The sequence below is a fragment of the Ammodytes marinus genome (genome assembly GCF_949987685.1).
Source record: "Ammodytes marinus genome assembly, chromosome: 9".
NCBI lineage: Eukaryota > Metazoa > Chordata > Actinopteri > Uranoscopiformes > Ammodytidae > Ammodytes > Ammodytes marinus.
In genome coordinates, this window is record NC_137213.1 from 25069316 (window position 1) to 25187338 (window position 118023).

At 40.1% G+C, this 118023-nt stretch overlaps 8 protein-coding genes and 4 long non-coding RNA genes across 14 annotated transcripts; 1 reads left to right on the forward strand and 11 right to left on the reverse strand.

Moving 5' to 3' along the window:
* Positions 1-10749: 10749 nt before the first annotated feature.
* fbxo36b (F-box protein 36b) lies at positions 10750-13482 on the reverse strand (the record flags this gene model as incomplete). Its single annotated transcript, XM_080034118.1, has 4 exons — positions 10750-11262; positions 11606-11778; positions 12536-12644; positions 13387-13482. The coding sequence occupies 4 exons, from the start codon at positions 13480-13482 to the stop codon at positions 10750-10752; spliced, it is 891 nt and encodes a 296-aa protein (XP_079890244.1).
* A 436-nt stretch (positions 13483-13918) lies between these two features.
* On the reverse strand, positions 13919-23948 carry agfg1b (ArfGAP with FG repeats 1b). 3 transcript variants are annotated; one of them, XM_080033971.1, is made up of 12 exons: positions 23657-23948; positions 20982-21075; positions 18977-19092; positions 18218-18359; positions 17946-18105; positions 17663-17770; positions 17270-17414; positions 16820-16899; positions 16616-16708; positions 16225-16383; positions 15596-15678; positions 13919-15454 (listed from the first exon to the last, which is right to left on the reverse strand). In XM_080033971.1, exons 1-12 carry the CDS (start codon positions 23821-23823, stop codon positions 15395-15397), a joined length of 1407 nt encoding a protein of 468 aa, XP_079890097.1. In that variant the 5' UTR covers positions 23824-23948; the 3' UTR covers positions 13919-15394. The 3 variants fall into 3 exon arrangements, with proteins under 3 accessions (XP_079890097.1, XP_079890096.1, XP_079890098.1); XM_080033970.1 differs by having other exon boundaries at positions 16814-16899; XM_080033972.1 differs by lacking the exon at positions 17663-17770 and having other exon boundaries at positions 16814-16899.
* A 2452-nt stretch (positions 23949-26400) lies between these two features.
* On the reverse strand, positions 26401-32490 carry LOC307255298 (putative flap endonuclease 1 homolog). The gene is made up of 11 exons (XM_080033977.1): positions 32220-32490; positions 31209-31275; positions 30998-31100; positions 30664-30718; positions 30466-30527; positions 30194-30330; positions 28238-28298; positions 27976-28107; positions 27721-27866; positions 27485-27629; positions 26401-27295 (listed from the first exon to the last, which is right to left on the reverse strand). The coding sequence occupies exons 1-11, from the start codon at positions 32299-32301 to the stop codon at positions 27239-27241; spliced, it is 1047 nt and encodes a 348-aa protein (XP_079890103.1). The 5' UTR covers positions 32302-32490; the 3' UTR covers positions 26401-27238.
* Positions 32491-32697: 207 nt separating this feature from the next.
* On the reverse strand, positions 32698-40004 carry LOC307255299 (mitochondrial fission factor homolog A-like). Its single transcript, XM_080033978.1, has 7 exons — positions 39865-40004; positions 38961-39182; positions 38664-38842; positions 38047-38138; positions 37755-37925; positions 36811-36886; positions 32698-34297 (listed from the first exon to the last, which is right to left on the reverse strand). Exons 2-7 carry the CDS (start codon positions 39175-39177, stop codon positions 34166-34168), a joined length of 867 nt encoding a protein of 288 aa, XP_079890104.1. The 5' UTR covers positions 39178-39182; positions 39865-40004; the 3' UTR covers positions 32698-34165.
* Positions 40005-42900: 2896 nt separating this feature from the next.
* On the forward strand, positions 42901-49515 carry stk25b (serine/threonine kinase 25b). The gene is made up of 11 exons (XM_080033974.1): positions 42901-43293; positions 44742-44972; positions 45394-45450; positions 45611-45719; positions 46605-46762; positions 46948-47133; positions 47404-47549; positions 48043-48148; positions 48228-48299; positions 48954-49090; positions 49208-49515. Exons 1-11 carry the CDS (start codon positions 43264-43266, stop codon positions 49245-49247), a joined length of 1272 nt encoding a protein of 423 aa, XP_079890100.1. The 5' UTR covers positions 42901-43263; the 3' UTR covers positions 49248-49515.
* Positions 49516-50929: 1414 nt separating this feature from the next.
* septin2 (septin 2) lies at positions 50930-60698 on the reverse strand. Its single transcript, XM_080033976.1, has 13 exons — positions 60584-60698; positions 59594-59635; positions 58570-58684; positions 56806-56892; positions 56531-56654; positions 56136-56270; positions 55856-55973; positions 55431-55532; positions 55084-55229; positions 54579-54662; positions 53413-53473; positions 52384-52481; positions 50930-52157 (listed from the first exon to the last, which is right to left on the reverse strand). Exons 2-12 carry the CDS (start codon positions 59615-59617, stop codon positions 52395-52397), a joined length of 1083 nt encoding a protein of 360 aa, XP_079890102.1. The 5' UTR covers positions 59618-59635; positions 60584-60698; the 3' UTR covers positions 50930-52157; positions 52384-52394.
* A 3103-nt stretch (positions 60699-63801) lies between these two features.
* Positions 63802-65485, reverse strand: LOC307255307. Its single transcript, XR_013845023.1, has 2 exons — positions 65130-65485; positions 63802-65031 (listed from the first exon to the last, which is right to left on the reverse strand). It is a non-coding gene; the product is annotated as an uncharacterized lncRNA (long non-coding RNA).
* A 2032-nt stretch (positions 65486-67517) lies between these two features.
* Positions 67518-69203, reverse strand: LOC307255305. Its single transcript, XR_013845021.1, has 2 exons — positions 68848-69203; positions 67518-68749 (listed from the first exon to the last, which is right to left on the reverse strand). It is a non-coding gene; the product is annotated as an uncharacterized lncRNA (long non-coding RNA).
* A 2032-nt stretch (positions 69204-71235) lies between these two features.
* Positions 71236-72921, reverse strand: LOC307255306. Its single transcript, XR_013845022.1, has 2 exons — positions 72566-72921; positions 71236-72467 (listed from the first exon to the last, which is right to left on the reverse strand). It is a non-coding gene; the product is annotated as an uncharacterized lncRNA (long non-coding RNA).
* A 2032-nt stretch (positions 72922-74953) lies between these two features.
* LOC307255309 lies at positions 74954-76637 on the reverse strand. Its single transcript, XR_013845024.1, has 2 exons — positions 76282-76637; positions 74954-76183 (listed from the first exon to the last, which is right to left on the reverse strand). It is a non-coding gene; the product is annotated as an uncharacterized lncRNA (long non-coding RNA).
* Positions 76638-86069: 9432 nt separating this feature from the next.
* LOC307255302 (charged multivesicular body protein 5) lies at positions 86070-90176 on the reverse strand. Its single transcript, XM_080033983.1, has 8 exons — positions 90069-90176; positions 88710-88814; positions 88578-88624; positions 88378-88471; positions 88199-88270; positions 87585-87693; positions 87135-87250; positions 86070-86356 (listed from the first exon to the last, which is right to left on the reverse strand). The coding sequence occupies exons 1-8, from the start codon at positions 90135-90137 to the stop codon at positions 86306-86308; spliced, it is 663 nt and encodes a 220-aa protein (XP_079890109.1). The 5' UTR covers positions 90138-90176; the 3' UTR covers positions 86070-86305.
* An 8619-nt stretch (positions 90177-98795) lies between these two features.
* oprk1 (opioid receptor, kappa 1) lies at positions 98796-101921 on the reverse strand (the record flags this gene model as incomplete). Its single annotated transcript, XM_080033975.1, has 3 exons — positions 98796-99337; positions 100577-100929; positions 101680-101921. 3 exons carry the CDS (start codon positions 101919-101921, stop codon positions 98796-98798), a joined length of 1137 nt encoding a protein of 378 aa, XP_079890101.1.
* Positions 101922-118023: the final 16102 nt, after the last annotated feature.

Consider the following 118023-nt stretch of genomic DNA (forward strand, 5'->3'; position numbering starts at 1 on the left):
ACAAACGGTTGCAAAAAGAAAATGGGCTTGTAATACAATGGTGAAAAGGGAGATATTCTTACGATATTATAGAGAAAACAAGTGTGTCTAGAGTTACATAAATACATACGATAAATGTCCATTACGCTTCTTCTCTACTCTGTTTAAGATGGTTGATCTTTTCTGATTTAGATGTGATATCTTCAAGCAGCCTGCCCCTTTAACCTTTAACATTGGGAGGATTATCCTCCCCTGAGGATGGAGTAAAGGTTAAGAGGAACAGTATTCTCATCCTCCCCCCCCCCCCCCCCCATATGGTCTGAGTTCTATGTAGCTTTTTAAAGTACGTGGTCTGGCTCCATCCGATTATGGCCTCTCTTCCAAGGTTTTAAATCAAGACATGACAGACAAGTTCATGAATAGTCAAAATAACATTTTCATTTAAACAGAAAAATAATACTGACATGGCTGTGTGGTCGTTAATGAATCTGAGATACAGCAGCCATGTAATGAGTCCCTTAGCAAATGAAAAGATCTCCTTGAGGACAATGCATCTCATTAGGTCATTGCTTGCACATGTGACCGTAAGAGCAAGTAGGTCAGGTGCAGATGATGGCTCGAGCTGGTTACCTCACAGTGAAACTAGGAAACTCCCTCATTTACCCTCATTCTGCAAAAGGCTGGAACAGCTACAGGGATGTGATTGAAACGAGTGGCCTGCCTGATCTGGACTTGGACTCTTTCAAGTTCTTAGGATTCATGCTCAAACCTGAATTGTGCAAAGTCTGTGATCAAAATGGGGCTTGTCTGCAACTCAAGAAGTTGCTGAGGAAAGCTGCCCCGATGAATAAGTATGTTGTCCTCATTTCATCTCGTCTGCATCAGAAAAACCACATAACAGGCAGGTATTGGTTGGACAGAAAAGTGATTAGACAGCTCTGGGGCCTCATTTATAAACGTGGCGTACGCCCAGAAGAGGGTGCACGCCAATTTCTACGCAAACATTGGGATTTATAAAAAGCAAACTTGACGGGAAGATGTGCGGTCCTCCACGCAAACTCTGACCCATGCGTACGCACAGAAAATGGAGAAAGGAGAAAAGGCGACTCCGTCGGCACATGTATGAAGTGCGAGAAAGAATGTGTTTGTGTAAAATGAATCCAGATAAAGGCCTATTATAAGCCATGTAGGTCTATCATATAGTGAGATCCTTTGCAAAACGGATGAAGCCATTCTTACAACTAATAAAAAAATGCCTCCACGGATTTTTCCATGGAGTGATACCAACAAAAAACAAAACGAATTAGGATCTTAAATAGCCTACAAACAAAAAAAAAAACGTTTGAATAAGCTCTGCATGTTATTGGATTCATTCTGATAATATTGAGGTGGAATACAACCTATTACTTTTACACTGACGCTGTTCTCGATGCCTCAGTCAGGCAGACAGGAGTGCAGTTTCATACACTAATCATAAGCCTATTATTATTAGTAACCCTCCGCCGCCCGTCACTGCACCGGGATGAATTCTCCGAAGCTGTAGGCCTATCTCATGGGGGGTCTCAGTGTCCCCCGCTCGTGGCACAAACACTGCTGTGTGAGGATATGCACTTTTTTGTGTCCACTTTTATGTCGCATCGCTTCTTTTTATTTCGACCACAGCGTTCACAGAGATCGCCACAGGCTGCACTATGACGCCTTTACCCTCACACTGTGCCACCAAACTAAATTTTCCCTGGTCGCCACTTCTCCAACGGGTACATCGGTGTGACTGCAGTGATCCACACCGTGTGGAGTCTATTTTTCCATTTCCCTTTCAGTCGGCGATTGCCACTACCGCCTTCATGCACTCAGTAAATGATATTAATTCGGGCGTGTCAATGACTATGTATGGTTAAATATGGGCGTTACGTGAAGCCCGCAAAGGCTGCGCCACATTTAGAGTTGATTGTGATTTATAAAGGGAAACAGGCGTAGGACGTGAGTGCGCACTGTTTTATAAATCAGAATATTTTTGTTCGCACGTACATCCTACATTTCTTCCATACGCTAGCTTCCACGTGAATCCCACGCAAATTGCTTTATAAATGAGGCCACAGGTGTTGCAAGAGGCAATGGAATGAGACGTCTTCTGAATAGTCTTCTTTAAATATGCCTTCACATGGCACCCTGCTATTTTCAAAAAGGACGGTGAACTGTTTTGCCTAGCTGGAAATGTTTTTCATAGGTTTTTCAAATAAACACTTTAAGGATCTCGTAAACTTTACAGACACGGCCTCTTGACAAAAGGGAGAGCTGAACAAATGTGCCGAGTACACAGACAACATAATCGCAATTAGTGGTAAGATGTCCCTTTAAAGCTACTACGAGTAAGTCGGCACGTTGGCGACACCTTTGAACAAAAGCGGTAGTATTATTACGACGCCAGCTGTCGTGAAGCTGTTTTGTAGCTCGTGCAGGCGTGCAAGATTCAAATAATCAGGAAGCAATATGGTGCGTGTCCGTGTGTTGAAAGTGTGAGGGCACCGGACTCTTTTCGGCTCCGTGAGTCTATGGGTGACACAGCATCAACTAATGCCAGTAAGTGCTAAACACACCTGATTGCAATGAGTTGATGCATTGTCACCTCTCACGGAGCTGAACGAGTCCGTGTCCTCACACAAAGCGAATGAACGAGAGATGGCAGTTAGTTAGTATGGATCACGATGAGGTAATGTGTTTATGTTGTAAATAATGACTATTTCCGATGAATAATGGTCATCTGATGATGCTGGTGAGGCAAAGTAAACTTTGTTTTAGTAGGCTACCGCTCATTCATTTAGGAGTAAACACTGCAGTCTAGTTTCGCTGCGTGAAATTGTGTACGTTGCTTGGCAACGCCCTCCCGCCCGACTATCACTCTCCCTTTTAGCTTTTCTTCATTGCATTTTCTTTTTTTTTCTTTTATGGTTCAGCCCCGTTATCGGTCATTATGACGACAAACAACTGTCTCAAACAAGGCTCCCGCTCCCCTTCCCTCACCTGGAGGGATAGGCTTCTCAAATCGCGTTCCTGCGCCTCACTGAAATCTGTGACCAATACGGATATGTGACCATAGAGCATGCACGCGTGAACCGAAAATCGGACTGGGTGTACGACCAGATCAAATGCAGTAATAAAAACTATATAAAAACGTCTTTCTTTGCACTGATGGTCTTGTTTGCTGTTAAAGGTAATTTATGATTATGAGAGGAAACATGAGGCTGTTTAAAAGATATTTAAAAGTTACTCGTTGCCGCTTTAAGGCGAGACACTGCAGGTGAATAGGGTAACATTTTGAACTTATAGATGTCACGAATGTTGCCAGTTGATAACTAGATTCAATTGGACACGGCTGGCAAAAACATTTTGAACAACTGGTCAATTCTGGGATTTTTGCCTAATGTGTTGATTTTACTAAACCTTGTCTGTTGGTGTAAGTTAATTTATCCAATACAAGCATCTTTAAGAGCCATTATCTAAAAAAAATATGTTTTGAAATACTCTGAACCAAAAATCTCAAGTAAAGCACTTAAATCAACAAAACTTTCCATGATCATTCTTTTAAAAAATGTTTTTTGGCATTTTCAATGCTTCATTTATATTATTGTAGATTTTATTTAACATGGACATGACAATTTCATTTAAGGAACTAGATGCATTGTTTTAAGTGTATTAGCATAAATGCTAGCTAATATTTCAACACCTGTCCAGTGCGGAGAACCAGAGATGAAATGGGGCATAGAGGGGAATTACATGCAGGGAACGGCCACTGGTCGGGATTTAAACACTGGTCTGCTGCGACAAGGACTGAGCCTCATGGGGGACAGGCTCTTATCGCTACACGCGGCCATCCATGATCATTCTTAGGACTATTCAGATGGTTAAAGATTTGTTCAAACCGTGTTACTTGTCTGATTTACATATCTATTTAAACATTTCTGAATAAATATGTAAATTTGGCAATATCTAACTAATAATGCGTATATTTACAAATAGGAAGGTACAGAGAAGGATGCTGATGATGTCAGTATGAGCTGAGCACAGAGTGGACCATAAACACAAGTGCCTAGTGCCACCTAGAGGACAGTTTTGTTATGTGTGTTAAAAATGAATTCTGCTTGTAAAACAGATAGAAACACCTGAAAGTATTTTTTTTTTCACAATAAAATTTTTGTTCTGTTTTCCACATTGAAGGCACCTCTTTGTACAGGTTAAGAAAAATGTGTTTCTTGACTTTATGTTTTACTAACAGTTGTAATTGTACAGTGTGCTTCTACTAATGAACTGCAGGGTTACACCTTATGTGTATCAAACCAATGCAGATACAAACAAAGCATAGGCCAACAGTATTTTATAAAAATCGATTTTCCGATTAATATCGATTCTCTCTCGAACGATTCTGAATCGATTCAGAAAAGTTGATAATCGTTTTTTTTTTTTTTTTAATCTAATATTTTTTTATTTTTTTTGTAAATACTAATACTTCCTGCGCCATTGCGCATGCACACCACACATGTGCGAGTTGTTTCCAAAGTGGCTTCAAAAGGGCTGAGAGCAGCAAACCCATGACCTGCACCGGCTTTATCTGTTTACGTTTTTGTATGAGAGCTGAATTCCAAGCCATACTTTTTGTACAATGTGTTGAAATGACATAGAAAATAATAGATAATAGAATAGAAATCCTATAGAAGCATGATTTACGAGATTAGAAATAAAATAAAACTGAATCGGTTTAGTTTTTACATACTTCCATATTGTGTTGAAATGCAAGCTGCATTGATTATTGCACTGTTCATAGAAAGTCATATTTGTGACAAGAAAAGCTTTTCTCTTAATACAATATTAGAGAAGGCAATTCATCTGTTGATTGTCTTTAATGATCATCACAAACGTAGGAAGTGATTAGCAAACTCTGAGTAGCAAACTCAGATGTGCATATAAATATATTTTTGAAATTCACACATGGGTATGTACATAAAAAATGTTTTGCATTGAGATGCATTGAAAATATCGTTGACCTCTGAATCGGAATCGAATCGAATCGTGAGGTGCCAAGAGATTCCCACCCCTAATTTTGATACAGCAGATATTTTCTCAGATGTCATATTTTGTGCACAATATACTTGTACATAAAGGGATGGTTCAGTAATTTCGAAGTGGGGTTGTACGGGGTACTTAGATAAAGTTAGTGTGACAATATGGAGATGGCGGTCATTGCAGGCACTTTAAGGAGTTTAGTGGAGAAGTCGCTGTGGCAGAAGTCAGCCTCGTACTGTTGCAGAGGGGGACAGAAAAATAATTTTTTTTCCCCACAAATATAAATGCTTACCTAAAATCTAAATATCTGTTTAATTGTTCAACGGCTTGATTTGCTGCCAGACAGACATTTATTTTTGTTTACTTGTGTCTCTTGAATAATCCGAAGTAGCTCTGAGTCTAGCAGCTGATTAGTGGAGTGATACAAAAAAGAAACAGCTATCTGGCAGGAAACTAAAGCTTTGTGATAAATCTAGGTTTAGCATACAATTAAACAGATATTTGGGTTTTAGGTTAGCATTTACAGTACAGTATATATGTGGAGAAAAACGTTTTTCTTCTGGCCCCCTCTGCAACAGCACAAAGCTGACGTCTCCACCAAACTCCTTATTGTGACTGCATTGATCGCCATCTTCTTAGGGGCACTTTACACGACAACACGAAAAGGTGCAAACGCGGAAATATTCCCGCGGTTGCACTATATCATGTACATGAAAACAGCAAACGCAGGCATGAAACCGCAAGTTTTTGAGATCACCTCCCAGGGAGGATTGTTTGGAAAACACGACGGTTTTGGTTTCTTGTAAACACCGAAACCATTTTCCCTTGTAACGCTAACGTCACGGCTCCACTTCACGTATGCATAGTCTATAACATTTGCTGTCAAAATACCCACACGCGAGTTCTAAAGTTAGAAGACAACATAACATGCACGGTGTCTCCGCGGCACCCTCACTGTGATCAGCGGAGAGTGTCGTGCAGGGCTTAAATAGGCCTATAACACTCGCCAATTTAGTCTATAGTCTATTAGTAAGTTATTGATACCATGAACCCGCCACTTTGTCTGGGGAAAGATTTGTGCTCTGCCGGTTTTTCTAGCAAAATAAATGTGTGTAGCTTCTATATGCCAGGGACACGGCTCTCTCTATATTAAAAAATACCTATCCATAGTTCAGCGCGCAGCGGTTAAGGTACTGTTCAACAAAAGGAGCATTAAGGCTACGGCTTCACAGTAAAAGCATTTCACTGGCTAAACATTAAAGCGGCTATGAGTAACATTTAAATATCTTTTAAACAGCCTCATGTTTCCTCTGATAATCATAAATTACCTTTAACAGCAAACGAGACCATCAGTGCAAAGAAAGACGTTTTTAAATAGTTTTTATTACTGCTTTTGGTCTGGTCGCACACCCAGTCCGATTTTCGGTTCGCTCGTGCAGGCTCTATGGACACATATCCATATTGGTCGCAGATTTCAGTGTGGCGCAGCAACGTGATTTGAGAAGCCTATCTCTCCAGGTGAGGGAAGGGGAGCGGGAGCCTTGTTTGAGACAGTTATTTGTCGTCATAATGACTGATAACGGGGCTGAACCGTCAAAGAAAAAAATGAAAAATTAAGAAAAGCTAAAAGGGAGAGTGATATAGGCTACGGACGGGACGAGGGCGTTGCCAAGCAACGTGTATACAATTTCACGAGAGCGAAACTAGACTGCAGTGTTTACTCCTAAATGAATGAGCGGTTGGTACTAACACAAAGTTTGCTTTGCTTCACCATCATCAGATAACCATTATCTGAAATAGTCATTATTTACATCAACAACACAAACACATTACCTCATCGTGATCCATACTAACTGCCGTCTCTCGTTCATTCGCTTTCTGTGAGGACCTTACTATCTATGGTGAGGACACGTCTTTCAGCTCCGTGAGAGAGAGTAGTTAGGTGACACTGCTGAATCAACTCATTGCAATCAGGTGTGTGTGGCAGTGACTGGCATTAGTTGATGCAGTGTCAAAACCACTCTCACGGAGCCGAAAAGAGTCCTCACACTTTCAACACACGGACATGCACTATATTGCGCCCTTCTCAGTTCACACTCGCGCGCCTGGCACGCGCAAGAAAACAGCTTTGCGACAGCGGGCGTCGTAAAAATACTACCACTTTTGTCCAAAGGGGACGCCAACGTGCCATCTTACTCGTAGTGGCTTTAATAGCATTTCACTGGACAAACGTGAGTTGACTTTTATTTTGAAGTACGCCTAACAGGAAAGTAGCCGCTCACAAAGCCCCTTCACTACCAGCATGTCTTCTGTTTTCACGAGTTCAATGCGGTGAAATAAGCAGTGGCGTTTTCTCCCGGAGGCCAAGGGAAGCCAGGCTTCCCTGTTTTTTAGGCTGTAGTTGTCATCCAATAAAACCATTTTTATTAACAGTTTCGGTAATTCTTTGGTGCTGTGTTGCTGTCATTTCTTCCCCATTTTTCTCCTCTCATTGAGCATTTCACAATGCGCGAAACAGCGCCCCTTTACATTTAGATTCTGAAGACGCTGCGAAACACAATACTGCACACTGTATGTCCGCGAGGAAGCCAGCCCGAGCTGGCATCCCTTGGTGAAAAAAAGAAAGAAGGATTGACCAATCAGGTGAGGCTATTGTCTTGACACTGCCCTCCTGTGATTGGTCAGGAGGGTGTCATGAGGGTGCCAAGGGAAGCCACTCGGCCCTTGGCTTCACACCAATCAAATCAAAGCATCATTATCAACGTCACTGAAATTTAACAACAATAACAATAGCGGGAGATTAGCATGTTTGCATTGTTAACATATTAGCAAGAACAGTTATGGAGGGTGGAGATTTTGAGTATTTTGTAAAAAATTATTTTACCAAACTGCCAATTGAGGATCCATTAAAAATCAAATCTGACGGCAGGCCAATGCGTGTGGAGAGAAAGAAAGAAAAATCGCACTTTCAGGGAGGAGAACTATGTCCGCACCGAGTGGCTAGCTGGTAGCGGCAATCTTCAGCTAATGGCCTTCCTCTACAAATAGTGAGTAAAATACACACCTTCTCCCGGCGCGGGTTAACTGTTCCCTTTACTGTCCGTTTAGCTATATGTTATGTTTTGTGTTATTTTATTGCTAATTGTGCCTTGATTAAGTTGCATTGGTATCCACTGAAGTTGTTCTGGGTTGTCTTAAGTAGTGTTGTATAATGAACATTTGGCCTAGTTCTTAAACGAAAAGGATGTATAGAAAGTATGTGTGTATGTCAAGCACCTAACTGATTGTGTGAGTCGTGTCTCACGTGAACGTGAAACTTAAAATAGCCAATAAAACGTCCCCTAATTATATTGTGAATTAATTTGAATCTGTATTGGGCATTAAGCCGCTAGTTGTGCATTCCGGTCAGGGTGGGGGGTGCATTTATAATACAATGTATAATTTAATAAAACGATTAGGAGGTGTGTGAGTGAGTGAGTGAGTGAGTGAGTGAGAGAGAGAGAGAGAGAGAGAGAGCGAACGAGCGGTGTCGGACAGATTACAGGCGTGTGCAAGTCCTAGTAAAGTGACCAGGCGCTATAATAGCTCTTGTAGTTACATTAAATACAAGCTGCGACGTAGCCTACTCTTTTCTGTCCCCCACCTTCCAATAAACATGTAGATTAAAGGTGTTGTCTCACTTGGCTTCCTCAAAAAAAATCCCCACGCCACACCACTGGAAATAAGACGTCAGAAAGCTTGTCATTTACAATACTTGTAACCCCAAGCTTACACCAACCGCTTTATGAACGTTAGTGGCATTAATTTTAGGTTACAGTAAGGTTTTATGCATCAAATTGTACCGGAAAAGCTATCTACTACTACCTTGTACCGCCAACTGCTGGCCTGGCATGCTTACTACAGCGATTTCGTCCCGTTTCCTCTGAAAACATGTGTACGAGTGAAGATGTCAGATAAATTGTGTCTGAACGGGTTTTTTTTTAAACCAAAAACGGGAAATCTGTCACGTTTTCACTGTGTAAAGTGCCCCTTAAAGATCTCCTATTATACTACTTTTCTGGTCTTAATTTCTTGTTAAAAACTGCTATAGAGCAACCTGACACGAATCACATCACAAAAAACTAGATTTTCGGGACACTCTTCCTCTTACCCTAGCGAGCACAGCAGTCTCTCTCTACACACTGCTTTGAGCTTCTCCGCCCCTCCCCCCCTGCTGCAAACCCCACTCCGTTGTGATTGGTTACCTTCCTTCCAGCAGCGGGAGATTTTCAGGAAGGTGGGGGCATGCAGCCGGAGCTTGCCTGAACAGCATTACCATACATGGAAACATCCGGGTACGTGACGACACGATACCCGGAAATTTGAACAAGTGAATTCTCGACCGGCTGCCCTAGTGTTTAGTGCTCTGCATAGCAACACCAGACGGTCAGCAGGGAATACGTCGAAATGCATGTACGTAATTATTTGATAAGCTAGTATGGTTAAACATGACTATAAATCATTATAACAACGTTTATAGGTCATAAAAGTCAAAAAGTATCATAGGTCCTCTTTAAGGTAACGCACTTACTATGCCTAAGTACCCCATACAACCACACCACTTCAAAATACTGAACTATCCCTTTAACACTAACATTTTACAAATGGATTTGGTTGCGTATGTTAGTCAATCAGCTGTCACGTTACAAAAAGGTTTTCACAAAATGCTCAATGTCTGTCTCATTACTGTGTGTTTCAAAGTGTTACCCCTTCAGATTAATAGCAACAAGGTGAAGGAACTTAGGTACCTGGGAAGGATGAAAAGAGCGTCCCCTTTTGCAGTGTTGTGGGCATTGGCTGATGGTAGAACTGGGCTGGGTCCACGTCTCCTGGCTGGGCAGAAAAGTTGTTGTGGAGCAGCTCCTCCTTGTTAACAATACAACACTGACCTGGTTAACAAACATTAGGATGGAAAGTGTGATTAAAGTGTTAACATATATAGTAAGACACACATATCTGTGACTAGTTGCAAAGGAAGGAGTAAGGAACAAATCAGGTATCAACTGCTTATAATTGAATAGCAACTCTCAATATGGTAAATGTAACAAATGCGGTTAACCCTGCATCACATGCTAAATGGAACAAAAACATGAATAACTTATCATTACTTTCTTATTAGGGTACATACACACTTAGCCAAACAGTTGGTGTAAAGTATCACATTGGTTTTCTACTGTTACTAACCATGTTTGTGTCCCCTCTGGGGAAGTTGAGTTTCTCCCCTTAAATGGCAAGCACTTACTGAGGTTTTATTCAGGATAAGTTCATGAATGACAAGCCACGAATAGCAGAATTTCATATTGTATATTGAATTTGTAATACATCTGCAACTTGCAATATTGTACTTAAGAACTTGTATGTTACAATGGACAATTATTACTCTACAATGTGCTGTTTTATTTTTTTTAAGGTGTTATTAATGTCCACTTACTCAAAATAGTCATGGCACAATGGATATAATAATTAAAATGTCCCAAAATTTCCTCTACAGGATTGACAATTTAACAATTCTATCAAACAAAAACAAAATCATATATTTTACATTTGACAATTAAAATAATTCTTCAGATAATCAATAAACAACTCATTTTACAATGAGAAATGTATAAATGGCATTTCAATATAAGAATCATCCTAAAACACAGGATTTACAAACAAATTTGGACAAAATAATTAAATCAGTGGCTTGTCTGGCTCTACACCGCTGTCTCCTCTTCCATCGCTCTGTGCTTTGCTTTGCACCGGTGTTTCCAACTCATAGTTCTTTATGTCCTCCAACAATTGGCCAGACACAGGCGTGATGGAATCAGATCCAGCTTCTGATTCAGGGTTAGGGTCATGGACAACATCACAACAAAGGCTGGTGTCTAATCCAGCACCGGTATCATTTCCCTGGCTTGGATGGGGTATAATGCCAGGATCAGGTTCCTCCTCAGAGCTGGATGTCTGGTCCGTCACAGAGCCTTCATGAGGAGATTCTTCTGCATTTGTATCTAGGTCAGAGCCCTGTCCTTCCTGTTGCTCCTCAGCCTTCAGCCTCCTGCGGCTGATCAACTTCTGAAGCTGTAGCTTGCTGGTGAAGAAAATGCTGCGCCAGCCCACCTCAAGCGCCAGAGATGCCACTTCAGCCGAAACTGTGTTGCAGCGACGCAATGCCTGCTCCCAAAACTCTTCTGAGCCACAAAGCTGAGGGAAACAAGTAAAAAATGTAAAAGAAATGTTACAAGAATCATAAAAACAGTGTTTTTCCTGGTTCAGGATGGGCTATATACTTAAGGGTGACTACACGGACAGATTTTGGTCACAACACTGTTTTTGGGTCAAAAATACAGGTATGTTCAGCAGTAAAGGCAAGGGTCTTTGTTATCTTATTTGCTGATTTTTGCTGTTCATTTCTGACAATTCAATACAATTTAAAAATAAATATCTATTATGCTTGAGACTCGGATAGCAAGAAATTTTCCAATGTAACGGTGTATCGTATTTCAGGATACAGTTCATTTTTTTTTTGTGTTTTTCTGGAACTCACCTGCCTGAACCTGCTTGATGTTCGTCCAAGCTGACCCACATCCTCTAGTTCTAGATGATTTATTATCCGCAGGAGCAAGGAGTCCGACAGGTGTTCCAGATAATCGTAGTGGCCTTGGCACAAAGCCTTGGTGTAGTGCAAGATTGGATGGCCGAAAATCATACTGACCTCACCTGGGAAGAAGCCCATTATTTCAGCTGACATTCACATTCTAGCACTCTGTTTGTTATTACATACAATAATAACGAGAGAGAGAGAGAGAGAGAGAGAGAGAGAGAGAGAGAGAGAGAGAGAGAGAGAGAGAGGGAGAGAGAGAGAAACACCTAAAGCATTGTAAAATAAGAACATTTTATTTCTGTAAAAGTCTTAGTAAGGACGTGTTAGAAAAAGGCTATATAATTTTCTAAGCTCATCAAAGCCTAGACTTTTTTTAAACCTTGATAAATACTTGACAGTAATTATTTAAAACAATCAATCAATATCCTTTATTTAACCAGATAATAATCTAGTGTATTGAAGCTAAATTGCTAAAGTGCTGCTAAACAGACACAAAGCTATATAACATAACACATAAAAATAAGTCTGCTATTGTCTCATTTCTACTCGAATTACACAGTAAGCCGTGGCAGGGTGACAGTGTGCAGGCATGCATAATAACAGGAGCCTGAAACTGAAGCACCTAAAAGGAACTCATCCATCATTCATTTAATTTTTTGGTCCTCTGCTTTTCCTGCTATGCCATGTCAAAACGTTACATTTGAAAAAGGCCTATTAACCTCTCCAGTCACAAGTAGCATCAAAAACGTTTTATTGCTTCCCCTTACCCTTAACCGAGGTGGCAAATCGGTTTAGAAGTAAACATGCTTTAACAAGATATGTCACGTGTTATGTGTTCAGCTCTAGAAACATTCCTCAAAATGAAGTCCTTACTGTGCAGCATACTGTCATCTAAAAAGTCCTGGTGAGACTCCTTCAGCTCCCCGGGCTTGGAGAACCTGTCTACAGTTCTCAGGGATATCTTCCACCATCTCCATATCACCTGGAAAAGTACCATTCAAATGATCAGTGGAGTGGAGTTAAAGATTTCTCCTTGAATGCAATAATTGTTTTACTTTCTACACTACAGTACAGTTATTTACATAACCACTTGTATGTTTACAATCTAATCCCCCACAGCAAGCTGGTCTGATTCTTAGATAGATAGAGATAGAGAGAGAGAGAGAGAGAGAGAGAGAGAGAGAGAGAGAGAGAGAGAGAGAGAGAGAGACAGAGAGACAGAGAGAGACAGAGAGAGAGAGAGACTGAGAGAGAGAGAGACAGACAGAGACAGAGACAGAGAGAGAGAGAGAGATAGATAGATAGATAGATAGATAGATAGATAGATAGATAGATAGATAGATAGATAGATAGATAGATAGATAGATAGATAGATAGATAGATAGATAGATAGATAGATAGATAGATAGATAGATAGATACTATTGTTCTCGTTTGTTTTGGTTTCGTTTAAGTATAATTGAGATTTATTTAATTGAAATTTGACCATTAACACCTTCGTTTACACGCGCTGACTTTTCACGTATTCTTTGCAGCTGTAGCTGAATATTTTTCTATCGTTAGGGTTTGGTTGTGATAAGTTAGAGAGCTACCGTTAGTTTAAGCAAGTAGTTACCACTAGTAACTTACTAGTGGTAACTAGGCTGCACCCTGTTACTAAAAACCAAACACTTGTCGTTTCTACTCAGATTAAAATCTGTTCTTAACTCAAATATCAATACTTACTTCTGACTTGTTGACAGAAAAGTAATAAAAGTTCTTATTAGGCGGCGGACCTCCTCCGGAGATTTCAAACAACGGGTCGGTCAAAAGGGAAGCCATGTCAACGTTTCTGCGTTACCGTGGTAACGGAACTTCCTTGTTTGGAGATTTGGGGCACGTGAAGAAAGTTAGCATTTAGCTTTTATGTCTACAAATTACAAAAACCCGTAGGTAACACTTTACAATATCTATGTAGTGGGTACTACAATTTTGTGTACCTTATTGTAAAGTGTTACCTGATATTCTATAACAATATAAATACCTATGCATGCGTAGTAAAACACTCGGTTATAGTAATAATTAGTCTACTTTTAGCCTAAAAGTATTGTAATCTAACAGCACTGCAACACATTCGAACTTCAGAAAGGTTATGGCCTAGTAGGCCTTCATCGTTACACACCTGCTGAGTTTACCTAATAAACCCACATATTGAGTGTTTTTATTTAACCTTGTTTTCATACAGATTAAGACCACAACAAAAACAGTAGTTAAAAATCTTTTAATTTATTTATACATATATTTATATATGTACACATTTAATTACCTATTCTTGTAAAGACAATAAACACATCGTCAAATGCATTGTTAGTCATCGGTGGCACAGTTGAAACCCTAGTTCTCCAGAGCCCCAGGCTGACCTAGTAACATAATGAACCCTAAATTGGTCTGTTCCTTACCCCTGCCTTTTAAGCAAACTCAATGGAGATGTTTCTACCAGGATTCTACTCATCCTGCTCTGCACTCCAAAGGCTTTTTAATCAGAAGGCAAAGAGGAAGAATACAGATTTCAAGGGAGTGCGGTGAATACAATATAACTAACATTTCATAAAGTGTTTGTCACATGTTGTAGCCTACTTTTTCTCTTTTTTTGCAGAGGCAGTCTGTTAAAATTGTGTTTTTTGACACGTCACCTGCAACCATGAGAAAAACCACCTCAGTTGTTAAGAAGCAACCCAATCTGGGTCACATCCACAACCTCAAAGCTCTCTTGCGTTTATCCTTTCGTTGTAACCATATTCTTAAAATAAAGTGAATATATAATATTTGCCACTTTGAAATCTTCAACCAACTGGTAAAATGTTATACAGAGTATATTCAACAATTGACCAGTTTTTATAGATTAGGTATAGGACCGAGAAATAGTCATCTTAATGGCTGCACTTCTCTTTGCACAATTTGCGCTCTAGTAAACATGCCTGTCCCTTTACCTGCTGGCCTAATATTGAAGGAGCTGCCCTTAGTTTCAAAGCAAAATCTAGCCCCTAATCTTTTTTGGACAAGTTCACAGATATTGGCAATATTTAAAAGGATTGCTGAAGAGTCAATGATGCTTTGTCACACCCAGCTGTTTGGGTTGTTACTCTTTTTTTAAATAAGTGGATTTGGTTGATTTGGGTTATAGGCAACTTGGATCCGGACAAATGGCACCTTAGTGCTGGTATAATGCACCTTGGTGCCAGTATAGTGCCAGTATAGTAGTAATAATGCTAAAATAACAAAGGATATCCCTTTTGAAAATGACATACCTGCATCATCATGGTTGCTTTAAAACACAGACCATGGAAATCCGTTAATAATCTTAAATATACGCTTACCTACGCAGATAGTTTGTAGTGGGTTCTTTTTCCACAAGGGGACCGTATACTCACCCTTGTTAACTCTGTCCTCGTTATACATAACATATACTTAATTTTGATTACAAATAATGATATGCACAGAGCTTACAGTCATAAACACAAAATAAAAAAGCATATAATGTATTGTCTATAGTCCAAACAGTACAAATTCCCCCCAATAACAGTCCTTTAGTCGTTAATATAGTCCTTTGTACTCCTTCATAGTGTTGTAAACTTTTTTTTATGAAAAAAAACAAGTCTTTTTGAAAAAAAGTACTGCTTCTAATTGCATGATGAACGGGTGTGTAGAATTTGTGCTGCATGCTGCCCTCTGGTGGCGAGGACTCAGAGGTGTGCTACAGGAAAGGGTTGGTCGATGAACCCCCTGAATGGAAAGACGTGGCTGGAGCACCCGCCTGAAATAAGAGAAGGAGTCAGCTACTAAGCAACTAAAATGATCTCTTCCATATCAAATTTTAGAAATACCTTTCCACAATATATTATTGTTTCATTCTTTGACTGCCTTTGTTGTAAAAACCAAAGATATGCATGCTCACCATGAATGGGTTATTGGACATGCCAGGGCCGGCAATGGGCTGCCCAAATGGCGTGTTCTGACCGTAGACTGGGAATGCAGGACCTAAGGGTGATAAAGGGAAGGGTATTTACAACAGGTTGAGTCTGCTCTCCAGCAGTGAAGCAATGTGCAATAATATTTAATTGCAACTTCTCATTTGATTAGACCATAAAGAGCAGGCAATAAAGACTTAAAGATAATGAGTTTTCTTTTACGATAACCTTAATTATGGGAGTTCATTTAAAGAAGGGACTAAGACTATCACGAGGATGAACAATTCAAAAAGGAAGCCAAGCCCCAGAGTGTCAGATTGCATTCAGAGCTGTCAGATTTGTTCATTGTGTTTCTGGTACAGAGCCTTGTAAAAAACAGACAAACTAGAGCTTTTTACACTTAATGCAACCTTTCCATCGCTGTGCAGTAGCTGTCACTGACAAGTCACACTTTTATTTTGCTGCAGCAAGACTTCAATGAAATTTCCAATACAAATGGCCATCAAGTGGATAATATCTAATGCCAAGGAAAATGCTGCATGTGACCTGACTCACTGACAGGTAGTGTACAGGTGGAACAGAGTAGGAGGACAGAGGGGTGTGGGAGGCCACTAACCATTAGACTGAGGCTGGTAGGCCCCAGGTTGACAGTAAGGGATAGGGGTCTGGCCGGGGAATTGCTGCTGGAAGTTTCCGCTGAAACTGGTCGGGAGGCAGTAGGAAGATGCATTCCCAAAGCCGGCTGGCATGCTCATAGAGCCAGTACCAAAGGAGGCTACGATACACACGCAGCATGTGTATACACAAAGGCATACACACACACACACACACACACACACACGACACACACACACACACACACACACACACAGACACACGGAGGAGTCAAATCTAGATACTGGCAAATCACAAAACTACTTGACAATGTAACTGGGTTACATCCGAACACAAATGTCTTGGTAAAAATTGTGTTTAATTTAATATATCAACATTAAATACAAACACACCTGCAGCTGATCCTCTGCCGTTGGTCTGGAAAGGGTTGTTGGCCATCTCCGGGGCAACGACTGCAGCAACGAAGGGATTTGTGGATGGGACAGCTGGATGAGATACAGGAGAATGTTGAAAAATTCAGCTACGTATGAAAATACTTATACCCCACTGAAAATGTATTTTCACTCTGTATGCATCACTATCATCATTACCACCACCTCCAAAGCCAGGCTGCATGCTGGGTAACACAGGTGGATTCTGGGCTGGCGATGAACCAAGTACTGGTCCAAATATGTTTCTGTAAAGACAAACACCTGTTTAAAACATGCAGTACGCATAATTCAACTTTGATTGATCTAGCTAATTCACTTAACACTGTAAACATGTCTTTCACCGTTTGGGTATGAAAGGAGACTTACAGACTTTTGAGTGAATAATGTTGAACTGAATTTCATTTGTCTTCACTCATAGTGTCTTAGTAATATGATCAACCGAACCATTTCAATGGAACTGAGGAACGTTATTCATAATTGATGTAGTATTCATACAATCTTTTTTCAGGCTTTCCAACAGTGCAAAAGAGCCCAGTGTGGGAACTAAACTGTTCTTGTGATTATTTATCAGTAGATTTATTACAATATAAAACTGTGTGTGAGTGTGTGTCTCACCCTTGCACATTGCTGCCTGTGGAGGCAGTCGAGCCGAGCTTGTTGTCCAACTCAGCCAGGGCAGCATAGCGATCCTCTCTGGAGCTCCCAGTCTGGCATGGGGCAGGGACGGCACTAGACACTGATGGGATGGGCACACCTCCTCCTTTGTGCAATTGGTTATAAAAATGTAAAAATATGTTCAAAGCTCAGGTGCTTGGTTTTTACAGTATTAGTTTTAAAACTTTTTTTAAAGGTTAAGTGGTGACCAGACAATGCTCTTAGCCTTAATGGAGCATCGTACAGAAAGGGATTTTGCAGTCAGTGGACACAGTTGGCAAGAAATTAACAAGAAAATGCTGAGGTGAGGGTGAGTGTGTGTGAAAGGGTGGAAGAAAGACAATGGTGGGGTACCTGATGAATAGGACTTTGAGGGGGGTGACGTGCTGAGATGGGATGGAATTTCAGTGTTTCCAAATGCCTCAAAATTGGCAAAGTTGGTGTCTGAATTACCTTGAGGCGCTGCAGCCGTACACAGGGAGAAATGAACACGGAGAATGAATGTGGAAATAAAAACGATGGCGGGGCAATGCATGGGATGATGACAAACCAAAAAGACTACACACTGGTAACATCTGTTATTAATCTGTATTAGTCTGAATAAAATGTTGGAGATGTGAGAGAAACGCCATCTTACCAGACTGGCTTGGAAAATGTGCAAAGTTGGCAAAGTTGGCAGAACTGGAAGTTTGAGTGTGTTGTGGACCAGCAAAGATGTCTCCTCCCAGGTCAGAGAGCAAGTCAAACTTCTTCTCCAGAGCGGCGTTGTGAGCCTGGGAACGAGCAAGCGCCGGAGACTGGGCAGCAGCAGCCGGGAAGGAGAAGAGGGTTAAAAACAGATCCCAATGCACCTCATAGACGGATATCTGATGGGTAAAATGGAGGCTCGTCTGGGAACATTAGTGATACCTGGCGCAGTGGGGTCTTGTTGAGCTGCAGGGTCTTAAGGGGTTGGACTTCTGGGGTACTACCAGTGCTGCTGGCTGAGGAGCCGGCGGACACAGATGCCTGGACACTCCCTACTGCCCTTGCCTGGTCCGGAGGAACATACCTAGGCATTGAGGAAAGAACATCAATGTAGAGACATATTAGAAAACACAAGGTGGAAACAACTTTTATAATCGGATCCCACCTGGGCAATATTTGAATATAAAACAACATATGGGTAAAATATTAATCCGATTGGGATAATGGAAGTGTTTCTATCATATCAAATGGGATCTTCGTTATGTGAAACGTAGACATAGCATTGCCTGGACAATGTAGAGCATGCTATCAAACTAAAAACACTTAGTTAACTGCAACTAAACAAAAAAAAATTGTTGGCAGATGCAGCACTTAATTATCATCAGCACTCTTCTTCTTTGCATAACCGCTTATATTAACAAGCCACATTACTAAATGACCTGCAGAACTTTTGACATTTTCACTATTAAGAATTTACTACCTTTCCCACTACATTATTCAAAACGGCATTTAGCCAAGTGTAAAAAATTGCTTATTTCAACCATTACTTTATGCACTGATACAATAAGTGTATCCTTCCACAGGTTACAGAACTGAATAAAGAAGGGTCATTTATATTGTTTGAATCCCATGTGATATTGCAGAAGGTTTTACTCTCGCCCAAACTTATGAAACAAACAAAAATCAATGCGTTTATTTTACCATCTTTTCTTTTCATATTTTTCCTGAAGGAATTCTTTTACTTTCTGTGGTTCTCGGAAATCTGGAACAACTAATGTCCTGTCGTCATAGAGGCCCAACCAGATGTGTTTACAGACCTACAGGGGGGCAGAGAAATCAGGAGAGTGGGAGTAGGGAGAGGGTTGGGGTGGGGTGGGGGTCGGTGGCAAAGCCCAGAGCGAGGTGAGAGAAAGTAAAAGGAAGGGGGGAGGGGATGACGAGAAACAGGAGGGGGAGAGAAAAAAAAGTAAGGAAAGAGGAATGCCAATAAAAGTTGACGACGCAGGGTTCAGAAAAATGCCAAGATGCCACTTCAGAATCAAAATCAGACAAACATTTTTTCTTTTACATTCATTGCTGACAATGTAACATATATATATGTAAATATATACAGTCATATGAAAAAGTTTGGGAACCCCTCTCAGCCGGCATTATAATTGACACTGCTTTCACAAAAAAGATATAAAAGTGGTATGTCTTTAATTTACCAGGAACAGCTAAGTACTGGGATGTTTTCCAAACAAAGATTTTTTGAAAAGCAGTATTTGGTTGTATGAAATAAAGTAAAATTTGAAAAACTGTCTGTGCAAAAATATGGGTACCCTTGTGGTATTGTTGAAATGTCTGTTTAATGATGAGAAAATGTATTTTAGGTGCCTAAATGCAAGTTCCACTTCTCTTTGACTCTCTGCAGAAGTGAGACAGAATGGGATCATCAAAACAGCTCCCAAAAGATCTGAAAAACAAAGATTGTTCATTGTCATGGTTTAGGGGAAGGCTACAAGAAGCTTTCCCAAAGGTTTCAATTGTCAATTTCGACTGTAGGGAACGTTGTCAGGAAATGGAAGGACACAGGCATAGTGGCAGTTAAACCCAGGCATGGCAGACCAAGAAAAAAACAGGAGCGGCATAGGTGGAGGATTGTGAGAATGGTTGCACACAACCCACAGATCACCTCCAAAGACCTGCAAGAACATCTGGCTGCAGATTGTGTATCTGTACATCATTCAACAATTCAGCGCAATTTGCACCAAAACATCTGCTTTTTATAAAGACCAAATAACTTATTTTTTGTCTCATCAGTCCAAAGCATTTTCTTCCAATATGAATCTGGCTTGTCTAAATGAGCGTTTGCATACTCCATGCAACTGTATCTGTGGCGTGGGCGCAGAAAGGGCTTCCTTCTCATCACCCGGCCATACAGATGTTTTGGTGCAAATTGCACTGAATTGTAGAACCATGTACAGATACACAATCTGCAGCCAGATGTTCTTGCAGGTCTTTGGAGGTGATCTTTGGGTTGTGTGCAACCATTCTCACAATCCGCCGCATATGCTGCTCTTGTACTTTTCTTGGTCTGCTAGACCTGGGTTTAACTGCAACTGTGCCTGTGTCCTTCCATTCCCTGACAACGTTCCTTACAGTAGAAATTGACAATTGAAACCTTTGGGAAAGCTTATTGTAGCCTTCCCCTAAACCATGACAATGAATAATCTTTGTTTTTAAGATCTTTTGGGAGCTGTTTTGATGATCGCATTCTGTCTCACTTCTGCAAAGAGTCAAAGAGAAGTGGAACTTGCATTTAGGCACCTAAAATACCTTGTATCATGATTTAACAGACCTTTATATGAGGTTCAAGGCTTAACAACATAATCCAACCAACTTTGTGTTTAAAGTCCTCAGTTTTACATGCTGTTACATGCATTAAAATCAGCAACACCACAAGGGTTCCCATATTTTTGCACAGCCAGTTTTTCACATTTTATTTAATTTCATAAAACTAAATACTGCTTTTCAAAAAATCTTTGTTTGGAAAACATCCCAGTACTTAGCTGTTCCTGGTAAATTAAAGACATACCACTTTTATCTTTTTTGTGTGAAAGCAGAGTCAATTATAATGCCGGCTGAGAGGGGTTCCCAAACTTTTTCATATGACTGTATATAAATATATTTATCTGTGCTTTGTTGTAAAGTGTGGCTCATATACCTCATTGCTGTGTTTCTGTAGTAACTCAATTTCCTGATGTGTGAATGTGGTCATAGAGATGGACTTCACTCTGTGTGGGGGGTTCAGTCCTCGTCTGTGGGTGGAGGAGGAGGAGGTACACGTTAGCTTAAGAAAGAAGAGGCAGGTTGCAACTCGATGCCGTTCATTTGATGTGAAATAAACTAACAAATAACGGAAAGAAAAAAAAAATCACAAATGCGCTTAGTTTCTTTATCATGAAAAGCATGACTTTTTTTGTACTGCTACGTGCCAGTATTAACATTTAATGTAAACCAACTGCCATCAACCTTTACGGCTTTCAGTGTTAGTCTTAAGGAATGCGATTGTAAATTCCATGAATTCCCCAACATCAGAGTAAAAAAAACATACAAGTCACTTTGCCAGATAATTGAAAACAGATATGACATGGATCCGATTAGAAATTGCCAAGACTGTGCTCACTGTCTTTAGGGACTTATAGAAAATGCCACTGTAACTATATATTTATACTTCCAATTTAAAAATAAATAAACCCAAATACACTTGTTGTACACAATGTTTAATCGCTTTGAAAAACATTAAATCACAGTGAATGTAATCAGCATGTTATGACACATTGTTTTAGGAAGTCATATCGCTTACATGTAATAAAGGTTTGACAAGTAACACCAAGTTACAGAAAGAGGTAAATTAGAATGTGCAACAAAATGTTGGTCGGTTTTCGGGCAAATTGTTATAACATGAAGACAAAGCAGCTTTAGAAATAAATCTGTGAGGCGATTACTCAATCAATGCTTTTTCATTATATAGCACAAAAACCTTTGTTTGTGACGGCCGAGGGAGCTTCTTGAGACCCCAAACACTGATGAAGGTAAAATCCAAAATCACAAAACAAAAAAAGACAAGTGGCTTAAAGCTGTATCACACAGGAAGTTCTCAAAATCTGAAGATCTGTGCAAAAGAGACACCAGCAAAGAAGAGCAAGAAGAGGTAAGCAACTACAGACAAGCTTTTGTACTTTAGTGAAGATGGGAGACAGAGACAGTGTTGTCAACTACTGTTCCTGCTTCACAAGTTGTGGCTTTTTGGTTTAATGGAAAAGACAAAACCTCTTTTGAAAAAACTAAAATCGCATGCCACCTGGGCCAGTGTTCACCACAAGGTTGTGTGATAAACAAGATGAAGGAAGGTAGTCAGACTTTCGAAACACATCCTGGAGAAAAAAAACCTGATGCAAACTAGAACATTCCAAACTAGGATTTATAGCAGGATTTTAAAAATGGCTGCTTACAGTAACTTGACTAAGCTTATAGAGAAGAATGAGGAAGAACGCAGCGTCCAGATGTGTAAAGCTGATAGTGATTACAGACAGACCGATTTACACAGACAACAAAAGGTGCTTCAACCAATGCTGACTTCAAGAGGGGGAATATCTTTTGTTATCCATCATGCTATGTTTGAGCTTTCCTTAAATGAGAGTATGAAGTCTGACATTTGTGTGCGTCACTTTTTGTCAATCCACAACGTCAAATAGGCCCAATTAATCAACTGGGGTTTAAACTTTTTCGTTCAATCTGGTGCTAGCACTGTCCATTCATGAAGGAAAACGTTTCCACACTTTAACCTCTCCCAGTGAATTATGTCTATAATCTGTACAGTTTAAAAATTCATATGGTCACATGGCTAATACAACTGCACACAATAATCTTATTAGAGTCATTTTAGATAAGATGTTGAAAAGGTGTTATCTATATTCATACACAATACAATGCAACGTTTCCAGATCCTGCTAGTGGAGCACATCACACACAATCAAACACACCTCTAGATAAGTAAGGGTTGGCAAACCCTTGTTGAAAGACAAACTGGGGTATTGTGTCGTCATCCTTAGCTCCGGTCTGATGAAAGCACCTCTTGTTCCAGAGAAACTCTAATTGTTATGAAATCATATCCTGGATGTGGGCAATGAACCTGATGTATGCAATAGGCCTATATTACTTTCCCACGCCCATATAGTTGCGCATGTAGAGGCAAACATTTCTGCTAAGTTTTGCACCAGTAGGGAGGTGTTACACATCCAGCCCATGTATTTTTAGATTGTACAGTGTTTACCTTTCAGTCGTAAGCTAGTAGTATCTCTCTTTCAGTGTGTGAGTGTGTGTGTGTGAGAGAGAGAGAGAGAGAGAGAGAGAGAGAGAGAGAGAGAGAGAGAGAGAGAGAGATGCCTTATTGGAGGTCCAGCTAAAGTTCACCTACACAGGTGGTTTCCCCCTGTGACTTGCTGCTGTTTTAATGACTAGGTAGCCTACTCAAATAGACTGTTGTGAGGTAGGCTATGTGGACCTATTCTAAGGCGTGCTAACCCTGACCCCCCGAGACCCACCCATCATCACCCTCAGCCTACATGTATATCTGTAACACCACCTCTAATCACACTTAAGGAAGACTGTAAACCAGCCAAACCGCAGACCCCAACCCGGCCCATTCCGACGGCCTCGGGGCGGAACCGAGGAAGCTTTTCGTTACCTGTCCCGACTTTAACGCTAGCTAACAAGCTAACGGTACCGCCGAGCCAGTGGTGCTGGACCCAGCGGAGACTAGACCGAGAGCGGTGCCTCGTCCTTCACAGGCGGACACTGTTAACAACCCTTTGCCCAACCCCAAAATAAACTCACAAGATGCCAGAGCAGGTGGTACAGACGAAGGAGCCCACTGTCATGTTGACATAGGTCGGGCCGCGCTGGTCGCAGTCGAAGCATTTCCTATTCGCGGGCAGGCTAGTCATTTCGCGGAGCATCTTCAGATGAGTCTCCTCCTGCTTTCGCTTAGCACTCGTCGCCATGGCCGACAAACAGCGGGCTATCACCGGGGGGGGAACAAGTTTTTGGTCAAGGGAACCCGGGGACAGGGCTAGGCTCGACTCGCGCGACGCTGGTGGTGGCCAGACACCTTGCTGACAGAACTGGCTAGGAGACTGGGCGACTGACAAACTACTTCTTCTACACGGAGGGAGAGAGAAAACAGAAGAACTTCACAGGCACAGGCGCCATCTGTTGGTTTGGAAGGATGCCCTACCGTATTTCGATGAAAAGTTACACTCTCTCTGCGTTGCATATCACATCCTTTTTTTTTTACTACACTACATACTAAAGTACAGAAGAGTTTTAGGGCCACAGGGGAGAAAAAAAATCAGATAAGGAAGATTTGTTTTTATTATGTCAAAAATAAAGACGAATCCTCCAACATGCATACTGCAATTGACTTGCATGTATTGGGACATTAAATGTTTTTTCAGCATACTACAATTGACTTGCATGTATTGGGACATCCTAACTCTTTTTCTGGCATACTACCTAGTATGGAAGTATGGGTATTGGAACGCAGGGTAACATTTGGAAATATTTCAGAATAAACTATTGGAAATTTCAAATTGTGATATGAAAACACCCAAGGACGAAATTTTGATTTCAGAAGTGGGGGGGACACACATTTTTAATAAAACTCTAATGAAAAACCAAGAAAAATGCGCACTCTCCAAAGAATTCTTGAAAACAAACTAAAGAGGTGCAAGACCAAAATATAAACTTTCTTTTTCTTCTAATAAAACTCTAACTCTTCACTGTTCACTGTGTTTTCTATTGCTTCTTTTAAGTATCATCATGACTTGCATATGTTTATTCTTTCAACCTCACCTGTGAGCCTCCAGCTTCTCCTCCTCTACCTCCTCCAGCCTCTTCTCCTCCTCCTGCCTCTTCTCCTCCATCTCCTCCAGCTTCTCCTCCTCTACCTCCTCCAGCCTCTCCTCCTCCAGCTTCTCCTCCTCTACCTCCTCCAGCCTCTTCTCCTCCAGCTTCTCCTCCTCTACCTCCTCCAGCCTCTTCTCCTCCATCTCCTCCAGCTTCTCCTCCTCTACCTCCTCCTGCCTCTTCTCCTCCATCTCCTCCAGCTTCTCCTCCTCTACCTCCTCCTGCCTCTTCTCCTCCATCTCCTCCAGCTTCTTCTCCTCCAGCTTCTCCTCCTCTACCTCCTCCTGCCTCTTCTCCTCCATCTCCTCCAGCTTCTCCTCCTCTACCTCCTCCTGCCTCTTCTCCTCCAGCTTCTCCTCCTCTACCTCCTCCAGCTTCTCCTCCTCTACCTCCTCCACCCTCTTGTCTTCCATCTCCTCCAGCCTCTCCTGCTCTCCCTCCTCTAGCCTCTCCTCCTGTATCTCCTTCTGTCACCTGACAAAAATATGTTGATGCATAACATGAACAGTGCGACAATTTGGGGTGCAACAATCATCAATTTTGATGATATGGTTATAGAGGAAAAAACTTCTAATTTCACAATTATCATGAGTTTTGATGTATAAAATCACATTTGTAATCTATTTCATTGTAATTTCCCTAATCTTTCATTGTTGGTGTTTTTTCATTTTTGCTGCCTTTCAACATAAAAATAATACATGAACATAAGTGTATCTCTTTGGCATTAAATATAAGCTTTTTAAAATATTTGCATTGTTGGGGCTCTACAGTTAAAATAATAATAATAATGATGATAATAATAATGCATTTTATTTATCAGCACTTTCAATAAAACTGAAAGACACTTGACAAGGTTATTGAGATCTTTGTAGCTAATTGATGAGGAGGATCTTGAAGTGGATATGCTGCTTTATTGGGAGCCAGTGAAGGTGTTGCAGGATGGGTGTAATTACTATCTATGGGTGTAATGCATTTATTTGAGTAACTTACACTTTGACTTCTAAAGAAGTCTCTTATATCCACTTTTCTTCTTTTAGACATGTCGGCGCCTAATTACCAAACACACATACACACACACGCACGCGCGCACGCGCACACGCACACGCACGCACATGGACACGATTCAAACATTAATGTAAATGAAACCTCTGATATTCATATCATGGGGTAAGAGCTATACACTGAGAGCAGCGGAAAATACTGATAAACCTTTCGTGATACTAAAAATGCTGGCTTTAGACTCAACAGACCTCGCTCAGCCCTTAATCTCGCTTCGTAGTATACCCTGGCCTCTGGACAACTAGCAGACTGGTACTCATCATGGATGTATTGGGTGTACTGAGTGTGCACGCAAGATGGAGTGACAGCGGGGACGGCCAATCACACAAGAAACGGCAGAGCCAATCGAGGAGCTTGTGGGCGGTCTAAACTCAGGGAAACAGGCTTCAGCTTGAGCGGCGGTTTTCCGCTTGGTCCTAGTGCTTGACATGTCTCTGTTTACTTTAGCGCAACATTATTTTTGGACGGTAAAAAGTGCAGGGGACCAAAACGGCCTTTTGAAAAAGTGCAGGGGACATGTCCCCTGTGTCCCCCCCCAAATTACGTCCGTGAAAACACCACACTTGTTTGCAGTGCTTGGCACTATCACACCTACCATGACACAAACAAATAAACATAGACATTATTTTATTTTAAAAATTCCAACAGTATAAGTCATACAATTAAAATATAAAACCTACAATGTAGTCCCTTACAAGTATTTTCAAAATAAATGTTCTTTACATGGATTTAAACATCTCACTGTCTTTTCTGATTACAATCCAACTTTACTGCGTTTTAAAATTCAAGTATTTTGGTCTCTCCCTTGGCACCCTTTACATAGCAGGTGCTCATTGAATATCTTGTGATGAGACGTCCCCTGTCTTCATGTTGGCGTGGGGGAAGGCCACCCTGACAGTGATCACACTGCTCTCTTTCATAGCCAGGGACGCCGTCTGCTCAGCTTTTCGTGGTGGTTTTGCAGGAAACTGCTGAATACACTGAAAAACTGCTCAGTGTATTACAATGTTGCGCATACTGCTGTTTAGACAAGATCAGATTACTGTATTGTCAGTAGGGGGGTATTGCTCCCACGTAGAGACAAAGACTTGAATCCAGCGTCTTACAAAATGCCTGTTTTGGCTTCTTCTTACATAGTCGGTTACTAGTAGGCACTAGAAAAGAAAAGCCTTCTGCCAATGTGAAACCATGATCCAACATAAAGAGCTACTGCCTCTGAAAACAGTTAACATTCACAAATTGAAAATCACTGAAATTACGATCTAAGACTTTCTTATCAGCACAGAAGTGTAGCATGATAGTTGGTTAAAAATAATGACCTCGTGGCAGAAAATAAAGATCAGGATTATAGATGTGTCTCTCTATTTTCTTTTTCCCATATTTTTGCAGACATGTGGACCAGCAGACAGGACTGAAAACAACTGCTTTTCAACTTTGATGGTGGGGGCGGCCTCATTTTGACTTTGGTCTCTTTCTGTTAACGCTTAAAGAGTCTGCAGAGCTTGCGGGCTAGAGGAAGAAAGAGAAAACATGTCTGAAAAATATATATATATGTATTCTAAAAAAAAAATCAGGTCAAAGCTGGTCTGAAATAGTTATTTTACTCATTACAGCCATTTATCTTGTTAATTAAGTTTTCAATTCATTCACTTAGCTTTCAAAATGCACTGAACTAAAAGGGATTTATGTTGTGCTCACCTGAGCCCTCTTTCTTGTAACTCGGAAGAAGTCCTCCATGCGAGTCTGCCTGTTACGTCCAGCTGCCCTATCCTTTTCCCTCTCCTCCCGCTTACTTTCCCGCATCTGACGGAACTTGTCCATCCGCCGGCGGACCCTGTCCTCCCTGAAAACACACCAACATTAATATGTACAGTCAATGCTATCTTTGAAAGCGACAGAGAAGCATGTCAAACTGAACAGACTCTAGTACGTACTTCACACGTTTGATGTGACAGAGAAACCCAACCAGGGCTTCTTCGTCCGGCTCAGTCCAGGTGAGTTCAGTTGCTATGGGTTCTGGTGCGTCCAAGAATATCTTCCGTGCTTCCTTAAACTGCCAGAAATGTGGCACAGGATGCGTCTGAAGTGAGGGAGGCAGACACCGGTTTCTTATTAGATCTTACACTTTGTTTTTGTAAAGCAACTTGAAGAAATAAAAAAACAAACATCACTGGTTGTTCATCATGTACCTGTCTGTTGATATTCATAACCAAATTCTCAATAGTACGGTGCTTCTGGATTAAGGTCAGGGCTCTCTTCGGACCGAAACCGGCTATCTTTTCACAGTAGTCACAGCCCAACAAGATACACAGGTCCACAAACTGGAGAGGAAGATTGCAAAAGAAGGAAATGTTGTTCACTAATTGGCATAGGGAGGATTTCCATAAGTGGTATCACAAGTTTAGATAGTCAATGCTTTAAGGGACAACTTTATGAAGGTTTCAGTCTTACCTCCTCTTGACTTATTTGGAGTTTCGCTAACAGCTTTGGCAAAGAATATTCAACGACTTCACTGTAAAGAAGAGGAAGAGGGTAGATCATCATTCGTCCCAACTCACTAGTAGTGGCATCGATATACAAATATCAGAGATCTATCAGTTAGCTAGTGACTTGCCAGAAAGAAATAAACAGCAGCAAACAGACCTTCTAGATTGCAACGTTCCGTGTCTACCCCTCCTTGGGGAATTTACAGAAGCTACGGTGGCCTCTTTTCACAATATTAAGTGATGTGGTGAAGATGTATTTTAGTTATTTATTCTATAGAATTTATTCTTCGTCTTCACAATAGCTGCATTTCCGGCGGACACCACTATATACTGTGTGCAAAAAATTTAGGCAAGTTGTATTTTTGAGGATACATTTTATTATTGAACAACTACAGTGCTCTCGGTCAATCCAAAATGTTAAAGAACCTAAACCTGAATGTTTACGAAAGTTAAAGTGAGGCTTTGTCTGTCTTACAAGAATATATATATCTTTTGCTATTATTAGGCAACTATTAGTATGCAGAATTATTCTGCAACTAAATAAAACAACGAAAATTTTCCCATCTCACTTTTTTATTTTCAACTGTTAAGTGAGAATAATAAAACATCTCAAAATGTACAAATAAAAATTTCCGACATGTAAAAAAAAAAATCAGTGACCAATATAGCCACCCTTCTTTTCAATAACTGTCACAAGCCTTCCATTCATGGAGTCTGTCAGTTTCTTGATCGGTTGACGATCAACTTTTTGTGCAGCAGCAACCACAGCCTCCCAGACACTGTTCCGAGAGGTGTACTGATTTCCTTCACTGTAAATATCCCGTTTAAGCAGGGCCCACAGGTTCTCAATAGGGTTTAAGTCAGGTGAGGAAGGGGGTCATGTCATTATTAAGGCAACTATTAGTATCTTTACAGATGAGCTAGTTGGACCTTTTCGGGTTGAATATGGCCTCAAAATCAACTCCCAAACCTACTGCCAGTTTCTAGAAGATACTTTCTTCAAGCAGTGGTACAGGAAAAAGTCTGCATCTTTCAAGAAGGCCATGATTTGTATGCAGGACAATGCTCCATCACATGTATCGAAGTACTCAATTGCATGGCTAGCCAGTAAAGGCCTTAAGGATGTAAAAATAATGACATGACCCCCTTCCTCACCTGACTTAAACCCTATTGAGAACCTGTGGGCCCTGCTTAAACGGGATATTTACAGTGAAGGAAATCAGTACACCTCTCGGAACAGTGTCTGGGAGGCTGTGGTTGCTGCTGCACAAAAAGTTGATTGTCAACAGATCAAGAAACTGACAGACTCCATGAATGGAAGGCTTGTGACAGTTATTGAAAAGAAGGGTGGCTATTTGGTCACTGATTTTTTTTTGACATGTAGGACATTTTTATTTGTAAATTTTGAGTTGTTTTATTATTCTCACTTTAACAATTTTCGTTTTTTATTTAGTTGCAGAATAATTCTGCACACTAATAGTTGCCTAATAATAGCAAAACATATATATATTCTCGTAAGAAAGACAAAACCTCACTTTTACTTTCGTAAACATTCAGGTTTAGGTTCATTAACATTTTGGATTGACCGAGAGCACTGTAGTTGTTCAATAATAAAATTAATCCTCAAAAATACAACTTGCCTAAAAATTTTGCACACAGTGTATATAAAAACGTGTAGGGCCGTTAAGTTTGTTAGTTCTGTGCTACTGAAAAAACGGCAGTGTTTGTGGAGGCCATTCATAAAAAACTAATTCTGAGGGAATAAAATAAACAACAACTTTTTATTTTCAAGTGATAATACACTTATTAAAACATACTTATGAATTTAATATTCCATTTCTCCCAAGTCTGTTATGAGAAATGCCAATTCCCTTTTCCACATTGTGTCTTTAAGAAACACATTGAGAGCAAAGTTTCTTACCTGTCCCTCTTGGCGTTCAGCTGGCGAATGAGAATATTGCCTCCAAAAGGCAGAGTGTCCATGTCCTCTGATGCCACAGCGTCCACAGTCCCCTCTCTTACCAGCCGGGCGCACAGTGCCTCGGCGTCCGCAGGAGCCTGCAGCACAGGACAGAGACAAAGAGATTAATATGAAAACTCATTTGAAGTGAGGTAAGAAAGGAAAGAGACAGCAAGAGAAACACGAACAAAAATATATATATAGTATAGTATTCCCTGTTTAGAAGGTTTTACCTGGATGACAGGTACACCTAGAAGCTTCAGGAGGTGGAGACAGTCTTTGGTCATTGGTGATGCTGCGTTGAGGAGAAAAGAGGAACACATTCAGATAAGCTCCCAGAGTTTGTCTTATAAACGTAATGTGTTCTATGACTTTTGAAACTTCACACAGTGTGCATGTGGTTATCAGTCTGTGTAGATGACGTGCTATACCTGCGCCTGTGCATTTGGCAGATTTCCAACCGGCTACCTCCGCTCGCTTCTCAAGCTGCAGGAAAAAAAGGACTTTCGATCAGCATGGCACGACAGGTCTGTGTTGTCCCTACCTAATCACACTGAGACATCAAATCCACTTTCATATCCTTGTTTACATATTTTTCTTCAACCAACACATGTAAGGAGACCAGCTGTATACCGCCCACTATGAGCATGCTTAGAATTCCTATTAAACTCTCTCTTTGGCCCGTGACTGTCCTGTGCATAGCAGGATGACATGTTTTATTGTCAAGTTGAGTCAAAAGATACAAACGCAAAAGGTGTTACTTACAACAGCTGTCTTTTCCCCGGGAGGCTTTCCGTCAAACACAAAGACCGGCTTTATGTCGTGTTCTAGGAAGGTAAGCGTGCGGAAGAAGAGACCCGTCAGGGGGCTGCAGAGAAGATATAAAGGGATATTTCACACAAATAAACTAGGCCAGAGAATAGACACTCTGTGTATTGGGATTGAAATGGGGAATCAATGCATATAATGTTTTCACCTCAGTAAAGGAGTAGCTGCACGGAACTGGTTCACAACAATAGAGGTGTCCAGTGCGATTACTTTTCCTGTGGAGTGTAACACGGCACCAAACATTACCATCCCCTTTCATAGTTTGTCTGTCACAATTGTAACATATTACATTTAGTCACATAGGTACAGTATTTAGATATGGTCTATCAGTCGGGTACTTTTAACTTCCTTTGCAACAGTTTTATTCAACTGTATGGGTGTTTGCGTGTACACAACTATGAAAATATCATTACAAGACATTATTTCGCTGGGAACATTCATATTATTTGATTCAAAAGTTTCTGAATCATCATAAAATGTATCAGACAGCAGCAGTGATTCAAATATGTTTTCATACAGCCACAATATGACAATACATCATGATAAGCTTTATCCGACTGTGTCGTCAGAGCCTGACTGGAAGTGCCTTGGACTTTGTGTTTCATTTAATGTCTTCTAATAAACTGAGTAGGTGGTAGACAACAGTTATCACAGTGTAATAAAATGATGGGCATATGTTAATGAGATAACTCTGTGACATGCTTTAGTGACTATTTCTTATTAGTTTAAATAGTTTAGGCCTATAGTGGTGGATAAAGTGTTCAAATCAATTAGGCCTACTTAAGTAAAAATAGTAATACCACAAAGTTAAAAGAAACACAATGATACACAAGTATCAAAACTACAATACAAGCTAAAGGAACTAAGAATTATAAGCAACATAAGTAAAAGTACTAGTAATAATTTTCATTGTATAGTAAGATATCACTGGAATATTATACCGGATGCTTTAACATTAGCAGTGTTTCAATGTTGCAACTGATGTTATATCTACTTGGCATAGCTTTACGTGTTGGGCTTTTGTTGTGAAGGATAGTCAAAAGTTAGCTAAATTCAGCTAGGAGGCTAGCTAACATTAGCGATTAGCAACTGCAGTTAAACAACACGACACACATCGTGTTTATAAAACAGAGACAGACAGCCATGTCAGAGGTTTTACCGGCGTAGTCACTGATATCCTTGTGAGAAATAGCCTCGGGAGCATCTGACCGGATCAAATCTGCCAGTTTAGTGATCCCCATTGTGTCGCCAGCAACACTGCTCTTCTGTCTTATGTAAACTTCCGGTAACGTAGAACAAAAAATATGTTCAGGTTTGGTCCATGGACCTATTAAGAAAGGTTTGGTCCTGATCCGAATTAAGTGTCGCCTGGGGAGAGTATTTGTTAGTAAACAATCGTTTTTTACTGTCACAATACCTAACCTATCCACATTGATGTCCAGTTAACATCCCCTGAACATCTTCCTGGTGTTAAAGCTAGAGGAGCAGCAGAGGGCAGCAATGCACAGATAACAATGACAGAGACACAAGACTGGGGGATATTGACATCCATCATTTATTACAGCAAAAATATTCACAATGAATGTCTTCATGTATCTCAAAGAAAATACGAGTTTTAACTTAATACTCCAGTTTAACCAGAGTGTAACATGTTGGGGATGTCTCTCTCTCTGCATCATATGTGATAAATAAATCCCCAATAAATACATAGATAGGCCTACTCATTTTGTTGTTGAAAACAAAAAATGACATTGATATTTTATATACATAGCCATCCATAACACATGATCATACAGACAGTAGCTCTAAGATTTATATAACACTGTATGATGAATAAAACCACATATTCCATGCTTTGAGTCTTGTAGGTAATTTAGTAGAAAAACATGAATGGTCACATTCTCAGGGAAAACGAGCTCAAACTGCACAAATAGCATGGGAAAACATGATCACTTCACAGATAAGACCCTTAGTACCCTACCCTTAGCATTTGTGTTGCAGCTGCATTAAGCTTATAACACAATCCCTAGACCGTCAAATAGTTTTTTTTTTTAAATCTACATTTAAAGGATAACTACAAACATTTAAAAAATAGGCTTTTCAAGTACTGTTCACAATTGTGTTGGGTAATGCAAAACTCAAAAGGACATTCAGGGTAAACGTTATGGCATCTCCAGATTTAGTTATCTTACTTTGACACTTTAAGAATGGTAGCTTTTGACAACGGAGGAACCTCAAGGTGAAACATACAAGACTGGTCAGGTCTGAAACTTGGTCCTGTAACAATATATCCATCTCTTGGGGTTTGGTTCCCAAAACATTTGTTGCTCAAGTAAATCCTTGTTAGCACTGTAAACACTCTTCTATTAGAGTTCACATATGGTTTACCGTCATATAGAGTAATGATAAACACCAGCGTAACATCTGTTGTTGCTTCTGTGCAAACTATTTTTCAAGTTTAAAATGCAATTGCTAATATCCCAACTCTTGCGCATGAGTATAGGATTGCACTGTACTTTAAATTTGTTCCAGTATTCCTTATTATCTGTAATTACCACGTTTGATTTGTCCTTAACTCATGTGAAATCAGAGCAGTATCTGAAGGCTGAACTTAACTCACCAAATAATTTTACAAACATTGAGTGTGTCATTATGACTTGTCTTGCTAGTCATTTGCCAGTTTAAACAGGAATTAAATACATAGATTAATCTTTTGAGTGTGAAATTATGTGAACTTTAGCTTTACTTCTATTCAAGTGGTGTTGTATCCCACTTTAGCCCGTTTGTAGTCAGCCAATGTGAAAGTTATCAATGTTAGTTAGATATACCAAACGTTGGTATATCATTGGTTTTGTAAACAGTGGTTGTGTTTCACAGGTCTTGTCTTGGCAGCATTAAGCTTGAAATCTGTAAGTGAATATAGAGTGTTCTTTAGAAAGAAGGAGGATTGTGGTGGAGGCGTTTGCCAATGTTGTTGCAGTTTCCTGAGGTTGCCTTTAGTTGTAGTAAAGACTCAGAAAAGACTCGAAGTGTATTTTAATGGTGGCACCTTTAACAAGGAATTGCTTTGGCTTCCAGTGTTTTGGGAGACTGTCTTAAACCACCTTAGCGACGGAGCCAGATCCAGGTGTTAATAAGCCAGAAAGCCACAGTAGCAGAATACAGGATCACCTCTCGCTTGGAGCGTTCTTTGTTTTCCTCCTCCAGCAGCTGCAGACGCCGGTTCAACTTCACAATCTGGATGGCCACATGAACAGAAAAACATTTTTTTTTATAAGTTTGAAAACACTACGTGCTGGGTCCAGGAAATATTTGAAGTAAGTATATACATAAGATTATCAAATTAAGTTTTCAAGTATGCAAGAGGATACAAATCAACATCAACATGAACAGACTCAAAGAATCTGTGAGTGTGCATCTTTTTGATTTTCTCCAGGGATTATAATGAGATCATCTGAAATAACGTTAAATCAAACAAATAAATGCATAAGCATACAGCTACAGCACTAGAACAAGAGGCCTTCTGCTAGTTTCAAATAATTACTTGAGCACGCTCTCACTGGTTGAAGATCATATTAGAACTTGTATTTCTTTATGTTTGCTGAACCTTTAGCTCGTACAGCTGGGAATCTAAAAATGCCAGTGGTAATTTATCTCTCTGCCAGCATCCCTTATAGACAGCCTGATACAGGATACAACAGCTTGCCGTGTCAGCACACCTTCACTGTACCATAAAAGTTGTAAATTGTAGACATAAATATTGGGCTGTCAAATTAACGCGTTAATTTAGATTAATTAATCACAGAAAAATTAACGCGATTAAAAAAATTAACGCAGATTAATCGCACTTCTATAATGCCCTTTGACCCGGTGCAAAAGTGGTGCACAGCTGCACCTGTAGCTTGCTTACACGGCCTGCACGGGTAAAAGGGAGAAAAGTACAGAGAGAAGGGGCCGAGGGCTCTATGGACGGTTTACGGGATGCTTCGGGCAAATAAGCATGAAGGTAGGAAGACATCTTACTTTATTCTCCGCAGCGTCTGTGCATTATTGATTTAGTGGGTACAACAATAGGTTCAAAACAGTATCTCTCAATCTTCCTCCGTGTGTCTCAATTTTGTTTGCTAGCTGTCTCTTCTCCGCATAAACGGACACCTGCCCCGTGTGTGTGTGTACCGTACTTTTCGGCCTACAAGCCGCGACTTTTTCCCCGTTTTTCGACCCTGTTATTACACAGCACAGTATATATTCTGTAGCTACTGGGGATGGGCGTTAGTAATCGAGTACTCGAGTACTCCTCGTTTCAAATGATCTCGATTGGTGGATGAGGAAAATAGTTTTTTGTTTTTTTTAGTGTTTGTAGCCTTTAGGCCGGCCGGCGGGCCGCCCCTATTTTAAAATGTTATATACGTGTACAAAACGGCACAAAACGGATATAAAGTTTAACAAAATTAAATATTTTGATCCAAGTTAAATAAACTAAGCGTTGTGTCAAACAGAAACCGCAAATAACTGCCACCTCCGTGCAGCGCAGCCAGTGTGGTCTCCACAGCACCGCGGAGCTGAATGCGGTGCTGGAAAACTTGGAAAATCACGTAAAGAAGCCAGGCTGACTTCGGGCACATTCGAGCAAACGACATTTAAGAAGCCTTTATTATGGAATATAGGATTGAGATTCAAAAGCCGACGGTGTAACGTTCCGTTAACGAGGAATTAGTCGCGGTAATTAGTCACGGACAGGAGTGAGCATTACTAGCCTTGGATATACTAGCCTACTGCTTCTACTGCTTTGGTGAGTTATTTAGCCTATCTATGTGTTTAAATTGTAGGACAATAATTTTATTGTATTTGCTGCCCTTCCTATTTTGAATGTTAGCCAACTACAGCCCATGCTTTTTTTCTCTCTCTTTTTTCTCTCTCCACCGCAGACCTACTCGATCGGTTTAAATTGTGGCCCGCTTATTTAATTACTTTCAGTTAGGAAAATGTGTTTTAAACTTGTGGAAAATAAATCCTTAATATCATATGGCAACTGTGACTGTTTGACATAAGCATTGAGCGCTTTATTGCGGTCAACCGTTGTTCTGTAGACAGATGCGTTGCGTCCTAAAAATAGAAAAAAGTTTAACGAGGAATCGATTGATCCTCGAGGAATGCAAGCGATCACACGAGTAGCGAAAACACTCGTGCCCATCCCTAATAGCTACTATTGCACAAAATTGTAACACTTACGTACGTTATGCAAATATGCAACTTGTTTGTTGAAATGTGGGAGCTTCCTCAAGCAGCCATCTCTTTCCCGACAATCCCCTCTGTGCACGAACTCTTACATATGGTAATTAAACATTATAACACCTGCGGCTTATTGTCCAGTGCGGCATATAGTACGGAAAGTACGGTATGTGTATGTGTGTGTGTGTGTGTGTGTCAATATTTTTGCCTATGAGTACGACGATGGTGAATGAATCGAGTTACGAGAGACGGAGAGTGAGAGAGAGAGAGCGAGAGAGAGACAGAGAGAGAGAAACAAACTGTAGGCTATACCACTGTTTATAAACAGGCATAAAAGTGTCATAAAAGTATGCGATTAATTTTGATTAATTAATCACAGAGCCTGTAATTAATTAGATACATTTTTTTTAATCGCTAATAAATATAGGAGACAATTCTCACAATACGTACCATAAGCGTATTAATAATCACTTATCATTTTACAGAGGCACTCATTTAGGTTTGTGAGACATAATTACCTGTCGTCGTAGTGACGAGGCGTCCACTAAGCCGGATTCATCAGGGTTTATATCTAGGGCCAGGTCCAGGTGTGTCCTGTGGAGATCAACTAATCTCAATTCAGAATATAAACAAAAGTGACAAACACTGCAAATGTCTGTACAGTTTAGAGCTGGAACAAATCCTCGACAAACCCTAGTAACTCATCCTTGATGCAAATTCTCTGCAAAGCTTTGTTTCCAACTTTCCATATAACTATATACAGCGGTGGCGCACTGTTTCCCACGGATGATTATTACTGTTGGACAACACGCTTACTCTCATTGGTTATTGTATGCTGTGGACAGGACATTGAAGATCCTATTAGCTCAAGTGAGGTGTCATTCGAAAGGTTAGGGTGTCACCATTGACTGTATGGGTGTAGCTGACGTTTTCACAATACCGGCGATTAATTAGACAATATTAGACAAGCGTGCATGCTCTTTTCAAATGATGCAGCAGCAGTTGTAGGGGATTTATGGATGAAATAAAGTCTTTTAGACCAAATATTTTACGATTTGCTGGATTACTATGAGGCTTCATCTGGGAGCTGCAGTAGAGCTGTAACAGTTTGTTTGCTTGTTGTTAATCTGACAGATTATACAGCGTACATTGTACATGCTGTTGTGATTGTATCTCGTAATGCTTTGAATCACTGGAATCACAAGAATCTCTGCTTTCCTAAGATATGTCACATGAGTAACCACTTACAATAGTAGTTGTGTACACAGCATTGTCTTACAGATGCTTTCTCTCCTCACCCCTGCTTCAAATTCTCCTGTTCCACATGTAGAGTTTATTTATTTTCTACAAATGTGCCAATTTCTTAAATCCGTCTTCTGCCAGGATAAGCTGTTTGTTTTGAGAAACTTTGTTAATACAGTGACTTCTGAGAAACTCAGAAAGGACAAAGAAGAGTAATGACCTGCGTTGGGTGTCATCCAGCACTTCGATGACCTGCTGGTACGCCCGGCGCGTTGTAGACTGGACATAAGACAGGAAGCCAGCAGTTGTCAACAGGTTGATGTTTGCATCCTCAGGGGAACAGAGTGGGGGACACAAGCGGACTGGGGGGGCAGAAGGGGAAGGAATTACACTGGCAAAGAGATGAGTGGGGAGAAAGAGTAAAGAAGTAAGATTTAAAATAGTATAAAGAGTAAAATAAAAATAAGATAAAACTTATTCATAATTGAAAGATATCAGTGGTGGGTGCTCACCTTATGTCACCTCTGCTCATCTGACTGCTGTGACGGACTGATATGTTCTCACTCGCACTGCGTTCCCTTCGAGACCGAGCCTGAAATTGAGCCTATAAATGATACAAAATTTGAAAATTTAAGGTTTTTTTATTTTTATTTACCTTATTAAATTAGGGTAGTTAACGAAGACCTCACTTGATTATTAGCTTGACTTCCAGTCAGCAAAACTGACTGGAACAAGTCAACGCTGATTTCGGTCATGGCAAAAAGCACAATTATAACACAGCATCACTGCTCTCACACAACTAAACTAGAGGAGTTAAAGAAACATCTTTGATACACACAGTATATACTTTTATTTGAAAATGTTTTGATCCCACATTCCATTTTGGTTATTCTTTTTCCACCAGATAACTTTCAAATCATTTCTACCTAAACTGTTACTACATCAACACTATTTTCATCAACAATTTAACAGATGCATCCTATGAGCTATATTGTAAAAAGTATTAATGTGGCTGACTGTTCATCCATAAAAATGCCATGTTTTCTGCTTTAGATAAGTCTCAAGTTCAGTAAATGAAGGAAATAAAAATAAATAGAAAATCAAGTGAAAGCGTTGATTCGACCCTTACCACATGGCTGGGATTGCTCTGTGGAGAGGGAGTTTGTTCCGTTTCCAGAGAGTCCAGTGGCTGCTCTGTAAGGGTGAGGACACGCGGTGGGGCTTTCATGCTCAGGAGGTCCACAGGAGGGACGGACTGAATAAGGTCCAAGTCTCTGGGACGAGAAAAGAGATTGTCCCCGTCATCACCTGTTGGGGAGGAGAAAGATACTGTAAAATGAAAGCCCTAACTTCAGTTTCTCTGTGCACAGTTGTATGTACACAATAATTTTTGCCATGCAGCCTTGTACTGAAGTCCTGTCCTGACCTGCTACGAGGATCCTTTCTGGCACCTGCATGATAGTTGTGTGAGTGGGCAGGGGTTGCTGTAGCGACAGAGACCCCATTTGTTTATCAGAGGACACCATCAGGGTCTCTGGGATTCTCATGCGCTGGCTGATGCCCTCTGTGTACTCCAAATCATAATGGATGCGGCTCATCTCAGCCACCTCAGCAGCGGGGGAATTGAACGTTTGCCCACTCATCCAGCCTGTCAATACATATAACGTAAATAGACAGTAAAAATGGGTAAGACATGCAGTTTAGAACACAAATATTCAAGATACACTTCAGTGATAGTGCCATCACAGAGTGTAAAATGTAAGGGGATTTCATTAAAGCTCTGTGAAACATGGATGTTAGCCATCTCTCGCGTGTGAATGTCAGTAGGTTGATGCCATTCTGGTTTGAAAGCAGCAGCATTGCGCCCAATTTGAAAAGGTATGTTGAATTTAGTCCCTTGCTAATTGGCTTAGCTTATAGTGCCCAAAACATGATCCCTAGCCTAGCTAAGGTGTGAAAGGGCTTGTCCGGTAGTGAAAGCAAATAACCCCGGCAAGGTGTAGGGTATGGGGTGCATAAACCAAAGCTAATAAATAATAAAGAACTAATAACACTTCACAGTTTGTTGCATGGAATTACGTAACGTTGCCATGGTGGGTTGTAGCTGTCGGCGACACATGGCTTCAATGTCATTGAATTAAAATTCATATAAGACGCCATGGTAGGTTAGCTATATCTGACTTGTGTTATCAGTAATATGGCGTGCATTACAAGCTAATGTTATCTTTATCACAACACGGTAATTTAGCAGCCCACCGCTGACTGTCTGTGGTAGCAGGAGGCTAACCAGACAATTCCAGTGCTTAGTTTTAGCTTTTGTGAACACTTACCGTTGTGGTTTTGCACCGGAGTTTAAAATATCATGTGTCAAAGAGCGTAGAGTTGTCCACTCTTTATAAGTAACAGCAGCGTCAGGACGACGAATGATTGAAACGGTGAAGGGTGAACCGAAAGACACACCGCTTCTAGCTGGCGTTTGCGTGGGGTCGCTTGTTACATGCGTAGTGTGTCCCGCTGGGGCGGAGCGTATGAGCTTCCTAGCACGTTGCGCCGAGCCGCATCAGCAGGCAGCAGCACCTAGGTTAAATTACAAAATTATCAAATTCAAATGAGTTGGTTCACATGGTGTTTATGTTATTAGTGTAATTAATACGCAATAATACAAAGCTATGCACCAGATTTGTTAACAGAATGTAGGCCTAATTGGTCTATTCAAAATGAGATTAAATGTTTAATCAGATTAATGTGAATAACTAAAACATTTTAGGCATAGAGAGAACACAGTTTGCACAATTATTTTCCTGACACTGGGACACATAGACATTTATTGGAAAATCCTTGTCAAAAACTTATTTTTCATTATGAAAATCAAAGGGATTCCTATGTACATTTGTAAATGCACTATACCAGTCTTAGTCCACTTTCATTATTATGGTGTGGCAAATATACAAAAGCTAACGAAAACATGCCCTGACAAAGGGACAGTACCACTGATAGCTGGTGAAACTGGAGCAGTTAATTGGGTTGTTTGTTTTTTGACCACAAAAATGTTTTACCTTTGTAAAACAGTGGGATGAACAGAGATTTGGCTTCATTTGGTAGGCTGTGTGTGGGGCTTATGAGCGGATGTGATGTATATCCATAAAGTAAAACAGAGAGATAAATTTAGAGGTACAAATTCACTTCAGCGGGCAGTTATGGGTACAAATGTTTTAAATAACAATAAGCAAACATCTAAAACAGTCCAGGTGAGCATGAGCTGCCAGCAATTTTAATTATATATTTTGCAATGCATGGTGCAAGTCCTTACATCATTGTTATTATAGCTTGTTTACAGGGCATTTGCATTCTGGGATTCACCACAGAATACTAAAGCATATGCTTTGGAGAACAAAATCCAACTAATAACTGTACTGGAATAGGCCTATACAACTTGGCCTAAGGTTTATGTATCACTATATTTATATAGGCCTACTATATTATATTCAATTTCTATATTAGGGTCATTCTTCAACTTGAGGCAAATTTGGTGTTGGAAGTTTCAGAAATCTAACATAGTATTTTTTAGAAATTTAGTGATATGTTGTAGTTCTCCATCTTGTGTAGAACTATTTACTGATAGTGGCTGTGAGGAAATTATTTAAATATTATATGATTTTAGCCATCTTGTTCCAACAATCAGAGGAAATCGTCATTTCCATCACACTGCAAAAATGTCCTTTTTAAACAAAATTATGAACTGAGCCTGTATTTTCAAAATATCTAATGTAGTTGTACAACCAGATGTGACCAAATGTTTTAAATTAATTTATTTTCTGGGTTTTAAAGATAATATTTTTCCATTGTAAAGATGAAAATCTGCATAAAGCTATTCCACATAAGTCTTTCAATCAATTTCTTAGATGGCACAATCATGATTTTTCTATGATTTTTTGTTCAGCTATGATTTAGCTGAACAATTTCAAAGAATAAATAAAAACATAATATCATTGTGTTTATTATTTGGGATTTTTCCTTCAAAATATGTGCTGTGATGGTAATGACTGTGTGATGGAAATTACAGAATGTGACAGAAATGACATGTGACAAACATGTTGAATAATGTGTATATGAATGAGCTAATAACTTGTTTTTGTAACTGTTTTAGTTCATATGCATATGTTTCAGTGATATAAGCCAAATGAAAAGCATTTATAACAACGACATTGTCATTTCCATCACAGTCCCTTCAAAACATGAAAAAGGTGATGGAAATGACTGTTGTGGAAATGACATTTTGTCACATTACTTAAATTATCTGCTTTTATACTGGCTTGTAAATGTCCTTTTTAGAGTTAACATTAAATACACTCAAAAAATACACATCATAAAATGTTTATTTTCTCATAAATTAATCATTTAAAGGAAATATGAGTTGTTTGGAAATGACAACCAATAAACATATTCTTGATTTAAGCAAGCTTTTCATTGACTTCTACGGTTGTCTGTTCCCTCCATGGAGCTGAATGTCTACTCTAGCCATTGGCTCTACTGACACATGACTATGCTGTGATCACCTAGTACACAAACCCTAAAGAAACCTCCCATAATTCACATTTTGTTCAGTGTGATGGAAATGACGGTGAACCTAAGGGACAGGTGTTCTTTTAATAAAATAATACATAAAATACTAATATTTCTTAAAATCCATCATACATTTAATTAAAATACACCTTTTTGTATTATTAAATGTTTAAAGTAATACTATATCAGTATTGAATTTTACAATTAAGCAAGGTTGAATGTCCAAAACTGGACCCGGGGACAAAGGATATATAGCCAAAACCACATATAAAACACAACTTTTTGTATAATAAAAATATTGACTGGTGTACCATTTATTTCTCCAAGAGACATTTTAGTGTAAATTAAGTGCGACAAACTTTAGAAATAAGAAATGTGCTTTTATTTTCATTATATCTGCCAGGGACACAAAATTGCCTCAAGTTGAAGAATGACCCATTAATACAGACAACATTTAATCACTAAATGGAATTATATGATTTTATATATTGTCCATGTCTACGCTGTTTTTATATATCCAAGGCCTATTTGCTGATTGTGCTGCTTCTTATCACACTATACACACTCTTGCTTTCTAATTTTGAGTTTAATTGGTCTTGTATAGTAGGCTATATATAATTATTTGTATTCATGTATTAATGTTTAGTCACTTAATTTACTTTCTGTTACCCTATTTATCTGTGCTTTTATGTCATTCAGGCGCCTCAACAGACAAGTTTAGCAGAGCTATGAAATACAACTCCCACAATTCCGTCTTTTTTAAACCCAATGCGCATGCGTCCTCCGTCTGGGCCATTATTTTGTCCTCCTCCTCAAGCTTCAAATGAACAACAGGCTAAACGTTCCCTAAAATGAATTAAATATTAATACGCGGAAAAAGCCTTTTTCTTCTTCTTGTTCATCACCGCCGACAGAAATGGAGTCTCTCGGTCAGTAGCTCGTCGTATCGCCGGGCTCTTCAGTCCTCCGTTGGACTCCGAGGCCGAAAACAGTACGCCGAGTGACAGCCCCGTTTAAGCCAGGAGATTGGGTGTTTATCTTGTTGGCTAGCGACCTAGCTAGCTTCCTAGACAGCTAAGAGGAGAGGAAAAGCCCAAAAGGACCATTTGATAACTTCGGAAAGAGAGAGCAGTGGCTGTCCCTGTCCCGTCCAACCTGCAGAGGGGATGGCACACCTTCGAGACATGCAAAACCAGGTACAGAAACCCTCTTTTCACTTGACTGTCACCTCCCTTCTTCATGCCCAAGACGATGCGGACCCCCATCACTGTCACGCTCCCTAGGAGTAGGTGGGTGGCGGTCTAAGCCATCAATGAAAGTGATGAAATTAGTATTTACGCGGATAGGAATTCGTTAATTTTTCATTTCCTTGCCATTGTCAGCATTGCCAAAGCAATCAAAAGAGCTGATCGAAACATGTGTTTATAAACTCTTACATTTCATTAAAGTATTCCGCTTTATGTAAAATGTCTCCATGGTTTTAGAATTGTAGTTGTCACACACACTGTAGATGCCTAAATGTTTTAAAATTGAATGACTCCTTCGAGTGGCTCCTACTTAGTCAAAGCATCACTCATTTCCTGCTGTTATGGAGAGAGAAAACCACTGAACTTGTAAGTGTCATGCCTCTTGAATTACCATGATAATCCTGGCACAAAGTTCGATCTAGGTAATGAGGTAGTTTAGGTAATCATATGGGCTGTGGCTGAATAGATGGGCACTGGGCAGGCACAGATAGGAAAAGTTAATCATCCACCATCCTTATATATTTGATGATGCAAACATCATTATATAAGCCAGTGCTTCTCAATTACTTTCTGTCATGCCCCCCCTAGGGGACAGAATTTTTGTTCGCGCCCCCCCTAAATTGAAATACTGTTGAGAACCTGCTAATATTTATTTATTTATCTGTACAAAACCACTGTATGAGTTTCTGGCACGAGCATTCTGCATACAATCACCTTATTATCAAATTAGATAACAAAAATGAGCTGAGATAACTTTTGCAGCAAAAAAATTCAAAGTTCAGTTTATTAGCTCAATTTGTAACATTTAAACAAGACTGCTCAGTCTGTGTGAATCTCAGGATAGAGAAACAAGAGCAAATGATTCCCTGAGGTTTGCATTTCATTCAACACATTTTTAAACTGTAAACATAGTTAAGGTGGTTTTTTTATTATTATAGGCCAATAGGCCTTCTGTGATGCGTTAACCAATAATGCATTAATGTTATTATGAGTCTACTAACTTGCTTGATTTATTAGCCTACAGAGACACTTGGAGAAACACGTGGACATTTATTTACTGCAAATCGCGGCCTTTCGCGCGGATATGACCATACACAAGCACACATTGCTAGCTAGCACAAAAAAAAAATAAAAAATGTTTTTTTTTTTTTTTTTTGGTCAGTTGGAAATCAAGGCAGCCCGCGCCCCCCCTGACAACTCACGGCGCCCCCCTAGGGGGGCGCGCCCCACCATTTGAGAAGCACTGATATAAGCCAACAGATAGATGTAACTGCGACTGTCATGTCTAATAAAACTTTTATAAAAGAGCATTAATTTGAAGCAAGGTGTTTGGTCTAAGTAAAAGGCAAGCCATACACTCAGTAATTGAATGCTCTCTCTTCTGTCACCCTCACCAGAATACCCGGTTGGATCCCGAGGAGTACTTCACCAAGCAGGAGCGGATTGGGAAGGGTTCCTTCGGCGAGGTCTACAAAGGCATCAACAACCGCACAAAGGAAGTGGTGGCCATTAAAATTATCGATTTGGAAGAGGCGGAGGATGAGATCGAAGACATTCAACAGGAGATCACAGTGCTGAGCCAGTGCGATAGCCCTTTTGTTACCAAGTATTATGGATCCTACCTAAAGGTGAGGGGATAACACAAATCGCAAAGAGCTACACACACATACACAATAGCACACAGCTTATTTCCCATTATTGAGGTGAAGGTGCTGAGAGACACACAGACACACAGTGCTGTACTACAGCAGGCAAAGTCAAGGCAATGTTTTTAAATCTTAAACCCTCAGGGAAGGCAAGTTTATGTATATCACCATTCAGACACAAGGCAATTCAAAGTAGTTTACAGGGGCATAGAAATACATAAAAAATGTAAAATTCCATTGAAGAGACAATTAATACAAAAAGTCAAAAGAGGCGGACAATTGCATTTAAAAGACAATAACATGTTACAGGTTTGAAGTGAGTTATGCATACTTGACTGGAGTGCCACCGTCAATAACAGCAATGTTTGACTTATGTATCAAGTATTTATTGTTTTCCTCTCAGGGGACCAAGCTGTGGATTATCATGGAGTATTTAGGTGGAGGATCTGCTCTGGATCTGGTAAGGAGACTTCAAATATATTTTTTACACAGCTACAACGACAGTTTATACAGACTTAACAAAGTGGCACTTTTTAAACTTTAGAAGTCAAACTGGACCTGTCCTTGGCTCTGTCTCCCAATTTCCAAATGTTTTTCATTTGCTTTTTTGCTTTTCCTAGCTCCGTCCAGGGCCTCTTGAAGAGACTTACATTGCTACTATGCTTAGGGAAATACTGAAGGGGCTGGAGTATCTTCACTCTGAAAGGAAGATTCACAGAGATATCAAAGGTAATAATTGTCTCTTTATGTCCCTCTTTTTCATTTAGGATCTTATAAACATGCATTCATATCATTTCACAGTGCTGTCCTGGTTCAAAGACGGATATCTTTTTACCTAATTCACAGCTAATCTGCAGCGGTATGGTACGCTGAGCAGCTAGACTATTCATTAACTTCTAAATGCTTTGATTTAAACTTCCTGTCAGCAAGTTATTGCTGCACTGAGTAAGACAGTTTGTTTTGAGTAGCCACGAGGGAGCTGCTGCTGCATAACAGCATGTCAGTCTAAACCAGATGCTGGTCAGCAATCAGCATACGTTCACACAATATAATGCTACAGAGTGGCAAACATTTATTCACACCATCTGTGAGCATGAAGAAATCTCACAACATGCTGGAGGTGTTACATCTAGATCGGTGTGTGGAGCTATTTCCTCTGTTCTCTGTAGCTAAGGTTGTGCTCTTACCTTCATAAGAAAAGAGAATTTACCCTATGATTTACCCTATCATAAATCATAGGGTAACAAGAATATTGAAACGGAGGTGACAAAGATGGGAAAAAAAAAGACGCTTGGGTATATTTTGTACATAGATCCTGTCCGTGTAGTCCCACTGAAGGGGCTGTGACCCATCTACTGAGGTTTTTTAGCTGCTTGAACTGAAAAATAGGCTGCAAAATGTCCTTTATCCTATTGTCTATCCATCTGTAATGCACAATATACCAATTCATTGTTGCCTTTGAATTTCTAATTTTCCTATATAATGTGCTACAACACCTAATTGCTCATTATCCCTATTTGCTCTATATCAGACTCCATGGAATGTTTATTGTTGCCATGTTTTTAACATTTGTTGTATTCCTTCTGTATTACATTTACTGTCTCCCTCTTCTAGCTGCCAATGTGCTCTTGTCGGAGCAGGGCGAAGTGAAACTGGCAGATTTTGGCGTGGCGGGACAGCTGACTGACACCCAGATTAAGAGGAACACATTTGTTGGCACTCCTTTCTGGATGGCTCCAGAGGTTATCAAACAGTCAGCCTATGACTTCAAGGTGAGGCCAGAGTCTGTGTGGACCAGTCAGGAGACACCCTGCGTACGCCATTTTGGGTTTAACATCGAGTCCATTAAGAGATAATGTTTTTTTAAGCATCGGAATATTGAAGTCCTCACACAGTCTGTAGTGTCTGTATGTGAAGTTTACACAGCCCTACTCACACATGTCACTATCCCCCTCAGGCTGATATATGGTCCCTTGGAATCACTGCCATTGAGCTAGCCAAAGGGGAACCACCCAACTCTGACCTCCACCCCATGAGGGTCCTTTTCCTCATCCCGAAAAACACTCCACCCACACTAGAGGGACCCTACAGCAAGCCCTTCAAAGAGTTTGTGGAGGCTTGTCTAAATAAAGACCCTCGTTTTGTAAGTAATACACCTGTATCCAAAACTCATGGGATCAGACATGCTAGCTTTCGGACATACAGTATATGTTCCAAAAATGACATTATTAGCTGGTCTTGTGCTTAGTATGAATTTATATTCAAACCCATTCCAAATTCATGTCCTTGTTAAAATCGAAATAATGCAAATGTAAGTGTTATAAATAGACAACTCCAGAGTTAATGGGTGATGCCGGTAACTGAACTTTAATCTTTTTTTGCCACTTGTTTCTTTTCTAACACATCGTCACAGAGGCCTACAGCCAAAGAGCTGGTCAAGCACAAGTTCATCACACGTTACACAAAGAAGACATCCTATCTCACAGAGCTCATCGACCGATACCGTCGCTGGAAGTCAGAGGGCCACGGAGAGGAATCCAGCTCCGACGACTCAGATATGTGAGTCTCAGGGACACATGTGCATACGCTCTGGTTGTGGAATTAGTGGAACTTAACTGAATAATTTTCAGAATAATGTATGGATGATTCCCTAGCAGTATAAGAAATGAAACTTTTTGCTTTCTCTGTTTGTTGTTTTTTCATTTTAATTCTGTCAGCTATACAAAGCTTCTGTCAAATTGTAGGATTGCCAAATATCTGGAGAGTTTATGGACGATACCCCTTCCTGCAAATAGGAAATGGTTTAAAGAGAGGATAATACACATGCACACACGCACATGTATATCCACACATTTTTTTAAATTGGCCCCTAATAGAAAAGTTTTTTCTAAATTTACTAAAATCAAGTCATGGATTCATCCTATTAAAATCAGGTCATGGATTCATCCTATTAAAATCAGGTCATGGATTCATCCTATTAAAATCAGGTCATGTTGGTTCTCAACACTTTTTGAATATCTCTTTCTCTCCTCCCTTTCCGTCCTTCCGTCAGGGATGCTGATGGTGATGGGGATACATGTCCCATGTGGACCTTCCCCACAGTCAGACCCACCTCCTTGAACAAGTTACAGAAGGGCTACACACACACAGATTCAGAGGTAAGGCACGTGCAGCACACAGTCGCTGAGCCAAATCTTTTGCCTTTCTCTCCTAACACCCTTTTTTCCCTCTTAACAGTCAGGAGATTTGGTGAAAAGGCAACCCAAGTCACAATGCTTGTCTGCTTTGGTAACACCCATCTTCAGAGAGGTAAGCCCAGCTGTTGTGGATGGGGGTTATAAACTGTACCTTTTGAATAATACCATTCACTTTCACAACAATATGCATTGGGTCTCGTACATTCAATTAGAGCAAAGGTACAGGAAAGTCACTGTTTTGGCAGAGCGGTAAAACTTGCTGTTCATGTGCTGCTATGGAAAAAATGCCCACAGTTGCCACCACAAACCACCACTATTGTCTTCTAAATTTCAAGAGGGGACCGTTTCCTGGACACAGTTAAAATTAATCAAAGATCAGGCCTTAATCTAGAATAGTTAATCCTGTCTAAAAAAAAGTGTATTTTTTGAACACACCTTAAATTTAACTAACTCTAGAGCCGTGGATTAAGTTAAACATTGTTCCTTGAAAACATGTGATTAGCCAGAATAATAACAGATTTACAAAACAATAAAAAAATGTTTTAAAGACATAATGTTTTAGTAAGAATAAAACAGGAAAGAGCAGGAAGCAATGTTTCTGTTTTGATTCAAACAAGTTTCACCTACACCTGACTATAATGTTGTTGTAAATCGTCAGCACTACAGTGGAGTAGGAATTGGGCTTGGAACAAATCAAATTGTTTGGTTAAAGCTTCCCATTGCACACCATACAAGCTTCTTTCTGTTTGGTTTTCCCTGCTATCAGTTGAAGGAGAAGCGGCGAGCGAGCGGCGGGGGTGTAGGAGCCATTGAGGAGCTGGAAAACGCTTTCAACCTGGCCGAGGAGTCGTGCCCGGGCATCTCTGACCGTCTCGTCACACACATGATGGAGAGAGTGTGCAGGTGATTTACTAACCACACAGTCTCACAACTTTGTCAGCTGGGATGTCCATTGTGCATCAGGAAAAAGCGCAAAGACTATATTTATTTGAATTAATCGATCTCATGTCGTCCTTTCAGGTTTTCTTTAAATGGTAACACCACCCCATCTTCGCGGTGAGACCCCAGCTGGAAATAACCTAACCCTGCAACCCTCTTTTTCTGTCTCCCAGTCCCAACCAACGCCTCAGATAAGGACCACAGAAGACCCCCAACCCACCACCCCTCGTATCTTTGCACCCATCCCAGTCCTGTTCCCCCTCCCCCAAGAGATCTTTTAATTAGTTATTATTAAATATTTTTACAGTTTTTCTTTAAGAGCGGAGAGTATTTAAGACAAAAAAAAGCCATGGCATTTAGAGCGTTGTGTATACCTGTTAGATTGAGAAGAAAACAACTATAATAAAGTCTATGGAAAATGTCCCATTGTCTTTAGTGTCTTGTTTGGTTTTACTCAGATTCTCAAGCAGGATTGTAGCCTCACTGGCACGAAAAGTTATGTAACTATTATAATCTGCAACCACAACACAATGTGAAAGGATGGCCTAGAGGCATACATTTCCACAACTGGTTTACTGTTATATGAAATCTAAATACTGACTGGCCCATGTTGCTGATTTGATACCGTCTTCCTTTTTGTCTACTTGATGCTCACATAGCAACATTTGATCTGTTACGGTGAGATACACCTCAGCCTAGAGCTGCACACATAATGTACAATGCACTTGTCTGTGGCGGGGCATTCATCCAATGCACCTGTAGAAATATTGAGTGTCATTGCTTATGTTGTTGGAACCTGTATAATTATGTTTAATTCCTCTGTTGATTGTAAAAAATCTCATGGGGTAATTAACCTCTCTATACACCAAACTGTAAATACCGATGCCTTGTTAGGTCAGGGCAGGTTTATAGTGGATTTGTCTGGCAGGAGCCAATTAATCTCACTGACATGAAACACACACAATGGCAGCAGAAGGCATTAGCTGATGTGTAAGTGGAGAGGCTTAAGCTGTGCTGTTACTACAATCTAATTCAAGCTAATTATAACCTAACAATAAAGTTTAAATGGACACAGATTAGCTCATTTAGTTTAGGAAGGAAGATAAACTTGAAAATTCCAGCACAAAATGTGAGTGTGCTTATATTTGATATATAAGCTGGGTGGCAATTTAAGCACACCTATAAGCTTTATTTTTTTATACCTTCAATGATTCTTAATATGTACATGTTTTAAATTGAGGTAGCTGCTGCTATCTGTGTATGAATGTGCTCCAGTTGTAAGTCGCTTTGGATAAAAGCATCTGCTAAATGACATTTAATGTTATGTAATACTGTCTGTATTGCAGGTACAGAGGCTAAAGAAACACTGTGTGTGGCACGGGATGCTATGTTGATAAAGCAGCAGGAAGAGGTAGGACACTTCACTCTGAAGATCTCAAGTTAATATCATGGAAAACATTCTATTAACTTCTGTTTCTAACTCAGACCACTTGTCCAATTGATCATACTGTATAAGCAGGAGTAGAGATTCTGTTGATGTCGTGTGAAAAGGATGGAGAAATTTTGAGTGGAAAAAAAAACGTCTTCCCTTTACTCTAGCTCTTAATATTCAGTTTCCCATAGATATTTGTGGTGAAAGTCTTGCAAGAGACAAATTACATCATGCCCAATTTTGATGTATTTTTTGAGTGTGTGATGAACGGTGCGGGACATCGAAATTTTCATGAATAAGCATCACAAATTGTATTCAGTGCCCTGCCTCTTGCAGGCACACTGAAAAAGGAACACATCACAAGAGATCAATGAAGTTTAATAAAACTTTTATTACAATATATGCATAAAAAAAAATATTTGGTACTTTCATATTGGATAAAAACAGCACAAAGAGGAATGTCAAGAACTACCATCTCGGCTGGTGAGGGAAAAGTTGGCTACACTGACCTCATTGGGTCACCTTTAACCTCTGTGGTCTTGGAGGGCCACAAGTACTCGGCAGTTGGGACAGGTACACGTTTTATACCTCTTAAATCTAACTGCATCAATGCTAAACATAAAACAGCTCATGCTCCCTGGCACATGACTTCACTTTACAGTGTAGAGGAGACATGGAGTAATTACATCTAGTAAATTGAAAGCACCAAACAGAGGCATCGAACCGCATGTGTCCGTCCTTCATTTGTCAGGTCTACAGGAAGACTGTTAGAATTCAGGGGTCACAGTAAATTCAACTCATATCAAACTCAAAGGGAGTTTAACAACACTTGAATGCCGCTGCACTTAAAGACACTGAACTGAGCACTGCACTAATGGTTAAGATTTGGACAGTATTGGGAGATCCCCAACACAGCACTAGAGGGAAAGTTTACCTGAAGTTTTACCAGACAGAGTCGGGAGTGGCATGCAGACGAGCTGGGTGGGTCGACCCTTTTTCAATGGGAGGCTTTTGTGGTCACTTCTTCAAAGAGGGATTATGAAATCTTGTTTTCTCTTGACAAAAAATAAAATTTGAGAAAATGGCAATAACAATGGCAATGGAAGCTATTTCTGCTACTAGTTTTCACCACAGTTCACTCTCCCAAACAAAGCTCTGTCCCAGAGCAAAGGTTAGCATGTGCTCTGAGAAATGTTTTAGGACTAGCATATACAAGCAGCAATACTTTGGTTTTCTAAATAGCAAAATCAGTAAATAAACAAAAAAAAAAAAAAAAGTAACAGAATATCCTGGTGGGTTTTCATTAAAGATAAATGCCACCATTTTAAGAGATAGGTCATGTGACTTCATTTGAGTAACTGGCAAAAGCTTAATAAAAAATTATAATAAGGAAAAAGAACCGTGTGTAAATATATAAACATAACACTGTTTGAATATACTTTTACTGTATGAATGAAAAAAAAATACTCCAGATCCCATGTAGAATTGGAATTCAAATAGTGGCAACTTGTACGAGTCAATAACCAGATGGCCTTTACATCTTCTCAGCTGTCATCCGTCTCTCTCACTCCAGGCAAACTCTGGCAGTGGCTCAAATACCTACACGCGTAAAGAAACAATGACATGTTATAATTGGAAACTAAAATCAAGCCTGGCTTCACAGAAGACCAGCATCTACAGATAACCAGGTCTCATTTTAGGCATTTAAAGTTACAAAGACAGGACAAAATAGAGCCCCCATTGTTCAGAGAATATAGTGTGGTGTGGTGTATGCAGGGTGTCTGCATTGGAGTGAGTTTTGTGTGTATCCACACACGGCTCATACCATTGGACTCTTCACACATGGGGGCCATCACCCTCTCCGTCTCCCTGCTTCTGCATCTGGAGCTGCATCTTGGCAATCATCTCCTGCATTCGTCTCAACTGAAAAACACAGAGCATTTAACATGTACGACAAGGAAACGACAGCACTTAACACAATCACAAAGCACATTCAAAGCCTTCTAGTAAAATGTTTTATTATCATTATAATTTTTTTTTCTTTTTTTTTGTCTTTATTGAACATGATTAAAAAATAAATACAAACAAATAAAACGATTGAGCAGTAAAAAAGGAAATAAATAAATTAAAAACAAACAAATGGGATCCTCAGGATCCTAAGCAACAAATACATAACTCAAATAACATAGTTCATGTTCAAAAGGGATAGGAAGAAGTTAAGAAAAACTTTTCTGGTCCTACCCCCTCTTATTTTTTATAATTGTTTACAAAAAAAATAAATGTTCAGACAAAAAAAATAAAAGATATCATTAATATCTGTCTGCCAGTTATAAATGATTGACTAGGAAAAGCCGGTCCCACATTGAATACTTCAACAGAAACTAACTGTGAACCTGAATCATTTACCAGTTAGCAAATGTATTATGACTTTTTTTTTAAAGTACAGTACAGAAACACTTATGAATCTTACTGTATGATGATAAATTATGTTTAAAGGAATAGTTTGACACTTTCGGAATGTTTGCTCTTTTGCGAAGAGTTGGATGAAAAGATTGAAATAACTCTCTATATCCGTCTTTGCGCTAAATAAGAAGATACAGCCATCACCTGTTTAGCTTAGCTAAGCATAAAGACTGGAAACACGACCCTGTTTTTTTCCAGACCTAATGCTTAGTTAACTGTCTGCTGGCTCTAGATTCATATTATGTGTACAGAATGTGTGTGGTATCCATCCTCTCTACTTACTCTAGGCAAGAAAACAAAAGGTGTATGTATACATTTCAAACTAATAATCCATGAAAAACGTATTTCTTTTTAATATGCTCAAAGTAGTGCAATGTCTGAAATATCCCACCTCGGCCTCCTTCTCCTGCAGGATCATATCTTTGTCCGTTTCCTCCGGCTCCGGTCCCTTCCTGCATCAATGACACATCTTTAGTTACTTTTTATGTTTCGGTTACACTACTGAATTGGCCTCTTGTATTTCTGCAGACTGTATGCCAATCAAACAAAACAATCATGAAGGTTAAAAGCACAGTCAGAGAGGTTATGCATGTCAAATCACCTTGTGTGCGGATTTATAAAGCATTATTTTGACAAAGTCAGACATTTGTGTGTGTTTGTGCATGCCTGAGAGTGCACGCTGTAACATTTCTTTTTTTGAACGCATTAGGCAAACATGACAAAAGCCACATTGAGAAGGTAAAGAAGGGGTCAGTGGGTTAAGTGAAAGGTTTTTTTTGCAGAAGGATTGAAAAGAGGACATCTACAACAAATAACTACAAAGAGATGAAAGCAGAGAGATTCACGAGAGAGAAGCAGCAAGTGATAGAGTCAGGGGAACAGCATTAACCTCCCCCAAATGAAATAAACTGTACCTCCGACAGTCCACTCATGGGAATGGGCAAATCAAGACCCGGACACAGCCATCAGTGGACACATGGCGAGGGCAATGTGAAGGCAGTAAAATACTCCCTTATCCTGGGTTGCCTTTAGAAGAAAGTCTAAAAGAATCTTGTTGGTCTAGGTTGAGAGTTAAATGATAATATATCCACTCTATGTTAAATGACACAAACCTGTTTATGACCTCTACAGACACTCCACTACATATGCCGTTTAGCTACTAGCTTAAATTCAGCTCTGCATTGCTACAACGGCCTGACTGATGTAGTAAACATGCAAAATGATGAGTTAGAGCTACTGGACTACAGAAGGATACTATTTAGACAGTATGAATTGAGAAAAACAAACATATCTGGAAGTATATGAATCCTTCCATGTATACAGATTTGGTGTTTTGCTACTTGAACATCTGTGTCTTGTGTTTTAAGTATATGCCTGACTATGAAAGTTCTGTGTTTTGTATTGTTTTTTTTTTAACACAACTGTATATATTATAAAAGGATTAAAGTATAGTCATCAATGGTTCGCTGTTTGAGGTGGGGGAGGGCCAGAAAAGCAAGCTGACAGACAAGTACGTACGCAGGAGACAGAGGCAGAATGTAACCATGGGAGGACAACCTGCCACCCCGTTTGAGGCGGTCCGAGCGGAAGTTCTCGTAGTGAAGGTCCTGGGTCACTTCCTGTAGATCCTGCATGTGGGTGCTGTGGGGTTGTGGGAAAGACGCCGACAAATGAATACTTTTCGGCACAGACATTTGGAAAGCTACAGGTGTTGGCTCCACTGTACAGAGTTTTATTTTAGCTTGAACCAAAGACAGTACATAAGAAGCTAGCATCGTTCTGGGACTACAACACACAGTTAATGTTTTTCTCCTCTCCTTCCTTTGTTCCATCCCTTTTGTTATTAGCGACATTATAACAAAAAGCTATTAGCTGAGGTATACCTACTCTCAATCTGTTTGAAGGCAATTTACAATTTCTCGAAGCTAGCAACAGCTTCCTTCAACAGCATTTGTATTCATATTTATTCATAAATACAAATGCGGTCGAAGGAAACTTGTGCTCCCACTTATCACTAAACTAAAAGCAGTGGGATTTAGCCTCTAGCTCCTCTACCACTTACATAAGCATGATCCGCAGCTTGAGGAAATCGTTGTGTTCGGGATTCTCCACCTCCACCACTCCCCAGGGGTACAGGCGGCCCCTCACCTTCTTCCCTTTGGCCTCAATCTGCTGGTTGGATCCAACCACTGCAAACGGAATGCTAGCCTGGAAGAGAGGAGGAGGAGTTCATGTGCCTGTAGACATGGTTCAACCATGCGCATTAATAAGTATTAATTACAATTAAAAAGGAAATGCTTAAAATATTTGGGATGACTAAATAAGGCCATTGGCATATCCCTCAAAAATGTATTTGATTTATTATTGGCAAGAAGGAATTCCTAGTCATTCAGGGAATGGACAGTTTACCTTGAGGATCTTGGTCTGCTCTTTGAAATCCTCATCTTCATCCGACTCAGCATCAGGAAGGTGGTAAATCTTGATGCCATGTTCATCAATCTCATCCAGAATCTTACCAAAAACACAGAAAATCACTTTTTATTGACAATTGTGTAAATGCTGCAAATGACAACCTAATGAGTCAGGCCTTTATATGTATTAATAAAGACAACCCTTTTGACTAGTCCGCCTTGACACTTCCTATCTCTTTGTTTTTCATCTACCTATTGGTTTTAAATGTTCAATCTGAAGCCGTTCCAATGAAACACCTTAGGTATAAACCGTATCTTCATAAACTGGATGACTAAAGCATTTACCCTGAGGTCATGATAGCTACTGTCTATTTCAGGAACTGGGAAAAGATCCTGAACAATGGGCGACTGTGTTGTTCTCACCCTGCGCTTGAGCCGCTCCCTCTCTCTGAGGGTGAGCGTGTCTGCCTTGGCGATGACAGGAACCACGTTGACCTTATTGTGAATGGCCTTCATAAACTGAACATCCAGGGGTTTCATGCTGTTTGGACAGGAAACAGACAGGCACGCGGTCGAAGAGGGGCAAGAAATACAAGCAAGTCGGTGAGAAGAGTGAAAAGAGAGTGTGACAAATATGGTTTGTAATTTAGAAAAAGGAACTAAAGTACAACTTTAACAAACAGAAAAATCCTGACTGACTCACCCATGGCCGAGTGGGGAGATGAAATAGAAGCAGCAGTGGACCCGGTTGTCGACAATGTGTCTACGATTCAGCCCGCTCTCGTCATGGAGGTAGCGCTCAAACTGGTCATCGATGTAGCTGATTATAGTGCTGAAGCTGGACGAGAAAGATATACGACATATTGATATATACAGTATCATAGACAATGTACCAGAACTTACCCATGCCGAGAGAACACCCACTAACTACCAAACTCAAAAGCCCAGATAAGAAATAAAATCTCCTCCTTCTGACAGACATCTATTTTCAAACTGCCCAAAGTTAGTGGCTCGTCACTGTTGGAGATCACAGGCCCGACACTCCTTAATTTATACCTAGTCTCCTCATCAGCACAAGCCATAAAAAGATGTTCTTACCAGTCTTGGCTGTTGATGGCGTCTCCGTATCCTGGCGTGTCGACCACAGTGAGACGGAGCTTCACTCCTCGCTCCTCAATCTCTACCGTCGATGCCTCGATCTGAACCGTCCTTTCTATCTTTTCTGTTAGTGCGAGGACACAGTTAGTCTTTCCTTGGACACTTGTTTAAAAGTTGAGTTTGTGGATTATGTGCTTTAAAATACACAGGATTTACAAAGCGCTTCACAAATAACGGCTAGAAATAAGGATATTTTAGTTCAAGTGTGTTTTTACCTGCTGCTCCAGGGATGACTCTCTCAGGGTAAAGGTCAGTGAGAAAAAGGCTATTGATCAGGGTGGACTTCCCCAGTCCAGATTCACCTTTTGACAAAAACGGGGAAATTAAACTATCACAATGCAGTCGACGTCAGTATGAAAAGGTCAAAATCAAAACAGGAAAATTAATAAATAGTACATACACAATGGCAAAAAGTGAGTACAGCGCAGACAGGTTGTAGTTGATGCAAACTATCATACCGAGATCAGTTTCAGTGAAAAAAAAAATGAGAGATTTCCACAGTGCTGCAGGAAACTGCCTGTGCCGCACACTGCCGGAAGTACATGACATTTAACTACAGCATTAATCTTTCTCAGAACTGTCAGGTGGCTGATTAAAGAACCATTGGATAGTTTCACTCTCATAAATATTGGCATCAAGACCTAAGAAGCTACAGTAGATATATCCTCTTCTAGCGTGACTCCATCTTCAGAAGAGAAAGATTGGTGAAACTGTAATTGTCCGATTATGAATTTGCCACACCATCTTTATCAAACAAAGTCATGGTTTTGGCTGCTTTTTAAACTGTCTGTACACAAATGAAAGCTCCTAAAACTCCCACAAACCTCTTCAGTGCTAAATGTAAACACCTTGTTTCATACCAAGCAGCCGGTGTTAGACTGCTCAAGTTTTTAATAAAAACTAATGGCCTTATTCTGAGACAATGCTTTGCACTGGACTAAATATATATCTCTCTCAACTCATTTTGAGTAAGCAGTGAACAAAATTTAAGAGTATATATGTAAAGAACTGTGTTCCTTTAGTCTCATGGTCACACAGTTAGAGATGCTGAGATATTAACAACATAAAGCTTGTGGGCTTGACTCAGGAATGCTTGCACTGTTTTCCCACCGGAGCCGTGGCAAAAGACTTACAGAAGTCTTCACTACATGCTAAAGCAGCCATTTTCATCTTGCATGGAAAATCCAAATTGACATACATCACACACAGTACAGTTGCATCATGGGAAAGAGCTTTAGAGGAAAACATGCCAGTGTTTTAGGGTAGGCAAAAAATATGATGCATAAGAGAAATGATGATATCATCTGTGGTGGAAAACTACAGCTATCTAAATGTTCTCTGATTTATTTTAAAAATGGGGTCACACAGATGGTTAAATAAGCACTACATCAGTAGAGGGACCAGCAGGCTCTTGTCCACTGTGTGAATCAGTCCCTCGAGGCCCACGGGCTACATTCCTCTCTGGTTTATTTTAAAGCAAAAGGATGAGCAGTGTTGAGGGGAGTTGCTACCCTCCCCCCTACCAACAAACAGGGAAGTTCACACAGTCAGTGTTCCCATCATGAATCTGAGCTGCTGCTCACGCCAGCTGAGCCACTACACCGATGTGACATCGACCATTTTCTACTGCCTTCATGCACACTATAATACACCTATGTACCGTAGTTCAGAAGACAAGGTCAAGGACAAAACCATTTGTTTACTCTCTGCATACAAACAAAAATATGACAGAAACAACTTTACGTTGTGCAGGCTACTAACTAAGATCTAACCATAATTTTATAACAAATACAAACTCACATGACCCTAAAAACTAAGACACATTCCTCAAATATCCATGCTTACTCTCCATGTCATTCCATCATGAAGCTTGTTATTATCACTGAGATACACTATCATTTTCCAAACTAACATTTAGTACAAGAACAAAACGAGAAAAGACCAAAAAGATATAAAGAAGAATGTGATGATACACTCACCTACCACCATCAACGTAAACTCAAATCCTTTTTTTACTGACTTGCGATGAACCTGATTGGGCAGGTTTGCAAATCCAACATACCCCGGGGTCTCCGGGTTGTTGAACTGCCCCTGCTGTAGAAAAAAAAGCAAAGTAGAAAATTCAGGAGAGGCTTAATTAGCAGGAAAAACATGTTGGGTGACATTTAACCTGAAGATGAAATAATGTAGCTTTGCAAATATTTAAAACTTCAACTAAAACCTTTTTTGTCACAAATCTAAATCAGTTTGAAGGTTAAACATGGTGATTATAGCAATAGCATATGATGAGGAGACATCTGTTTTCAGACAGACTGGACATTTAGGAGTGGCTTCTCTGCAGTCTGTTTGCAAAAGACCTTCCACCTTTCATTCCAGTGTTTATGGCTCTTTTCTACACAAAGCTACTGCGACCAAAGAGAAGAAGGCCAATAGGACAACATTGAACCGCTCATGTAGCAAAACAAGAACCTTTACAAAACAAATCAAACAGAAATAGAAAAGGTACACGTCATGTTCCTTGTTAAGGTTGTTATTTTGGCCACACATTATTGTAAGACTTATAAACCCTCCCTTCTTCGTTCTTTCAGCAAAGGTCATGACTGATAAGCAGTGTGTTCTTGCTCTGCCTTTGGGCCTTTCTACGAGCTTCACATCAGTGACTCATGAGGACGGGAAGCAGCACACTAAGCACAGGCCAGAGTGAACCAGCAGCATTTATTGAGTGATATTTGTGTTTTGGACAACAACACAATGTACAAAGCAGGGAAGCATTAAGTGGCACACTGAAATTAGGCATCAGTTTAAACAGTATTGTACTGAATTAAAAGACAACAACTGGGATGGAAGTTTAACAGTGAGAATAGGGACATATCGCACACACTTCCTTACTTTCTCATCATATAACTGCTTAGCCATTAGTTCTAGACAGACAGGCACTGAAGCATACATCTGTTATAATATAACTGCATTCTATATCAGTCATTTCTGGTTTCCCAGACTCACCTTCATTTTGTCTGCCTGAGACATCTTTGAACCTTGTTCAACCTGAAATTAAAGACAGTAGATCACATACTGAGAGCGAGAAGATGACAGTTGTTACTGTTTGTAACTCTATGGACCCTTTTCTGAAATGGAGGTAGTTCCTACAAGAGCATACTAACAGGCCTGACAGCGTGAGAGACAGGAAGTCTGGTTTGTATGCTCAGAAAGGTTTGAGAATGATGTGTCTCACCCGTCTCACCACAAAAGAAACTATACTTCCTGCTTTAAACAGCTGCATCCCACTACAACGCCATGATATGAGCATAAGAGATTAAACTATGCATACCATTAATCCCAATGACTCTACAACTGCTTTCATACGTTTACCATCTGGTTGCTGGTTCAGACACTCAAAAAAGAAATTAAACATTCAGAAACACACCCACAGCTCTCAGACTACAATATTGGTTTGTATATGAAACTAACAGCTTGTCCGGGCTGTAAACTTGTGTCCACGCTAGTTTAGAAGCTAGTTAGAGCTAATTTAAGCATCTTTACCCTCCTGGATTAATCATAGAAATATGTAACGCTAACCAAAATAAACATAACTCGCTAACTGGCAACATATGAGTAAGTTATTGGAAAGTAAATTAGCTTAGCAAATGCTATTTTCTAACGGTAACAACCCAGTGGGTGTGATCTGTGCTGATGCTGACATTTGCCAAGAAATCCGCTAATTTACGGTAATCTTTGTTCTTGGAAAACAAACAAAACAAGCCCAAATTAAAGATATTATCAAGATTTCGGCCTTCGCTAGCCGTTCAGTTAACTGCTACAAGACGAGCTTAGTATAGCGTCAACCACTAACTAGCCGAGTAGCTTCTTCTGCAGGATGTTAACTTAAACAGCTAATGTTAGCGTCGGAGGTACAACCGCTGCACGACGACAAACACAGCATTGAGACGACTTGGTGATGACTAAATGATGAGCTAGATAAATAAGCATTGTTACCTTACAGCCCGCCGAGAGAACAGTACAATGGATAGAGGTACAGAGGGACTAGCGGACGATGAACAGCAGCAGACTTGGCGGACACCTCAAATTCTTCAGATTCCGGTGCAGCTGCAGCAGCTTCCTCTAGTACTGAGACCACAATGCACCGGGAGAGAGCAGCGACAACGCTGCACATGAAGAGCTTTCTGCAGTTAAAACTCAGTGAGACCCTGTTTCCACCTGGGATTAACATCTGATTAGCATCTCAATGCGTTTTGAGAATGTTTTCACCTGTAGTTAGAGCTGTATTAATGTGATCAGATCACAAAAACCACATGTTAAAGACTAATGGAAACGGGGTCTGAGAGTTACTACTATGTACAGGTGAAACTCGAAAAATTAGAATATCGTGCAAAAGTTCATTTATTTCAGTAATTCAACTTTATAGGTGAAAATAATATTGTATACTGACTCATTACATACAAAGTGAGATATGTGAAGCCTTTATTTTTTATAATTGTGATTATTATGGCTTACAGTTTATAAAAAACCCAAATTCAAAATCTCAGAAAATTAGAATATTACATAAAATCAATAAAAAAAGGATTTTAAATACATGCATATGTACTAAGTACTTGGTTTGGGCCCCTTTTGCATGAATTATTGCCTAAATGCGGCGTGGCATGGATGCTATCAGCCTGTGGCACTGCTGAGGTGTTATGGAAGCCCAGGTTGCTTTGATGTGGCCTTCAGCTCGTCTGTATTGTTGGGTCTGGTGTGTATCATCTTCCTCTTGACAATAGTCCATAGTTTCTCTATTGAGTTCAGGTCAGGAGAGTTGTCTGGCCATTCATGCAGAGTAATACCATGGTCAGTCAACCAGTTACCAGTGGTTTATGGTACCGTGGGCAGGTGCCAAGTCTAGCTGGAAATGGAAATTGTCATCTCCATAAAGCTTGTCAACAGACAGAGGCATGAAGTGCTCTAAAATCTTCTGGTAGATGGCTGTGGTGACTTTGGACTTGATAACACAGTGGACCAACAGCAGCAGATGACATGATACCTCAAATCATCACTGATCCAAATTAAATGTTGCGTTTCATTTGGAAATCAAGGTTCCACAGTCTAGAGGAAGAGTGGAGGGGCACAAAATCCAAGGGGCTTGAAGACCACTGTCAAGTTTCAACAGTCAGTGATGATTTGAGGCACCATGTCATCTGATGGTGTTGGTCCACTGTGTTATCAAGTCCAAAGTCACCACAGCTGTCTACCAGGAGACACAAAACCAGGCACACAAAACGGGCCTAATATAAGCATGGTGCTGTGCACAATATTTTACCATAGTTCAATACAATATCAATTATATTAATACTACTAGGCTATAGCTGATTAGCTGTTTATGCAATGACGCAGAAACTGTGGCTTGGGTTATTTTATTTCCATCAATTTATTTAACAATTTTGAACTTCATCAGTGGTAGCCAGACTGTATTAAAGAGGTAGGCCTATAGGCTAGTAGTCAAAAGAGGGTGCTATTGCTTCCTCGTGCTTGTGACTGGGGAATTACATTAACAGCTTATTTAGAATATATTATAAGGCTAACTGGAGATAAAATGCATGGGTGACTAGCCCAACGTGTGTTAAGTCCAAGAAAGTATAATTTTGTTATGTTTTGACCGTCATTTTTACATGAGGGTAGCAAGGCTTAGTGGTCCCACAGCTCAGTCTGCATTAGCTTCTCATGTTAAAGTAAACTCCAACCCCAGAGCAACTGTGCACTGATAAAACACTAAAGATAATAAAGCAGTACACTTCTGAAAAAATATCTAGATTGTTACCAAGGTCTTTAGGCTATTAGCCATGTTAAGCATTTTTAAACAATAATGTCAAAGGAACTTTTCCCCACATGAAGGCCGGCGGGGGATGGTTAGAAGAACAGTCCCTTTACACAAAGATATCAGGTGAAAAAGTTATTCCCCGAGCTGGATTGAATCCTTGGATCTTCTGGTTGCAAGACTAAAGCTTTAACCACGATGCCAGCAAACCTGTTGAAAAACAATGCAATTAGTATGAGTGATGTTCCCAATAAGACACTCGGACACTTTAGCCGGATAAAATCTATATCACACATGGGTCTTGAACCTGCAACCTTTGACAGCACAACCCTTATCTTTCACCACTGCACTACAATGTCTAAATAACATAATTAGGGATACGAAGGATTGAAGACCGGTGCAAGGGTCGCCTTGGTGCAGGGGTCACCAAGGTGACCCCTGCACCTGCAGGGTCGGGCCTGGTTAGTACTTGGATGGGAGACCGCCTGGGAATACCAGGTGCTGTAAGCTTTTTCGAAGTTGAAAAAAGCTTTCATTTTGATCAATTAGGAGGTAGAAACATCAAACATCAAAGGCAATACTGCTCACAGCAGCCAGCTATAAAAGGCCCACTTGTTCACTCTGCCTTTGCTTACGGCCATACCACCCTGAACACGCCCGATCTCGTCCGATCTCGGAAGCTAAGCAGGGTCGGGCCTGGTTAGTACTTGGATGGGAGACCGCCTGGGAATACCAGGTGCTGTAAGCTTTTTCGAAGTTGAAAAAAGCTTTCATTTTGATCAATTAGGAGGTAGAAACATCAAACATCAAAGGCAATACTGCTCACAGCAGCCAGCTATAAAAGGCCCACTTGTTCACTCTGCCTTTGCTTACGGCCATACCACCCTGAACACGCCCGATCTCGTCCGATCTCGGAAGCTAAGCAGGGTCGGGCCTGGTTAGTACTTGGATGGGAGACCGCCTGGGAATGGCTCATGACCCCCCAAAGTCCCTATCCTACAACCCCTGGGATCGGATCAGAGGATCACGATCCTAAACGGAGGGCTCCATCTGGTGGCCACTGGTGGGAGGTTTTATTACCAGAAATGTCATGTGCAAGGCCTAGTTTATCAAAATCCACTAGTTTGCTGAATGTTTTGTTTATTATTTTTATAGTTTGAGTTGGCGTAGCTGATGAGATTCATATAATCAAGTGGAAAAGTGTATAATTGTTGTAATTTTTGGGCTGAATTACGAAAAAGAATATGAATGTATTCAGTGCACTCTCACTTTGTCTGGAAGACATCAGAGTCATTCACAGAACTCATTGTTTTCACACAAGGACTTCTAATTGCTTTGGTGTGTTTTGTTTCTTTCCACTATCCCACCCCTTGTGAAACCCAAGCACACAGAGACTCCAAAATACTTTTACAACTTTTATTTTTCACCCAGAATGTGTTTCATTGAAAAGGCAATCCATATAAAAACACAAGTAAACAAGATCTGTTTAGTTAAAAGCTCGCCCACAACGACAAGGTACAGATCTACAGGTGAGAACACGAGAGACAAACATTTACTACCATTTGCAAACATTTAGTTAAACATGGAGCTGACAGACATACACACATCACATACACACAGGCACATAAATAACATCAATAATAATCAAAAACACACACTTGTACTTAAGATACAAATTAACAATTGGCTTGTACAGGCTAAAGTGCAATAATGAACATGATGATCCAAAGACTCAGGTGACCAATCAACAAATAAAGGCTCAAGCCGTTCCTCTCTGTTGTGTTTTTTTGTGTTTTCTTTAGCAAACTTTTGTTAAACATGAAGCAGACAGATACAGGCAAACATCACAAAGACATGAAGCTGACAAACAAACAACACACATGACAAAAACACAGATTATCTGTACATGAACAACCACTGAAGGCTATGTAAACTGATTGTGTTAGATTGGAACTGATTAAGGTTAAAAAGATTGGCCTTGATATTGAACATAGACCAGAACAGATACTACAAAGTGCATTTTAACATCAATATAAATAATAATAAATAAAAAACAAACAAAATAACTTTAAGTAAAACTGCAAAGTGCATTTTTTTAACTATATAAATAGATAGTGCTTGCTGAAGCACTTTAATACACACAAAGAAAGAGACAAACGAACACAAACAAGCCACTTTCTCTCTCCTACAGATGGCACAGGAACAGTGGCATCACAGAGGTAAATTACACACACACACACACACACACACACACACACACACACACACACACACACACACACACACACACACACACACACACACACACACACACACACACTCCTCCTTCCCAACTCCGCATCCACGACACTCTTAAAGTGTTCAAAATTGTCGTACACCACATTGTCGTAGCCCCACATGGCCGTGAGGACTTGTTGGGGATGAATGCCTTCACTGTTGGTGCAGGAGGGACAAAGCTCTGGCTGCAGGATGGCCCACGAAACAGGGGGTGGGCCATAGGTGAACGCAGCAGGAGGCCTCGGCTGGAGGTGGGTGAGCGCAGCAGGCTTGGGCCGGGTGGAGGACGACAACACCGTGAGCTGAACGGGCCGGTTCGCAGGAGTCACAGGGCCAGAGCTCATCAACAAATAATCTGGAAATATAAAATACACATGTGATCGGTATTGATATGACGTGTGCTATTTGCTTTCCACAGCCAGCAGGGGAAACAAAGTGCTTATGACAACTTACCTCCGCTTCTCACCACGTCTCTTTCCAGCCTCGTGATGGATGTGCTGGTACTGGACCTGAGGCCGGTCTGGCAGAGGGAGGGATGTTGGCAGCGCAGGAGCCTACGGGAATGGTGCGTCAGACAGCACTTTCAGGTGAGGAGTCACCTTGGGTAGTACTGTCGCCCCGTAGTTGGCCTTCTTCTCCTCCCTAGCAGTGAAGGTCGAGATCGACTTGGCGTTGATGTTGGGCAGTGGAATGACGAGACCGCCGAGGATGGGGTCGTCTCGGACATCTTCAGATGCCTCGTCAGGTTGGACTTTTTAGTGAAAGTCTTGTGGCACACGCTGCACTGATGTGTAGGCTTCTCCATGTTTCATCTGGTACAGTAAAACATGAATACATGAGTAAAACTAAAAGCAGATCATTTAGATTGACAATATGTAGCCCTTTATTATACAGAAATGTGCTGTTTGTGTATTAGCCTAGAACAACACGCTCGCCATATTGTTATCTATGTTGTTGTTGTCTTAACAGTCACATTTACCCATGTTAACACATATCCACATCAAATTGACCAAGAAAATGTTGATTGTCACCGGAAAGCACAACACACCTTAATCAGCTTATTATTTCAACGACTCTTGGGTGAATATAGTCATGCCATACACCGTTAGAAAGCTTAGATTGTCATGATTAAAACGAGAGTATCCACGAATAATATGGTTGCTCACAGCAATAATAGTGTTAGCGGTTAACTCGGTTAGCCTTCAATGTAAACAGTCTGGCAAGCTATCGTTACACTACACACATTAATCATCTTATATTTCAACGACCCTTGGATTAATACAGTCGTGCCATACACCGTTAGAAAGCTTAGATTGTCATGATTAAAACGAGAGTATCCACGAATAATATGGTTGCTCACAGCAATAATAGTGTTAGCGGTTAACTCGGTTAGACTTCAATGTAAACAGTCTGGCGAGCTATCGTTACACTACACACATTAATCAGCTTATATGTCAACGGACCTTGGATGAATACAGTCATGCCATACACCGTTAGAAAGCTTAGATTGTCATGGTTAAAACGAGACCATCCACGTGTAATATGGTTGCTCACAGCAATAATAGTGTTGGCGGTTAACTCGGTTAGACTTCAATGTTAAACAGTCTGGCGAGCTATCGTTACACTACACACATTAATCAGCTTATATGTCAACGGACCTTGGATGAATACAGTCATGCCATACACCGTTAGAAAGCTTAGATTGTCATGGTTAAAACGAGACCATCCACGTGTAATATGGTTGCTCACAGCAATAATAGTGTTGGCGGTTAACTCGGTTAGACTTCAATGTTAAACAGTCTGGCGAGCTATCGTTACACTACACACATTAATCAGCTTATATGTCAACGGACCTTGGATGAATACAGTCATGCCATACACCGTTAGAAAGCTTAGATTGTCATGGTTAAAACGAGACCATCCACGTGTAATATGGTTGCTCACAGCAATAATAGTGTTGGCGGTTAACTCGGTTAGACTTCAATGTAAACAGTCTGGCGAGCTATCGTTACACTACACACATTAATCAGCTTATATTTAAACGGCCCTTGGATGAATACAATCATGCCATACACCGTTAGAAAGCTTAGATTGTCATGGTTAAAACGAGACCATCCACGTGTAATATGGTTGCTCACAGACAAAACGGCGTTAGGATGAAGAATATGAAACTTTACCTGTGAGAAATCAACGTCAACAATGGCCGCCGCCAGTGCCGAGATCGTGCATATATGAATAAATTAGATGACGTTTTCCTATCCTCGCTCAATGATTGGTCTGTTGAGCGCCGATCTCTGTACAACATTATACAACCATTGGCTGATCGCTGTACAACTCTGTACAGCATTGTACAACCATTGGTCGGCTGGCGGGAGCTTGGGGACTTGGAGGAGAATTCGCCTGGGAATGGCTCATGACCCCCCAAAGTCCCTATCCTACAACCCCTGGGATCGGATCAGAGGATCACGATCCTAAACGGAGGGCTCCATCTGGTGGCCACTGGTGGGAGGTTTTATTACCAGAAATGTCATGTGCAAGGCCTAGTTTATCAAAATCCACTAGTTTGCTGAATGTTTTGTTTATTATTTTTATAGTTTGAGTTGGCGTAGCTGATGAGATTCATATAATCAAGTGGAAAAGTGTATAATTGTTGTAATTTTTGGGCTGAATTACGAAAAAGAATATGAATGTATTCAGTGCACTCTCACTTTGTCTGGAAGACATCAGAGTCATTCACAGAACTCATTGTTTTCACACAAGGACTTCTAATTGCTTTGGTGTGTTTTGTTTCTTTCCACTATCCCACCCCTTGTGAAACCCAAGCACACAGAGACTCCAAAATACTTTTACAACTTTTATTTTTCACCCAGAATGTGTTTCATTGAAAAGGCAATCCATATAAAAACACAAGTAAACAAGATCTGTTTAGTTAAAAGCTCGCCCACAACGACAAGGTACAGATCTACAGGTGAGAACACGAGAGACAAACATTTACTACCATTTGCAAACATTTAGTTAAACATGGAGCTGACAGACATACACACATCACATACACACAGGCACATAAATAACATCAATAATAATCAAAAACACACACTTGTACTTAAGATACAAATTAACAATTGGCTTGTACAGGCTAAAGTGCAATAATGAACATGATGATCCAAAGACTCAGGTGACCAATCAACAAATAAAGGCTCAAGCCGTTCCTCTCTGTTGTGTTTTTTTGTGTTTTCTTTAGCAAACTTTTGTTAAACATGAAGCAGACAGATACAGGCAAACATCACAAAGACATGAAGCTGACAAACAAACAACACACATGACAAAAACACAGATTATCTGTACATGAACAACCACTGAAGGCTATGTAAACTGATTGTGTTAGATTGGAACTGATTAAGGTTAAAAAGATTGGCCTTGATATTGAACATAGACCAGAACAGATACTACAAAGTGCATTTTAACATCAATATAAATAATAATAAATAAAAAACAAACAAAATAACTTTAAGTAAAACTGCAAAGTGCATTTTTTTAACTATATAAATAGATAGTGCTTGCTGAAGCACTTTAATACACACAAAGAAAGAGACAAACGAACACAAACAAGCCACTTTCTCTCTCCTACAGATGGCACAGGAACAGTGGCATCACAGAGGTAAATTACACACACACACACACACACACACACACACACACACACACACACACACACACACACACACACACACACACACACACACACACACACACACACACACTCCTCCTTCCCAACTCCGCATCCACGACACTCTTAAAGTGTTCAAAATTGTCGTACACCACATTGTCGTAGCCCCACATGGCCGTGAGGACTTGTTGGGGATGAATGCCTTCACTGTTGGTGCAGGAGGGACAAAGCTCTGGCTGCAGGATGGCCCACGAAACAGGGGGTGGGCCATAGGTGAACGCAGCAGGAGGCCTCGGCTGGAGGTGGGTGAGCGCAGCAGGCTTGGGCCGGGTGGAGGACGACAACACCGTGAGCTGAACGGGCCGGTTCGCAGGAGTCACAGGGCCAGAGCTCATCAACAAATAATCTGGAAATATAAAATACACATGTGATCGGTATTGATATGACGTGTGCTATTTGCTTTCCACAGCCAGCAGGGGAAACAAAGTGCTTATGACAACTTACCTCCGCTTCTCACCACGTCTCTTTCCAGCCTCGTGATGGATGTGCTGGTACTGGACCTGAGGCCGGTCTGGCAGAGGGAGGGATGTTGGCAGCGCAGGAGCCTACGGGAATGGTGCGTCAGACAGCACTTTCAGGTGAGGAGTCACCTTGGGTAGTACTGTCGCCCCGTAGTTGGCCTTCTTCTCCTCCCTAGCAGTGAAGGTCGAGATCGACTTGGCGTTGATGTTGGGCAGTGGAATGACGAGACCGCCGAGGATGGGGTCGTCTCGGACATCTTCAGATGCCTCGTCAGGTTGGACTTTTTAGTGAAAGTCTTGTGGCACACGCTGCACTGATGTGTAGGCTTCTCCATGTTTCATCTGGTACAGTAAAACATGAATACATGAGTAAAACTAAAAGCAGATCATTTAGATTGACAATATGTAGCCCTTTATTATACAGAAATGTGCTGTTTGTGTATTAGCCTAGAACAACACGCTCGCCATATTGTTATCTATGTTGTTGTTGTCTTAACAGTCACATTTACCCATGTTAACACATATCCACATCAAATTGACCAAGAAAATGTTGATTGTCACCGGAAAGCACAACACACCTTAATCAGCTTATTATTTCAACGACTCTTGGGTGAATATAGTCATGCCATACACCGTTAGAAAGCTTAGATTGTCATGATTAAAACGAGAGTATCCACGAATAATATGGTTGCTCACAGCAATAATAGTGTTAGCGGTTAACTCGGTTAGCCTTCAATGTAAACAGTCTGGCAAGCTATCGTTACACTACACACATTAATCATCTTATATTTCAACGACCCTTGGATTAATACAGTCGTGCCATACACCGTTAGAAAGCTTAGATTGTCATGATTAAAACGAGAGTATCCACGAATAATATGGTTGCTCACAGCAATAATAGTGTTAGCGGTTAACTCGGTTAGACTTCAATGTAAACAGTCTGGCGAGCTATCGTTACACTACACACATTAATCAGCTTATATGTCAACGGACCTTGGATGAATACAGTCATGCCATACACCGTTAGAAAGCTTAGATTGTCATGGTTAAAACGAGACCATCCACGTGTAATATGGTTGCTCACAGCAATAATAGTGTTGGCGGTTAACTCGGTTAGACTTCAATGTTAAACAGTCTGGCGAGCTATCGTTACACTACACACATTAATCAGCTTATATGTCAACGGACCTTGGATGAATACAGTCATGCCATACACCGTTAGAAAGCTTAGATTGTCATGGTTAAAACGAGACCATCCACGTGTAATATGGTTGCTCACAGCAATAATAGTGTTGGCGGTTAACTCGGTTAGACTTCAATGTTAAACAGTCTGGCGAGCTATCGTTACACTACACACATTAATCAGCTTATATGTCAACGGACCTTGGATGAATACAGTCATGCCATACACCGTTAGAAAGCTTAGATTGTCATGGTTAAAACGAGACCATCCACGTGTAATATGGTTGCTCACAGCAATAATAGTGTTGGCGGTTAACTCGGTTAGACTTCAATGTAAACAGTCTGGCGAGCTATCGTTACACTACACACATTAATCAGCTTATATTTAAACGGCCCTTGGATGAATACAATCATGCCATACACCGTTAGAAAGCTTAGATTGTCATGGTTAAAACGAGACCATCCACGTGTAATATGGTTGCTCACAGACAAAACGGCGTTAGGATGAAGAATATGAAACTTTACCTGTGAGAAATCAACGTCAACAATGGCCGCCGCCAGTGCCGAGATCGTGCATATATGAATAAATTAGATGACGTTTTCCTATCCTCGCTCAATGATTGGTCTGTTGAGCGCCGATCTCTGTACAACATTATACAACCATTGGCTGATCGCTGTACAACTCTGTACAGCATTGTACAACCATTGGTCGGCTGGCGGGAGCTTGGGGACTTGGAGGAGAATTCGCCTGGGAATGGCTCATGACCCCCCAAAGTCCCTATCCTACAACCCCTGGGATCGGATCAGAGGATCACGATCCTAAACGGAGGGCTCCATCTGGTGGCCACTGGTGGGAGGTTTTATTACCAGAAATGTCATGTGCAAGGCCTAGTTTATCAAAATCCACTAGTTTGCTGAATGTTTTGTTTATTATTTTTATAGTTTGAGTTGGCGTAGCTGATGAGATTCATATAATCAAGTGGAAAAGTGTATAATTGTTGTAATTTTTGGGCTGAATTACGAAAAAGAATATGAATGTATTCAGTGCACTCTCACTTTGTCTGGAAGACATCAGAGTCATTCACAGAACTCATTGTTTTCACACAAGGACTTCTAATTGCTTTGGTGTGTTTTGTTTCTTTCCACTATCCCACCCCTTGTGAAACCCAAGCACACAGAGACTCCAAAATACTTTTACAACTTTTATTTTTCACCCAGAATGTGTTTCATTGAAAAGGCAATCCATATAAAAACACAAGTAAACAAGATCTGTTTAGTTAAAAGCTCGCCCACAACGACAAGGTACAGATCTACAGGTGAGAACACGAGAGACAAACATTTACTACCATTTGCAAACATTTAGTTAAACATGGAGCTGACAGACATACACACATCACATACACACAGGCACATAAATAACATCAATAATAATCAAAAACACACACTTGTACTTAAGATACAAATTAACAATTGGCTTGTACAGGCTAAAGTGCAATAATGAACATGATGATCCAAAGACTCAGGTGACCAATCAACAAATAAAGGCTCAAGCCGTTCCTCTCTGTTGTGTTTTTTTGTGTTTTCTTTAGCAAACTTTTGTTAAACATGAAGCAGACAGATACAGGCAAACATCACAAAGACATGAAGCTGACAAACAAACAACACACATGACAAAAACACAGATTATCTGTACATGAACAACCACTGAAGGCTATGTAAACTGATTGTGTTAGATTGGAACTGATTAAGGTTAAAAAGATTGGCCTTGATATTGAACATAGACCAGAACAGATACTACAAAGTGCATTTTAACATCAATATAAATAATAATAAATAAAAAACAAACAAAATAACTTTAAGTAAAACTGCAAAGTGCATTTTTTTAACTATATAAATAGATAGTGCTTGCTGAAGCACTTTAATACACACAAAGAAAGAGACAAACGAACACAAACAAGCCACTTTCTCTCTCCTACAGATGGCACAGGAACAGTGGCATCACAGAGGTAAATTACACACACACACACACACACACACACACACACACACACACACACACACACACACACACACACACACACACACACACACACACACACACACACACACTCCTCCTTCCCAACTCCGCATCCACGACACTCTTAAAGTGTTCAAAATTGTCGTACACCACATTGTCGTAGCCCCACATGGCCGTGAGGACTTGTTGGGGATGAATGCCTTCACTGTTGGTGCAGGAGGGACAAAGCTCTGGCTGCAGGATGGCCCACGAAACAGGGGGTGGGCCATAGGTGAACGCAGCAGGAGGCCTCGGCTGGAGGTGGGTGAGCGCAGCAGGCTTGGGCCGGGTGGAGGACGACAACACCGTGAGCTGAACGGGCCGGTTCGCAGGAGTCACAGGGCCAGAGCTCATCAACAAATAATCTGGAAATATAAAATACACATGTGATCGGTATTGATATGACGTGTGCTATTTGCTTTCCACAGCCAGCAGGGGAAACAAAGTGCTTATGACAACTTACCTCCGCTTCTCACCACGTCTCTTTCCAGCCTCGTGATGGATGTGCTGGTACTGGACCTGAGGCCGGTCTGGCAGAGGGAGGGATGTTGGCAGCGCAGGAGCCTACGGGAATGGTGCGTCAGACAGCACTTTCAGGTGAGGAGTCACCTTGGGTAGTACTGTCGCCCCGTAGTTGGCCTTCTTCTCCTCCCTAGCAGTGAAGGTCGAGATCGACTTGGCGTTGATGTTGGGCAGTGGAATGACGAGACCGCCGAGGATGGGGTCGTCTCGGACATCTTCAGATGCCTCGTCAGGTTGGACTTTTTAGTGAAAGTCTTGTGGCACACGCTGCACTGATGTGTAGGCTTCTCCATGTTTCATCTGGTACAGTAAAACATGAATACATGAGTAAAACTAAAAGCAGATCATTTAGATTGACAATATGTAGCCCTTTATTATACAGAAATGTGCTGTTTGTGTATTAGCCTAGAACAACACGCTCGCCATATTGTTATCTATGTTGTTGTTGTCTTAACAGTCACATTTACCCATGTTAACACATATCCACATCAAATTGACCAAGAAAATGTTGATTGTCACCGGAAAGCACAACACACCTTAATCAGCTTATTATTTCAACGACTCTTGGGTGAATATAGTCATGCCATACACCGTTAGAAAGCTTAGATTGTCATGATTAAAACGAGAGTATCCACGAATAATATGGTTGCTCACAGCAATAATAGTGTTAGCGGTTAACTCGGTTAGCCTTCAATGTAAACAGTCTGGCAAGCTATCGTTACACTACACACATTAATCATCTTATATTTCAACGACCCTTGGATTAATACAGTCGTGCCATACACCGTTAGAAAGCTTAGATTGTCATGATTAAAACGAGAGTATCCACGAATAATATGGTTGCTCACAGCAATAATAGTGTTAGCGGTTAACTCGGTTAGACTTCAATGTAAACAGTCTGGCGAGCTATCGTTACACTACACACATTAATCAGCTTATATGTCAACGGACCTTGGATGAATACAGTCATGCCATACACCGTTAGAAAGCTTAGATTGTCATGGTTAAAACGAGACCATCCACGTGTAATATGGTTGCTCACAGCAATAATAGTGTTGGCGGTTAACTCGGTTAGACTTCAATGTTAAACAGTCTGGCGAGCTATCGTTACACTACACACATTAATCAGCTTATATGTCAACGGACCTTGGATGAATACAGTCATGCCATACACCGTTAGAAAGCTTAGATTGTCATGGTTAAAACGAGACCATCCACGTGTAATATGGTTGCTCACAGCAATAATAGTGTTGGCGGTTAACTCGGTTAGACTTCAATGTTAAACAGTCTGGCGAGCTATCGTTACACTACACACATTAATCAGCTTATATGTCAACGGACCTTGGATGAATACAGTCATGCCATACACCGTTAGAAAGCTTAGATTGTCATGGTTAAAACGAGACCATCCACGTGTAATATGGTTGCTCACAGCAATAATAGTGTTGGCGGTTAACTCGGTTAGACTTCAATGTAAACAGTCTGGCGAGCTATCGTTACACTACACACATTAATCAGCTTATATTTAAACGGCCCTTGGATGAATACAATCATGCCATACACCGTTAGAAAGCTTAGATTGTCATGGTTAAAACGAGACCATCCACGTGTAATATGGTTGCTCACAGACAAAACGGCGTTAGGATGAAGAATATGAAACTTTACCTGTGAGAAATCAACGTCAACAATGGCCGCCGCCAGTGCCGAGATCGTGCATATATGAATAAATTAGATGACGTTTTCCTATCCTCGCTCAATGATTGGTCTGTTGAGCGCCGATCTCTGTACAACATTATACAACCATTGGCTGATCGCTGTACAACTCTGTACAGCATTGTACAACCATTGGTCGGCTGGCGGGAGCTTGGGGACTTGGAGGAGAATTCGCCTGGGAATGGCTCATGACCCCCCAAAGTCCCTATCCTACAACCCCTGGGATCGGATCAGAGGATCACGATCCTAAACGGAGGGCTCCATCTGGTGGCCACTGGTGGGAGGTTTTATTACCAGAAATGTCATGTGCAAGGCCTAGTTTATCAAAATCCACTAGTTTGCTGAATGTTTTGTTTATTATTTTTATAGTTTGAGTTGGCGTAGCTGATGAGATTCATATAATCAAGTGGAAAAGTGTATAATTGTTGTAATTTTTGGGCTGAATTACGAAAAAGAATATGAATGTATTCAGTGCACTCTCACTTTGTCTGGAAGACATCAGAGTCATTCACAGAACTCATTGTTTTCACACAAGGACTTCTAATTGCTTTGGTGTGTTTTGTTTCTTTCCACTATCCCACCCCTTGTGAAACCCAAGCACACAGAGACTCCAAAATACTTTTACAACTTTTATTTTTCACCCAGAATGTGTTTCATTGAAAAGGCAATCCATATAAAAACACAAGTAAACAAGATCTGTTTAGTTAAAAGCTCGCCCACAACGACAAGGTACAGATCTACAGGTGAGAACACGAGAGACAAACATTTACTACCATTTGCAAACATTTAGTTAAACATGGAGCTGACAGACATACACACATCACATACACACAGGCACATAAATAACATCAATAATAATCAAAAACACACACTTGTACTTAAGATACAAATTAACAATTGGCTTGTACAGGCTAAAGTGCAATAATGAACATGATGATCCAAAGACTCAGGTGACCAATCAACAAATAAAGGCTCAAGCCGTTCCTCTCTGTTGTGTTTTTTTGTGTTTTCTTTAGCAAACTTTTGTTAAACATGAAGCAGACAGATACAGGCAAACATCACAAAGACATGAAGCTGACAAACAAACAACACACATGACAAAAACACAGATTATCTGTACATGAACAACCACTGAAGGCTATGTAAACTGATTGTGTTAGATTGGAACTGATTAAGGTTAAAAAGATTGGCCTTGATATTGAACATAGACCAGAACAGATACTACAAAGTGCATTTTAACATCAATATAAATAATAATAAATAAAAAACAAACAAAATAACTTTAAGTAAAACTGCAAAGTGCATTTTTTTAACTATATAAATAGATAGTGCTTGCTGAAGCACTTTAATACACACAAAGAAAGAGACAAACGAACACAAACAAGCCACTTTCTCTCTCCTACAGATGGCACAGGAACAGTGGCATCACAGAGGTAAATTACACACACACACACACACACACACACACACACACACACACACACACACACACACACACACACACACACACACACACACACACACACACACACACTCCTCCTTCCCAACTCCGCATCCACGACACTCTTAAAGTGTTCAAAATTGTCGTACACCACATTGTCGTAGCCCCACATGGCCGTGAGGACTTGTTGGGGATGAATGCCTTCACTGTTGGTGCAGGAGGGACAAAGCTCTGGCTGCAGGATGGCCCACGAAACAGGGGGTGGGCCATAGGTGAACGCAGCAGGAGGCCTCGGCTGGAGGTGGGTGAGCGCAGCAGGCTTGGGCCGGGTGGAGGACGACAACACCGTGAGCTGAACGGGCCGGTTCGCAGGAGTCACAGGGCCAGAGCTCATCAACAAATAATCTGGAAATATAAAATACACATGTGATCGGTATTGATATGACGTGTGCTATTTGCTTTCCACAGCCAGCAGGGGAAACAAAGTGCTTATGACAACTTACCTCCGCTTCTCACCACGTCTCTTTCCAGCCTCGTGATGGATGTGCTGGTACTGGACCTGAGGCCGGTCTGGCAGAGGGAGGGATGTTGGCAGCGCAGGAGCCTACGGGAATGGTGCGTCAGACAGCACTTTCAGGTGAGGAGTCACCTTGGGTAGTACTGTCGCCCCGTAGTTGGCCTTCTTCTCCTCCCTAGCAGTGAAGGTCGAGATCGACTTGGCGTTGATGTTGGGCAGTGGAATGACGAGACCGCCGAGGATGGGGTCGTCTCGGACATCTTCAGATGCCTCGTCAGGTTGGACTTTTTAGTGAAAGTCTTGTGGCACACGCTGCACTGATGTGTAGGCTTCTCCATGTTTCATCTGGTACAGTAAAACATGAATACATGAGTAAAACTAAAAGCAGATCATTTAGATTGACAATATGTAGCCCTTTATTATACAGAAATGTGCTGTTTGTGTATTAGCCTAGAACAACACGCTCGCCATATTGTTATCTATGTTGTTGTTGTCTTAACAGTCACATTTACCCATGTTAACACATATCCACATCAAATTGACCAAGAAAATGTTGATTGTCACCGGAAAGCACAACACACCTTAATCAGCTTATTATTTCAACGACTCTTGGGTGAATATAGTCATGCCATACACCGTTAGAAAGCTTAGATTGTCATGATTAAAACGAGAGTATCCACGAATAATATGGTTGCTCACAGCAATAATAGTGTTAGCGGTTAACTCGGTTAGCCTTCAATGTAAACAGTCTGGCAAGCTATCGTTACACTACACACATTAATCATCTTATATTTCAACGACCCTTGGATTAATACAGTCGTGCCATACACCGTTAGAAAGCTTAGATTGTCATGATTAAAACGAGAGTATCCACGAATAATATGGTTGCTCACAGCAATAATAGTGTTAGCGGTTAACTCGGTTAGACTTCAATGTAAACAGTCTGGCGAGCTATCGTTACACTACACACATTAATCAGCTTATATGTCAACGGACCTTGGATGAATACAGTCATGCCATACACCGTTAGAAAGCTTAGATTGTCATGGTTAAAACGAGACCATCCACGTGTAATATGGTTGCTCACAGCAATAATAGTGTTGGCGGTTAACTCGGTTAGACTTCAATGTTAAACAGTCTGGCGAGCTATCGTTACACTACACACATTAATCAGCTTATATGTCAACGGACCTTGGATGAATACAGTCATGCCATACACCGTTAGAAAGCTTAGATTGTCATGGTTAAAACGAGACCATCCACGTGTAATATGGTTGCTCACAGCAATAATAGTGTTGGCGGTTAACTCGGTTAGACTTCAATGTTAAACAGTCTGGCGAGCTATCGTTACACTACACACATTAATCAGCTTATATGTCAACGGACCTTGGATGAATACAGTCATGCCATACACCGTTAGAAAGCTTAGATTGTCATGGTTAAAACGAGACCATCCACGTGTAATATGGTTGCTCACAGCAATAATAGTGTTGGCGGTTAACTCGGTTAGACTTCAATGTAAACAGTCTGGCGAGCTATCGTTACACTACACACATTAATCAGCTTATATTTAAACGGCCCTTGGATGAATACAATCATGCCATACACCGTTAGAAAGCTTAGATTGTCATGGTTAAAACGAGACCATCCACGTGTAATATGGTTGCTCACAGACAAAACGGCGTTAGGATGAAGAATATGAAACTTTACCTGTGAGAAATCAACGTCAACAATGGCCGCCGCCAGTGCCGAGATCGTGCATATATGAATAAATTAGATGACGTTTTCCTATCCTCGCTCAATGATTGGTCTGTTGAGCGCCGATCTCTGTACAACATTATACAACCATTGGCTGATCGCTGTACAACTCTGTACAGCATTGTACAACCATTGGTCGGCTGGCGGGAGCTTGGGGACTTGGAGGAGAATTCGCCTGGGAATACCAGGTGCTGTAAGCTTTTTCGAAGTTGAAAAAAGCTTTCATTTTGATCAATTAGGAGGTAGAAACATCAAACATCAAAGGCAATACTGCTCACAGCAGCCAGCTATAAAAGGCCCACTTGTTCACTCTGCCTTTGCTTACGGCCATACCACCCTGAACACGCCCGATCTCGTCCGATCTCGGAAGCTAAGCAGGGTCGGGCCTGGTTAGTACTTGGATGGGAGACCGCCTGGGAATACCAGGTGCTGTAAGCTTTTTCGAAGTTGAAAAAAGCTTTCATTTTGATCAATTAGGAGGTAGAAACATCAAACATCAAAGGCAATACTGCTCACAGCAGCCAGCTATAAAAGGCCCACTTGTTCACTCTGCCTTTGCTTACGGCCATACCACCCTGAACACGCCCGATCTCGTCCGATCTCGGAAGCTAAGCAGGGTCGGGCCTGGTTAGTACTTGGATGGGAGAACATTGTAATATAACATAAAATGCTTATTTAATGTAAGTAATCAACTGAAAAAGTTTCTTGATATCTTTTAGATGAACATATAATCCTATTCCCCTTCAGTGTCTCACTTTTAATTACTGTAGCCCATACTTTTGCTGTAAGCGGGGATAACCACTGAAAAGCTACCAATATAAAAGGTCTATCACATCAATACATTCTAGGGATGTATAGGATATAAAAAACAATTATTATTTGAGCACACAGATTGTACTGATATGTGGTCTGACCCATTGACAAAGTGAAAACCTAGCAACAAACTGTATGTGACCATTCAAGTGATATCAATCAATCAATCTTTATTTTTGGTTCACAAATAGGTCCATAGAAATGGATAAAAAGTAAAGAAATACATCAAATAAACAAGCAGGCAGGAGTACACCACAAAGCAATGTAACACTGTGAAACGGGCCCAGCAGCAAAAAAGAATTAGCACCTAGAACAAATAAAATACAAGTGTGCAATATAATAGTTTCACCCATTAACAATGCCATGTCAGAGCAAGTAACTTTTGTTCTACCATATTTTCAAACTAGCAGAACATCTATCTACTTTAGCATGCAGTAACTAAATGATCTGTTTCCAGTGCTTTGATAATTGTTAGTGTTGTTCTTTAGTCGTCTTCACTTCCACTGTCCCAAGAGCAGCTGAGAATAGCTTGTCAAATTCTGAATTGGATGGGAGATTCCCATGGCTGACGTGAGTGGAGGTGGTTCAAAGGCAACATCCCATTTCATCCACATGCAAACATGAAACCTACGCTTGCCCGGTCATCATAGGAGTTACAGAGAATGTAGTAATCGTTTATAAAACTGCATGATGACAGTGGGGTTGGATAACTCTAGAAAACTACAACTGAGGAGTAGTAAAACAAAGTTATGAGTTCACAAATACATTCACATGTTTAGTTCTGTAATTTTCCAACTTACATAAAATAGACAAAGTCAAAATGTTCATGGATAACCAATTAATCAGCATTAGGTTAGTGCACTGTCATTAGTCCTTGCTTGTGATTTCTATAAGGTCTTTTTAACAGGGATATGAAAAAGATGACCCTTAACATAGCCAGTGCTTTGCATGTGCTTGAGGGATCTGAGGTTGGTTTGGTCCCGTGACAGTATGAACTGGAGATGGTCCAGGTCCAGAGCTTGATGGTCTGTAGTGCAGCCAGTCCAGAAAACGATTCAGCAGCATTTCCTAAATGGGGAAAGATACATTCTGTTACAATAATGTCCATAACATTATAGGTTACACAACCATGTGTCATATGAGTATGCATGTTTTAATTAAAATCTCATTACAGTACTGGCTCCTGGTATTCTTCTTAGCATTATTGTATGTAAAGGCATGTCCAGCTGAAAGCACCATAACAGTCAGGGGAGGCTTGTAGTACCTTTCTTTGACAGCTTGTGTTACTTTGCAAACTATAAAAATAAACAAGGTGACGCTAATCATGTTTTTTTTCCCCTGAAGTGCATAATTATGAAACTCATCTGATCACAATACTTTGGCAATGTTACTGCAATTCTTTAACTACACCAAGCTCACAATACTATCACTTTAACCCTGTAACACCAGTTACTAGATACACAGGTGACCAACACACACATTACTAAGAGTAAAACGTTTTTTTAGAGGTAACTGCCCCACACATGTATAGCCTGCATTTAAATGACCATCTATAATTAGTTGGCATATTGTTGTATTACAATTGAAATATTATATGAAAGGGAGAAGCTTTGCCTGTCGCGGGTCGCGGCATGTCTGTGTGCTAAAAATGACGGCGACAAACTCAAATAATCATGCTTAGTGTAACATATCAGCTAGCTCGCTAAATAGCCTAGCAAGAAATGCTGATTACCCTCGCTGGTGACCAGCGCACAAACTACTGTATGATAGTATAATGGTGGGTCAGCATAACAACATACCTCTCTTATCACCGATACTCAGCTCCGCTAGTCTGCAGCCAGCTGCTTTCCTGCTCATTCACGAGGAACAATGTCCGACGAACTCGAGAATGAGCTTGAGCTGTGGACATCTTTTTTCCCCTCCTCTGTTCGTGTGACAGGCCTCCAAATGAACCAATGAGGTGGCCGCCCCTGAACAAGCTCCTTTGATTGGTCAAGGGGGCCATGTGGTTCGCCCATAAATAGTATATAAAACCTGCGCCGCGAGTTCGCCATCTGCTGGTGGACCTGTCTAACTGCACCTAAAGATAGAGAATTAAAAAATACAGACCTCATTTTACAGGTCTCATTTTTGCAGATCTCTGCGGCACGAATGGGACAATATTCCGTGAGCGCACAGGAAGCGATCCACAAATGCGCAGAGCCAGTTTCACATGTAGAAATGGTTCTGTAAATGTGTAAATAAGAGTTGACATGTCTTTTTTTGTGGTGAAACTATTTGCATTAAAAAAAAATAAAACAATTATGCAAAATTAAAATACACATTTACAGCCTAAATTCTACATATTTGCAAATCACTTTTTCTTTGTGTGGATATAACTTTACAAAACACAATTACACACATACAAATTATTGCACTTCACATTTGTAAGGCTTGTTCTACAGATCTCGGTGGTAGAAGTTGGACAAAATTATGTAAAAATGTAATGTGGCTCACAAACTCACAGGAGGCAATCCACAAATATGCAAACCCCTTTTCACAAGCAGAAACAGATCCGTAAATGCGTAAATATGACTTTGTATTTTCAGAGTAAGTTCTACATATTTGCAAGTCAAAAATTACAGGTTTGTGGATAGTGAAATACGTGTGAATCATGATACACACTTGTCAATTGTCTTCTGTGCTTTTACAAAACTGTTTTGCTTTCACAAATATTAAAGTCTAATAAACTCTTCCATATCATTTTACAGGTGTCGTTTTGCAGATCCCTGCGGCACGAATTGGACAATATTCCGTGAGCGCACAGGAAGCGATCCACAAATGCGCAGAGCCAGTTTCACATGTAGAAATGGTTCTGTAAATGTGTAAATAAGAGTTGACATGTCTTTTTTTGTGGTGAAACTATTTGCATTAAAAAAAAATTAAAAAATTATGCAAAATTAAAATACACATTTACAGACTAAATTCTACATATTTGCAAATCACTTTTTCTTTGTGTGGATATAACTTTACAAAACACAATTACACACATACAAATTATTGCACTTCACATTTGTAAGGCTTGTTCTACAGATCTCGGTGGTAGAAGTTGGACAAAATTATGTAAAAATGTAATGTGGCTCACAAACTCACAGGAGGCAATCCACAAATATGCAAACCCCTTTTCACAAGCAGAAACAGATCCGTAAATGCGTAAATATGACTTTGTATTTTCAGAGTAAGTTCTACATATTTGCAAGTCAAAAATTACAGGTTTGTGGATAGTGAAATACGTGTGAATCATGATACACACTTGTCAATTGTCTTCTGTGCTTTTACAAAACTGTTTTGCTTTCACAGACATTAAAGTCCAATAAACTCTTCCATATACATGTCGCTGGGTCAAACGCTATACTATCTATGGGTCATACCGATACACTGCTGCGGCTCTACGCATCTAATCCTCTTTTCAAACGCCCGTTCACGGTGTTAAACATAACATAAGTGACCATTACTTCTTAGCCGATTGAATTTATAATGTAGGTAGCGGTAGCCTGATAAGTGCTTTTCTTCCACACCCAGATATCTGGCTTTCCTAAATGAAAACAGCTTAATATTACGATAGTAGGTCTGCATTAAGTTCTGCTATTGGTTGGCAAAACGAAGGCAGACCTACTCTCGTAATTATTAAGCTATAGCCTACGTAACATCACTAAACCGTTAAATCATTGTCCTCTTTTTGAGCGGAAAAAAAGAACTGTGTCAATATCATGCTAAAATAATCATACCGTTAGGCTACTGTGGCATGTTATTCTTATTCATGTATTACACACTGATCTCACTTTAGTTAGAGTTAGCTGATTTAGACAACACTGTATTTCACTGTATTAACATTGCCCTCACTGGATGCTGTATATTCAGGTGTAATGATATTTAGTGGTTAAACGTTTGTTGGTTTGTTATAAATGACACTTCCATATTTATGGTAGATGGCTTCAAAACTCAAAAAGCACAGAGCGACAGGGAATGAGGAGTGGATGCTACGCCTGCGGAGGTTTGCTGCCCTTGGGGTTTGGCCCTCAGATGCAGGAAACAGGCCGGCTCCTGGACGTGTCCGCTGTGATGACAACAAGCTCAGCCAGCAATCCAGCTCTCTCCTCCCCAGCTTCTCTCCAGACTGCAGCTGCATCTGAGCAACAACTGGTAATTATTCTTTTCATATGTTTTATCATACTTTGACAGTGTGCACACCTGCTCATGATGTAATCAAGTATGTAAAATGTTTATAAGGTAATGTGTAAAAATCCTAAGAATGAATAAAAGCTTAATAAAATAAAATCTTATTGCATTTAACAGATCATGCCATCGGTCTGGCCCACCCCTCCTCCTGTGCTGCCAATGTACACTCCTCCTCCTGTGCCTCCCACTGTTCTCACCGGCCCCTCTCCCCATTGCTCACACCGCTGGTCCCTCTGGGTCCGCGGCTAGGACCCTAGCAGCACCTGAGCAACAACTGGTAAGTCTTCTTGTGACACTTTACACTGCAACAGCTGTGATATTGTGTGTTTTCGTTTAGTTTTTTGATTGAAATGTACTGTGACATTTTCCAGGCTGTGGATGAGCGTGGTGTCCCAGGGATGGACAAAGTGGACAGCCTGGCACAGTACTTGGTGGGACTGAGGGCTGAACCTGGCAACACCGTCAGCCCACAACAGGCGGGGACCATCGTGGCTCTGTGGCAGGACCTTCTGCAACAACAGGCGGCTGAAGAGGCAGGACCTCAGCATCCTGCAACAAGGACTCAACCTTCCTCCCCAAGTACCTGTTGCTCCGGTGCCTCTCCCACCTCACACAATGAGGCCCACTACTGCTCCTGTACGTCCTGGTCCTAAAATACTATACAACCTGCAGAGCACAGTAGGGCAGGCAGTGGACAGGAGGAAGACTGCGGCTCCCCACCTCCATCCCACCCAGTTGCCTGTACAAAGACAGCTTTTTGCGCTGCAGCCACCTCAACCTGCCTCTACCCCTTTTCTTGTGGTCCCAAACCCGGTTATTTCACAACCAATTTTTTTGTTCCCACAAGTGCCGGCCCAGCATCCTAAAATAATTGCCCCTTCTGCTCCCCTTCCATCCCCACCAACTATCCGCAGACCCTACATTCGCACTGTAGAAACAAACCAGTGTCGCCAGCCCCGTTTAAAGGAAACTGGACATGGCCAATACTACTGCCACATCTACTGTCCTGTCACAGCAACCAACACATTAGAACAGTGGCAGGAGGAAAAGAGGAGGGAGAGGGCAGATGCCAAAAAATAATCATACACTACACACAAAACATTTCATATAGTCAGTCACACAACACACATACATTTAACTTAAAGTTAACTCAGTGTATATATATATTTAGCCTTGTTTTAACTTTTGTATTTACTTACTTACTATTTTTATATACATTTACTTTCTTATATATTTCTTTGTGCTGTGTTTTTGTATTTATTTCATTTATTGTACTATTTTATTTGATTATTTATTTGTGTGTGTGTGTGTGTGTGTGTGTGTGTGTGTGTGTTTACTATGGTGCGTGTGTTTTGTATTAAATGTGCACACTATTTCTACAACAGTGGTATTGACTTTTTATTTATTTAATCTTAAGTAGTATAATATCTAGTATTATAACACATTTTATTCATTAAAGGGCGCTTTTTAGGACACTCAAGGACAAATAATAGAAGATAAAAACTGATGCACAACAATAAAGCAACAGACTACTAGTCGAACAAGTAAATATAAAAACATTTCACTGACTAAGCCAATCTGAAGAGCTAGGTTTTTTTGGGGAGAAAGTCAGTGTCACGGATGGCTTGTTGGTGAGAGGTCCAGGGACAGGGGCTTTTTGCTAATTGAGGTATTAAAGGGGTAGTTCAGGATTTTAGCCTTGGTGTTCTTTATCAGTGGAGACAGTTTTCAACACATTTAATTCAGTCCTTCTAGTTGCAGAGTGCGCTCGTGCTAAGCTAGCTCACGGCATCGGGGGGATACCTAGCCTGCTACTAAAACAGTCTTACCCACTCCACAGTACACCTGAGGCTAATCAATTATAACGCCAGACTATCGATGTAAATGTCTGTGTTGATAGAATAATTTTAGAAATAAAACCAACCTGGAATGTCCTAATATGGCTATTTCAGTGGAGGAGTACTTCTAGAAAAATCTCATTAGAAATTGAACTGTAATAGATATCTTCATACAACCACTGGTTATTGTTAAATAGCATCCTAGACAATACATAAATGGTATATTTGACAGGGATTTATGTTTTGGTGATATTTGAGAGAAAAGTAAAGGAACCCTCTTTTCCTATCACCACAAAAGTACCATTTCCGCCTAAACTAAAGCTATGTATACAGGACTCTATTTCAATAAATGTTTTGGTAAATTACATTCTAACTGTTTGGTGATGTGGGACAGACACCTGGTTAGTACCTCAGCAAATCTGGTGAAGAAAAGAGTGAGCATTCCCAAGTTATGGGCTTTTTTGTCACATATCCCCTATTCGGAATGGCCTAATTTGGCTCTTTTTGAGGGACTGGGGTAGTTCTAAAGAATAACCAAAAAAACATATTTCGCCCAAAGATAAAAGTGCTCAAGAATCAATTTCATGAACAGGACATTCTAAAGATAAAAAAAATCATTGTTGAGGTTTGTTCTACCTCGGGTAGGGGTATCTCGAAAACTAAAGCCTTTTTTGAGCACTTGCTGCTAGACTATAAAGGACTGGGGCACAGTGGTCCTGGCAGTGTACTTACCTGTACTTACTGTTTACCTTACTTTAACTTAGTTTACTTTACTTTTTTTGAGACTACTTAAAACTGTGTTATTGTACTCTTGACTTTCTTACATAAAAAGTTGTTCAGATGTACAAAAATATATGCTATAAAGCTTATTTAGCCAACGGTCTTTTAGAAAACACTGGTTTTTATATTGCAGATGATAGTATGCTTAGATGATGCATCATATTAGACAACATTTAATCTACTTCCTCTAGGCCAAGCAGAGTAAATAAATCACTAATTCAAGGTTAGATTAAACACATCATTTTATTTTGCATGTTTCAAATAACCTGCAGAATCATCTGCACTTTTGAGAACTCAAACAAAATGTTAATGCCCAAACAACACACAAAACTAGCATAAAAATTAAATAAATAAAACACTACTAGGTAATACTGTTGATGAACGAGACTCAGTGTTAGACAGGAGGAGTCAAATAACGTTTAAAAAAAAGAGATCAGTATGTTACAAGGCCACATGCTAGCACTGTAGTGGTAACAATACACAACCCCAACGCAGCTTTCAAACCGTAGTGTTCTCAGGTCAAATGGTTTTGCATGTATAAATGTTACTCTACATATAAAAGTGTTTTCAGTTGAAGTGCAGTCGTTGTAAACCGTTCCTTGTTTATGAGGCGGGAATCTGTGGGAGGCCAAACTCATCCACCAAAACACCATCCTGAACAAAAAAAAAAAAAAAAAAAAAGAGAAGACAAAGACTTCAAATTACTCTATGGTTCAAGCAAACAGACTTCTAAACACACAATTACACATCAAGTGTTATCATTCTTTCAGTTGCGTCATGTTAAACTAGATGGAGTCAGTCAGATTGAAACAGCTTGAAACACCAAGAGTTTCACATGTTACATTAGTACAAGTATTAATGTTGGAAATGAGGCTCAAATAGCAGGTTAACATTATATCAATTCAAAATGTTTTCTTTTCTGCAATCAATGTGGAATGTGGAAATCCTGAATTTAAGTATTTTTACTGTGTGTCTACCGACTACATTGACATCTGTGCCTCGAGAAGCAGCTGTGAGAGGATGAAAATATAATGATAAAATCAATGTTGGATCACAATTTTCTAATTTTTGGGTACTGTTCTAAAATATTGAAATTAATTGATTTAAAATTTGTAGACGGGAACTCAAAGCATTCAAGGACACTAGCATTTTATAATTTTTTTTTATAAATAAGTAGTTCCAAACCAAGTTGTATTTATATAGCAATTTGCCTCAGGGGGTTCAACAGTCTGTACAGTGTACAGCATACAACACTCTCTGTCCTTAGTCCGTTGATTCGTATAAGGAAAAAGTCCCCCTCCATAAAAAAACTTTAACAGGGAAAACATGGAAGAAACCTAGGCCCCCCTACATGTATTTTCAGAACAGTAATCATCCAATTTGTGCCTTGGTTATATCATCAGTCACAGTGATTCCTGTGCTCTGCAGTTACCTTGTTTGTCTTGCTGTCACTGGGCATTCCCTCAGGGATAGACGGTGCAGACGAGGCCTCATCCAGGTAGGAGCTGTCATCATCCAGCAGCAGCTCGTCTCCCAGTGCATCCAGCTCTGAAACCACAGTTTACATTGTCACTTTAGCACTGCAGACACTTAGATCCATCAAATAAAATGTTTTAAAAGAAGCAAGGAAGAGATTGTCCGGGTACAATTATTTTCATTTTGTATAATTTGACTGATTATTAATGACTATTATTTGTTTTACTTTATTTCATAATTGCACATGATGGTTTAATATAATTGTTAAATAATAACTACTACTTAAAGGTGGAGTGGATTAAAGTGGATTAAAAGCCAAACTCGGGCCATTTTGAGGAACCAAACCAAGATGTGAGCAGGTGATAATATTCATTTTAAATGGTCAAGTAAAGACAGTGAGGTATACCTGCTTCCAGATCGTCCTCATCTATCTCTGGCGTGCCGTAGTTGCGGCTCAGGGCCTCTTGGACCTCGCCGGCGTCCTCCATCATGTCCTCCAGCTGGTCCTGTAAATCCTGCAAATTCAAAATATACGACTTTCAACATCTCTAATTGCAACACCTGGATTTTTTATTTAATTTTTTTTTTACTTATGATCAACGTTTAACCGTTATGTGAGATGCAGAATCACCGTTTTTATTATTACTGTAGTGTTAGGTAAACAGGATTAGGAATAAATAATATGACAGAGCCTTCTAATTATTTTACTTTTGGTTAATAAATTAACTTTGTTCACAGCAGACAATTCGCTGTCAGTAACAGTTTGAAAAACTTGTATTTGAGACGAATAAGAAGCAGATGAGAGGAAACCTTTTGCCGGTGTGGCGAAAAAAAATTAAAATATCTAATGGTGATGATGCTAGAATTATATGGATAGAATCCCCACTCGCTGCTGTGTGCACGCCATTAAATAAAGATATAATGACTTTGTCCTGTTTCAGTATCGATGCCCAGTGTAACCCCTAATGTATAATTGCTGATTGATAACAGAAAAGGTGAATTGGTTTATAACCAACATACGTCGATCTGATCGAGTTTGACGTCCTTGTAAGCCCGTTTCATTTCCTTTGCACCGATCTTCATGGCCTCCACCTGGGAACAGACAATTACATTGCAGAAGGTTATTGAGTCTGGTATAAAAAAAAGTATTAAATAAAACCCAACGCTAACCCAAACCACGCTAGTTGTGTGGCTCTTACTGTTGTTTTGGTGTCCTTCAATGTCTGGATGGTGTAGTTTGCCTGCTCCATGTTAAAAGACTGCTGAGACAGCTGCTCTCTTTGACCTTCATACCTGTGTAAAACAAAATACAGTTTAAAAAAAACAATTGTATTGTGCATATTATAATTTTTCATTTGTTTTTTGTGTAAATAGATATCAAAATGTAAAAATCACTCACATTCTCTTCTGCTTCAGGACTCTCATGGCCTTTTGTTTCACCATGTTCTGAATTTAAAAAAAGGGAACAAATAATGCTGATGTAAAAACAATCTTGCATCCTTCATTTGTCCTGAGGTTTTGCGTGTGTTACCTTCGAGGGCCCGTCTCTCATCTTCTTCATCTGATCCTTGTACTTCACCAGTTCAGCGTCTAGTCTGCCGATCTTCTTCTCTATGGACTCCGACCTGGCATCCACCTGAGGGCCGGGGAAGAGAGGAGAACACAATCACATTCAGGGTTGTTGGCGTTGCAAATAGGGATGTTCTCACTTAGCTTAGATACTTCAATGAGAGCAACAAGATGTTACATATATTCTTCAGTTTCGTCACTTGTAGAAAGTGTAATCTTCTTCTTGGTTGTGGAGCGGTCCTTCCCCCATAAGAAGGACCAGTACACAAGGTCATTCCTGACAGGTGTGGTGCCAAAAAGTGATGATATGCCAAACAGTTAATTCAGTCGACGTGCACAGTCTGTTAAAGCTTTATCACCCAGGACAGTTAAATGTGTACAATTTATTTTATAAGGATCATGATATGCAAATATACAAAACTGTATTTTCTATTTTAATAGCTTAATGTGCATTCTTTTAAACTTTAATGTTTCTTATATACAAAAAAATCACAATCGCGTTTGTTGTTTTAAAATGTGAACAGGCCTGCCATTTATGTGATCAAGGCATCTAATATACTTTATCTTTAGTTATGTGGTGGGACAGGTTAGAACCTACCCAGTCCTGAATGACCTATTTGACTGAAATCACTTGGTGTCACCGGCAATAACCATCTACAATCAGAAGAAATGGACTATGCACATTTTACATTTTAAATTACATTTTGCTTATAAATATTATAATGATGATTATGAGCTACTGAAACAGTACCATTCCCTTTGGGGATGAATACATTATCTATCTATCTATCTATCTATCCATCTATCTATCTATCTATCTATCTATCTATCTATCTATCTATCTATCTATCTATCTATCTATCTATCTATCTATCTATCTATCTATCTATCTATCTATCTATCTATCTATCTATCTATCTATCTATCTATCATGTTCAAATATCTATTCAAAAAAGAAGGAACTGTGATGAGAAATGCGTAAATGATCACAGTTTTCAGATAAGGATGTTTGTTAATGCAACATATTGATTGATGTAGCATCCTGGTAGAACACACACACAGTATGTGTACTGAGTGTGTAATAAGAAGAGAGTACAGGGGGAGGTAGCTAACTGTGATTAAAGCCTGTAATGGAAAAGACGGTTTTGGCAGGAGAAAAGAAAAGTGTGAGAGGCTATTTAGGTCGCCTTTCCTGGACATGATAGCTTATTGAGAGCTAGCTGACACGGTTTGCTGGTTGGACTGTCATTTAGTGAGCAGTGCTAGCTTAGTAACAGGACCGTTATGTCACACAATAAACAACAAACACAACAACACTCACATTTCCGATACAGTCCGACAGATTCGGCGGAGGCGCTTTCGGCTTTCCACGTCCGAATATCCTGTTCATTTTCTAAACGTTGTCCTGGGCCACGTAGCGTTAAACTTCTCACCTTTTTAGAAAGTACAAAAAGCAGTAAATACAGAAAGGATTTTCCTTCAGTAAAGACATCCGGAAGTAACGGTTCGGACGCTAGTCATTGCCATTGGCTGGAGAAAACAGTCCTGCCCAATAAGGGTGCTCGATACTCGCCTGCCCCCACGTGGTGAGCAAAGGTGCTCGCAGCTCAAGTGAAAACCTATTGTCCCCGTACACACCGCAGTAGTCTTTGTTACACCTCCACACTGCAGCTATCATCGCATAATCAAATTAATAATATTTTAGCCAAACCTTACTCGTGTTGTTCAGAAATATTTTTTTAATTATAATGCTTATAATTCAATATTTGCAATATAACCTCCTTATAGGCATATTAATGGTTGCCACTTTATAATGAGGCCTTCTTTATTAATGATTGAGAAGTTTCTTTAAGATCAATAGGCCTACATCAGACAGTAACCGATGCTTTACAGATAAGTTATCAGTGGTGGAAAAAGTATTCAGTGCGATACATGTAGGTATTATTGACAATAACATGTAAGTTATTATTTACTGTTTATAAAGCAGAATTAACTATAGTACAGGATCTCAAGAGTTTCCACTCCACCTTTTCATTGAATGAACAAACAGTTACACTTGTGGATTTTTTCTTTCTTTCTGTGGGGGTTGGGCAGGGTTTTAATATGAACTTGATTCAGGCCACAGTTCCATTACAACAATTTTTGGGTTGCCAGGTTGTAAAACAATTTGTGACTTATGGTTATTATTCTATTCCTGCTTCACAATTGCTTTTTCCTTAAAGCTTTTTAAATTCACCACAAAGAACTTCCAATGAACCATTAGACCACTTACCCGCAGGCAAAGGTCTGCTGCTGAGCAACTTTCTCAAAATCTAATTATCAACATCTTATCGAGGGCTTGGAGCAAAAGGGGCGTAAGTGACATATTTTGCGAAAATTACTTTTTAGATATCGTTTTACTTTTTGAAATAAAGGCTGAAAACATAAAGGCGTAAGTGAACACCTTCAGTTGAGTTTGGAGCAAAAAAGGTGTAAGTGTACTGAGCTTGGCGCACAAAAGGCGTAAGTGCATCGTAAATAGGCTAAAGAGCTGACAATATGGAGGGATTGCAGAAAAAAGACCATCATTTATACTACAGAAAAAGTGTTATCCGATATGTTTGGAGAATTTGATATACCCACATATGATGGAGACAATATGGACACTAAAATAAACACTTTATTTAAAATTTTTAAAAATGTTCTAAAATATGAATTCCTATAAGCCTAATCTCTATTAAAGTAGAGACTGCTTCCATATCTTGTTTTTTGTTAAATGTTTACGATCAATGAAACGTTTGTTTTTGCTCTCCTGTAAAATTCTGAAAATGTCACTTACGCCCTTTGTGCGCCAAGCCCTCGTTATTAGAATTCATAACTGTAGGCACGTCCGCAATAGTAAGCGGGAAAACCCATTAGTGGCATGGTTGCCAAGTATCAACACCAGCCAAAAAGGTTTTTCAAAACCTGGCAACCACTAACTTATTCCCATTAAGTCTTCTGACAGATCTGCACTATAAAGCATCACAGTTTTTCCTCTGAACAATGAAGCCTATTAGAGTCTTATTAGACACCAAGAGCCTATTACCGACCTAAATATAATGGCTTGCTAATGCTCACTTACCTTGAGAGACAGAAACACATGAAGTAATTTTGGTCATTATGGCTGACAGCTTCATCAATGCACACAAGGGCAGACTGGCCCTTTCAAATCTCTGTGATTCCACTGTAAAGCATCATGCCAACCAGCTGCTCAATCTTCCTTTGGTAATTATGGTAATTGCCCATAATTGCACCATTGTTCAATCCTTCAATCTATCTATCTATCTATCTATCTATCTATCTATCTATCTATCTATCTATCTATCTATCTATCTATCTATCTATCTATCTATCTATCTATCTATCTATCTATCTATCTATCTATCTATCTATCTATCTATCTATCTATCTATCTATCTATCTATCTATCTATCTATCTATCTATCTATCTATCTATCTATCTATCTATCTATCTATCTATCCATCCATCCATCCATCCATCCATCCATCCATCCATCCATCCATCCATCCATCCATCCATCCATCCATACATCCATCCATCCATCCATCCATCCATCCATACATCCATCCATATATTCAGTATACAGTATACATATATGTATATCTTTATTCTCAGGGGTGCTTCAGTCATTCCATAATTGTATTACATATTAAGGTGCATGCAACTTTTCTCAACAAAAGGTGGCACTAGCCCCCTACTGCAACTGAAGTCCCTTGCCTTGGAAAATGTTCGCAACAAACCCCTGTTTACAGTTTTTCTCAGTTTCTTTGGTGCTTTTCTCAGATCAGAATGAAAATTCTCATAACTATTAGTTCAACCTCCGCAACATTTATTCATTTGAGCACATCATAGTAGCAATTTCCCCTTCCTCTGAACAAATTGCAAATGCTTTTGGACATCTATCAGTTGCTTTCATACAATTCTCTGCTGTTTTATAACATTGTCATTTGCTTATGTCATGTCAGTCAAAATGAACTATACGTATGGATGCTGAATAGTCGTTCCCAATAAAACTAATAGTCTTCATTTCATTGCTTGAGTCATTACATACAAAATTGTTGAACTAGTTATCAAATTCTGTCAAGCAAATTTTATACCTTTTCTTTATCATAGATGCTTTCCTCGCTGCATTGCAAGGGATAATATCCGTTGTGATGTAGATGAAAATATGTGGCCAGACAGACAGGAACGTCTGGATGTGCCAGAATGATTTACCTATATATGTTCAGTTACAATATGTCCTGTTATATTGTTCACATTTGTGCACAGCTCTACCAAAAGGGTGTTTTTTTATGTTTGTTCTAAATAAGTGACTGAAGTGTATTTTTCTTTTGCACAATGCTGTAGAATTGCAAAGAGCATATAGGGGAGAACGGGGTAATCTGAGCCACTTTTTACATGTGCTCCCCTCTAAGCGAGCTAAAATGATTTATCACTCAAATGTACACATTTCCCATTAATTCAGGATGTTTCCTAGAAATGGGCATTAGCAGAATGTTTTCAAGACAAAGGTCAGTGAAAATATGATTGTTTTAAAAAAAGTTGTGATGTGGCTCACTTTACCCCAGCTGTGGGGTAAACTGAGACATACCAGAAAAATCAAGGGGGTAAAGTGAACCAGCTGGGGTTAAACTGATCCACTTACTTTTTCCACTCTGAAACTACCATAACAACACATATTGTAACAGTTAGAATCCTGAAATCTAGCCACACATTCCAGAACTAATGTCGGACTAGTAAAAGAATGATGGGGTTTGGTCAATTAAGCAAAGCAAATTTTCTTTTTTCATTTAATTTATTTATTACTGCTCACGGCCATAGCACATGGCATGGAGCACACAATTCAACTGAAATCATTACAAAACAAAACAATGGTGCACGGCAAGGAAAAACAAAACAAAAACAAAACAAAAACATAATTTAAACAATGGCAAAACATTTCTCAAAAAGGCACCTGTTTTAACAATAACCCCTGGCCTATTTGCCCTCAAAAGCAAAATCAGTTTGGTCATGGATGGAAAATAAACATAATAATTTGGCAGGTACTTTTTTCTATAATACATTACGTCCACATTTTCACACTCAAAAAGTACATGGTATTCATCTCCAACACAATTAGAATCACAGAGGTTGCATATTCTTTGATTTCTTTCCAGCCCTTTGTATCTTCCTGTGACTTTAGGTATTCGGGTGTTGTTGGTTCTAAAATTGCATATAGCCTGTCTGGACTTTTGATTTTCATACAACAGATATTTTTCTAATTTAAACTCTTGTTTAAATTCTATGTATAAGTCACAAGAAGTCATGCTTGTAAGCTCGCTCTGCCACCTCTGGATGAATTGATCTTTTAACCTCTGCTCGACAGTTCTTTTCAGCCAGTTTGTGTTATCCAGATGTATGACAACCCGCAGTCATCCAGTATCTGTTTCACCTGTGATACCCAGGGTGAAGCATACACACCGCTGCTATGCAAGCTGATTGTACATGATTTTACTAAGTTTACTTTCTTTACTTTCTAACAGTCTCCCCCAATATCCAATTATTCTTTTTTTAACTGTAACACAGTTTCTAAACACTTGAAAGTAACTCTGAACAAAATCAAATACAACATATTATAATTCAAACGGTTTTAATAAGATTCAAATGAAAGATAGAACCAGTTAGATACGAACACAGTCTGGGGGTCAGAACACAGGACCCTTAGAGCCAGCTTGTGTCTGGGGGTCAAAGCATAGGAAAATCAGAACCAGCGAGAACAGCCTGGGACTCAGAACACAGGAGAAGACCCAACTGGATTATAACATCAGCCTGTCATACTCTACAACTAGGCCTACTCTACATTCCAGCCCTGAAGGTTACAGGGAAAGATGAGAAGGTGCTCTTTCCGTGTGGTTGCCCCAGGTCGTCTTCCTGGTGTATTTCCTTGGCATGTTGTTTTTTCTACAATGTGTATGACATTAAAATAAAACATATGTTATGTAATATTACATTAAAATATGTTTAAGACTAAACTTAACTTGTGCCTCATGGTGGGGGAAAGTGAGACAGTGCCTCACTTTCCCCCACAGCATTTGGCTCACTTTCCCCCACCACCACAATTTGAGAAAAAACTACCTCTCTCAGCATTTCAGGCTAATCTTTAGCTAATATAATCACATGGTTTTTATATGTTGGTAGTTCATCAACACGTATGATAGAAGTTTTTCTACGTGAATACATTTGCTTTGGCACAACAGTTGATTAAGTTGACAGCAAGAAAATTTACTTTTACATGCAAAATACCTATTTTGGTGAAAAAAACATGCTTACCACAGCACCATGAGGTCCTCTCTTTCAGGGCCAGGGGGAAATGAGAGGGGCTTGAAAACATACATCTCACATGACCACAAATGTTTTCCATTGCCTAGATACAGGGGGTGGCTCACATTACCCGATGCCTCAGATTCCCCCGTTCTCCCCTACAGTAAAAATGTGAAACATACGTATTCAGTGTCTTGTACTCACTTACTCCCCTAACTACAGTAATGTGTAACTTTACTGTAGTTTTCAAATGGCCGTACAAGTAGTGTATAGTGCTGTCTTGAGCATTTTCAGGTAGTGTCACCGAGTTCTGACCTTTTTTTTTGCATTGGAAAACACTGAGAGAATAAACTGTCATAATGAAAACATGACACAGCCATTTGACTATCTTGTTCATAAACGATGGTGTCAAGACTTCTCATTTTGATGACACTGGCAGTTTCATTGACATGAATACTTGCTTTTGAGGAATAGACTGTCCATTTTGAGCAAGCGACGTACTTTTGCAGGTTATCCACTAGGTTTTGCAGTTTGCACTAATTGTTTTGAGAAATGCACTAACTGCTGTGCAAATGTTAATAGTGATGTGAGAAAAAGCACCAAAGCGACTGAGAAAAACTGTAAACAATGAGCAATGCAATTGTCTAGAACTAGAGGGTCCCAGCAGCAGCTACATATCTTTCAACCTCCTCGAGCAGTGGCTGCATTTGCAGTCAGTGCAAATCCTTCAGCAAGGCCACCAACACAAAGCTCCTCATAATACAACAAGCCTTCAGCCAGCGCGCTCACCATGGAAACACCAAGTTTATCTCTGGTTTTGAAGCAAATTCATATGGGATTGAAAAAATAAAGGAAACCAAATCACTGGGGAGGTGGGTTATAATGCCATTCTGGATTTGTGATTTTATTCCTTATATATCTTCATTGAAACCCCCCAAAACCTTACCCACAGAATTGAAACCCTTGTTATCTTGTGTTTTCTTTATAATGAAGCAACCCTACATTTTACAGCTTTATTTCGACTTAGTTGCACATGTATGAACCTTGTTTTGACATTCAAAGCTTAAATATACAGCACAATATTCCAAAGATACAGTGAATTGTACAATGCAGCATAAAGTTATATATACTGTGCTTATACACCTTGGCTGAATTCGTCCTATCATCTATTTATAAATTCAATATTTTCAATCAAATGAGAGCATTGCATGAATAGCTTAGAGTGGGATGTCCAAAATAAGACATTTTCTTAGAGATAATGCTACAATAACTTTAAGCAGTAAGCTTATAACAGGATATACTTTCATAATCATCACGAAAATCGATGTGGGTAATTGTTAGAGCAAGCAACATAGCTAAATTCGAAGGCCAAAGTAAAGGCACACAGAACAAGGCACAAAAACACATTTTCTGCTTTAACTACTGTATCATTATGGGATTTTGACACTTACACACATATGAATGTTTAACTCTACATCAAGAACAAAAAACCTTTCATTTGAAAGCTACAATAGTTTGGAAAATCGGACCGTAAATAAGTCACATTTATTTTCTGAGGGGAAAACCTAATTTTCGTGATAAAAAAGAACACACTGTAGAAACATTAATTGCACTGACCACAAAGAGCCCTGTTGGGTAGATCTCCACAGCTGTTGCCGTGGAGATCTCTACCCAGTTTTTCACATGTTCCAGTATCTCATACAAGGTGAGAAAAGGCCAGGTTGACAGCAATGTATCACATTCGTCATTTCCATCAATGAGACGCAGCCTCCCAGCTGAGAGTGTTTGCATTTTTTTTCGATCGCTAAACCACATTGGGCACAACTGTAGCTCAATGTGCAAAACTCTAACTACAGTCTGCACTACCAACAGTCATTGGAGCTGAACAGTTCACTTCACCTGCAAAACAGGTTCAGTGCAGCAAACACTATGAACCAGCCTCATTGAGATAACACACACTGTCACTCAGAACCTGCTCAGAGTACAAACACTAGCATCAAACCCCAATACACAAATGACAAACTTTTAATCTTTACAGTTTGAATAATTTGAGTTATTTCACACAAATAACATTACCGCAGTGTTTGAAAGGCATTCATTCTGTTTTGAATGTGTGGTTTACAGTTGTGGCAGCAGTGTGTTAGCATTTGAAAAAAGTGCTGGAAATCCACATTGTTGTGCAGGCTGTGGTTAAACCATGAGATAGGTGTGTAGAGTTTTGAAAATTGTGTTTAAGCAATGAGAAACGAGCTACAGTTTGGTCCGAATGAACCGCTGCTCTGCATACTGTTGTTAGAGTTTTGCACTTGTCGTTCCAGTTGTGCCCACTGTGGTTTAGCAATCGTAAAAAACTGTAAAGATGTGGAGCAGTGTCAGATGTAATGATAGTTTCTTCAAGTTCAGCTTTAACCAACGGTGGCTCCTCTCAAGGTGTACAATCTCCTTGAGGCAATACTTTGATTCCAAATACTTTTTCTGTGGTGAAATGCAGAGGGTGATCCCTGAGAGGTAATACAATATTCTACGTGGGTTATACTGCCAACTGTTCTTCAAAGATATAGACTATTCACAAATGTACAATTTTAGCAATGCACCAGCCTATTATTCACATTTAACACAATCATTTTAAAACAATGCTGCACAATGCATTTTTTTACCCAAATTGCCAATGGAAAAATATTTGTTTTCATTTCTGTGCACAAAATACCTATTGATCTTTTTATGTGCAAACTACTATTAATCTAGCCTGGTCCAACCAGACCACCGTACTTTATTTCATTTGTACTGAAGGGAAAATTTAATTTGGCCGGAAGTAGGTAGGCGGGCGGAGCCAGGCTACTATTAATCACTTTTATGTGATACAATTTAAAGGTCAGGAATAAAAAGATAAAAGTAAAAGGGATCAGTTTCATATGAAATACTATGCAGTAATTTTGTATAGCTGTAGCTGGCTTGAATCTATCTTTAAAATGTCTAAAGATCCCAATAAAATACCCAAAACATCAATGTACTGTTCTACCCTGTGTGTAGCATATAGCCCGAGCCCATTTGTTCTAGCCCAAGACATACTGTACATTTTTAAATACAGGTCTCACCCATTTACATGCACAGGCGCTTGCACGCACACACGCACGCACACTCACACACACACACACACACACACACACACACACACACACACACACACACACACACACACACACACACACACACACACACACACACACACACACACACACACACACACACACACGCATGCACGCACACACACACGAACACACACACACATACACACACACACACACACACACACTCACACGTATTATATAAATTACGTAGATATATTATATTTAGATAATACATTTGCAAGAGTACATTTTGTATTTGTTGGGTACTATTATCAATGGTGAATTGATACACATTCGGTGGTCTAACTCAAATAAAATACAGTGCCCATGTTGATCATACTGAAAGAACATGTCATCCAGTGCAACAAGGTAGCTAACTGATGTTTTAACTAAGAAAAGTATCACCAGATGAACTTTTGAGTGAATACCTTATCCAGGAATTTGGATTGCTAGATAAACATAGAACTAGGCCTCTTCTTTGCCTTTCTCTTTAGATGGCAGTGCTGATTTGAGTCAATCCCAGATCATTGGAGTCTTCCCAGCCCTGATAGGGCATGGAGGATGTGTCCATGGCTAGTCATACAGGCCTGGCCTGCCTCCCATCTTTTCTGCTGGCTTCCGCGGGACACGAGTGGTCCCTCAGGGTGCTCCTCACCCGGCTCACCCCCTGACTGCCTCTCTGTCCCTGGGTACCGGGGCAGCAGAAGTCCCTGAAGCACCTCTTGAAGTTCTCGTCCAGGAAGGCGTAGAGGATGGGGTTGAGGCTGCTGTTGGTGTAGCCCAGCGCCACGCAGAAGAAGTAGGCGGCCATGACCGCAGTGGTCTCCGGCACGTTGCCCGACAGCGCCTTGACCAGGATGAAGATGTGGATGGGCGTCCAGCACACCACAAAGACGGCCACCACCACCATCACCAGGCGAGTGATCCGCCGGAGGTTGCGGTCCTTCTCGCGCGAGCCCGACAGCAGGCGCACGCTCTTCAGCCGCAGCACCATGAGCGTGTAGCAGACAGTGATGATGATGACGGGGGCCACAAAGCCAAAGATGAAGACGCAGATCTTCATCAGGGTGTCCCAGTAGATGTAGGGCTCCGGGAACTGGAGGGCACACTCTGTCGTCCCTATTGGATATACAGAACAACAGCAGTCAAAGGAAAAACAGGTTTGCCCATCCACAAACTGTCAGTGACACAATCGTATTTAAGTCAGGGTGCCATGCCATGAGTCTGAAGGCCAATTATTTCCTGACAAGCTCAATAGTCCGACATATTTCCAATTGGAACCGAAAGGCCATTGGTTTGAGGGTCCGTTAACCCCAAAACCAAACCCATAGTTGGATTTGTGTTAAGAGAGAGACACACAGAGAGAGTGGCTTTATTTTAATTGTGATATACTTTGGCTTTTGATGTAACAAAGCCACATGGTGTGCAAGTCAAAATACATTAAATATTTAGGGTAAAAAACTCCACAGAGTGTGTATATTGTCAGGATAACAGACCGTCGAACCAATGGCCTTTGGGTCCAATGGGAAATATGTGAGCTGAGCTGTCGGAGTAATGGGCCTTCGGAATTATGGCCTCTCGTTTCAATAAACAACAAAAAGGCAACCCTGTTATGATGTCACTTGATGAAATGTCAAGAAACCAAGAAAGTAAGTAGGATTCTTCTTCTGGGGATAATAAATGTCTGTGCCAATTTTCGCGGCAATCCATGCAAAATATTACACAAGGTTTCAAAGTGTTGGAGCAACAAACTGTCTGACCAGCATACATAGAGCCAGTGCTGCTAGCATGGCTAAGAACCTAAATGTCAGATCCTATCCAGTCTAACATCTCTGGTAAAAGTGCACTGTGCTTCGTTGAATGGAGGTTCATTGTGATAAAAGACAGTGTATCAGATTTTGACTGAAGGAAAAAGAAAAATCTTTTCTCTATAGCAGACACAAAGATGGATTAAAGTTGGAGTTAGCGATTCTGTAGAATACTTGTTGTCAAAATCACTTTTTGTCAAAATCAGCAAATATCTCCTCACAATTCACTACTTGTGTGCACTGAAAAAAAATCCAGTGTTTATATTCTGCCTTGGCGCTGTAAACTGGCATGTTGCTAGCTATACAGAGGGCCCCTTTTGTTTACATAACCCTTTGTTTACATACCAGTTTACAGAGCCTAGGTTGTGTATGGACCCCAGCTTTTTTTTTAACACACACTGGTGGATTATGAGGAGCTTTTCACTGATTTTGACAACAAGCATTCTCCAGAAAGGCTTAGGGGAATATTAGCAGATACAAATATAAGGTGGAGCCATACCAGTAGCATAACGTAAAATGTGAATGTATACACAAAGTTCAAGGTATATACCGTTATTGGACATGGTGCTGCCGAGTATCATGGCAGGGACCCCAGCAGCGGACGACAGCACCCAGATGATCACATTGATGATCTTGGCCTTGACGGGCGTGCGGAAATCCAGGGCCTTGATGGGGTGACACACGGCCACGTAGCGGTCCACACTCATCATGGTGAGGGTGAAGATGCTGGTGAACATGTTGTAGTAGTCGATGGAGATGAAGACTTTGCAAGCCACCTCGCCGAAGGGCCAGGAGCTGAGAAGGTAGTCTGTGCTCTGGAAGGGCATGGTGGTAGTGACCAGAGCATCTGCCACAGCCAGGTTGAAGATGTAGATGTTGGTGGCTGTTTTCATTTTGGTGTATCTGAAGGAAAGTCTCAGTTTGACTTTTTTGTTGTTGTACATAAGACAAACAACGTAAATGGGATCACTTTTCTTTTAGATATGTACCATGGTGCTAAGATCTTTCCTTGAATAAACAGATTAATGTAAGCTGCCAGACATACCGCAGCTATACACAAAGGCATTCCGAGTGAGGGAAATGACTCCTGCTTGTTCAGTTTCTTCCATCCTATAATTCAAGGCTTCATAAATTTCATGTACAGCTTGATCTCACATACAGCACTTATATTTAAGAGGCTTTAAACAGAGCATTGCATGAAACGGTACAAATGAGCTCTGACAGTGAAACTATATGGACATTACAGTCACTGCAAACCACCTTTACTTTATCTAATACGCAATGTCGTCATCGGTTAAGAAAACATGCTCACGATGTTGGATTCAAGAGTCAGTTTACCAAGAAGAAAAGAAAAGAAAAGAAAACATGCCAGGGCGCAGAGCACGAAACTATTATAAAATATACATTTAATAAATGTATTATACTTTCAATATCTCCCTGCAATGACCTGGATGCAAGTGGTCCTTAACTTAATACCATTATAACAGTACCTAAGCGGCTAGTAACTAAAAAAAAAACGCGCATATTGTTTTATGAGCCATATTCATGCAGGTACACGCACGCTATTAGCGAGATGCCTGGCATCGCTTCTGACTTAACATGAATAGCAGATATTTTTCAATCTGAACAAAAACAACAACAACAAAAACTCACCTAATGATGACAAACATCACCAAACAATTGCCCGCCAAGCCCACCACGAAAACCACGGAGTAGACCGCGACTATAATGGGGATGATGGGCGACATGGGCTCGGACTCGGCGTCCCAGGTGCCGTTGGATGTATAGTTGTAGATGTCCGATACGCCGGGCCAGGTGAAGTTTGGGATGCACTCCTCAGGCCGTCCAGAGGGACACCTGTCCTCTCTGTGGATGTGTACCACGCCGCTCTCCATGGTGCTGATGCTGGACGCTTCCCTGCGCCGACCGGGCTGCTGCTGCTGCTACTGCTGGGCGTAAACTGACCACTCAATTCAAACAAATACCAGTCGAGGAAGCTGACTTGCTGACGACTGTTATAGGGGGAAAATAAGAAAAAAAATCATAATACAATTTCTATCTGGCACAGATTATGGCTCAAGTGGGGGAAAACGCGCAACAGCCCACGCTCAAGGACATCATTACACAAGTGTGACACCACCTTACCTGTTTTTCTGCTTCCAAAAAGTTCAGTCAAATGCAACAACACTGACAAGGAGTTTTTTATAGCTAGCTCAGCCAACAGATTAATAACACGGACGCCTTGGGAAAATGGCAGAAACAAAAGGTTTCTGTCTGGGTAGTTGTGAACGAGGTGAGGATTCACAGCCTGTGCCACCGCTGGTGCGCACTGGAAGCCCGCACTGCTCATTCAATGACATCAGAGGCTGAGCCTATTCAGATATGACAGTATCGTGCCGGCAGAAAGACTCTTACCATATGCATCTACAATCAGCTGAGAAGATATTTTACCACATATATTGAACAAACTCTTTTAATTTGGTTATCTTTTTTTGCAGTATTTCTAATAATAAAGCATCACTAGGACCCCTACTCCACCAAAACATCTTCTTGCCTATTCAGCCATATAAGCCTTAAGAATCTGCAGTTGTTATTATAAATATATATATTTTTTTATTATTTGTGAGTTCATAAGTTGCCTTTAGGAAAGTCAACAAATATAATGAACACATTTTTCTGCAAAAATGTTCAAATTCCCATCAATGCTGCCACAACATGTTCCCTGTAGTCCCGCGAGAACTACCACTGTACTGCAAACAAACAAGAAGTAAGAAATTCCCTTGACAGTTACGCTTCAGATGATTGTGTCTGTACATGGCTGCAGCACCAGCTTATAAGCAAGGTGTAAAATAACACAGGCGGAAATAAGCAGAGAGGCATTTTGTAGGCTTTTCGGACTGCTCATTACCTTGATGGCATGGTGTGCCACTATTTTGGTAAGAATTTTGCTTGTTTCGCTTTAAGAAGAGAAGAGTGCTATTTCCTAATTTTCTACTATATATCTTTTTTAACATAAAATGTGACAGCACCGACTGAGAGATCGAAGTGAAAAGAAAATCTTGCTTTGAATAAAGAATAACACCCCTTTCCACATAAATCACAGGCTGGTCCTCTTTGACCAGGATCACCAGTTGTGGTTTTTATTCACCCTTAAAAGTCAGAAGACACATTTCAACCAGCTTGATGTCAACCTTCCTTCCTCCTTTCATGTACCGACACTTGTTGCTTAGAGACACATGATAGCCAGGTGTTGCTTGAGTGACAAAGTCTTTTGGTAGGTGTGTTGCTATTGTTAGAGAGGGTTGCATAGGCGTGACAATGTGAGATGGCCTTGATGGCTATTATAAAAATGTGTGCTACAAAGCCACTGAGATCCCCCGGTGAAGAGCATTGAGATGGGGAAAATCAATCAAATCTCCTCATAATGTAGGAGATAAAATGGAAGACAATTACAGTGTTCACCCTGAACCCAAATAATGCAATACCAAAGGTCAGTTTGCACACAAAGTGTTACTCTGGCAGTCCAATTAGGTCTTTTTATTTGAGTTCCAGAGGAGAGGCAATGTCTGTTATGTAACCTCCTGTAGAGGTTTTGCATTTTAATAATGTCCTTTAAATAATGACTTGAGGGGCTGTCTATTCAGTTAACTTTTGCCATTTGTGATTTCACGATGAAGAAAGGGATTCAATAGTAAGGTGTTATAGTTGCCTCATGGAAGAAACTCAACGCTTCTCTTTTTGTGTTTTCCCAACATGATTATGGCGAAAAAGACATTTTCTTTTTGGAATGTGTTTGGACGGCTGATTACTGTCTCAAATAGGCGTGGTTCATTTTGTCCTTATTAGATTTTAAAAGTTGAAAGACCCTTTGCAGGCATTGTTAGCTTCCTGTGGAGTCCATTGAACATTCACAACAATATTGCATCAAATGAGTCACCTCCATTTCCAAGAAGCTGCAGCTTTCATCGACATAAAAATAAACTCTCCCACTAACTCTCCGATACACAGTATAAGGGTCTACTTATTCACGTTAAAGAAGTTTTTATTTTTGTCGACAAACCAGTCCCTCTGGTTTTCACAAATGCTGTCGGCTTCAGTAATCTGTCCCTATTGATGGAATGGGATGTAAAAACAAATCTTGAATTCTATAACAACAGAAAACCACCAATCAAAATCCATAAGCAATCATGGTTCACCCCATAATAATGTCTCATTACCCTCGAGATTTACAGTATATTCATCACAGTGCTTTGTTTGAAATCTCCTGAGAGGGAGAAAGAAGAAGAAAGGAGGGGTGGAATGGCCTTTGTTCCCCGCTGTCCAGTGAATACCACGGATCAGAATTGTTGGCTTTTCATGAAAAAAAAAATATGCTTGTCTAAAAGCCTTAGAGGCTGGCTTTGTCTCTCGAGTCCCATTCCCCCATGTGCTTTAAACTAGGTGTCTCTAAAACATTTGTATTGGTTGGTCTTGCCTGATCAGTATACAGAGTCGATTCCCCTCGTAAAAAAAAGCCTCAGCAAATCACTGGCTCAGGAACTAGGATTTTAGGAAACCTGCTGCTGTGCCACTAGCAGGAACAACGAGTTCAAGCCACGATAAAAGCACCCAAAGGAGCACAACGTGGAGAATTCAGAGTAGAGCCCATCACATGTGACCGGTGTCCCGCAGTCGCTAGTGTTTTGTGTCAGAGAGAAATATCCAGCCATGAATGTATAAACCGCTGCATGCACATCACAAACACATTAGCAGCATAATTTACTCTACATGTGTGAAGCTCCCATGTGTGAAAGCGGCTTTGTATGCAGACTCAGTTCCGCCTCCCAAAGATCATCACCTATCTACACAGGTATCCAGATGGTGTGGCCGCTTCAGGAGAGCCTGGTGTCTGCTCGGGATGAAAATTAATTGCTTTGTGAAAATGTGATCGGCATGTGGTACACATTGGGTTTCTGCACAGAGGATAGCAATTTGGAATATTTTTATTTTTTATTTTTTGCCTTAGTCATGCACCAACATAGCAATTATCATTAAAGTCATTTCAAAGTCATACAGATACACTTGTTGGTCTGCCTGACAACTCCCAACCTATATAAATATACATGGTCTCTTACATGGTGTAATAGCTGGAACAATCAACTTTATTTTGAAATTGTAAGGCACTTGTTGCTTCTGTTAGTTGCTGAGCAGGGGATGTGCGGTGGGTTCAGCAGAACTTTAAATGAACACATTTAAAAAAAGTCACTGCCGGCGGCTGGAAACTGAATTAAGCAGAGCAATGAGGCTGAACCAGTAAAGTCGCAGGTAAAACTAAAAGAACGAGCTGAAAGATGCTAAAACAATAAATATAGAGTTGAAGGGAATTGCAGAATCTAGTGATATTTGGGGTTTGTCCCATATATATATATATATATATATATATATATAAATACAATATACAATATATATATATATTTCATGAGATGATAAAAACAAAACGTAACTACACACTTTTCCAAAACAAGATATTAAGGTGTAGCCTATGACAGTATTGTATTTATTTTGCTCATCCAAATAATCAATTTTTGAATAGTTAATATTAGATAGATTAAAATGAATTTTTTTGGTAAATAATTACTTTCAATTCACCAATTGAGCTCAATACAGCCTGAACCTCCAACCTTTTAATACTGCTCAGCGGAAAATGATTTCTGTGCACCTGCCCACTGAACTGAAAGCTTTGGGGATTTGGTACAACATGAGATAGCAGGTATCTTGACACACACGATCATTACTCTCAGGGTTAAATAATGAGCCGTAAATACTCAGGTATTCCTGATTCTCCTTAGATACAGCCTTAAATCGAGCTTCACGCCAGGTGGCAGTTGGCATGGACTTATTTTGATTGTCACTATGGGAACGGACAGTCTATGACTCTGCCAGTCTCTGGTTACAAGAGCAAAGTGACGTGATCGATGAAGTAAGGCGACAATACTCTTCTTCTCCCAAAGAGCAAGGACGGATTAACATGACCACGGGCCCTGGACACAAACCAGTCATGGACCCCTACCAACACGCAAATACACGCACTAGCACACCGTGCAATCCACAATCACACACATTATAATGCAGTGCACGGCCTAGAGAGAGAAAGAGAGAGATAGAGCGAAATACAATTCTATAAAGTCTCTCTGGTGCTGCGCAAGAGAAAGAGATTATTTGCGCCGGAGCCGACTAGACAGTTAGATTGGGGCAGAGACACCGACGATGCGAGCGCGCGCCGAGCGCGCGAGCAGATTTTTTTTGCCTTTGTATGATCTCTGCGCCTGCTTTTTGGCCAACCCTTGCCCCCCTCGGAGCCTACACTCAATGTCTGAGCGAAGCAGCGCGTCACCCGGTGAAACGCTGTGTTGGTGTCGTTCACAGTGAGACAGACACACTCTGTGGTTTAAAACTAAATGATCACAGGGGATTCCTGCACGTTAACGGGTGTCGAGGGGACAGGCTCCGCGATCTGATTGCATGTCCCAAGCCTGGATACCCCAATCTCACTACCGACTAACTGTAAAGTGAAACAACCGCCTCCCTCGTTACACTGGTACTGGTGCGTAAAGGGAACGCACAGTTGGCAAACTCTCCTCACTACAACTGCCACAGCAGAAAAGCCACTGTAGGTCGATCGCTGTACCGATTCGTGCCTCTGACACGTTGACTCGCAACACAATGAGTCGAGGCTTTGATTTCAGTGGGGATGTGGTGCTCTTTGGCCATTTCCCGTGCCTTTTTTTCTCTAGACACATCGTTCTCTATCCAAGCGCACACACGCTTGTCCCGGCCGAATATAAGACCCCGATTATAAAACAACCCGACTTTTTACGACCCATTCCCAGGGGGGAAACCCCCGTCAACATTTTTTAATTAAAAAAAAAAATCAAGGGCCCCCCTATTGGCCAGGGCCCTGGACATGTGCCCACTTTGCCCATGCGGTAATCCGTCATTGCCAAAGAGCTAAATCAACATGGGCAGATGAAGAACGCAAACCATTTGGAAAGCATGAAGCGGAAACGTTATAGATGTTTAAATGTAGACCAAAATTAATGAAAAACTTGGACAAGATATGAAGACAGTGGGGAACAAATTTAACCCATTGATGACGGCTGCTGCGCGATGCCACATTGGCTCTCGTGCCTGATGCTGCGTCGCGCAGCATTATTACTTTATCTAATTTTCATGGCATTCCCAGCATAGAATGCACTGTCATTGGTTCAAATACACATGAGGTGGGTTTTGTTGATTTTTTTAAGACCATGTGACCACCCAAAAGTTGTGTGGTTTGCCGAAAATCATGTCAATCAAAAAAATAAAAAATAAAAAAATAAAAGAAAATAATAATAAAAATACACCAGCTATGTCGGCGACAGAACAGTTAGTGGCGTTTGGTGCGCAGAATCAAGGTCTACTATAGACTACTGACGAAAATCACACAACACATTGCATCTATTTATTAACAATATTTAATAATTTTCTAATTCCTCTAATTTTTACGATTTTTAGAAATATTTGTTGGTTTGTAAGCGCTAAGGGAGCATGTTTAAATAAAACCTGTGAACCTTAACTTTTAAATGTATTTTATTTCATGTTTCTATGTGCTACACGGGCTTAGATATTAAGGTTTTGGTAGACTTGACAATTCGTACTATTTTTTCAGAAAACCCTCAGGCATTAAGGACATGCATCCTAGATTGCCATAGTCATCAATGGGTTAAACAGAAAAAAGCTGAGCCAAGAAAAAACTTAGTCATTGCCTTGGGAGATTCTCATCTGTTAACCCAACTTCAAAGACACAAACAGCCAAGTTCACCCTCTGCCTTGACCCTGAACAGCAAATGAAGCTAGCATAATAAGGAAAGGCAGCGGAGGAAGAAAAACCATCTGTTTTAGGGTCCAGAGTTCACTCAGTTGTTGCTCAGGTGAGCATGCACAGGGACCGCAGAGAACCAGCCACTGTAAACAGCGCTGAGAAAGCAAAGCAGGGCCAGGCAACTGCAGCCAGAGGCACTGAGCCTCTACATCAATATTGACTCTTCGTACATCCCAGCTCTCCAGGCCTTTCAGACGCCAAAGCACCAGGGGTGAGTGCATCAGAGTTTGAGACAATGAGACCTGATGTGAATGCCTGCTAATACAGTCAAAGGAAAGCTATGCTCAAGGAAGTGTGGGTGTTGAAACTGAATAGGCTCTCTTCATCTATCAAGGATAAACTGATATTCAGAAGGCGGCTTGTGTCTGTTGGAGAGTTCAAGCCTATGTAATGTTTGAAGGAGTGAGATTGAATGTTGGCAGTTCTGTTCATTCACCATTTGAGTGAGTAAGTGATTTTTGCTGAAGTTTCAGAGTTGAGAGAAAGTTTTCATTCTCTTCACGTAGTTAATGTTCAGCACTGAAGGCCTCAGGAAACAGATGAGCATTGGGTATGCTGCTGCCAGCATGGCCTTCTGGCTGTGAATGCACCAGAAAGTGGCTAAATAGTAACGGTTCCAAATTAAATGTTGATTCATGGCAGAACTTTTTTGCAAATACAAACTTTTCAAGATTTCTTTCACAAGCTAAACTAAAGCGAAAAATAATATATTGATATTGAGCAATAATTCAGTATAATCATATAAGCAGAAACACTCAGTGGAATCACGTTGGGATCATATTAACATGTTATTATATGATACTGCTTATATCGGTAGCCTGCTGATTCTGAGAACATTTGGATCTGAAAGGGAAAGTTCCGTTGAGTGTATGCTGCAATCTTTTGACTCTCCATGTGAATCACACCACACTTTTTTTCTTTCAATATATTGAAATCTTAAGATCTTAATGACCTACAATCAGTTAGATATTGTCTGTATCACATTATGTCACATTTTACGTCACTGGAGGACCCTAAAGCTTTATTTGAACGAGAAAAAAACACCTGTGACAAATTCACCTTAGTGTATTGGGAACTGATTGCAGGTATTTGCTGGTCAATAATACACTCTTAACGAAAACTGATTGCTACAAATACTGAGTGTGCTAAATGAGCTGAAATACCAAAGGCAGAGCCATACAAATGTGGAAAGCCAAAATCAGATGAAGAATTCAATTTAAATTGGAATGGGAGGACACCGCAACTCAAAACAGCATTAGAAACCCAAGGTACTCTATGTATAAGAAAGTCACAAAATTGTCTTCTTTCAAGAGCCACTCATGAAGAACAAATGTTCCTTGCAATTTTAGATAGAAGCAATGAATAGGGGAGAACGGGGTAAGTAGGCACACTTTTTACTCTAGTGAGAATTGCTCATCACCTAAACATCTTTCAGTGGTCATTCCTACATTAAATTGAAGCTTAACCCATTGATGACGGCTGCTGCGCGATGCCACATTGGCTCTCCTGCCTGATGCTGCATCGCGCAGCATTATTACTTTATCTAATTTTCATGGTATTCCCAGCATAGAATGCACTGTCATTGGTTCAAATACACGAGGTGGGTTTTGTTGATTTTTTTAAGACCACGTGACCACCCAAAAGTTGTGTGGTTTGCCGAAAATCACTTCAATCAAAAAAATAAAAAACAAAAAAATAAAACAAAATAATAAAAAAAATACGCCGGCTATGTCGGCGACGGAACAGTTAGTGGCGTTTGGTGCGCAGAATCAAGGTCTACTATAGACTACTGACGAAAATCACACAACACATTGCATCTATTTATTAACAATATTTAATAATTTTCTAATTCATCTAATTTTGACGATTTTTAGAAATATTTGTTGGTTTGTAAGCGCTAAGGGAGCATGTTTAAATAAAACCTGTGAACCTTAACTTTTAAATGTATTTTATTTCATGTTTCTATGTGCTAAACAGGCTTAGATATTAAGGTTTTGGTAGACTTGACAATTCGTACTATTTTTTCAGAAAACCCTCAGGCATTAAGGACATGCATCCTAGATTGCCATAGTCATCAATGGGTTAAGGTGTTGGCTTGAAATGTGTACCACTCACTTTTTCTATCTTATTGTAATAAAGAAGAAATTAATCATCAAAGACACCCTTACACATTGTGACAACCAACCCCATCAAGGGGTCGGTTGTCACACACTATGGGGTTGTTTGACACAATGTTATCTTAATGGGAATAATCTTAAAAAGAAGGCAAGAAAGTAGAACTAAATTTGAACGTTTAATTGCATTGTCAAGTTGACAAATAGGCCTACATAACTTAGTGTAGCCTTGGTAGCTGGTCTAGTTTGGGATGCACTGGGTTGTTTTGATTGTGTTGCCCTTTTTTCTTTTGCATGCTAGCTGCCTTTTCCTGCTCTATTCTTTCCTTCTCTGGGGTGTCAGTGAGGATACAGCTTGACAATTTCTTTCGTTATTGGGTTCCTTTTCTGGCTGCAGCCTTTGCATAACATGTGATAACCAACCCCCCAAAAAATGTGACGACCAACCCCAACTTGAATGTTTTGCTAGCATCAAGGCCAACAATCATCTGACAACTAATTAGCTTGCTAAGCACAATCTAAACTATAGTTTACCCTTCACACTTTTTATGGGTAACACATGTTTTGTTATAAACCCATTGTGTAAAAGCCTAGAAGAAAAATATTGAGGAGCTAAATATTTTCAATTTTTGAAGAAAAACAAGAACAGTCCTCTTTCCTCAAATTCAGCAGTCCAAGGAAGACTATGTAGGTGACCTCTGATCCCAATTCTGGATATTTACATACCAACATTTCAGAGACAGCGCCTTCTGGTTCCGAGATATAACAATTGTGACAACCACCCTGTGTGACATATTACCCCGTTCTCCCCTACCGTTTCAATTATGAAAGGTTTTGGTCTTGCAGTGCGACTGTTTGATAATGAATAAAAAGGTTCTGGAAGATACAACTTTTTTAAAAATTGGTTCAGTAAGCCATCTTTCATCGTCAACAGGAAGTGCTTTGATTTTAATAAAACTGCAATCGAGACCTTACAGTTTTTCTCAGTCGCTTTGGTGCTTTTCTCACATCACTATTAACATTTGCACAGCAGTTAGTGCATTTCTCAAAACAATTAGTGCAAACTGCAAAACCTAGTGGATAACCTGCAAAAGTACGTCACTTGCTCAAAATGGACAGTCTATTCCTCAAAAGCAAGTATTCATGTCAATAAAACTGCCAGTGTCATCAAAATGAGAAGTCTTGACACCATCGTTTATGAACGAGATAGTCAAATGGCTTTGTCATGTTTTCATTATGACAGTTTATTCTCTCAGTGTTTACCAATGCAAACAAAGGTCAGAACTCGGTGACACTACCTGAAAATGCTCAAGACAGCACTATACACTACTTGTACAGCCATTTGAAAACTACAGTAAAGTTACACATTGCTGTAGTTAGGGGAGTAAGTGAGTACAAGACACTGAATACGTATGTTTCACATTTTTACTGTATATGCTCTTTGCAATTCTACAGCATTGTGCAAAAGAAAAATACACTCCAGTCACTTAATTAGAACAAACATAAAAAAACACCCTTTTGGTAGAGCTGTGCACAAATGTGAACAATATAACAGGACATATTGTAACTGAATCATTCTGGCACATCCAGACGTTCCTGTCTGTCTGGCCACATATTTTCATCTACATCACAACGGATATTATCCCTTGCAATGCAGCGAGGAAAGTATCTATGATAAAGAAAAGGTATAAAATTTGCTTGACAGAATTTGATAACTAGTTCAACAATTTTGTATGTAATGACTCAAGCAATGAAATGAAGACTATTAGTTTTATTGGGAACGACTATTCAGCATCCATAAGTATAGTTCATTTTGACTGACATGACAAGCAAATGACAATGTTATAAAACAGCAGAGAATTGTATGAAAGCAACTGATACATGTCCAAAAGCATTTGCAATTTGTTCAGAGGAAGGAGAAATTGCTACTATGATGTGCTCAAATGACTAAATGTTGCGGAGGTTTAACTAATAGTTATGAGAATTTTCATTCTGATCTGAGAAAAGCACCAAAGCAACTGAGAAAAACTGTAATATAGTCACGTTAAAAAGCATCCGGTCTTCAACAAAAAACATCTTCCTTTCTTTGATCATCAAAGGATAGGACCAAGGAGGCATCATCAATGACTAGAAGGCATATTATTCAAGAAATTGGAAGAAGCCTGAAGAGCCTTGTCACGTTTTACGTCACTGGAGGACCCTAAAGCTGCATTTGAATGAGAAAAAAAACCTGTCACATATTCACCTTAGTGTATTGGGAACTGATTGCAGCTCTTTGCTGGTCAATAATGATACACTCTGATAACTGACTTCTTGATTGTTGACCTCCTAAACAACGGAACCAGATACCGTCTTTATTTAATTGTTCTACCTTGTCAAAACCTGCAGGTTTTCAATGACTTGAAGGCATATTATTCAAGAAATTGGAAGAAGCCTGAAGAGCCTTGTTTTTTACGACTGTGTGATACAGAAAACTGCAGCGTCTGAAAGTAGGGCTGCAACACAGGATTTGCTTCTCGAGTAATGTATCAAACGATTGGTCTACGAGTCATTCATAGACCAATAATGGTGGAAAATGGCTATCATAACTTCCGTGAATCCAAGGTGACCTCTTTAAATGTCTTCTGATTACTTATCCTCAACCCAAAATGATTCACTTGGGTCAAGCTTTGGTCGACTGATTGGTTAATCGAGTAATTGTTGCAGCTGTATTTGAAAGAATGCCATATAGGATGTCGAACAAAATAGAAAAATATTTTACTGCATTAGGAAATTGGGGATGCTACGTTTTTTAATAGGCTGATTGACCATTGTATTTAAAAATTGCCAGACAGTTATACAATAATGCAATGCCTCCCCTTTTAACTTCACGGCACTTGATTGAACTTAATAATTTCAAAGTTTAGAGCCAACTTGAATGTGGATGAGAGTAAACTTAACAAAAATACATTTGACCAAATAAATATTTTTACTCACCCTCAGTCTTAACATGTGCAGTTGTGACTACCTAGGAGACAATTGCATGCAGTCTGATAAGAGAAATCAATATTTAAAAAAAAAAAGAATCTCAGGGTTATCTCTGTTATTATGCAGTTGTTAACTGATACTAGAATTATTTCACCAAGTGTTTGAATAAAAGTATTTGAGTCAGGCTTTTTCAAAAGCAGGCGAAGTTTACTTGTTACAGCATACAAGGGTCAAAACAATCAATGCATCACAAATCTTTCATTGTTAAGCATACATGGATTGAGACAAAGATTGAACAGAAATAGCAGAGGTTATATATGGTCCAAAAAATAGGCGTATACACACTTGTTTGTGTGTCCAGGTCTTGCAAGGGAGATGATACAATTGCACTGATAAGTGCAATAAGTCCTTGAACAGAATGTGCTGTGTGTTTCACATCTTGCTGTGTGACAAGGCAGTTTTACTTCTTAAGAAAAACATGTTTACCACAGTTATTGTACAACAGAGTTCAATGTGAGGTGAATAGAAAGATAGCATTAAAACATTATACAATCATAAGGCAAACTAAATTCTGTTAACATTCCACCCTTTTTTATAATATTTAATGCAACTTTCTTGCAAGCATAGAATGAGTAAATATTCAAGCAGAATATATCAAGTACATTTCAACCTTACAGTTGTGAAATTGCAAGTGTGTGTACTGGTGCAACATCGTCTATGTACAGTTTCAGAGAGGACAGTCTTTTGCAGAAGCCAGGGAACAGTAACCTAGGTCGTCTTGATGGTCTACAAGTCCCTTTGTGGCATTTTGACGCAAAGTGTCCTTCATATTACAGTCACTGGGGGAATGGTTAGGCATTACCATAACCTATTCAGATTGTTCCTCAGTGTCCAATTTGTCCTTATTGAAGCAAGTCAGCTTGGTCTTCTTCTTGCATCTGAAAGCAGAATGAATATAGAGCAGTATCATGTTTTCCAAAACAAATGTTCATAATTCTGCCAGGGTAAACAGCTTTTAAAATATCATCCTATCCAATTTGCTTGCTCTAGATGTCACAATGACGCATAACAACATATAGGATAGGTTTGATTTAATTCTTGAGTTCACATTTTTGTCTGTGTAGGGTAGCCCAAATAAAAATGTTTTATCACTGAGGCTTTTGCCCCTTCCCCTGTCTCCATGTACACAAGGCACACACAGGGCTTAAATCACACACACACATTATTTCACATGTGTGCTCTCTCCCTCCTCCCTTTGCAGAGACTGCGGGGACTGAAATCACACACACACATTTTCTTGTGCTCTCTCCTTTTCTCCCTTTGCATGGTGTTACAGTTTGTTCTTCAAATAACAAATGTTAACATCTTGGTTAGGTATAGGTGTCTTTACAGTTAACCAGTTTTTGAATCAATTTATATCAACTAGAAAGAGCATTTTACTTGAAAGCATACCTCTTTTATACATTAAAATACTCAATAATACACAGTATGATCAAATTTTAGCATAAAAATCCCCTTTAACTTGTAATTCAAATCAAAAGCATTGAACAAGTCTTTTCAGTGAACATTTTCATAAAAAGAACACAAAAGGACGCTTTTTGTAAGTTTATGCTGGGACTTCAAATGACTGACTGCACCTTTAATCTTTAAGGTTGACTATGGGGCTTGGATTGGCAAGATATTTAGCTCTAAACTTTAAAGCTTTTAGCAATTTAGTCAGAACTCTGGTCATCTTTAGGAGACGAGCATTTTATAACCCATCATAACAGCATAACAATTGTATGCACACTTACTAAAACCTTCTTATATCTCCCTTCCCCTACATACTTTTTCTTTAAACAATAACATCCATAAACAATCAGTTCCAAACAATCTTTTTCTTCTTACACTTTCAACAACATTCTCTTATTCATCTCCTGGGCCACCTCCTCTCTCTGATTGATTTTTTCCTTCTCTGGGATGGGGGCACTTGCGAAGCCAGTGATCATTCTGGCCGCATCTGAAACACCCAGTTTGCCTTTCTTTCTCTGTGGCCCCTCTCTGTTTCCCACCTCCCCATTGTTTCTTATTAAACTCTTTTTCTCTGCCTCTTTCAGCTGTCGGGTGAATTACCTCATTGTTAATTACAACCTCCTCACAGGCTGTAACTAGCTGCCGGAGTTGAGATGTTAGTTCTTCACTTGTCTTAAGGAGGCTTTTAAGCTGGTCTTTGCTTATTTTTATATCAAATGTATCCATTTTACAAGTAATTTAATTTTTAAAATGTAAAATCTAATATCAAATTACCCAGTAATCTATTTAAACAGGGTGAACACCACTATTCCCTCCAATTGATTAACAAAATTCACCAATTTAAAACTAGAACACCCTATGTGATGTATTCTAAACAAAACAATAAGTCTACTCTGCAGTTGTAGACTATTGACAAACATAACAAAACAAAACAAATAAACAACCTGTCATAGACTAACTCCTGGGAGCAGCACTATATCCCCAGGCTAAATAACATCAAGCAGCCAGATATCAATTTGTTTCCATAAAACCTTCCCAAATTACAAAGAACTCTCAGTCTAATGGAACAAAATATACTTTGCCTCCATAAAACCTTCCCAAATTACAAAGAACTCTCAGTTTAATGGAAGAAAATATACCCTGTTTCCATAAAACCTTCCCAAATTACAAAGAACTCTCAGTTTAATGGAAGAAAATATATCTGTCAGAATAAAGGGGCCACCCTGGACCCCACACTAATGATCATTTAATTACGTACGTGAGACTTTTGTTTTTGACAGTGTAAATTCTCAAACACCAAAGGCTGAGATAGGTTTCACTTTAGTGCATCTTCCCAAACACTACGATCAGTTATTCTCCCTTTATGGTAAAACCATGAGAAATACTGCTTCAAAAACTAGTTTACCCATACATCACAAGTTATTCTCACCTATGGTAAAACCAAGAGAAATACTGCTTCAAAAACTAGTTTATCTATCTAATACATAAAACAAAGGAACTACCATAATTCCTGGACAAAACAAAACAAAAACCGCTGTTAATATTCACCTGATTTCAAGAAAGCCTCGACTCGCTCAGGCTCTGGATTCCGTCACCCCCCTCCGTCCAAGTCGAGTCTGCTGACAGCCTCTTTTGTAGCTCTGTTTACTGGAGGTCTTTCGTCGAGAGTCGTGGACTCCCCCGTCTTCACGGTGCAGGCTCGTCTTGTTCAGAGAAGAAGATGTTGGATCCGGCAACTCGAAGGACCAAATGATACTAGAATTATTTCACCAAGTGTTTGAATAAAAGTATTTGAGTCAGGCTTTTTCAAAAGCAGGCGAAGTTTACTTGTTACAGCATACAAGGGTCAAAACAATCAATGCATCACAAATCTTTCATTGTTAAGCATACATGGATTGAGACAAAGATTGAACAGAAATAGCAGAGGTTATACAGTCAAGTGCGAAAGTTTGTGAACCCCTTGAACATTTTGGAATTTTATTTATTTTTACCATTATTAATTCATTTTTATCAATGCCAGTATTTTTTATATGAAATAACAGATGTTTGTTTATCAATTCAACATTTTTCTTTCCCAGAAATAAATTGTTAAAACAGATAAAACAAATTATTTGACAACTGTTGTATGATCAAAAGTTTGTGAACCCTAAACTGCATTGCTTAAATGGAGCAGGTAAACACAATCAGATGGGCCAAATTGAGTCATGAAATGGACCAATGTAGTGAGAGATCTTTAGGGAAGAAATTGGGCGGCACTAGATACAACAGAGATAAAACCAGGTCAGTTTAGGCTCACCAAAGTGAACCCATACTGGTCAGACATGCTAAAAGGGAAACAAATCTCTGAGGATCTCAGGAATAGAGTTGTGATGCTGCACATTTGTCTGGGGACAGCTATAAATTATTTTAAAAAAAGTTTGAGCTCCATCGGTCCACCGTGAGGCAAATCATCTGCAAATGGAGAGCTTTAAGAGTGACTGAACATCTGCCTAGAAGTGGACTTCCTTCAAAAATATCCACAAGCGTCACAAGATAAGTGATTTTTCAGTTAAAAGCCAACCCAAACATTACATCTAGTGATTTGCAGACCTCTCTTGCGGCATCTGGGACAGATGTGCATGGTTCCACAATAAGAAGAAAACTCAGTCAAAATGGCTTTCATGGGAGGGTTGCTAAAGAAGCCTCTGCTCTCAAAAAAGAACAAAACTGCTTGTCACAACTTTGCCTGAGAGCACTTTGAGATACCTGAAGTCTTATTCTGTGGACAGATTAGTCCAAAATTGAACTGTTTGGTCATAACCAAAACTGCCATGTTTGGGAAAAAATGCAATTCTGCCTACCACCTAGAGAACCTTCTCCCAAGTGAATAATGGTGGTTTCAAATTGTCTGCAAATCTCCAGATGTAATGTTTGGGTTGGCTTTTACCTGAAAAATCACTTTTCTTGTGGCGTTTGAGGATATTTTTGAAGGAAGTCCACTTCTAGGCAGATGTTAAGTCACTCTTAAAGCTCTCCATTTGTAGATGATTTGCCTCACGGTGGACCGATTGAGCTCAAATTTTTTTTTTATGAATTTATAACTGTCCCCAGACAAATGTGCAACATCAAAACTCTATTCCTGAGATTTGTTTCCCTTTTAGCATGTCTGACCTGTATGGGTTCACTTTGGTGAGCCTAAACTGACCTGGTTTTATCTCTGTTTTATCTAGTGCCACCCAATTTCTTTCCTAAAGATCTCTCATTACATTGGTCTATTTCATCAACCAATTTGGCCCACCTGATTGTGTCAACCTGCTCGATTTAAGCAATGCAGCTCAGGGTTCACAAACTTTTGCACATACAACATTCGTCAAATAATTTGTTTTATCTGTTTTAACAATTGATTTCTGGAAAAGAAAAATGTTGAATTCATAAACAAACATCTGTTATTTCATATAAAAAATACTGGTATTGATAAAAATGAATTAATAATGGTAAAAATAAATAAAATTCCAAAATGTTCAA

Coding starts and splice junctions, on each gene's coding strand:
- stk25b (XM_080033974.1), top strand. CDS start 43,264: ATGGCACACCTTCGAGACATGCAAAACCAG. Junction 44,973..45,393: donor ATTATGGATCCTACCTAAAG/GTGAGGGGATAA, acceptor TTTTCCTCTCAG/GGGACCAAGCTGTGGATTAT. Junction 48,300..48,953: donor TAACACCCATCTTCAGAGAG/GTAAGCCCAGCT, acceptor CCCTGCTATCAG/TTGAAGGAGAAGCGGCGAGC.
- agfg1b (XM_080033970.1), bottom strand. CDS start 23,823: ATGGCGACGAGTGCTAAGCGAAAGCAGGAGGAGACTCATCTGAAGATG. Junction 18,360..18,976: donor AAATATGAAAAGAAAAGATG/GTAAAATAAACG, acceptor CTCAATGCCTAG/GTATGTTCCTCCGGACCAGG. Junction 16,900..17,269: donor ACAGGCAGCAATGTGCAAGG/GTGAGACACACA, acceptor TTGTCTTTACAG/AAACATATTTGGACCAGTAC.
- LOC307255302 (XM_080033983.1), bottom strand. CDS start 90,137: ATGAACAGGATATTCGGACGTGGAAAGCCGAAAGCGCCTCCGCCGAAT. Junction 88,815..90,068: donor TGTCGGACTGTATCGGAAAT/GTGAGTGTTGTT, acceptor CCCGGCCCTCAG/GTGGATGCCAGGTCGGAGTC. Junction 86,357..87,134: donor GTGACAGCAAGACAAACAAG/GTAACTGCAGAG, acceptor TTTTTTGTTCAG/GATGGTGTTTTGGTGGATGA.
- LOC307255298 (XM_080033977.1), bottom strand. CDS start 32,301: ATGGGGATCACTAAACTGGCAGATTTGATCCGGTCAGATGCTCCCGAG. Junction 28,299..30,193: donor CTGAACGCCAAGAGGGACAG/GTAAGAAACTTT, acceptor TCTTCTTTACAG/TGAAGTCGTTGAATATTCTT. Junction 27,867..27,975: donor TTATGAATATCAACAGACAG/GTACATGATGAA, acceptor CCCTCACTTCAG/ACGCATCCTGTGCCACATTT.
- LOC307255299 (XM_080033978.1), bottom strand. CDS start 39,177: ATGAGTGGGCAAACGTTCAATTCCCCCGCTGCTGAGGTGGCTGAGATG. Junction 36,887..37,754: donor CTGGATGACACCCAACGCAG/GTCATTACTCTT, acceptor TGATCTCCACAG/GACACACCTGGACCTGGCCC. Junction 34,298..36,810: donor CCTCGTCACTACGACGACAG/GTAATTATGTCT, acceptor GTGGCCATCCAG/ATTGTGAAGTTGAACCGGCG.
- septin2 (XM_080033976.1), bottom strand. CDS start 59,617: ATGTCTCAGGCAGACAAAATGAAG. Junction 55,533..55,855: donor GGGAGCGGCTCAAGCGCAGG/GTGAGAACAACA, acceptor GTTTTTGGTAAG/ATTCTGGATGAGATTGATGA. Junction 53,474..54,578: donor CGCCTCAAACGGGGTGGCAG/GTTGTCCTCCCA, acceptor TCATTGATGCAG/GAAGGGACCGGAGCCGGAGG.